Source organism: Motacilla alba, chromosome 9 (assembly GCF_015832195.1).
Source record: "Motacilla alba alba isolate MOTALB_02 chromosome 9, Motacilla_alba_V1.0_pri, whole genome shotgun sequence".
Lineage (NCBI taxonomy): Eukaryota > Metazoa > Chordata > Aves > Passeriformes > Motacillidae > Motacilla > Motacilla alba.
The window spans coordinates 22,674,566-22,818,744 of record NC_052024.1 but is presented as its reverse complement, the minus strand read 5'-3'; the positions used below and the strand labels follow the sequence as shown (position 1 = coordinate 22,818,744).

Below are 144,179 nucleotides of genomic sequence, written 5' to 3'. Positions count from 1 at the left end.
GTTACTGTTGATGGAAGAAACATTAAAAAAATGTCTGTATATCACTTGCATTTTCTAAATATTTCAAATGACAGCAGCTTTGATTTTGGAGTGTGGGGAAGATGATCTGCCAGCTTCTCTAAAATTTGCTTTGTTTCTCAGAGAGGAAAGAAGAAAGTATTGAAGTTCGTTAATTTGCAGCTCTTTGCTTTTGCCTTCAAATAATTGCACTGTAACAGCTTAAGAAGAGTGTGTGATAGTTGCTGCAATAACACTTCTAATGAAGTGATTTGCTTTTGCTATTAATACATCTGAAGAAATCTCAGCAAAGCTTTCACAAAAAGCTCATTGGACTTTTCTACCCGTGTCTGCAACCCAACATCTGATTATCCCCTTTATTATTTCCATCAGGCACTAATAGTGTTTCACATGGCTTAAGAATTGAGGACAACATCCTCAGCTGCTCTCAGTGGGAAAACTGCCTGGGCTCCCTCAATTACACCCACAAGAATCTCCCTCCTACCTCAGACAATAAAACCCATTTATGTCAGCAACAGCAAGATGCTGCCTCAACAGAAGGAAAATACCCCTTAAATGAGTTTATTTTCTCTTTAACTTCCTATGTGAGCGTAATTTTTTATAATAAGAGGAAAATCCTGGGTAGGACAAATGGTTTAAACATTGAAATACGGAGATCAAACCGGTTGTTGGAGGTTACTGAATGTGGAGAAGGCAAGCAGCGAGATGATAAAGAGAATTAGGGAAGACACAGCAAGCAGGAGCAGGAATTAGGGATGCCAAGAGCAAAGCTGGGTAACACACTCCTGAATCCACATGAGCTGGGAAATTTGGATCTGTGATCAGTGACACCAAAACCTCAGGTGATTTATTCATAAAGGCTTTGCTTAGCTTTGAAGTCAGAGGGAATTTTCCCTTAGTAAGGGCTTCAAGATGAGACCCCAGATGACAAAAGGCACTGGATCAAGGAGGGTGTAGTAAGTTAGTGAAATGCAGGATGGCACTTCTGCTCATTCAAAGTCATTTCCCAGCCCTCAGCCTAGGCTGGGAGCCAAGCAAAGCAGGGCCTTCATTAGGAATGAGTCACAAACTTCACAAAATAAAGACAATCTTCAGCTCACTGAATTTATGGGGGAAAAACCCCAACCCTCTCCAATGACCAGACTTCAGCTGAATATTACAATATTTACAGCAAAGGATGTAAAACTTGACGGGGGGGGTGACAAAACCAACACCAACTCTTTCTTTGCCTTTTATACCCCAACCAGGCCAGAGAATCTTAATTTTTATTGGGCTCCAAGTCTCACTCCTAGCCCTGAAAAAGAAGAGGACGAAAGGTCCCCCACATCAGGATAATGAAGGGTGTGTGCTTTCTTCTGCAAAGACCTTGTTAACTGGTTCAGGAGCACTTTTATTTCTTGCATGTGTCTGCTGCAGTATCTACAGGAGCTGGAAAATGAAACCCCACTTCACAGCACAGTAGAAGCTTTTGCCTCTTTCTTTTCAGGGCTGCTCTCAAGGACAAGGGGTTATTAGTGGCCTTTCACTCTCCAGGGCAGGAACTTTTCAGGCTTCAGAAATTTTTACCCTGTTGAGTGAATGCAATCCATTGAATTTCTTTATTGCTTTCATGTTGCTAAGGTCTACTTCGATTTTTGAGAAAATAATTAACTGCTACTCAAGCCAGGAGAATGAAACTGGAAGTGCAAGAGTAACACAAAGAAATCCTCAAATAACCTTGGAATAGTATGAGCTGATTTTTTATTTAGCTACCAGTTCTGAAAAATCGAGGGAAATCATTTTGGATTGGCTTTAACAAAAGCATTTGAAACCCTTTTGAGCCAAAAGTAAAACTGGAGGTTAGCTTGTGAAATGAAAGCCTCCACTTGTTCCAGGCTTCTAAATACTTTGAGATTGTCTAATATTCAATTTTTTTTTAAAGTGAATACATTTTGTTTAATAAAAATTTAAAATTAGCTTGAACTTTTTTTTCTCCACAAATCTTATCACCTTTTTTTCTGATTAAATCACTAGATGCAACTGGCAAAGTGTCATATTAGCAATACAAGTGGATTCATCTCTGTGGTTTTGGAAAAGCAATAGGCAAAATAGGCAACATTTTTTTTTTCCTAAGAATAAGTCTGATCAATAAATCAGAACAGAAATGGCTATGTATGCAAGGTAAAAAAAAAAAAAAAAGGTTTTTATTAGCAAGTCCCATATCCTGAGCTAAAAATTAAGAAATATATGTTAAATTTTGTTTTCCCTGAAAAATCTGTGTGTGTGGACTGTGAAACAGAAGAGGAACAATTTTTCCTCCAGGCTGGAAGTGGTGTGGAGGACTGGGCACATCCTTTTCTTTTTGTAGGGATGCACTGAGGAGCAGAGAACTCAGAGGAAGGAGAACAAGGTTCCATAAAGGGAAAATAGTTTTTTATTTGGAGGTGAGGAAAAGAGCAAAATCCAGCGCATCCTTGGGAACATCTCTGGGTTCCTGCCATCCCCACTCACACCCAGGTCCTGCAGTTCTGCGCTGCAGCAACCTGATATTGGCAGGGATCTTTGTGCTGGAAACTGGGGAAAGGACAACCCTGTCGCTCCACTTTAGCAATGAAAAAATGTTCTTAGTCTTGTTTCCATTATTATCTAAGGCTCAGTAACCGAAACACACCGGGGGAAAAGTAGCAAGCTGAAATTATTCAGAGTTCCTCTGAGTTTGTGCATCTTTATTTCCATTTCATTCGGAATGCAAAAGGCTCACCCTGGGATATCTCAGCCCAAGGAAAGAAGGCACTAAACCAGAAAGGCAATCCATGGAGCCATCGGCTGTGAGTTACCGGGCAAGGGCATCTGGCAAACCGGTAACATCTGAAAATGCATTTAAAAGCTTTTATACAATAATATTTGTGCAAGTTCCCTAAGAATCCATAGAGGTGTCAAAAGCCTTTTGACAGGCAATGGTGGGGGACAGCAGTGGAAAGAATTTGGCCGTTAAATGTCCATACACAGATGGTGGAAATGTTCAAAAACGAGTAGATGTGGCACCTCACCTTGAAGGTCTTTTCCAGCCTGAATGATTCCATGATCCTGTGGGATGGGTCACCCAGGAAAAGGCAAAATCTGTGAATTTTATTGACATTTGCAGCTGTCATAGCAGATACCTCTGTGTGTCACAAATATATTTTAACCAAAACACTCTTTAAACAATTAGGTATATTTTTCTTCTATTTTTTTAGTTACATAAGCCAGTTCTTAATTCTTCCTGTTGAAAATCAAACAATCCTGGCTATATTTGTTGTCTTGCATTGTAAAAGTCTTAAAAATTTAGAAAATTTTACTTCTATTGTATTGTAAAAGCACCCTTGAGCTAATAGTCTGCAAGTCAACTTCAGGAAACTAATGGTACAGCCAGGGAAAATCAGCTATATTTGAGTTTTCATCTTATTGGAAAGGTTCAAAATGCAACCTGCAGGAATTGATTTAAGTGTCAAAGTTGGTATTATAAAAATGAAAATTAACTGTCAAAGAGTAAATAAAAGGAAGAAAAGATGTGACACATCTATTCAGTCCTTGCTAACACGAGCCAGGGTCACCTGTCCTGAAAGCAATATTGGTACATGCCTATTTAATCATATTTGAAAACCTTTTCTTCACAAAAAAATTTCTATTTTCCATAAGCTACTCCAGCTTTTAGCCATCCTTACTGGTAAAAAAAAAGAAAGATTGTACTAATAAACTCCCTTTGGGATTTTTTTTACCCAGGCAGCACAAAACACTTTACTCAGGAAATTATCCTGAAATTATTTAATTCCTAAAGCAATTTTTCCAGCCCCACCCTACAAAGGGCATGGTCTCTGTCAATCCAACTTTTACTACATCCAAGCAGCAACATCAAAGAAAATATCTCATTTTTGGAGAAAAGCATTTGGGCAAGATGGTGGAGCAGGAGTGGGGTCAGTGATGGTGCTCAGGACGCGAGGGTTGGCTCTCAAACCCCTCCAAACTCTCCTGGGTGTTTGTGCCCCTCTCCCTTCTCCAGGATGGCTGCAAACCTCATGCAGGTGATGCCTTGTGCAGGCTGCCCTGGAGCAGAGGCTGGACAGAGCTCCAGAATAAAGCAGGGATTTATTCAAAGCATCTCCTCCATGGATCCACCTTGGGCAGCACAAGAGCCCAGCCAGGGCTGCCCCCAAGAGGAACCCAAATGGTCCCAAAATGCACGAGCGCTCCCGGGGTCTCTGCCTTGGCTCAGCTCTGCTCCATTTGCACCTTGCAGTTCATTGTCCAGTTCCAGCTTTAGCCCAGGCACTCCCACCCTGCTTGTTTTCCTCTCTGCAGCCCACGCTGTTTGTGCTCCTGGGCTGAGCTTTGGATCATTTGTCCTTGGTGCCCAGCTGGAGCAGGAATTGTTTTGTCTCCCTGCTCTGTGCAGAGCTCAGCATCCCCTGATGTGCAGCTCAGACCCACACACTAAAGCAGCACAGAACCTGAAACATAGAAAAGCTGAAACCTGAGGCATCACAGGAAGGGCCTCTGAGCCCTTCTTCCAACAGCTCTGCCCAGTCCTGACAGTTCCCATGGATGGGGATCCCCCACGCTGTGGGTCCCAAGCTCAGGCTGGGTTTGGTGGATGATCCAGAAACTCCCACATCAAACTTCATTTGACTTTGGATATGCTGGTATTTGTGTGACCAAAAGAGCAGCTTTTATTGGAAACTTTCATTCAGGGGAATAAATTAAATCCAGACATGTAGAATGTGTTTAAACTTTGGGGCAGCAGAGACCATCTGTAAATAGAGGTACTCAAAGCAGACGGTGTTTGGGCTATAGAGGAGACATCAAGGGACAGCTTGGAAGATAATGTATTAGAATTATACAGCAATCTTGTCATCAGTGACCCAGGAGTGTTTACAGGACTCTGCTGAAGCTTTTTGAACCAAAGTGTTGTCCAAAATAACCTTGGCATGAACAAAACCAGGAGCAATTGACTGCCATTAATTATGGATAGGTGCAGAGAGGATATAGCTTTGTGCAAAATCCAATCATTCCCAAACTCCACGGAAAGCAGGCTGCTCTATCAGCAAATGTGGTCCTTGTTTTACCTTCCTCTCCGGGTGATTGAAGAGAGGCATAATGAGGTTACTGTGGATGGAAGGAAATGGTCAAGGGCTCAAATGCCAGCAGGTCACTAAACTTTAACATCAGAACCACTCCAAATGATTGTGTGGGCTCATCAGTTGTAAATGACATGAAAAATGTTAAAACTTCAGCGTACAGAATGACACAACGCACCAGGTTACCACATAATCCAGGAGCTGAGTGGATGCAACTGTTTTCAGTATCAAGGAAAAAAATATTTCACAGCAATGCAGCTGGTCTAGCACACTGAAATATGGGGTTTTTAACTCAATCAGAGTGTCACAGTGCTAAACTCTCTCATTGTCACAGGCAGACAACAATTTGATATAGAAAATGATGTTCACAATGCTAAACTGTGCATTTTAATGAATTTCATCTCAGAATAAAGGTTATCATGTTTTGTAAGAGATAACAGGGTGGCAGGCCCATGGTGGCGGGCACTGCACTGTGTCACCTGGCACAAATGCCATGAGGGAATAAAAGGTGAAGTTTGTTCCTATAAGAGATAGATCTTGAATTTTTATATCTTAATATTATAGTCATATAGTCATATATAGTAATTATATAGATTTTGTTGGCATTATCGATGTTCTGCTTGGATTCAAAACCAAAGTAGCCATTAAAATTGTCTTCCAAGGAGAAATTCCAAATCTCACTGAAATTTAGTGATTTCATTTTATCTTGACACAAGAGCTGGGCCAGACTTAATTTCTTAAACCAGGCTGGAATTACTGGAGGTTTTGAGGGGGGTTTCTTGGGAAGCCATCAATCAACCCCACCCATTTAGGCCCAAGTGTTTATCATCAAATTGTCCTCAGAACTATTTTCATTGTCTGCCACCTGACAACTGAAACCTGATTTAGTTCCACCTCAGCTTCCTGCACCACAGCATCAGCTTTCATCCTGCTAATTATTCCAGACTGACATGTGCTGTGGATTATTTGCACTCGTCCAGTAACTCCTAAAGAATGGCATTTAACTCCCAGCCACCATGGGAGGTTCAGCTTGCATTTTCTGCCGTTGTTGCAGCTTCACTGCCTGATTTTAAATGTCCCATTACATTTTGGGAGTCAATAATATCATATCTATCTATCTATCTATCTATATAAATATTTTTAATTTCTCACAAAGCAGCACTTCACCATGTCCCACAGGCCCAGCAGCTGAGCTAGGAAAACCTACACGCATTCCCAGCCTTGGCTTGAGCTGAATGAGTCAATCTTTTTCCTTTTCTCTTTTCCCTTTTCTCTTCTCCCCCTTTCAGAGCTAATGAGCCCTTCCTTTGCCCAGGGTATATTTGCCCAGGTCCACTGCCACCACCAAGGCTCGTTTCCACCTTGCTCAAATTCTTCATCTTCTTCGTTCTTCCAGCACTTTGCTTTAGATCAAACTCATGACAAACCTTTGTGAAAGAATATTTTTGTGAAAATATTTCCATCCCCACTCCTTACAACAGGAAAATTCTTACTCAGATTCTCTTCTTTCTAGATAGAAAAAAGTGCATTCGGATACAGCTGGTGGTGTTACATTAATTAGTACTGTTGCAATAATTATTAATGAATTATCATCTCTTTAACATTCCTAGCAAAGTGAATAATGAAATGTAATGGGATGTTGTGTTGAAATGGTATTATTGTGTTGAAAATGCAGAGCTAAACCAGATTATCAATAAAGAAATAGAAAATGAAGCTGTGGTGACTTACACAAGCTGCAAATTAGCCCAAAAATGGTGTTTTAATGAGATCCATGTGATCAGGAGAGTTCTAGGCAGGAGAAATTTCCATCTAAAGCAGATTTTTCCTCACAAAACTTGACATAGATGTTATACAGAGCTTGATTTCAGTACATGTAATTCAGTGTTTATTAGCTGCTGACACTAATTCTGAAATTCCTAAGCAACATCAAAATAGTTCTTTTACTGACAGTTCAGTGAACCATTTTTTTTACGTTAAACTTTCCTAGATAAATAGGGCAGTGCTAAAAAAACCCTTACCCTTAGTACTTCTGGTCTTCCATTTGTGCTGTTTGCCTCAATTTCTCTTCTGCTCTTCAGCACTGATGTGGGTCTGATCAGGGAGGGCATTCCCAGGAATTTTGGGAGATATCAAACACTTTTTGGCTTGCTCATCAGAATACCAATAGAAGATCTGGGAGAATTCCCTGTGCCACCTTAATATTTGCCTTTTAAAAAGCCCCAAAGCCATCAGTGATACCTGCAGGAGCTTTCAAGTTCAAGTGCAAACGTCCAACTCAGGCTATTCCCACATGGAAATGGCTCCAACGTTCCCTCACAGCAAAGCTGTAAGAGATGGAAAACCAGGGAGCTCCTTCTCCTGACATCTCCATGGGCTCACAGGTTCCTCAGATGTGGCATAAGGATTTGATGAAAATATTGTATTGACATAACTTATAACACAGGTGGCAAAAAATTATTGCATTGCAGCTTTCAAACATAAAAGGCAAAAGGTTTTAACCTTCTAAAAATTTAAGAATTTTGCCATCTCATTTTACAAGTAACAGAAGCAAGTGCCATTGGTTCATTTTCCTACTTCTATTTCATTTTCCTTGATAATTAACAATCTCTATTAAAAATAATAATTATTGCTACTTAAACCAGGTTTAAGAACCTGAATCAGCCCTCACCTCTGCCAGCCCATTTCACCCTTTGGGCACCTCCGAGGAGACCCTGATGTTTAGGATTGCTCACAGATCCTCAGGATTTTATCTACATATTCCTGTTTGCACCCAGGCAATTCTCCAGCACCAAATACTATTAGGAACCTCATTGTAAATACAACTCTGAGTAGACTGCTGGGTCAGAATTCCCCCCAGAGTGTTGGTCTGGCACACAGGACATCGCCCGAGCTCTGAATATTTTGATTCCTTCCTTCACAGCTGCTTTATTTTCCCTGCAAAGCGGGGACTTTCACACATTCTCTGATTTTATTTTATTTTATTTTAAGTTGTTTTGTTTTGGTTTTTTATCTGGCTTCAGAGCAGTTACTGTAGAGCTCCACAACTCTGTGTAAGAGCACACCCAGCATAATCAGGGCTCTGATTTTCCTGGCCCCCTGGTGCACTAATAGGGGGTGTTATGGATACCACAGAGTGCAGTGCTGAGATCAGCACCGAGCCCACCCTGACTGCAGCAAAGCTCTGAGCTCATAAACCCAGAAAAAATACAGATAAAACGTCAGATAAAATACAGCTCCACGAGAGCCGGCTTTAACACACCAGCTATTAGTGCCTGGCAGTAGATAAATATCAAATATTAATATTTTTATTAACTGAGAGTTCAGAAAGTAATCTAATTAGCGGCCTAATAAAGAAAAATATTTGCCCAGGAATTAATCACACCTTGAGATAGTTCACTCCATTAGTTTTGACATCTTCATCTGAAGGAGCTGCATCTGCATCCCAGTCTGGGCACCATTAAATGCAATTAATTGGGAGGAAACAGCTGTTGTTGTATCATTTGCTATGACCAAGACAGAGATGTGATTACAAAGCTTTTTGTTAGAAACATTTTCCAGACAAGTTCTGATTATTCTGGAAGTCAGCAGGCTCCAGCAGGAGAGAGCTGGGAAATATGTTCTCCCCAGGATGGAGACAGGGAGGGATTTCTCCACTCTCTGCTGGCTGTAGGCCACCCCTCGAGCTTGCTCATGCCTTGGGGTGTTCACAGCAGCTTGATGGGAGTGGAAATGATGTTTGGGAAAAGGACAGATATTTTCCATGTTTCAAACAGAAAGAACTTGCATGGTCATGTCTCAGGAACAGCACAGCAAACAACAGGAAAACAAAGAGATGAGGTTATTCCAGCCCAACCTGTGCAAACTCTCAGGGTTCTTTCCTAGAATAGACAATAAAGTCAATTTTCCTGACTAGTTTTAAGACACCCAAGTGATGAGATACCCTGAGGGATTTTTTTATGATACTTCTTTACCTCTTGTCCTGATGTTCAACCTTCATTTTTCTTTTTCTTACTCTTCATGAAATTACCCCAGGTTATGAAATTAAGCACATTCTATCATTTAATTGCTCTCTTCTCTGACTCTGCAGCTTAAAAAGCAGCAAAAAAAATACCAGCAAAACGGAACTAACAGATGTTGTAGTTGAAATAAAGCAATGCTAATTATTTATACTTTATGAAAAAAAAAATCCCATTTGTAAGTTTAATGCTACACCACATCTAAATATTGGTAATAATGGAACCTTTATAGTCTGCAGGCGTAATTGGTTTGATTTTTTTTTTTCATAAAGAGAAAATCAGTTGCAGATTTTAAAGAAATTGTTTGCAGAGGGAGGGGACAGAAAGTCCCTGCTCCTGCTCATCCCTTTGCCCTAAATCTCTACTTTTCTCCTTGCAATGCTCCAAACTAATTCATGGATGTGTGAATCCGTGTCAAACACAGCCTGCCATGATCTAAGATGTGTTGGTGCTTCTGCTTACAACAGGAGAACAATAAAAACTAAACACCTCTAAAGCCCTGAGGCAAAACCCGGAGTAAGAGGTGTTAGACGAGGATGTGTTTAAACAAAACCAAAATGTTTGTTTGAGATGACAGGGAAGATCCAAGGAATTATCTTCCTTGCCAGGCTATAAAATTAAGTGGAAAGAAGCAGCCATAAAACGCCGAGGAGGAAAGGTGGTTTCATTTCTGCACGGGTTTGTAGAGCTTTTAAGCAGCACACCTCTGCTCCAGCCCTACCCAGCACGTCTGCTGCCAAAGATAGAACGTGATTTAAATTTCCTCCAGGCTCCCCAGCCTTTCAGCATCACTGATAGCACAGCAACAGCAATCCTCACCTCCTGCCTCCTGCATTTGCTCCGAGTCTCTTTAGTGGCTCATATTTGTGTTTTTCCAATAATGAAGGCTTTCTGCTGATAAAACTCTTACATATTTAAATGGCGTTTTCAAGCAAATGGAGTCTCCTCTTCTAAACTTCGAGGCAAGACAAGCAAAAAAGAGCCCAATTTAAGGGAGGGAGGCTCAACCAGATGGGTAAAATAGGTTCTCTGTGTGCCTGCACTAAAATGAGGGGAGATATAAAGCAGCATGAATTGGTCTTCTAAAAACATCTTAATGCAGTCTCTTCACTGTCCTTTTGCTTTTATAGTACTTGGAAAATGTTGTTATTTTTTGTTTGTAGGTTTTTTTTTCCCCCTCTGGCTGGAAGTCAAGCCTCCCGCCAGTCTCAGCTGGTGTGCCCTGGGAATTTTCAGGACTGTAAAACTCTTCTTGAGCAATTTTGCCTTCAGATGGCCAGAGCCACCTCGTTGCTAGGACTGCTGAAAGCTGGGCTTGGGGAAAGTGGCTCTGGCAGGCAGAACTTTGTGTCTACACCCAAACACCCAAACAAGAGCCCGAATTCGCTGTCATGCTGCTCTGCTCTTTAGGCCTTAATGAGAGCCCTCAATGAGCCTCCTCAAGGCTTCTGAGGAGAGGAAATTGAGGCAATCATTCCCCAAAAAGTTGCCTCAAAAGCTTTGATTGCTTGGTGGAAGCAGAGTCCCTGCAAAGCTTCCTCACTGGCAGGGCTGCAGGGATGTAAAAGCACGTTCTGGAGACAAAGCTGACAAGGAGGTTTTGAAGGAGAGCCCAAAGCAAAATTCCTTCCCAGAAGGAACTCATCCTGAATGGTTCACCTCGGGAAAAGCAAGGTTTTAGAGCTGTTTGCTGTTTCACACGTGTTGGGAGTGCTGTGAAAAAGAAACAACCAGGGGGACCTGGGGTGCTGCTCTCAGGCCTCCGGGTTCCCTCCGAGACCTGGGGTCAGCAAAGAAGGAGCAGAGATTATTCTGTGAGGCACAGAGAGAAAAATGGAATGGCCAGAATCTTCTCCAAGCCATTTTCCACACAAAAAAAAACCCAGTCAATAAACCATAACAAATGACTGTGGAAGAATTTTTTTTCCCCTTAAAATCAGAGGAGTACCCTTGGTGCAAGAGACTGATAGCTGCTCTACATGAGAAGAACGTGGGCTGGCATTCTAATAATTCTAATTAATAATATTCCTAAATCTCATCAAGCCCCGAGTTCTGGAGCAGAGATTTCCCCATTTTCTTGGATCAAAAGCAAATCTGCTGGAATTAGAGGGCAGCCTCCTTGCACTGGTGGAAGCCCAAGATAAATGGCAGGAGATTCAGGCCAAGTGAGAAAGAACAGAGAGGGCAAAGTACAAGCTGGCTCCAGGGAGTGGGGAAGGGAAAAGAAGCTCAAAATAACATTGAAAAATGGGGTTTTTTTGGTTTATTTTTTTCCTTTTCTATCCCTACCACTGAACACACCAACCAAAAAAGCTCCCAAGGGACGGTAAGAGGGAGATTATTGTGGAAACTTCACAATGCTTTAAAATGCCTTTTATTTCACCCACATTCATCTGAGAGACTGGGAAAAAGAGATAAGGAAAAGAGATGAAATGGTTCAGGGAATAAAATATTAACATATACACAACATGTCAGAAGCACAAATAAAGGAATATCTGATATTTGACTGGTTTGAGCTTTGTGATTCCCTAAAAGCATTTTATTTGCATTAATTAAATGTGCATTAATGTCTCACTCACGTCAGAGTTTATGGAATTTTAACAACTTGGGAGAGAGGAATCACCAATATTCACATGGTGGCATGAAAAGGAAATTCCCCATCTTTCACTCCTTTTCTGACACTTCACTAATTTTCTGTTCTTTAATTTCACTATTAGAAATTTTAGGAAAACTTTCAACGTGATTCCTGGACTTACCACCATAGGTATTATTTTTTTGTTTGAGGTATTAAAAAATATCAATAAATAATAGTGGTTACTGAGGAAGATTGTGTCTTCCTGCCTGGTGACACACAAAACTCTCCAGAGGACATAAATTAATGTAATTTAAAATTATAATTTTGTGTATGCTGTTGATTTGTACATGCATTTTCATGTATCAAGCTATGAAGCAAAGAAATTCACTTTAATTTTCCACTTCTCTTGCATGCAATGACAAAGTTAGGCTGATTCAGCACACCAGGAGTAATTTTGACACTTGCAGTTACCAGATGAGGTTTAATATAGGAATTCAAGCTGTCAGGGGAAATCTGCAAGTGTTTGCAGATTCATGGGTTTATCCATAAATGTTTAAGAATTTGCAAGCATTAGAGGCCCATTTTCAAATAAAATAAAAAAAAAGTAGAAGAAGAAGGAAAAAATACATTTTAATCATTAGGGGATTAAACTTAACACAGCTAACAAAAAATTCTCCTCACTGATAGTAAAGCTGAGGCACAGAAAGAGCTTTGTTAGAAATATTCCTGGTTTTCTGTTAAGATTAGTGATTACATCCCTTTGTGAAGTTGTATCTGTGTGCACATCTGCATCTCCCCCTCCCAATACAAAAGCAGCCTGGTTTGAAGGCTGAGCCATCAAATTCTCTCTCCAGAACATTTCCCCGGGTGGATCCACTCTGTTAGAGGCCTTGGGAAAATACCAGATTGGGGTTTTGGAGAAAAAAATGTGCCAAATGGGGAAACGAGGATAAAAATGAGCGAGATTCTGAGCCCTGACCCCAGAGTCACAGCATCTTATTGGGAACAAGAAGCAGCCAGAAATACATGGGAAGCTGCTGCTGCTGCTTTTATCTTCTCCAAGACGTTCTCCAGGATCTGTCATCCACGCAGCAGTGGGATCCATGCTCCCCAGTGGGACCAGGGGGCTGTTTCTCACAAACAAGCCATAAATGATATTATCAAAAGCTACATAAGTAAGAAATCAACACCAGAACGTATTTCAGGGCATCTCAAAATACAAAGAGGGATTTGTGCTGGGAGGGGGCGAGCTGGTTGGACATTAGCAGGGAATTAATTAAAGGATTAATGCCTGGGGGGTTGTGGCAAGGGCTAAAAGTGTTTGCTGCAGGAGGAAATGGGCTCAGGGTCTCTCTGTATTCCAAAGTACCATCGTGAAACCCTTGCATGGTGTCTCTGGAGATGTTTCCCACTGGAGCACACCTTCAGCAAACCTGCCCGGTGTTCCTCTGTGGGGAGTGCTTTTTGGGGGGGTAGGTTCTGTTGGAAAAGGCTGGTGGAATCTCCACATTGCTGTGTGCTCCTGCAAAGGGATTTTAAACATGTAATGAATTTGTGCTCATAAATTTCATGGAATCGCAGAACGGTTTGGGTTTGAAGGCAGCTCAAAGACCATCCAATTCCAAACCTCCACCATGGGCAGGGAAACTTCCACTGGAAGGATTTCACTTGATGAAGCTTTTCTAGAAGGTTTCAAACCAAACCAAGCCTCTGATGCGCTGATAAATTCTTGGAAACCCCCACACATGCTGCAGATGAGATTTTTCAGGAGCACCCAGAATTTTCCTTGGCCTGTTTCCAATCCAAATGGAAAAACCATTTGCATGGAATCATGGAATGATTTGGGCTGGAAAAGCCCATCCAGTGCCACCCCAGCTAGGGGCAGCAGGAACACCTTCCACTGTCCCAGGCTGCTCCAAGCCCCAGTGTCCAACCTGGCCCTGGACACTTCCAGGGATCCAGGGGCACCCACAGCTTCTCTGAGAATTCTATTCCAGGGCCTCCCCACCTTCACAGGGAGGAATTCCTTCCCAATATCCCATCTAAACCTCCTCTCTCTCAGTTTAAAACCATTTAAACATCTCCATTCCCAATCCAAAGCCTGGTGTAGAACGATCAGGTCAAGGCTGAAGTTTTGCTTGACCTTGAGGATGGACTTTAGAATAAAAAAAATAAATAACTTCAAGCTCCTGTAAATTGTAACATTCCCATCAAGAGATGACACACAGGATTTAAGCCATAAGGTCAGGTTTTTTTCTAAATTAATTAATTTGTAATATCAGTTTTAAAACAAAGGTGGTCTTAGTACAAATGCAAAACCTGTTTGCAAATGCTTCACGAGTAGCAAAAAATATGGGGGATGCCTGACAGAGGTTAAAGCAGCAACACTGGCTCAGTGTTTTATATTTAATCTATTTTTTTTTTATTTTTTTGGTGTTTATACAGTGCTACGACTCACACATTTCAAGCACTAAGTGCAAATCATTTCTCTTCTACCACTGAGTGTTCCCATTCATCATCTGCATTACCCTTTCCTAAAGCAGGAGAAAAATAAAAAACATTTAAAAAAACAAACATGCTGAATCACTATTTTTTAATGCTCCTGAAAAGAAGGAAAAAAAAAACCTTGTTTGTTGTGTCAGGACAAGAGGTATCGAGATTAAATCATGAGGAAGATGATTCTGCTCAGGCATTACAGAATTTTTGGGTGGGAGTTCCATAAACAAGGAAGGGTATTTAGCTGATCAGGGCTTAGGGAAGAGAGATGGACTCGATGACTCTTGATTGTGTGACATTTTCCTAAATGATGCCCTTGAATCCACTTTTTTTTCCCCAAAATGATTACCTCGAGGAAGCTGAAGGGTTTGTAGGCAGAAATGTCCAATTCATCATTTAAAAAAAGGGCAATAAAACCAGAAACCAATGAAAAACTGATTTTGATGACCTAGATACAAAATAAAATTTTGTGGTCTTTTCTTATCATTTTGCTAAGCGATTCCTCTGAACCATGGAAATTGTTGAAAGATTGGACTGAGAAAGTCTGCTAATTTTGAGATGCCCCGTGAAAAGGGGAGAAAATAGGTCAGAAATGAAAAAAAAAAAAATATTAGTTATTCAATAAATTGTTGCATATAAGCAAAAATAGTTTGTAAAGGGTCAAGGTCTGTGTTCTTTAATATGTGGTTTGTATGATTTTTAAATAATATTATATTTAGGTTATTTAAGAACAGTGGAATTATTGCCAGTGAAGGCAGTTTTGCCCTGGCTAGGGCAAACAGAAGGAGGAAATGTGTCCAAAATCCTCAGAGGATGGTGAGTTCTCCCACACTTTTCTCTTTGAATGGCTTCCCTTTGCTGACCATGGCTCCTGCTCCTGGGATTTGTGGCTTGAGCCATTTTTGGAAAGGGTCGGAAAGGAGCAGGATGAGGATCAGATACAAAGTCCCTGCAATCAATAATTTTCCTCCTGACCTCAGGTGGTTCATGTTTTATTTACAGGCACAGTTGCAGACTTGTCAGGGGCCATTTGAGAAGGCACAGGTTAAAAGGAAGTTGAAGTAGCTCTGGCCTTACAGGAAATTCTCTCCTTGGAAATTGGTCACCGTTCCTGCAGATTTTGCTCCTCCAAGGCATTGGCAGACGCCACCTTCACCACCCTTTGCATGTCCCAAGCAGTCATGGGTCTGCATTCCAGGGCTCCTGATAGAAATCAGACAATTTGAAAGTGAGACCAGCATTCTGAATATCTCATTTTTTGGGATATTTGTATCTTTTAGGTAACACGTTACCTAAAGGAAGTTGTTTTTCCACATCCAGTCACTGTTCCCATTTGCATTGTTCCTAAAGCATGAAAAATGAAAGAGGGAAAGGATGAATTAACTAACATCTTGTGGAGAAATGGATCTGTTATACACACGGATTGGGCAAAACTGAAATCTTTAATTTGTTGAAAAAGTGTGTGAGACAATCCCAGTAAGGTCAGAGAAGATGTGGGCAAAGTGCTTCAAATTTCATCCAGCAGAATATAAAATACAGGAGATTTGTCAGTGGCTTGCTCCCTGTAGGAGCATCCAGCTTTATGGTGAATTAGGAATGCTGAACACGGACAATTAGGAGGTTCATTCTGCTAAATTGTTTTAATTATTCTTGGCAGAGACAGGACAATTCTATAAGAGTTATTTATGATTTTTTTTAATTAGTTGAGGAATTTAAATGAAGCACTGGAAACAATGGTGCACTTGATTAAATATGCACAGTGCAATTGGCAGCTGAACCCTGGAGCTGAAGGCTGTGGTTGTCCAGCCTGGATGGCTTCCATGCTTTTCCTGCACAGGAATTTTAAACACGGAATGAATTTGTGCTCATAAATTTCACAGAATCACAGAATGGTTTGGGTTTGAAGGCACCTCAAAGATCATCTCATTCCAAACCTCCACCACGGGCAGGGAAACTTCCACCGGAAGGATTTCACTTGATGATGCTTTTCTAGAAGGTTTCAAACCAAACCAAGCCTCTGATGCAGTGATAAATTCTTGGAAACCCCTGCACATCTTACAGATGAGATTTTTCAGGAGCACCCATAATTTTCCTTGGCCTGTTTCCAATCCAAATGGAAAATCCAGTTGATTTTGGTGGGAGCAGAATGAGGGCAGTGCAGTGACTTCTGATAACGCCACCCTCTTAGAAAGGATGGACTGACAACAGCGTTGGGGAGAGTTTTTATGACAAAAACATTCACATCTTAGAACGTGAAGCTCTAATTCTGAAGGTCCCCTGACCTCATTCCGCATAATTTCTTGTCCTGCTGCCTAAACATTTAATTCTCAAACACACAATTTTCAGTGTATAGAGAAAAACAATCAAGACTTGAATCCCATTCAGCCAGGTTGTCTCATACAACCTCACAACCCTCTTCTTTCTAAACCAAAATAATCCCTTTATTAGTGGAGAAACAAAATTAGAGAAGAGAAATTCTGTTGCTGAAGAGCTTAAAAGCTAAATAAAAATATTCCTATGATTTCTATCCCACTTCAAATAGCTTTTGTACCATTTAAAAAGATGTCATTCAAATCTGCAGAAATATTTTGCAGTAGAACACTGCCTTGCAAGATGCTGCAGGGTAGCACAAGGTGTAAAGCTGGCAAGGAGAGAGGACTTTGAGGTCCTAGGAAAAAAGTGTTGGTAGAAAATTTTGGTGTTTGGATGTTTAAGGTCAAATAGAGCCGAAAATAATTAAAAGTTTAGAAAATGAAAATTTCAAATGGAAAATAGAATATGAGGAAAAGAGGAGAGAGAGAAGAGAAGAGAGAAGAGAGAAGAGAGAAGAGAAGAGAAGAGAAGAGAAGAGAAGAGAAGAGAAGAGAAGAGAAGAGAAGAGAAGAGAAGAGAAGAGAAGAGAAGAGAAGAGAAGAGAAGAGAAGAGAAGAGAAGAGAAGAGAAGAGAAGAGATATACAGGAAGTGAAACATAGTGGAGGATTGGACAGACTATTTTACTTTTTGAAAATGTTGTAGAAACTTTTATGGAATATTTTGGCTTTGTTTTCCTGTCATAAAAGTTTTAAACCAAACCAACATCCAGCACTGGAGGAGGATGCACCTTTCCATTTCACCAGTTTTATTTTTCTCTAATCATCAGGTTTAGTAGCGTACTTCCACTACCCCAAAATCTAAAAATCATAAAATCACTGAGGTCTAAAAAAGAACTCTTTGGCTTCTCTGGAGCTGAGCTGGCTGTTCCAGGCCGTTTAATCTAGGATCCAAACCTCCATCCCAGCGAACAGTCCATGAACAAGATCACATCATCCTGCCCATGGATCCATCCCCGAATCCCAGCAGCTGGGATCCCGGGGGGGCTCAGGGCTGCCCTCTGCTCTCCCACCATCCAAAAGTCACCAAAGCCACCACCCATTTCAGGGCAGGGTTTTTGGGTTGGTGGCTTTGGGTTTTTTTGGATGCTGATTTATTTTTAGTAGAGGAAAACGCTTCATTAGCTGGTTGTGTATAAGAAACTTTGTGACAACAACAGTTGTTCAAACAAGTCAGATTTCTCAAAATCTAATAATCTAGGAAGCAAGAAAGACACATAAAACTTGAGGGACGCATAAAAAACTCTCTGCAAAGTCTAGTCCACCATTGGATTTTGGCTCCTTTTTTAACCTTAGGGCATGCAGTATTAGCTAATAGATTTTAAACTAGATATAGCTCAGTGGAGAAGGCTTTTCAATTTTATATGCAGCAGAAAAAGCGAGTTTCCACACAGAATTTATATTCCTTGCTGAATTGGAGTCCATTTGCCTTTGATCATCATAAAGAAATATAAATCAGCTGTAGCCTTCTTTTTGATTCTTTACCATCTCCCACAGACCCCTTAGGCAGAAGAGACTCGTGTTTGCTCTTGATTAATTTGCTGTTGTATTTTTTAAAGGCATGTGCCTGTTGTGGATGTTGTAGCAGGAACACGAGGGGATTTTTTTTATGCTGGAAGCAGTGGACAAGTCACATCGTTTCCTCTTATTAGTCCCATTCCAGGAGAGGTGCAGACAAGCCATAAAACCACCAGGCTTTAAACAAATGAGGTGGGAAGTGGTGGAGATGAGGGGGTTTTATAGAGCAGCTATTATTTCACTTTTCTACTGGAAAAAACTCACTGTAATTTCTCAGCATTGCTCATAGGACTGTTAAACCTGGAATTACTTGAAGTTAACCCACTGCACATTAATTAGAGATTGCTTAGGCTAAGCTAGACTTTTCTGGAACCTTTTTAACGTATGGGGGGGAAAAAAAAATCCTTTAAAAATTCAGCTTCAGAGAAAATGTACAGAAACTGTTGCCTCCTTCCTGCTAATTTACAGAATCCTGTAAATCCTGGGTTTTAGGGAAAACCTTGCAAAATGAGCAAGGCAATATTGCATTGTAGGGATGAGAAAGTCTCTTTTTTGTCTGATGAAAGAAGGTGGGTGAATGCAGATGGAGACAAGGAGTGGGAAGGAGTGACAGGGAGCATCCAGCTGGATCTCAAACCATGAGGCTGAAGGACTTGAGGCCACCTCACACAGGAGTTATTGTCCCAAAACTGCCAGCCCTGCTTGCCTCAAACCAGAAATTCTGAGCAGCAGAGTGAAAGAGGAGTGAAAGAGTGAATCCTGCATTTATTCCACTCCAAAATCCCGGAGCTGGAGTTGGTGTTTGTGTCCCAGATTCCTGCACATGGAGCTCCTGCTCTTGGTGCCATTAGCTGGGAAAATCCCTCACTTTGCCTCGTTCCAGCCATTGCAGGTGACCAAATATTGAGTTTGGGTTGGTTGGTTTTGTTACTCAGCGTGGGCAGAGACACCCGGGGTTTGGGTGAGGACAAGGAGCAGGTGCCATGGACGTGTGTCTGGGAGCTTGGGGACAGGATCCAGGCTGAATTTCCCTGCTCATTCCAGCCCCGGGCCCCTGGCAGGAGATTGACAGAAACCAACCTTTGCTTTCATTACTATTTTTCCATTTTCATTGTTTTATCTCTCACATGGAGCACCCAACCTGTGCCTCAGAGTAAACTATAAAATGTCCCAACCCCAGGTTCACATCAGTGCTTTGTTCCCAATTCAAAGCTTTTACTTTAAGCCTCATTGAAACAAACAAAACAATTAATTTCCTATATTTCCCCTAATTTCAAGCATTAAATGCATTCCAAATTGACTCATCTGCTATCTTTTTAACATGAAAAAAAAAGTCACCAGATGGCAAATGTGTTTCAGATGTGTTGACCACTCTTCCTGAATTGCTTGGCAATGCCTGGGATTATTTTTTTCCTCTTAGGCACTGGTAACTGAGGTAGAATAGAGAAGAAAATGAGGTAACAAAGGATGGATGGATGGATGGATGGATGGATGGATGGATGGATGGATGGATGGATGGATGGGCAACTATAAGTTGTTTGAATATGATTATCACTCTTCAGTTTTAAATACTTCTCTTACAATCAATGGTAATAATAATACGTTATCAATAATATATAATCAATAATATGTATCAATATAAAATATAATCAATAATAAACCTCCATGTTGTTGAAAGAAAGAATATTAGACAGTGTGCAATTAATTTTGCAGGTTTTGCCTTGAAATTAGAAAACCCTCTTCTGCCTTCCCCAGGTCTGTAATTTGGATTTTGCAAGCTTGGCTTAGAAAAAAAGATCAGAAAAGAAAGTGGTGTTATATGTACACTCCCAGAATAAAAATGTTATTCTTGGCCACATTGTTAGCACTAAAGACAATATTAATGCATCCAGTGTTATTAAAATGTAACTATTAGTCAATATATTGATGTTGCTGACTGTCCACATTTACTCCTGCAGGGTTTAAATGCTTGAGGCTGCCTTACTGTTGGCAATAAAGATATCTAAAGTGCAGGAAAGCTACACGTTTTATGAGGTTAATCTAGAATATTTAGGTTAAATTAAGTTAAATCTGGGTTTGAAGGTGAATGGATAATCGATAAAGGAATGTCCTAAAACAAGAGGGGGGCCTTCAGCTGGTTCTTGAGCCATTAAAATGAGTTTATTTCATTTTACATTTACCTATCCTTTTATTCTCATGCAAAGCTCCCAAACGTCATTTTAAGAAGGGTTTTTGAAGTTCTTCTTAGACATCAATGACCATCAGGAATGTGGGAAAGGCAGGTTGGATTTAGGGAGTCAACTGGAACATGTGGAAGAGCCAGGCAGGTTTTGCTCTCCTCTGGGAAACTCCTCCTTGGTGTTTATCAAAACTTTATTTGAACTATCAAAACCTCAAATCTGCAAAAATAGCCTGGAAATCCCTTGAGGAAAAAAGGACTTCTTGTTGACAAAAACAGTGGTTGTGCTCCTTGCTTTTGATAATGACAGGAAAAGCTCCAAACCATCAGTTCAGTGTTGGATTTTCCTTTGGCACTGCTGTCCCCTGGGAGATGCTGTGCTGTCACATTGGGAAGTTTCTCCAGGAGTTAAAGCACTGCATTTATACCTGAAGTACAGCTCCTCACCCCCAATATTTTCAAATTAAGGAGAGCAGACTAAAGAACCTGTTTTTATCTCATTTCTTCTGCCTTTTTTTTTTTTAACTGAGAAATTAATTCAGATTTTTTTCTATTGTGCAGGCCAATGTCTGCCCAACCTGCTGCTCACTCATTCTCTATGAATACATTAAATTGTTTAATAAAGCTAAACATAAAAATTGAGAGCTACCATGGGGAATTTGAGGAAGGATTTCTGAACTGGAGGCTGCTGTTTGCCAGCTGATGTGTGCTCTGTGTGTGAGACATCTGCCTGCGCCAGCAGCAAGAACAGAATCCTGCAGGGTCAGCGCTGACAGTGGCTGCTGCTGCTCTGCAGTTCCTTGGTGACAGTGATAGATTCTCAAACAAATTGGTGCTTAGATTCCAGGGGAAAACTCCACAGCAGATCACAGCTCTGTCAGGAGGGGTCAGAGCCAGAGCCCAATGTGTGACACCGTCCTGCCACCGCCTGCCTGGCACTGTCACCCTGCCCAGGGAGTGGCTTCCTCCTCCCCTGCCTCAGTGGCACGGACTAAATGCTGAAATATCACCCCAGCCCACCCTTAGAATCATTTTAGTACACTGCTTTTCCTGTTAGTGTGGGAGACAGAAAAAGGAAAAAAAAAGAGGGATCCCATCACACAGGGACCTGTTTGTCCTGTCCTCACCACCCTTTGTAGTACCACAGGCCAAGACCAACAAAAAGGGAAATCGGTAAATTAAATTATCTTATCTAAGCAAGACCCACATTTTCAGAGAGACCCTCCTGAAGAAAAACAGGATGAGGACATCCAGGCTTGCAAGAAATCAGAGAATCTTTAACTGGCCAAGGGCTCCTACAGGCACCAAGAGATAATTTGTGAGGTACTGGGGAATATAGGGAATTATTGGGAAGCCTGATTTTGTGGCACACACATCTGGGGCACTGAGATCTGTTTCCCCCCTCCCTCCAGTGTTTTTTGAAGCAGTGCCAGGCTACACACAACTTTCTGACAACGATGCAAGCAATGAATTGGCCATCGCCAAAAATCTTCCAGTCTTTAATCCAAAAAGCATCAGAGATCCAAGAAGGGAATTCATGGACTAAGTGAAAGCGTTGGCTCTACCTAGGGCAGAGATGTTATGTCTCTGCTGAAAAGATAAATCTGCCATCAGTGAAAACACCAAATGTGCCATGGCCAAGTTACAACAGCAGAATGAGGCTGTATTTCCTTGTGTTCCTCTGATGGGAGCCATAATCAGGTGTTGTTATCCAGGATATTCAGCAGCACTGCAGCAAACAGTAACAGAAAGCCCTAAAATGGAATGCTGTAGGAACTGAGCTGATTGTGAGATCAGGGCTTCTCTGACTCTCTCCCTTCAGTGAACTTCTGCTCTGGGGTAACCTGTGCTAAAAAGCCCCAGTGTCTCTAAGCAGGGTCTCTAAAAAACAATGCTGTGGGGAAAAATTGCTCTCAAGGGCAGGAAAACAGAATTTCTTACAGGCTTTTGAGTTTATCATTAGAGGAGACAACCCCAGTTTGTAATTGTCAAGCTGTTTGTGATGATTCCCATTTATTTGGGGTGAGACTGCTGTGGGCAGGTGGCAGAAATTCCATGCTGGTTGTGTGTGGAGGGTGTTGGCAGCCCCAGAAGCTGTCCCAGACTGATGCGGCCCCCCCAGCTCCAGCTGCCAGGCTGTCCAGGCAGTTCCACTGGTGTTTGCTGCCTTCTCCACCAGCTCTAAATCAGAGCCTGGATCCCCTCACCTTGTCACCAAGGCTGGGGAAATGGTGATTATTCTGACAAGGGGATCACAGCAAACCTCTGTGCTCTCCCACAGCAAATCATACTTGCTCGTGGTAATTGAGAGGTGCATTTCTTTCCGCTGATGACTTCTGTCTTTGGAGAACTGGAATATTACTCCTTTCCTTCCCTCACTTGCACCAAATGAGCAGGTGTGGAGTTTTATCCTTTGCCAACCCTGTAATCTGCTGTTATTTCCACAAGGTAGCCCTTTGAGTCAGGTGTTTCAGCGCCAGTGATTCGATTCCTTGAGCAATGTTTACATAAATAAAATATGCCAGAGCAATCCAATTTGGGGCTTACGTGATTGCCTTCCTTCCCTTTGATCCCCAAACACTTGAAATGTGATTCCTCTCCTCAGCGCTGATCTTGTCAAACAGAAACATCCCGAAGCTGCAGTCAGTCCAGACCCATCAGTTTTAACAACCTTCACTCGCAAAAATAAAATCAAATTAAATAAAAAAGAAATTAATAACCTTATTCCTAGGAAAGTGATGAGTGGAACAATTTTTTGCGCCTTTAAATTATTGATTGCCCGTAAGCATCTCATTTCAAGCCCTTTCAAAGGGGAAGCAAACAAGAATGTAATTTACAAATATAAAAATCGGTTTAATGAAAAAAGTCCATAAGACAAATTGATTATGATTCTGGTATGGTTTTGATGAAGAATACTTTAAAATTATTTTGGAAAATAATATTCGAGTTGCATTCCTGAACTCGTTATTGACTGAGCTTCCCGACGTACATAGAGATGAAAACTAAGAAGAGAAAGCTGATTAGAGAACGACAGAGATTTCCTAAAAGGGAGATTTACTGAAATGGATCCTTCCTTGCTAAGGCTGCAGAATGTATTTATATAAGTGATTCACCATACGGATGTGGGAAAATGTTCAAATATTTGTGTATCAAGTTTCAGACTCCCATAAATGTTTGCCACAGAAAGTAACACCGACTATAAAATCTCTCTTTGCTATAGAAAGCAACGCCGCCTATAAAACATCTCTTGGCTTCAAACTGTGCATTTAATTCAGGAAACCCAAAATGACAGCATGAACCCAATACAGCAGCATTTTTATTTTTTTTTTTGCTACCTGGGTAGTAAATATGCATCATGAATTCCTGACAAGACCTTTCCTGCCCAGCCTGTGTTTCCAATTCCTGCATCAAATGTTTTTCAGATGTTGGAATTATAGATCCTGCTAGGGCTTGGCCTAAAAGTCAGCACCAGCAGCAGTTTGCGAGGGGCTGAGTCTGCCACAAGAAATCCTCGTGGTCTTGCTGAAAATTCCCCATGCCAGCCTTCCTGGGCAGGGAAGAGGAATCCTGTGGTGGCTGTGGTGCAGGATCTGCTTGGTACAGCTCAGGGTTAAGAAAGGAGGAGGAGCTCCAAATTAAAAGATAGATTTTATAAACTTTGATTTTAATATCTACTAAAAAATGTCCATGGGGCCATGTCCTGCAGCCAAAATATCTCTGGATAATTGGAATAACGTAGAGCTACCACTCTTCTCCCCCAGGATAAAAAAAGAGCTGCCTACCCAGAGCCCGGGTGAAAGAGAGCTTGAATGAAGCCAAAACTGGCAGAGCATCACCAAAATTGCACTAACATCCCTGAAATCATGGATTGGTTTGGGTTGGAAAGGAACCTTAAAGATCACCTTGTTCCAACCCTGTCCATGGGCAGGGAACCTCCCACTATCCCAGGCTGCTCCAAGCCCCACCCAGCCAGGCACTGATGAACAAATCCCAGTTACAGCAAAACCCTGTATATTTAAATAAAGTTACTGTTAGATTTACCCTTCTGTTCTTACTCTGCAATATAACAGATTGTTCTTTTTCAGCATGATGAAGTCGAATAATAAGGAAGAAATTTGATATCTCAATATTTTGTTACAGTTTGGAAAACAAGAACCTGAGGAGAAAAATGCTGTGTGACGTAGCCATTGCTGCAAACGTTGTGTGTTAATTTTGATAATTGAAAATTGCAACCCAGCATAATTATCTGACATAGTTAATTTAAAAAAAATACTGCTGCTGCAGTGTAAACTTAAAAAGTGCTGAAATTTGGGAATACCTTCTTTGCTGAGAGGTCAGGGCAGGGTATTACCAGCTGAAAATCCTGTCATTATTCCCAGGGCTGCAGTGCAGCTGGGGTAAAATATGACACACTGCCATTTACCAGGCACCAAAAAATCATAAAAATCCCTTTGAATCATGTAATCACGGGTACCTCTGGGACAGCCTCTTTGTCCTAAAGAAGAAGTGAGGATATTTTGGAAAACACATCCACTTTATGTCTTCATCCAAGGAAACAACCACAAATCAATTGGATTAGAGCCGTGCCTGGGCGATCCAGGAGTTAAGGTTGTGCATGTCAGCATTTCTATTAGGCTGATAAGTAACCTGCTGTGAAAAACCTCAGCAGCAGCCTGCATGGGCTCTGCAAATAAGTTGTCTTATTATTTCCTCCAAATTTTAAATCATTGGTCGTTTGGAACTCGTGTCAGCTTCATTTTGCTGCTGTGAGCCTGCCAACTTCAAGAACATCCTTGGTTTCAGATATTTATACCTGAAATACCAGGTGTGGGTTGAATTTATCTGCACAGGCTGGGAAAATGAATGCTCAGCTGGTCCCTGTTGGTGGTGATGGAGGAGTTAAGGCTCCCAGCAATTTTGTGGAATGTAAGCTCTAAAAATTTATTAATAAAAAATAATCCAGCAAGTTTAGTCATCCTGGGTTTCTTAAATGAAAAGATCTTTAAATATATACACATAGAGTAAATATTCAATGAAAAATGATTCACAGATGCATTTTTAAAGCTTTTGTGACAGGTTTTAATATAAAGTTTAAACAAAATTACCAGAATAAAGCTTGTGGATATTGAATTCCTGACTTTGGTGTTCTTTTAAGAATATATGATCTGTTCAGCAACAGAGATAAAAAAAGTATTGCAAAATTGACAAGATCTTAAATAGGCCAAATTAACCTTGAAGGGAGAAAAAGGCAAAGCTACACAAAGTACAAGGGGAAGGAGAAGACTCAGTAAGTCACAGGCTGTTGTTTCATGGCAAACACTGAGCGCAAAGCCATCAGACATGAGGAAAAAAAAGGGGAACATTTCACACAAAATATTTTTCCAGTCACTCCCATGGAAATGAGGTCAGTCTGGGAGTTCATTTTCTTTGATGCCCAGAGTCCCAGAGGGGCTGAGGTTGGAGGCACCTCTAGAGATCAATCCCTGCTGGAGCAAGGGCTGGGCTTTGAAAATCTCCAAGGATGGAAACTCCAGCACCTGGCTGGGCTGATCCTGGGCTGATCCTTGCTGATCCTGGCCTTGACCTCCTTCTCTTGGGCTGAAGCACAGCTTTGTGTTTCACCTCGTGCTTGGGGGCTCTTGGCCATCACTGGGCACCCCTGAGAAGAACCTTTGGACCATCCCAGCTCACTCAGCCTCTTGCTCCAGTCCCTGAATCATCTTCCTGGCCCTTTGCTGGAGCTGCTCCAGCATGTCCTTGCCTTTCTCAAAGTGGAGAGGTCAGCACTGCGCCTTTGATGGACTTTGTGAGGTTCCAGGTGGTTTCTCCAGCATTCCCAGGCCCTGCTGGATGGCAGCCACTCCTCCCAGCCCTGTGTCACTGCAGACCTGCTGAGGTTGCATTTTGCTCCCTCGAAAGTCACTAACGAGGAGGTTAAACAATGTCTGTACCAAGGGAAGAACCTGCTGTACCCTCAGATATAATAAATTAGATTTCTACATGAAATAAGTGTTCATTAAATGAAAGTGATGCACAACCTTTCTCCATTTTCCCCCTCACCGGCACTACAGACTAGGACACAAGTGCACCTTCAGAAACAAAATTAATATATTCAAATAAGGGTTTTGCATCTCGAAAACAAGCTCTAAATATCCTTTAAAATACATTCAATCTCTTTTTAAGCTATCAGGAAGGAACATTCAATTTGTTAGCCAGCTAACCGAGCAAAAAAAAGAATTTACATACAAATTTTTAACAGTGTGTTTGGAAATTAAATCTGGGTTGTGCTGACCTCTCTGCCAGTGCTAAGCCCAGGGACCAGCTCTACTTTTTCCCTATTAGCACCCAGAAAAAAGGTGCTTTTGGCAAAGCTTCTTTGGGAACTCTTTTCAAAACTGCGCGAAGAAGTTGAAAAATAAAATCTTAATTGTTTGGCTTGCAGTTTGCCCCACAGAATATTGATAATAATGTTTTATCTAAGATAGTTATAATTGGTTTCTTTCAGGAAGCCACATTATAATCACATTAAGACACTTCAGGGTGTCTGCCCTAACAATGGCAGGTCCTGCTGGGTCTTATTACTTAAATGTGCTCGCAGTGGCTCTCCCTGCTGCTGCCTCATTTATCTTTCCTGGGCAGAGATTGATCCCAACTTTGCCCAAGTTGTATTTATTTTGCTAAGCAGAGCAGTGATCGATGCCATATGAGCTGAGACAACCAAACTCATTTTTCTAATGAGAGATTTTCCAGAAAGCCTCGTGAAATTTATTTATTTGGATGATACCTTAGATTTAATTACTCCGTGCAGAGAGCAAGATAATATCCAAAGGATCAAACAAGGATAATTGTTTCTCTTGTTTGGCAAGACTCTGCAGGAAAATTTGGGTATTCTTGGGAGGTTAATGAGAGTCCAGGCTCATGGGCTGCTCATCCCACAAAACCAGACACGTCCAGTTGGGCTGGTCTGACACTGTTGTAAGACACATGGATTAACTGGGAAAAAATATTTGGGAATACAGCACTAAACGACATGGCTAGAGACCAGCCACTTCTTTCTGTGGCAGCCCTGTGGTGAGTAGATGGGAATGTGCTGATGTGAAAAGGGGCATTGAACACTTCTCACTGAATTGCAGACACCCTCCTCTGTAAAAGTGCATGGAAAAGCAACCAGCAGCCTCCAGAGTGCTCCAGCCAGATTTTGGACACCATTTTAGCACTGAAATTATATTAATTTCACCAGCTTATTGAAGGGTTTTTTTTGAGGCAGAAAACAGCCAAACACAGTAAAGTGTGTAGAATTTTAAAGTTGCTTTAATGCTTGATTTTAAAGAAATTCCTCAGTCAGCCAAGGCCACTCTGGGTCCCATTCTCCATCCCACCACTCCTGAGTGGGAATTCTCCTGGAGCACAGCCCAAGGCCTGCAGCAGTCCCCCAGGGGGACTCGCCTGAATTCTCAGGTGCCCAATAAAGGGTGAACTTATCTTTATGATCAGTGCCAGCACCAAAATCCTCCCTCTTCTCCAGCTTCTGTCTTTTCCAAAAGTGGCAGGAATTCAACCTCTCTGTGATCTCCATCTCTTTGTTAAATTCCATTATAAATACTTCACTGCCTAAAAGCCCATTAGTACAGATACCTGGGGAGGTAAACAGACACAAGTGTGCAATCTTTATATATATATATATATATATATATATATATATATATATATATATATATTTATAGTTTATATCTGTAGCTCATGCATCTCTAAAAATAATTTTGACCTTGGCCACATTACCAATCTTTTCCTACTTCTCCAGGAACATTAGAAAGTGAAATCCTCACTAGCAGCAAGAGCAATTAAAGCTAATTTTGTCTCAGACTCATTCTCCAAGTGACAAAGCACAAAGCCTGCATTTTGTACAGGTGAAGCACCAGCAGTTTGGAAACGAGGTGTTCAGGTAATGAGTGAATTCCCTCCTGGTTTGTTCCGTCAGCATGGCCTAAATCAGCTCTGTACCTCCCTTGTACCCCAAGCCGGCAGCAGAAGCATCAAACACGTGGCAGTGTGTAGAAACCTTCAGAAAAATATGCAGCAAGGGGTAGAAATGAATTCCTGATGCTCCACAGGGTGGTACCTCTCTTCTGGGTGGTAATCCAATCCAAACTGTGGGGCTTCAAAAGCTGAAAAGGAGGGAAACATCCTAATGGGGGATAAACAACATTGCAAAACATCCTGATGTGGGATAAACAGAATGGCTCTGAGGATCTTCTGCAGAGAAATTAAAATGGAAACCACACATTAATGCTGTTAATGGTGCTTTTTCCAAGAGTTTTCTTCATATTGCAGGATCCAAGGGCTCGAGTTCCACATTAATATCTGGTTTATGGTTCCCTCTGCCCTGGAATGAGCCATAATTTCATTATCAATTCCAGACATCCCTGTCTGAGATGAATTTTCGGTGTTTACAATGCTTTTCAAAACAGAGCTAATGAACTGTGTGTTTTAAAGGATTCTGGGGGGTTTGAGGGCAGGCCTGGTATTAGAGACAGAAAGGGAATGGCAGCAATAAAGCTCAAACGATGCCTGGTGTACAAATAAAAGTTGCAAGCAGCAAGTGCTGTATTTTTGCATAATCGTGACTCAGATGAGTTCTCTGTGAGCAGGGAGGGGAAACCATGAAATGCTGCTTCATGAGAGAAAGGAAGAAGTTCTTTGTGAGAAAGGAAGAAGTTCTCCATGCTGGGATCATTCTGCCACCAACTCCCCAAATATCTAAACTCATCCAGAAATTATACCCTCAAATTCAACATGCACATTAAAAAATAAAGAAAAATTACAGATATTCACAATTTTCTAATTTTTTTTTGTCCTAGAAATTCTACTTTAGTCTGATTTCTTCCATCTCTGAATATTTTTTGTGTTTATCCTTTCTCCTTGTTTGGCTGAGCTGCCTCCTGCAGCCTCAGCTCTTTGCCTGCTGCTCCTTTGCCCGGACACATTGCTCAGATTTGATCACAGCTAAGAGCAGAGATCCCACTTACATTTCCACTTCTGATCACTCTCAGGTCTCTCTCTACCTCAGCTTTTCACATCTCCACACTCTGTATATCTGTGGAGATATTTCTGATAACTCCATGTGTCTCTCTGCTATTTCATGCTTGGAATTATTTTGTTTTCTCATAATGCAAGAACCTCTCCTTCCCTCATCCCCTCTAGAACATCCAAATATCTTCTTTTGTGTTGGATCAAGCCCTTCCCTTCGGTTTGGAGCATTTTCTACAAATTCATTTCCCACACTTTTACTCAAATTATTTAACAGCTAGTTCTTACATCCCTTATAGTCTTTCTTACCCCCTGCATCCTTTCGCAGGTCCAATTATTCAATTATTTTTTAACTGCAGAAACATTCTGCACATCTTCCTCAAAATCTTTTTTTTTTTAAATTTCTTTTTTTTTTTTTTTTTTTGCGTTTAACATACACAAAGATATTTGGGCAGATGAGACTTTAATGGGAGCAAAATGATCTGTAGCCCCCAGATGCAGGCTGTAAATGCACATCAGCGAGGAATATGTACATTAAAACCAAGGAAATTGGAGAAATTTACAGATATTCTGGGAAAATCCTGACCTTGAACTGTCTGTGGCTGGTGAGTGCTGTAACAAGGCTGTAAAGCTCCAGCATGTGCTGTATCACAGCATGTTCTGTTATCAGCACCTTTGGAGATGACAGGAAGAAACATTTTTTTTTTTTTTTGCAGGATCAGTTCAGTCAGCCTAAACCAGACACTTAAAATAGGTCAAGGAATTGTTAAGTTGCAGCACTTAGTAGTCATTAATTTCAGTGATCAGCTCAAATGCAGATGTCTGCACTGTCAGTGGGGGAAGTTTGGTGATGCAGAGCTTTAGTGGGATTTCCCTCCTAAGAGCTTCTCCCTCTTTTTCAGCTCATCCGCTAATAAACATTTCTCCTTGGCTTTATGGTAGAAATCCTGACCAAGACAAGCAAAAATTGCTATTTCTGCACCAAATCAGATGAGAGGTGGCAAGGGCAGGGGGATCCCTCACAGAATTTGCAGGAAAACCCTCAGTGCACAGCCCCCTTTTGGTCTCCCAGGTTTTATCCCAGGTCTTACACCTGGACAGAAGGTTATGTAAAACCTTGTCCAACCACCCTGGGCTGCATCTTCAAAGCAGGTTCATCCTTTTCCTGGAGATCTGTGTCACACTTTGTTTTAATCTGTGGCAGCCTGACTTTTAGCTTCCCTAGCAGCTGTGAACACGCTCAGAATTATGTTCTGGAGCACGGTGGGTCTATTTTGCCAGTAAAGGATGAGCTGTTTCCAGAGGAAATCATTCTCCAGGTCCGCATGTCCTGCTTGCTTAGCTCCATAACTTCTCCCTGGTGGGCAAAGCCTTCAAAGGTCACAGTCAGTGTGTAGATAACCTAAAATTGCTCCCAGATCTCCCTGCTGCTTGTCTGACATCTCTGCAGTGGGGCATTCTCCTCCAGGTGAGGCCAGGCCTCTTTATCCCTATCATTATTCCAAGAAGGGCAATTCAGCGATGCTTTCCCATCTGGAGCTCTCTTTTCTGGTTAAAATGCAAAGCTGAGTCTGAGACAGGATCATTTTATCAGGTTAGGGAGAGCTCCAGGAGCACTTGTGGGATTTTTCCCCTCAGGAAGGATTTAACATGAGGAATGGCTCCTCTAGCGTTGCTGGGGTGGATTCTCTCAGGTGAAGGACCTGCAGTTTTATTAAATTAACTTTATTTTGTTCATGCAGGGGTCCAGACTGGAAGTATAGAAGAAGACGTGGAGACTCCAAAGGGACAACCAGGAAAAGCTGTGTGGAAAGGGCCAATTATCAACATCCAGGCCAGGAACGCTGTTAGAGAGAGCAAGTTGTGAGTCCACACTCGGATCTCTCCACACAAACAGATCCACTACAGAGCATTGATGTGCAGAATTTTAAAGCTGGTACCTCTGTATATTCCTCCATCCTCTTGCTCCAAAGGAGATTATGATGAAATGTATCTCAGTGTTCCCAATCCAGCCCCAAAAACAGGGGGAGACTCTGGAACATGACTCTGTGAGCCTGCACCAGGCACACAGAGGTGAGAGGAGAAACAAAAGGAGAGAAATCAGGATCTGACTCTGTCCAGGTCCTGAATAAATTGGGGTCCAGACACAGTCCAGGGTAATTAATTGCCCTCTACAGCTTCATTAGTTTCTGTTGGCTTTAAGCACTCGCCTCTTAAAATTCTTGCCCAAAGCCTGTTTTGGCATGTTCTTTAATGCCTTATTTTTTCCTTTGGAAAGTGCTGGCACTCAGTTTGTGTAGGGAACCCTGCACTGAACAAAACCCCCAGGAGACAAAAAAGAAGGAGTTGGTGGCAAAACACCCTTTTGTTTTGAGAGAACTTGCCCTGAATTCAGCAGAGTTTCTGCTCCCATTTTTCAGAGGTGAGAGGGACTTGGCCTTGGTCTCATGGGAGCCTGGGGAAAGCATTTTCCTTGCTGTGCCTTCAGCTAAAAACTCTCCTTGGATATCACCCTGAGCTCAAAAACCAAAATCCTCATAACCACTAATTTATAAAGTAAAATAAACTAATTGAAGCAAACAGCTTAAAGAAAGACTTTCAACTTATATGTGTGTATGTCTCCATACAGTGTTACGATTTCTATCATGATTTTTAAACAGCTTGAGTGGCTTCAGAAGGAATTTCCAGACTTGGGATATTTTTCATGATGCTTGGGTTATTTCTTCTGCCAGAATTTCAGGAATATGATTTTTATAGGGATATTTCATGTTTTAAAATTCTCAAAAGGAAGAGTAAATAACTTGCTGCAGGAAAAAAAAAAAATCAAACCTGGGAAAAAATATAAACATTTATAGCTGGATGCATGGAGATACCTGAAGGAAGAGAGAAATAACAGGAAAATGAAGATGTCCAATGTGATAAATATCATTCAGTATTACCCCTGTTGTTCTCCATGCACACATCACTTCAAGTGCATTTTGCCTGTGATGTTTTATTACAGATGTTTGCTTGTGATCATTGCCAGTCTCCTGGTACATTCCAGTGCCTGCACACTTGGTTTTTCTGTGCTGATGCTGCATTAGGTCCTTTACTGTCCCCAGTTCAGTCCCTCACAGCACTGAAGGGGAGTGCACAGCCCTGAGACAGAAGTCTGGCACAACTCAGAGACAGCTTGTTAGGGCTTTGTCCAAAATAGACTTGTCTGACTTATTGCAGATTAAAGGAGCCTTCAGGGGGCCTGGTTGCTGTGTTCATTGAGGAATGCATTTGATAATGCTGTGATTATAGAAACAGACACTTTAGCTTAGTTGACCCGTCCTGATTTAATTATTTTGCTGTGCAGAGCCTTTGCTGTGCAGCCAGGTGTCCTCAGCAATCAGAGTCAGGTACCAGCATCCTGATGGACTCCCCTGGCACCAAAGGCGCCCCCAGGTCCCAGTGAGCTCCGTGCCTCCACCCATGGATATGCAGAGCCTGGGATGCTCTGCCTGCTCTCTCCAAAACCATCCCCAGGACACAGGATGAGCCAGGGCTGCCTCAGCTCCTGAAAATCGCCTGGAAGTCTGTATAGCAGTGTCTGGCTTTGAAAAGCCAGGTGTCTGCTGAGGAAGGCAGGAGCCTCCCTTGAAATCGAAAATGTAAATCCCTTCCCTCTGAATTATTATAATTTTGAAATTAAGGGGCTCTCAGGCAGAGATATGGGAGTAGGAATAACAGTTCTTTATTAGGGAAAAAAATTAAAATAAAAATGCAGTAATACAAAACAACACTGCCAGAGTCAGAACAGGCCCTGGCCCCTGTGGGTCAGGGTGGTGGCAGCAGTGCCATTCCAGGGTGGCTCAGCCCTCCTGCAGTGCCAGCTGTGGCTCTGCTGGAGCAGGGATCCTGGACAAGGGGGGAGTTTTCCTCTGGAGCTCCAGAGCTGCTGGAGATGGGCCTGGTCTCCCTCTGGGAATGCAGGGGAGGAGAAAGATGCTCCCCTGGGAATGCAGTGGAGAAGATGGCAGGATGAACTAAAGCTTCATTTCTTCACTGGAGGACTGTTTAAGCTTTGGAGGAGTCTCCTCAGGGCAGAGATGGAGTCACCATCCCTGGGACTGTTAAAAGAAGAGTAAGTCACAGACCACAGAAGATTCTGGGTGGAAAAGGACCCACCAGGATCATCAAATCCATCTCTTAAGTGAATGGCTCATTGAGTTAAGTATTTTGGTGATATGGTTTAGTGGGCAGGGGGGATTATGGCAAAGGTTGGACTTAAGGAGTCTTGGAGGCCTTTTCCAGCCTTAATGAATTGATGATTTTATGGTTGATGCTTTTGCTCCAGCTTGGGGCATGTGTGGAGGAGAGCTGGAAATGATGGGAAGGTTGGACAGGGCTGGATTTGCTGGTGCTGCCCTCATGGAGCTCTGCATCCTGCTGGCTGCACGAGAGAGAGCCTCACTCAGCAGGCCCTGGCTGAACGCACCCAAAATCCCCCCAAAACTGGGGCAGCACATCAGCAATCCTGTCCTGCCCCAGGACTCACACACAGGAATCAGAATAATGGAATCATGGAATGCTTTGGGTTGGGAGGGGTCTCAAAACTCATCTTCCACCTCCTGCCATGGGCAGGGACAGCTTCCAGAGACCGGGAACTCAGCTTCTCCCTTACCACCTCCAAATGCTTGTTAATTAGGGAATGTCGTTGTTGGTTGCAAGATTTTTTTTTTTGGCACAACATTTCTATTTGCAAAGTACAGGTGGCCTTTAAGGGAATGAGACCCAGGAGATTTGAAGATTCCCTTATTCCTGCTCAATTTGAAGTTTATGTTGTTTTGCATGAAGGCCTGGTGGTACCTCAGCATTCTTAATCTACCAGCTGCAGGTCCTTTAAAACAGAGGGACTTCAGTCTCGTCATTTAATTTAGTCCAGGTTTGAAAGTTTTTGCAGGATATCCGTTTAATTCATTTTTAATTCCTTTATACATTTTAAATTACATTATTAGAGTGCTTGTGTTGAAATTCACCTGGAGTGCTGCACAGAGATAATTAGTTAAAGTAGAAGGAGAAAGCCTATTGTGTTGAGGATTACTGGAATTCAAAATATTCCGGGTCTTTCACTTCAAGATTGCACACTAATATGGTCCAAATGCAAATCTGCAAACGCAATATTAACCTGGCAAGTGTGAATGGGAAAGAACAAAAAGCCAAGCAAACACCCACTTTCCCTGGGAATCACAGAATGCTCATTATTAGACCTGAAGCAGTAATGACACTCCATCTGAATCTTGATTAAAAAATTAATTGCTGGCTCACGATAAAAATAAAAATAAGAAGAAAAGGATAAAACAAACAAGAAAAGTTTTTTTTTTTTACAGAGCTGGAATTAATTGAAACACAATGAATTCCCAAATCCTGCAGTGTAGAACTTATTCTAACAGCCTGAGCAGTCATTTCCCACTCCAGCTCCAGAGCACGGGTCAACAAACCCTGGCAATGGCAACAATTCCAGACACATTCCTGTTTCTAACAGACAGAGCTCATTTGCTCTTTATTTACACTTGAAATTGAAAACAATTATGTTACATTTATGCAGTGGACCTGCAAATGTTAATTTTACTGATTTGCGTCTCTGAATTTTAGGGGGTCTCCTACTGAGCAGTGGAGGACAACTTTGGTTTCTTCTGGCTCGCCCAAGAAAAAAAATTGCTGCTTGGAAAAGCTCAATTTGTTTTTAATTCTTTGCTCCCCTGATGACCATGCCTCTTAATTGGTAATAGCTCAGAGTTCAGAACCTCACTGCTCACCAGAGAGGAGTGAAGTACAAACCGAGCTCTAGAATGGACTTTGGAGAAAGGTTTGGAGATTATCTTGCTCAAAGCTGATATTGGGCCCAGTTAGGAACTTTAATACCATTTTGCTTCCCTGGGAAAACAATGGATTTCACTGCAGCCTGGAAGGGAGAAATGCTGCTCGGTTCCTGGTGAGTTGTATACATGATAAATTTAAGCAGATGTTTGTTAAAAGCTCCCTGACTCACTGATCTCTAAAAAAAAAAAGGAAAAAACAAAGAAAAATGAAAAGGAACAGAATCATGTTGGCTGTGTTTTACACGAGTCCTCAAATGCTGTAGGGGAGGAAATGGGAGCAAAACAATACTTGGAATGAAAGATATGAAAATCTTAAAATCCAAAGTGCCTTGTTATTTATTTATACCCTAAGGCACGTCCAAAAAAATAAAAAGATAAGTAAAATTTGGTGAAATAGTAAATGAAATCTATAGAGCAGCAGAAAAGTTTTTTTGGAATAGGGGATTTTGAAATTTGGAATTCTCACAAGAATTTAGAAAATGGAATTTTTCTAATCAGACATAAACACTGAGATGTAAGGATTAATCAGATATATTTAATCAGAATTATAGTTGAGGCTTTTTTTGGTCTCCATCTTCAGTGGAGCTTCAGGACAGACCTCAGTTTTGATGAGGTTTGTGTGAGGATCTCAGCAACAGAGGGTCTCAGAATTGAAGACAAATTCCTAATTTTCCACTGGAAAACCACAGAAACCATGGATTTGCTCATACATTTGAGATTAACCAGTGTTTTTCTATATATATTCCTCTGAACCTGGATTTCTTCTCTATGGTTTTACCATCTGTTCTGATAAAAGAGTTCTGGAGAATTTAAGTGAAAGATAATCCCCCTCTGGTACCATGCACTGTCCAAGGACAAAGATCAAACCTGGCAAGAAAGGAAATTCCCTTCTCTGCAGAGGAAGTGACTTACCTGTATCCCACAAAAGGATCTGGAAACTGAATCTTCCTTTGGACACCACGATTCCAAGGCATCCTTGGAGACTGCCCATATTCCAAATTCATCTTTGTTTTGTCTAACAGTCAAAATAAGGCCAACTGTCCACTTAGAGATGACCAGCACTCTATGACTAAAGCCCATCAGTTCCTGAGTTAAAAACTGAAATATTCTGTGGGTAGCATAAAATTTCTTTGTCTTTTGACCACATCATCCACAGGACCCTTAATCCCACATAATTTAAGTCAAGTGAAGAATTTGTCCAGCCCATGGCTGCAACATGGAGCTCACAGAAGGACAATTCAAAGGTACCTTCAAAGTTCCTCCTGTGTGGGGAACTTGATGGATCCTCATTTCCCAGGCTTTCTGCTGGGCTGCTCTGATGGACTTGCACAAGGAGAAGGAAATTAAATCCTGTTTTCTGTCTTCACTTTTCCTTGAGGTAGCTTGCTTCAACTCTGCAGCAAAGTGTCATTTACAAGGACATTACGAATTTGCAGAGCAGAGAAAAACCCCTTTGGGGGGGATGGAGGATGGGGGGAATCTCCAGTTCCTGAAGGCCCCATCAGTTTCTAATGGCCTTGCCTTTCTGAGGGGAAGGGATAGATGGTGCTCCTGTGGCAGCTGAGGAATTTCAGGGACATTTTTCAGTCTGTGCATGAAAAATGTGCAAAACCCAGTAAAGCCAGGCTGTGTTTGTTGCTGCTGCAGTAACAACCACCAGTAAATCTGAATTGCTGGCATGGGCCTGATTCAGAACCTTTTAATGCCTTTACAAGACCTGCCCGTGCAGACAGCTGGAAAGGGGGGTTGTTTTCCCTCGACCTATGTTCTTTTTGAGCATTCTGGGTTTAGTTTTTTATATTTGCGGCAAGCTGAAATGTCAGAATTTCAGGTCTCCATCAGACAGGTCATCAATAAATCATAACGATCTAACGCGCTCGCGGCTGCGCTTGTAAAAACTTCTCACCCCAGCAACTCACACTTGTTGCCTGTCTGAAGTACTTTAATCCTTTGGGAGCAAGGGAAAATCATCTCTGCAAAAGTGTGATTAGAGCTGGAGTCTCTCACCATCCTGCCTCAAAAGATCTGGGCAAATGAAGGTTTTCAGGGCATTTCTGCACGATCAGCCCTTTTATTTTGCACACCATCATTTAATTTTCAGAATCTCGCCCATCACTTTGGGTGACTAGATTTTGCTTTGTTGGGTTGCTCTTCACCTTTTTTTGGCCCTGACCTGCCTGGAGCACTGTTCTGACCTCATGGAGAGCTGTGTGGATCAGCTTTGGAGCATTCCTGAGCCTCTTCTCCCAACTTCAACCAAAAGCTCAAACTTCCAGCTCAGAAGTTTGTAGCTTTGGATGCTGGTCAAAAACGATGCTGTCAAGCTAACATAAACCATCTGCTATTGTATTTACCATTTTTTTTGGCTCTCTATATCTCCCTGGTTCAGAGGCAAGTCCTTCTGCACAGTCCTTGAATGCTAAGTCTTGGACGGAAGAGACAAGCCACAAACCATCAATTTAACTGGGCTCAGGGAAGGTAGAACAGCAAAACACCTCCACAGCCACCTGTGAGATCCTGGGCCTGTTGCACGCTGAGGTGGCTGCACAGCCTTGGTTCCCCCAGACTTGGAAGGAGAATTGTTTTTGTGATGACGACAAAGACACAAGCACAGATTCAGAGCTTTATATTTTTCCCTATGGAAATTTATATCAGTGCTTCCTTAACCAGATAAAAATATTACCAATGTTTATCCATTTGGTTGAAAGCTGGATCTCAGCTGGAGGGTTTCTTTAGAATGTGAGCACTTCCTTCAAAGAGAACACGGGAAACACTTTTATCACAGCATTTTGGCATGTTTTTTTTCTTTTCAGGTGGGGTCAGAAAGGGAAAACCCAAACAAAAGGCAATGATGATGCTGCTGAGAACCTGCTGTAGTTGAAGGTGTTCATTGCAGGGGGTTGGACTTAAGGGATATAAAGGTCCCTTCCAACCCAAACTGTTCTGTAAAAAAAGCACAATGTGCTCTTGTAAATAGTCCCTCTTCACTACACACTCTTGAAAAAGTCCAGAACAGCTTCCATGGCCCAAAACCACGACCCAAACTCCTCGGCTTTTCACAAGCATGAGGCTGGAGTGAAATGATACCCTAGGAAGTGAAAAACTTATTTTATTCAGACAAATCACCTGGCTATCAGTTTTTGCCAGAGCTGACAGAAGAGTGAGAACAGCAGACGCAAGATGATGACTCTGGAAAATCCAAATAATAATCAAAATCCATGAGAAGTAATAGTGTATTAAGTAATCTACTCCACCAGACTCTGGAGCATGCCACTCTCTAATCTTCACGAAAATAAAACATCAGTATTTATCTGTCAACACTGCTTAATCCATCGTCAGCACCCTCAGAAATGGGCCCACATGAAATAAAGTCTGGCACAAGCACAGAGGCTGCTTTCCATCCCACACTCCTCAAAATGTCATGGGGTGACATATGATTGTATTTTGCAGCAGAAACCACTGCTGTCCAAGCCCCGAGATTTAAACAGACATATTTATATGGTATTCCTCATCTGGCCCATCAGCTAATGAATTTTCTTTTTTTTTAGTATTTTCTATTTTAGAAGAGTGCTATAAAACTTTGGAGAATATTGATGGGTTTGTCGTGGTGTTTTTATCCACTGACTCCACTATGCTTTAAGGACTCTTTTGGCTAAACTGTGCAAGAGATTGGAGGTTTTTGGACTTCCAGTCCTCTCCATGTCAGGAGATGATGCACAGAGCACAGAAATTATTTTGTGCCCAAACATTGTCTCCGAGTGTCACAGATGCAACTAAAAAATGATCAAATCTTTCCATGTCATGTCCAGCACAACAATCAAATGTGAGCCTACATCAGCTGATCTGGCAAATCCTGTTTCTCACCCTTATTAGCAAAGGATAAACTGCTAAAACAAATCCCACCCATTTTTTTTTTCCCTCACTCTGGGTTTTTAGAATAAGCAGTTTTGCTATATTATCTTTATTATACAGTCATTTAGAGACACAATTAAGGAGAGCGTGGAGGGACAGGACAAGGGGGAATGGCTTCAAACTGAGAGAGAGGAGGATGGGATGGGATATTAGGAAGAAATTCCTCCCTGTGAGGGTGGGGAGGCCCTGGAATAGAATTCCCAGAGCAGCTGTAGCTGCCCCTGGATCCCTGGCAGTGTCCAAGGCCAGGCTGGACAGGGCTTGGAGCAGCCTGGGACAGTGGAAGTTGTCCCTGCCCATGGCAGAGGTGACACTGGATGATCTTTAAGGTCTCTTCCAACCCAAATAATTTTATGATTATCCAAAATAAGCATGACTGGGGAGGAGAAGGGAAAGGAGCAATTTTAAATATGAGATGTAAAGAAACAACTGAGCAAACCTTAGAGCTACCTAAATTAAAGTTCAGTGTCTGCTGTTCCCACCTTAGGGCCCTTCTTTCTCCTACATCTCCGTGCCTCCTCTTGAATCTGTGCATTTGATGAAGGACCCGTGTTTAAAGCAAAGCTTCACCACCATTTGCTCTCATTAAATCATTAAATCATCATTAAATGGTGAATCAGGGCAGTGCCGTGGAACCAGGCCCCTGCAAACGGTGTTAAATGGGTGGCAAATGTCCTGTCAAGTGCTGCAGTCACACAAGCTCACTTTGCCTCAGCACTCATTTTTTTAGGAGTGGGGCTGGAGGTGTTTCTGCAGTGCTTTATTGAGACAGATGTGCACAGAAACCATTTTTAAATTACCGGTGTTCAGGAAACCTGCTTGGAGATAAAGAGGGATTGTCCAGGGACGAGATGCGGTTGTGTACTCAGGCTAATCAGGAAGAAGGATACAACTGCTAGGAAAAGGCAGAGATAAAGGCAAACAAACCCAAATAGTCATTTTATTCAGGATCTTCCTTATAAACAGTCCTAGGTACATTTTCAAAGTTATTATGAGAAACACTGGACAGCACAGACACAACACAGCTGCACTTTTTCTTGTTGCTAGCCATCCTTTAGTACCAAAATAAGCTGAATCTTTGTCTGTGCTTTGTTTTCTGAAAGCAGGTAATGGAAATGTTGGAAATTCCACCTCAGGAAAACATTTTCCACTCTCTAACCGTGTTAGTTTTATCCCCAAACACTTTTCTGTACAAACAAATTGGTAAATCATATCCATTGCTAATGCAAGGAACAATATATCCCCCACATTGCACTCAATAGATCAACACTGCGGTGATTATCTGATTAACATTAAAATCAGATTATTAATGAACAATATCAGCAGTTTCTTTATGTTAATAATGATTAATTGCACTTCTATTTTGGAAAACAGCCGACCTCCAGCAATGGATGAGAACAACATTCGGTGCTGGCGTCTCTCCTGCAAAGCTTACAAATAATTTGGTAGAGCAGCTAATTATCTGACAAAGCCAATCAGTTATTAATCTCTTAGGAGATTCCATGAGACCATCCTCTTATAGAAGTCAATCATTATTAATTTTTTTTTTTTTTTTTTGCTGTTTTTTCACTGGACTGACTCTCTGATGCCACCACTCAAAATCTGGGTGTGCTAAATCAGGAGCTCTCCTCAGTCTGCATGATTAAATCCATTGGAGCTGCCCCATTTTTATTAAAACCAAACATTTCTCGAGTTCTGAAGTTCTTAAAGGGAAGTGTGTGCAGAAATGTGTTACAAACATAAGATATGTTATATGGAAGTGTTTTTTGTAGGAATTTAATGCTCAGTACATAATCAAGTGGGTTTCAGCCCAAATACCAGAAGTTTAGCTTGGAGTCTGAGATGCACAAGGAGATTCAAAATAAGAATTATTAAACACTCATCACAGAATTGGTCCATAAAATAGGGAGAAAACTTCACAAAAACTGCTCCTATTCTCAGAAGAACGCTTCCATATTAATTTTCCTTCCAAAATAGGTCACTCTTTGTTATTAAATAACTATTGCTTGCTTGATTTCTTTTTTTAGAGGAAAACTACAAGGCTGACATGAAACTTGGGAGGTATTTTTGACTGGAATGTGCTTTTAAATGAGACCTACTTCTACTCCTTCTAGTTCTTTTCTATTTCTTGCACCGGTTCCTCTTGTTGAACTTTCAAATTCAGGAGGAGATGATGCCCTCATTTATTCCCTCTTGCTCTGGGTTGCTTGCAGAACCTTATTTTCCCCACTCTTCATTCCCATCAGTTTTTCAAAAGGAGGTGGGATGAAAGGGGTGTATTTATGGAATCCTTTGTGATTTATTATATATTTTTTAAAACGTGTGGAATACTGGATCAGACCCATGGGTGCACACCTGCAGGCAAACTGAGGAGCAGGAGAAGGAAAACAAGGTTGGCAAGAGGACAACTGTGAGATTTTACAGCATCTCAAGGGCAGGGGCTGGTTTTTACCCAATAAAGGTGTAAGAAATTACCAAAACACTGAGTAGAATGCAATGAAACATAAAAACCTCACTGATTTTATATGTGAACCCATCAAAAGGGGCTTGGATGGAGGTTCTCCAGGCTGGGGGTGCTCTCCAAGGGACCTGCAGGATCTGCTCAACCTCCAGGCTATGTGCAGACCCCAAATTTCAGCTCCTCCCATGCCTGTGGGCACTGTGCCCCACTGGCAGCATCCCTTTGTTCCTCTCTCCACCACCTGTACCCACAGATGATGTCCCTGCTCCATGCCAGGCGTTTGGAGATGGGGAGTTGATTCCCATGGGCAGCTTGTCCCTCTCCTGCACCCCAGAGCCCAAGGGCATCCCAGCAAAGGTGGTACCCATGGAAACCACGGAGCTGCAGAGTTTTACAGCCCACACTTCTGACAAAGTGCTGGCAAAGTGTTTCCCATATCTCTTTTAAAAGCAGCAATTAGGGGATCTCCTGCGCTTCAGCTTGCAATAAAACACCTGATGGTAGAAGTTCCTTTGGAAATGCCTACACACAGCCCTTGCCACTCGTTGGTTTTGGCCTCATAAACCCTGTTACTGTTCACTTTGCTTTGCATAACTGCAGGCCAGTTAATTTTCCTTTGCATTAACTTTCCTGAGCAGGAGCACACAGTCCCCAAGGGAATAATGCATTGCTTGCCCTCCTCATTGCCTTCCCCAGGTGAGCTGTGGGCACTTTAGGTACCCAACACAGCTGTAAATCTCCCAGGCTGTTCAGGAGAGGTGGGCTGCAGCTAGGATGCCATCCAAAATTTCTCCTAAACGCGCTGGGATTGAGCCATGAGGAAGAATCCTTGCACAGAACTTGTGTTTGAAGAAAGGGAGCTCAGCCACATTCCCCGCCTGTGTCAGGAGGTTGGAAAGAAATGATCCTTAAAGTCCCTTCCAACCCAAACCACTCCATGATTTTTTGATGCGTTCTTTACCAGAATCCTCCAGGATTTGTATTAATTCCAAGAGTTGCCAGGTCGCCTTTATAAACAAAGGACATATCAAGACATGAACAAGGAGCTGTTTTCTTGTCCCCCAGCCATGTGGAGGATGATTGCAGAGCATCCATATGGTTCCTCTTCTGTGCTTGGTACAACTACACCTGGCCCAAAACATTTATTGGATGTAGTATCCCAGGAATTATATGGCCCCTGAGACAGCAGAGCTGGTGTTTCTGCCAGGGTAAGTTATGTTACGGCTAAATAATGTTACAACCCAAAGTTCATTGTGCTACAGGAAGTGTGGGAAAAGGTTTAAAGGGATCTTTGCTTTCCCAAAGGATCTATGTTTCTTCACCTTCCATCCTTGCAGTCTAAAAATGTTATCTCTATTACCTCAACAATCTTTTTTTAAGGCTTTGCTGGTTATTTCTGTGTGCTTATAGGTTTTGGTGGCTTTTTTTCCTCTTTGCTGTCTTTTATGTGAGCATGAAAAATGAATAAAAGCTGTGCAATAAAAGATACTTCATTAATAAAAGCTTTTCAGATTTTTATTAGCAACTAGTGCCATTAGTCAGGGAGAGGAGAATTCCTCACAGTCAGAATTCCCAGGCTGATTCTCTGAGACAGCAAAAAGGGGTAAAAAAAAAAAAAAAGGGTAAAAAGGTGTTGCAATAAAATAAATCGTGGAAAATTCCAAGCTGCTGCCTTCACTGCTTCATGATTGTGTTAACAATCATTTCACAAGGATGAAAACAAACACTGGCTGTAAATGCAAAACCTCAGGATCTGAAGCAGAAGTGCTGGAGCCTGGCTCACACTGGAACCATTTCTACAACACAGTTATTGCAGTTATTGCCAACCCACCCTGCTTTCCCTCATATTTTGTATTTTTGTGACTAACCACACTCTAAAGAGCTTTCCACAAATGCTTCATTAAGGAACTTTTGATTAGTCATGAACCCTCCACAGCCACCAAGAGATTTAATGAATATTAAAAACTTTTCCTGTCCCACCTTACCATGAAAAAGATTGGCATATTTAACAGTCACATCTTTTCTACAGCCATCATTTTGGAATCTAAAATCCAATATCACACTAAGAAATATTTGCCTTAATTTCCTAATTAATTTCCTATTTTTCATCCTCTTTTTTTTCACTCAAACATGATATTTGTTTCTTAAACATGGGAAGATACAAAGCCATCTCTTCACTTATGATCCCTGCACCAAACTCCATTTTTGGGCAATTCCTGAAGCCCTGTTGAGGCTGTGCAGTAAAACATTCTCATAAACACTTTGCAACTGCCCTGAAAAATAATTTTTTCTCTTCACGGGATCTCCTTTAGGGTGCAGGAGAATTCCTAAAAATATTGTGTTCTTTAAAGGAAGAGAGATCCCAAAGGTTGGATGCTCCGTGAGCTAAAGAAAATGTTTTTTATGAGCTGGTTAACATGGCAAAGTTTACTGCAGTTAATCAAACACAGGCATGAATGACCTAATATTATTTGGGGGATAATAATTCTGAAGAAAATGAACTCCAAGTTGTCAAAGATTTGGACTTGGACGTCAACCTCTGGCACAGGATTTGGTTTTAGATGGACTGAGAATCTTGTGATGATTCTTGTCATGAAACCTGCAGTCTTAAGTGAAGAGCCATGGGGAAAATACTGTGAGGAAAATATTATGGTGCTCCAAAAGTGAGGATTACTCTGAGGTTCTGCAGGATGAAGAAAAGCATTTTTGACAAATTATTCTAAATACTTGAAACAACCCTGCCTTGTAGGCGCTGATTAAATTATAGTAAGGAAAGAAACCAAATATTTGCTTTATCTTGGTCGTTTTCCTTACTAGAGGACTTCAGACATCTCTGACCCTTTGTACCCCACAAAGGGAAGGACAAAACCCATGTCGTGTTGTGCTTCAGTGGGGTTGCTGGAGTTGAGCACACACATTGGAGACACCTCATTCCTGCAAAAACAGGAGCTGATTTCCCACTAACTGGGGTAATTTTCTTGGGCTCAGTGGAGACACTCCTTATTCATATCCTTGAGACAAAGGACGGCCCACGGTGTTTGCAATAAACTTTGCTTTTTGCCTGAAGATAAAGCAGCCAGGATTGCATTTGCAGCAGGAACAGCCACAGCCTCTATGCTATTGATTTTCCATGCTGCTGCAGATGGGGAATATTGTCTGCTCCTGCCCAGCTGGAGGTGTTGGGTGAATTTCCAAGATTTAAATATTTATTGCTCTTTCAGTAATTTCTCAAAGTTTCCCTGAGTTTTTTTTTCAACTTGTCTGATCTCCACCTATGGGGAGGAAAACTTTTAAAGCTGCCAAAAGCCAAAGTCTTTTTAGAGAGGGCATCATGTATTGATTATTGCCAAATCTCCGTGGACTAAGACACTGTGTTATTGTCAGCATTTTTATTGCTGCCACTGCTTTTTCTTTTTTTCCCTTTAATGGTTACAAGTGAGTCTAATATATTTTAGGTCAAACTCTTTTACCAGCTAGAAGCCACTGAGAACTTTTCATACGAACCATATCCAGCTTCAAGAGGCAGAAAAATGAATATTTTTGCTGCGTTTCTGTTTCTACCAGCCATTGCAGAGAAGAAGAAATACTATTTCTGTTTGTTTTGACAAGCAACGAGAATAATCTCGTTCTTCTCTTGATCTCACTATCCCTTCACAGATTACAGCTATCTCACACGTAATGTAAAAATCGTATAGAAATTGAAATGCGTGAAGGGGAGACAGGAACAGGTCTCTCAGGATGCAGGGGAACAGGAATTTGTCTGGGGAATTGGGTCCAGAAAACACAGAGATAATTTGTGAACGATGAAGAATCTGCCCGTCTGGAAAACATTAGGGAAAGTTCCATTTGATGCGCATCTGAAAGGCAAAGCCTTCCTTGTGTGCTCCCTTCTCTCTGCAGCTTGGTCAATATTTACATCTCAAAACCAACCCTGCAGAGAGCACAAGGCCAAAAGAGACATTGGGTCTTGGGGCCAGACCATTGATGGTCCTGTGGGGAGGACTCGAGGGAGCTGGGAAGGGGCTGGAGCACCAGGAGAGGCTGAGGGAGCTGGGAAGGGGCTCAGCCTGGAGAAAAGGGGATCAGGGGGGACCTTGTGGCTCTGCACAGCTCCTGACAGGAGGGGACAAGCCGGGGGGATTTGGGATCTTATCTCAGGGAACAGGGACAGGAGGAGAGGGAACGGTCTCGGGCTGGGCCAGGGCAGGCTCAGGGTGGACAGCAGCAGGAATTTCCTCATGGAAAGGGTGAATAAACATTGAGAGGAGCTGCCCAGGGAGGTTTGGAGTGCCCATCCCTGGAGGTGTCCAAGGGATTCCTGGACATGACACTCAGAGTTCTGGGCTGGGGACAAGGTGGGGATGGGCTACAGGTTGGACTCCATGATCTTTGAGGGCTTTTCCATCCTTCCTGATTCTATTATTCTGTGACCTTCATGGTGGCAAAAATTTTTTTCTGCATTTATCTTCATGAAACAGCTTTTTATCTCTCCTGCTTTAGTTTATTCATAAAAAAGAAAATCATATCAGAAATGTTCTCCTTTTTTTCATGCCATAATTTGGCATAGACCCTGACATTAAGCAGACCTTTTTTTTTTTTTTTTTTAAGATCCTGATAGCACATTTCTGTTCCCAAACAGAGCCAGATAACCAAGGCCACTGCTGATGAGAGCCTTATCTGTGGTGTTCCTGTCAGAGAAAGTGCAGTGTAACACAGGTCAAGTAAGCCAGGCTTTGTGTGAGAAAAAGGAGAAATTAATTGCAAAGCCCAGCTTACAACATCTTGAATAATGAACTCCTTCAGCTCACTGCTCTCTCTGATGCTGAAATTCAGGAGGCTGGGGCTGAACCTGCTGCGTTCCAGCTGTGAGCACAGCATTCCTCCCCGCAGGAATAAATGGGATTTTTATTCCTTCCAGTGCTCCCTCTGGGTCAGATCAGGGGGATGTCAGCGGGGACGGTGTGACAGATCAGGCAGGAGCCTCAGCACGCCCAGATTTCCTGCTGCAGTTTGGACGTGCCATTCCTGGGTCTCGGTGTCCCTTGTCCAACACCCTGGGACAGAGGGAGGGCACTGAGGGAGAGGAGCAGGAATGCTGCAGCTGCTTCCCAGGGGCACATGGAGGGAGCAGGAACCACTCCAGAAACGAGGTGTGAGGAGAAGTGAGCTCCACTTGAAAGGACTTAGAGAAAACTCTCAACTGCTCGAGTTACTGGGTCGGTGGTGACGGAGAGGAGAGCGGCTCCTCTGCTCCATGCCAAGGCAAATCCTCGGAAAACAGGGTGGGAATTACCCAGGTACACACATTACCAGCACTGGAAAATATTTCTTCTCCTCTTCTCTGGTGTTTCCTATTGCTTAAGTAAGGGGAAGCATGGAATGAGAGCTGGAGCTGTAGAAACTCCAAGGATTTTAACGCCCTTTTGCTGATCTGCTCTGGGGAGCACCTTCCCAGCACCTCTGCAATGTCCAAACCTGACACTGCCATCGTGCTCTGCAAATAACCCAGATTATTTTAACCAACTTCTGGGCAAAATCTAAACTCTTCCATGGGTTTTCCACCCCCAGAGAGCAGTGACAGAGCCAAAACCATGGATCACATTGAGAGTGCCCTCACTAAACTCTGCCTAATGCACAGCACAGGCCAGCAGGAGTGCTCTGAATTCACTCAGCAGAGTTCTCCTTTCTGCATTTGTTGCACACAAACTTTGTACAAATAACATTATTTTCTTTCTTTTTCTTTCTTTTTCTTTCTTTTTTTTTTTTTTTTTTGCCTTTGCTTGTTATTCCCAGCGGGTTTTTTTAAGTGCTATTTTGCCATTTCTCACAAGTTTCTCTGTGCTGTAATTATGCCAGTCTGCTTTCCAAATATACTTTTTTCTTGGTACTGAAATAGAAAGGTTGGGACTGCACGAGGGAAGGGGGAATAATTTTCACAGAATTATTTCGGCGACTTCGGGGACTGCGCGCGATGTTTTTACAGCTTTCCATAGATTTTCCTTCCCCCTCCACTTGCACATGTTTGGAAATCACTCAGGCAACACGACATCCTGAATATCCCAGCCCAGGAAAAGCAACTGCTGTGCCTGCAGGAGTGGATATTTTACATGAGACAAGTGGTTATTGTCAACGAGACTGGGAATAACTTGCCTGAACATTTCCAAGCTGGCTCCAGCTCTGTATATGCAACACGAGCAGTGATGGAGTGGTTACAATATTTCTCCAGCAGCACAGCTCCCTGCAGACGTCAGCAGGTTTTATCAGGCTCACAGGGAATGTTCCCACTGTTTATTGCACTGGGGAAGTTCTGCCTCCAACAGCTCAGGCCAGATTAGGCTTTTCAAAAGCCCTGGTTCTTGAATTTTATATTTTAATGCTTTTTGACTGGCGGGTCTGAAGGGGTTTTTTTGGCAAATTTTTATCAGAAGCAAAGAGGCAAAATATTTCCCAGAGACCACTCAAACACCCATAAATTTATATCATTTTGGGGCTGAAATGTGCAAACAACATGATTAGGCAACATAAGAAATGCCACATAAGATAAAACCCCAAAGAACTAAGTTCCTAATATTCAGAGCAGACTTCGGGGCTGGTGATATTTAAAGGTGTGAACTCCAGCACTCGTAAGATAACCAAGAGAAATCCACTGCTCCAAGGTGGAGATGCAGGGATATCTCCTTTAAAATCTCTGTTCATCAGTATGGGAGGCCAGCTCTCCTGCCTCAGCTCAGAACTCTCCCTCCAGCAAGGTTAGAGAGTGCCATTATCATTTCATAATAAGGCACAGGATGAGCACAGCATTCCTGATACGTGCAGGACTCTTTGGAATGAGGAGGTGCCTCCAATGAAACGATGGCAAATTGCTCAGCCCAGTTAAAATACTGACTCAAAACTTTGTGCAGCAAAGGGCTCCAGCTCAAGCCCAGCCTTTCCCGGCAAAGCACTTGTTTCTGGGGATAGCTCTCAGTTGATTTTAAGAGGGCTTTGCTGCTTAGATGTTTGTGGAAACTAAAACCAGGAGAAGAGTTTAGCAAAGGCCCCCTGGTTCTCCTGGCAGAGGCTTCAGCGCTCACATTCGCGGAGATGAGATTCTGCTCCCTGCCAGCACAGCACCTCTGCCTCCCTCTGAGCCCTCAGCTCATTTTCTGGCCAAGGGACAGGTCTGTCACTGTGCCAGCCCGGGCAGGGGATGTTTCTGCCAGAGAAGTCCTGTGGTACGTGACCCGGGCATGGCATTTCTGCCATTCCCTTCCACTTCCCGCTCACCCCGCCCCAGGATAACTCTGTCATCACTCCTCGGAGCACAGTGGGGACAGAAACCAGATCTCTGACTCCATTTCCTTCCAGGCACCTGCTTGAAGCAGGATTAGAAGGATAACAAGCTCAACCTTCCCCTGCCAGGTCTGCAATAGGAACTTGCAGGCCAAATACTCTGTCCCACACAGGATCCAGGATTGCAGTGATCCTGCTGATGGCAATTTACTCATACATATAAGATTAAAAAAATGAATAAATGAATAAACAAAAATCCATATTTTGAAGTCATATCCCAGCAGGTGATCTCCACAGGCTGCCCAGCTGGCACACTGGGCTTGGCAGTGTCACACAGCCCTGTTTGTGAGATGGGGAGCAGTCTGGGTTGTCCCACCAAGGGGTTTGTTACCATCCACCACTCCTGACACAAATCCTCAGGAGGAGATGGAGCTGCTGAGGTCTCTCTGGTCTGTGAGACCCTTCTGCAGCATCTTATAATACATTATTGATATCATAGAATGATTTGGTTAGGGAGGGGCTTTAAAGTTCATCTTATTCCACCCCTGCCATGGGCACCTTCCACTATCCCAGCCGGCTCCAAGCCCCTTCCAGCCTGGCTTTGGACACCTCCAGGGATGGGGCATGAAGAATTTGGTGTGTCCCCTAAAAGCAGAGGACTCACTCTTTCTAATAAGAAACTGCTCCAAAAGAAGTGAAACCAATTAGTAATAAAAGGCAGATCTCAAGAGTGTTAAATCCAGATTATCCACCCCAGATGAGGACTGGAGGCAGCTGAGGGCAAAAGATTTTGGTCTCTGAGTTCTCAATTGGAATGCCCTGGCTGAGCTGGTGGCTGTATTATAACACTGCTTACAGACACTGTGTGGAATCACAGGCATAATAAATCCAGGGAAAGAGCTCCTGAAATCGAGAGGGAAATTCGCACTTCATTGAATTCCGTGTCAGCTTCCATTAAACTCAAAGGGACAGGAGAGTCTTCACGGGGTTACTGAGCATCTGTAAACACTTCCAAGCATGCCCCAAGTTACAGGGTTATTTTTCAGTTCAAAAAAAAAAATTGGCCAGGCGAAGAAACGTTTATTTCTTATTACAGAAATAGGAGAGCAAAGAAGAAGGAGCCAAGAGGCTTCATAAGTGAGCAAAGACATCCAAAAATTTGATCTAAATATTACCATATTTGGGGTGCTACTCAGTTTAGGAACCTCATTGGATGGGGAGAACCTAATCTAATATAACTTAATAATTTTTTCCTGCTCTTGGCAGCGCATTTTCATTCCAGGGAGGCCTCAGAGGCACTTGACATCCTCACATTTCATGTCTGATGTGCTTCACGTTGAGGCTCTGGATGAATGGACACATTCACAGAGTCTCAGGATGGTTCAGGTTGGAAGGAACCCCCACAGATTGCTTGGTCCAACTCTTCTGCTCAAGCAGGACCACCCAGAGCCAGTTGCCAAGGTCAGCTTGGATGGGACTGTAGGAAACTGGGTCTAATGAGTGACAGCCCTGCCCAGGGCAGTGGAGTTGGAACAAGATGATCTTTAAGGTGCCTTCCAGCACAAAATATTCCATAATTCCGTGACTGTGTCCAGACACCTTTTGAATAATTTCAAGAATGGAGACTCCAGAACCTCCCTGGGCAGCTGGTTTGGCCATCCTCACAGTGAATGTGTGTTTGGTCACCCCCACAGTAAATTTGTGTTTCCTCATGTTCCTGGGTTTCAGGTTTTGCCCACTGACTCCTGTCCTGGAGCACTGCTTCTGTTTGCAGACTGCTTCCTCCTCATCAAAAAAGCAAACTGTCAGCTCCTCTCCAGGCAGGGGCAGCAGGATCACTGGGCTTTGTGATAATTAATCACAGCTTTGAAATGAGGAAAAAAAAACCCCTGCCTGTGATGAGGTTAAAGAGCTCTTGTTCAAATAAAGCTGCTTGCTTAAATATCACAGGGAGAAAAGAGGAGAGGAAAGACAGGTAAATATTTCAGTGCTAAACCAGCTTTAAGGGCTGTGCCTCCCCCAACAGAAACAGGAGAGGCCCCTGGTGCAAAAGTGAAGCTGGCACCTCACTCCTCTCTAAATCTTCCTGGGGAATGTTATGGTCAACAAAGCACTGCAATTCCTGAGCATGTGTGACTTACTCATACATTCAGCTTCAGCTATAAATAAATGCTTAATTGTTCTGGGCTCTGTGTGTGTGCCTGAGTCCAAGCACAACCCACGGATCCACTGCTGGAAGGGCTGGGGCTGGCCCAGCTGGAGAATCAGGGCTCACTTTAAAGCCACAAACCCCAACTGCAAGGCGGGCAGGCTTCAAGTCACCTTTAGACGAGGTTTTTAGGGCAAAATATTGAAACAGTTGGGAGCAAAAGAATCGTAGAGGATGGATTCAGAAGATCACTGAAAATAAAACCATCATTTTTTTTAAAATCTTGGAGTTTCATTGCTATTGAGAGCTCAGAGGACAAAGACAAGAGCTGGGGAAAGGGAAAGCTCTTCTAGGCTGAAGCTTTAAGAGTTCTAAACTACTTGGAGTTGTAGGAAAGGCAGAATGAAGAAAGCATTAAGAAACTATTGCAGCTGAATTCAGTGTATGGGAACGCCCTGGACAGCAAACTCTTTGGAAAATCCCCTTGTCTTTCATCATAAAGCAAAATGATAGAGAAGAATTGATTTTTCAAAGTTCCATGATGCTGAGTAACAGTCCAGGCAACACAGAGAGGGAAAGCAAGAGACAGAAAGGAAAGGGTAAAAAATACACGAGTAACTGAAGCCTACACGATGCAATTTGACAAGGATTCAAAAGAAAAACCGAGAGATTACTTAGTGGTTAATGAGAGATATTAACTAATGGCAAAAGAAAATTACCTAAGTGTTTTTCTTACGTGAATTTGGATTGAAACTGGAGATTAAAAGCACCACAATCAGCTGAACTCTGGATACTGATGTCAAAAAATTGTATGTGTTCATATTGTGTAGCTTGCTGGATTTTAATAATCTAAATATTGACCAGGATAACTATTACACATGAAAGGCTGTTTGATTCAAGGTAATGGCTCTTCCCTTTGAAGATTTTCTTGATAAATGAGTTTTCCTTTCCCTCTTGCACGTTTCAGGTGAGTCACAAGTGCAGTCTGGAGCTGAGGAGGTCTTTGCTCTGGTTGTTGAGATGGTGCATCCCAGCTTGGAATATCTGACGGGACCAGCAAAGGAAGCAGCAAAAAGTTTTCCTGCGTGAAGGAGGTGGAAGGGAAGGAAAACCACGGCGTCAGCAGCTCTGTGAGGTGCCTGGCAGGTGTGAGCTGTGCCATCCATCAGGGCTGAGCTCCTCCCGTGGCTCTGAGTCACTGCAGGACCCAGGAGCACCGAGATGCCTGGCTGGGGGACCATAAAGTGAAGCCAAGCAGACCAGCCCTGATCCCCAAACAGCTCCTGAGAAGTTCCATAACTCAAACAGAAACACCCTCGGAGCAGCTCACGTATTTATTGCCAACCACAACTCATCTCTTTGTGTTTTATTTTACAAATTCTCCATTACTTGCTTCAGCTGCGCTGAAATGGCCTCCTGTATTTCAAAGTATTCCAGGCTGATCCTGTACTTGGCTTTTCTGTTCAGAAACCTTCAGACAATTGAACAATCAGATTACTGGGAAGCTGTTAAGTGCCTCGTGATGCAAGGAAGTGTGAGCTATTTAAGAACTAATGTGAAAAATGGCAAATTATATGCTACCAGCTAGGTCTGAGAGGGAAAAAAGGAGGAATAATTCAATATGATTAGACAGGACTATATTCAATAAGTACAATTTTGGTTTGAAATTGTGCAAGAAGAATTTTATTCCTTAGCAGATTTTCCTCTGGATTATTGAAGATACCTCTGCTCTGCAAGACACATTTTGCTTTTCCAATCCTCATATTTATAAAAATAATGTGATTGAAAAGAACTGGATGCCCAGAAATGAGAATTTCTTGATTTTTACGATGTAGATATTAAAATGCATTCTCTATATTGAAAACTGCAAAGATTATTTATACAAGAAGTGCCCAATCAATCATTTTCCAAGCAGAAAAGCTGTCAAAAAGAAAAATATTGCATTAATGATCATTCTTTGGCAGCTCTGCACAGGTTTCTCTGGAATGAGAAGTGGTTGAGTTCATTTGAGTGGACACAGCACAAAGCCATTACTTCAGGCAGCTGGTAACTTTGGCCAAAGGACTAAGTGAGCATTTGAACAGAAAAACGGAATAAAATTAACTGCAATGCCTTTGCTTTGCTGCATTTTATTGATGAGGATTTACCAAGTGCTCAGTTCTGAGCGAAATCTGTGGTTAAAAATGTAAATATTAACAGAAGAATTCCCACATCACCAGCTGAGGCCCTGGAGGTGTAAATGAGAGTGTCCTTCTTTTGCACAAACACAGGAGAAACCCAACAGTGTCAGAGACTTCCTGGTAGAATAAGAGACTCTTTGAATTCTTATGGGATATCCTTCTTTAATGAAGAAATTCATGAAATCCAGCTTTCAAACACAGAGGTTCTGCTGCAGCTGCCAAACTTTTGCTCCCCAGTCCCAAAAATGCCCCCCTTTCATAGCACCATCATTTCTGGATTGTACAAGTTAAAAAACCTCATTTATCTTCCTAAAATTCTTCCACTCTAGAACTTATTTAAGTCTGAGTCTGGCTTGGAAGGGAGTGGGAAAGTGGCAATGCAGAATATTCAGTAATTTGTGGGTCACGCGCTCATAAAATGAGAAAATCTTTACATCAGAAAATACTTTTTATCATATTTACACAAAATACAGCAGAAACTGTGTTTTCAATAGAATTTTCAGCATGGAAATGTAATCAATGTTTAATATTGGGAAAAAAAATCCCAAGTGTTTATGGTATTAAAGATGGAGTCAAAAGCATTTACCACACTGCTCATTTCCATTGAAATTCAAGTCAATGACAAACTATTAAGATGTTTTCATGAAGCCCAAAGGATTGCAAAGAAAATGTGAAAATACTTTTAATTACAGCATTTTGTACCATTATCTATATATTTACAGAAGCAGCCATACCCTAGAGAAAGATGGCAAGTGTTTGCATGAAGGAGGGTGAAGAAGGTCACAAAAACTGCACATTCTGTGGAAAATGGGGAATGTGGGCTCTGTAATTAATGGATCAAATTGCCAGGGAATTGTAGAGAGGATCAGAGGGTAAAAAGATAATTAGCAGATCAAAGGGTAAGAAGGCAAGAGTTGAAATAAAGTGGTGGTAATAGAAACAGCTCAAGAGGAATTATTGACCAATAATTGTATTGCTTTGGGCAATGTCTGCTTTGATAGAGCTGTTATTAGGGAGGTTTTTAATGCACTAATCTGTTTTTATAAAAGTGGAGTTACGAGTGTCAAACGCCATGAATTCACTGCAGAGTTCTGGCTCGAACCTGGATTTTGGGAGTTTGCAACCAATGCCAGTGGGAAAGACAAGGAATTCGGGATGCAGGGGTTGGACATGCGTCAAGAAATCTTCCTTTAAATGGGGAAATTACAGAGGGGGATTTTCAGGGATTTTGGCATTTTTTCTTGAATCAACAGGAATTTCAGAGTTTATTCTGCAGTGGGGAAATGTTGGGTTAAAACCTCCACTGCTCGGAGCTTTGTTCCCTTCCCTGCAGGCTGAGTTTTGTCTGAGGTCCCTCTTTCTCTGGACTAACAAGTCCCAGGCTTGGGAGCTCCTGCAGAGATTTGTTCTCAAGACCCCTCTCTAGAAAGGAATTTTTGGATGTGTTGGTCTTAATATTTGGAATAATACCTGCTCTGAGCGTGGATAAGGGTGGGAAATGGATTAAATTCATGGGACAATGACAAAAATCTGTGGAGAGCCTTGGTGAAGAGAGGCTCCTCAGGTGGGCTGTAGACACTGCCAGATCTCCCAAGGATTGGCAGAGCAGAATTTTGGTTTCTGCTTCCATTTTTCAGAGCCCATTTACTCACAAATGACAGCAGCATGGGATACGTAGAGGAAATGGGATTTGTAGTTAGCACCTAGTGGATTTTCCTCTGCAAAGAGAAGATAAACACAATTTGTTCACATCTTTACTCTCCCATTTAGCTCATCATTAAGAGAAATCTGTGGGAAAAAAATGTATGTTCTGAGGTGTGGAATTTTTTTTTTTTTGTTAAATAGTAAATACCTCCCAGATTATTAAGTGATAGGGAAGATTGAAAATGTCACTCAAAGGAGCTCTTGTGCTCCCGCTGAAGGCAACGACAAAAGTTTAATTAACTGAAAGTCACCCAATGATCAAGAAGTGGGAGTGCTGTGTCATTCCCCGAGATAGATGGATCTAGAAGTTTTATGGAATGGAGGCAGTAGTGAGTGTTTGAGGATGAAATTGTGATTTTGGTTTGTAATAATCATTTTTGCAACCAGGATTCTGCTGTGAGAGCTCCAGGGTCAAGATCTTTTTAAGAGCAGAGATGGGGAATATTCTAACTGTGCTCATCACTGTAGCACTGAAAATGAGACATGAAATTGGATGAAGGTCTAGATAAAAATATGCTGAAAAATAAAATAAGAGTTATTTCTTTTTTTTTTTCTGCAGTTACAACTCGTAATTAAAAAAGAAAATACATTTGCTTTATGTCATGAGAAATAAGGCATGGTTAGGGTTATTTAATGACTGATGTAACTTCTGCTAACAGTACCTATAAAATTTATATCTCTGTAATTAGTGAGTGAGAAAAGTTTAATATTTCAGAAGTATCCCTTTGGATGTGTAATTTCAGCTGGTTCTCACAGTCCTGAATAAAGTCCTTTGAATTACCTTCTAAACAATTCTGGATAAATGATCAGTCACATCTTTTGCTGCTTTTTCTGGGTTAAAACCTTAATTTCATCACATGTGAGATGATAAAGTCAGATCAGTATTAAAATGCAGCTGAAATGTAACTGTTTTGTAAGAATAGGTGCTGCACAGGCTGTGCTGGAGAGAGGCTGATGAGGTGATTAAACATCCTGCAAGGAGGAATTTCATTGGGAAGATTGAGAGCTGTGGTGAGAACTCCTCTCTGCCTACACACTTTTACCACTTCTCGCTCTGACTGAGGACTTTTAACTAGTTTATAAATTAAAATAATTAACCCCAGCACTCCCAGACTCACACTTTTCACACATGGTTCTATTAATAGTGGATAAAACATTAACTCCTGCAGCCAGGGCTCATATTAAAATGGAATAGAGTTGGAAATATCAGCAGCTGGTGTTCTTTTACAGGCAAATAGACAGATTTGGAAGAAATAGATGGATAATTTGCAATACAATGATGATTTAGTACAATAATAATTTCCTGGCTAGCTCCAGATCCCTGAGAAGAATGCCAAGGTTTTTAAAGAGTGATACATGTAATGAGCAAATTCACTAAATCCCAAAAAACAGCGCCCACAGGCTCTGGAAGTGTCCTCAAGCTGTCAGGGAGGGAACTTTTATCACTGTTCACTTCGTGTAGAAGACCCTGTGCAGGAATTAAAGTTCATTTTTTCTGCTGCTTTCCCCCAAACCATCACGTGGCTGAAGGCTCCCCAGCCCTGCACTGGTTAGAGCATGCCTGGAAGCCTGAGTTAATCTCACCTGCAATCCAATTAAAAGCCTCTCAAAACCTTGCACCTGCACTAATTGTAGATTCACATCACTGCTTTGCAGTCATTAAGTCCACGAGTTAAAGTTTGGATGAGTGCAGCTAATCTGGTTTATCAACAAAGTGCTGCACGGTTCCTGTGCTAAACCAGGATAATCAGCAGGGGTCAGGCAGGAATTATCTTGTCTTGCCAAGCATTTCAAAATGCCTAATTATGTTTGTTCATAAAAGCTGGACCTAAAACAACTGAAATCTGAGGGAACAGCTCTGGAACTTTTAACTGCGAGTAACTCATTTGGCTGAGGTGTTGATTTATATCAGAAAGTTCTGTGAGCGTTTTATTCTTCAGCAAAAAGCAAGACACTGGGGTAGTGTTTTCAAAGTGCAGCAGATAAAACTGCATCTCCATGCTGCTGAACCTGTATTTCCATGGATATCGGTGTGCATGGCTGCATATTCCCTAAGAAACACACAATGTGGTCCTCCCACCTCACAGAGTCAAGCTGTTAAATATCAACCCTGTTGCCAAATCCCTGTTGTAGATCCCAAAGTATCCAAACAGTCTAAAATTCTATATTTTACCACAGATTTTTGAAAAGAAGTTTCTTTGTGCTCATCCAGCAGCAATGCAAAAGCCACCCAGAGGTGTAGATGAGGATAAATAAAAACGAGCATGGAGAAAGAGAGAAATAAGTAATTCAACCAGGAACTCTTTTTTTTTCCCTAAAGGATTCTTGCTCCCAATTCAGCCAGGGTAAATCAGCACACCTGTGGCATGTGGAACAGATGGAGCAGGCATGGCAAACACCTCCAGCTGCACAGATCTGTTACACAGGTGCTGGGTTCAGGCTCTGCCTGGCCAAGGGCACTGGGCTTTGGCAAATGCCCAGAATTCCAGGGGCTGGAAGAGCAGGGAGAAAGGAGTCAGCTGGCAGCAGCATCTTCCAGAGCAGCCCCCAAGTGAGCCAAACCTGCCCAGCTCATTCCTCACCCCGTGCTCAGAATCACTGTCAAATTCCTAAACTTATTTGGCAGTTCATGGGGAGGAATTTTTGGCTGGAGTTACTGGAACAGGGACACTGGGATACTCAGTGCCTCAGTGGATGGTGTTAAACCCTTCCTGGGGCAGATGCTCTTGTGTGAGCTCTTCTCTTAATTCTTTTCCCCTTATTCGTTGGGGAAATTCATGGGGTTCTTTTCACATCTTATTTTTTATCACTCCCATTTTCTGCCACACTTGCTCCCCCACCATGGCTGTAGCTCCATTTTCTCTTCTTTGATCCTTCCTTCCTTGTTTCCTTGTTTCCTTGTTTCCTTCCTTCCTTCCTTCCTTCCTCGTTTCCTTCCTTCCTTGTTTCCTTCCTTCCTTGTTTCCTTCCTTGTTTCCAGTTTTTTTTTGTTTTTCTTTTTTTTAACTCCCCTCCTTGGCATTTTTTTATGGGGAGGGTGGATGTTTTTGTTCATTTTTTGGGGTTTTTTTTAGGGGACCTTTTTGTTTGCTTGGTTTGGTGTGGGTTTGGTTCAGTTTTCTAATTTTTTTTTCCTTTCTTCTTTTTTTTTTTCCCTCCTTATTTGTTTCCCTCTCCGTGTGTTTTTGAGGGTGTTTATTTTCTCACTCGTGCAATTGTCCCCCTCCACCGAGGGGCACAGTGACAGTGTCAGGGGGTGGTGACAGCCCAGGCTGCTCTCCACTCTGGACGTGCTGCAGGTGTAACTCAAGCACGGTGACGTTTGTTATGTCCCTTTAAATAGCTCTGCTGATGGTGCAGAACTGGTGCTGAGCCAGGAGAAATGATAAAACATAATCAAGCCCCAGAAGGCGACGTTGTGATGTTGATAGAGACAAATTTATATCCCTCCTCTGTCCATGTTATGTTCAGATTAATCCATTTGGTATCCGTGTGTTACAGAAGACAAAACACTTGGTAATGATCCACTGGGACAGGGACATTAGAAGGGGCTATTCTTTTATAAACTAATTTTCTCTACAAAACTCTTATTCAAATAATAATTTTACTGTTAAAAAAAAACCAAACCAAAACAAACAAACCAAAAAATTTCAATTCCTTCTGTTGAAATGACACCTTCCCAGCTCTGAGCTGGTGGGGATGAGCTGTCTCCTCATAAAGATTTAAGTGGGTACATAAATCCGTGTGTTTATAGAGCAGAAATCTCTGCCGTGTAAACAGACTGAGCCTCTACTGACCAAAGAAGGCCAAACCCCAGCCTCCCACTTCAACAGAAATTTGCCTTTTTTAGTGTGAAAACATCAGAGTGACGGCCAAGGTCTGGGATGGCAAGGCCTGAACTTCCATTGCAAAAATCCAGGCTATGAGGGGTAAAAATCTATGAGGGCAATATCTGCAGCTGGGAGGAAGCCTGGAAATTTTGGGAGGGTCTATTGGGACAATTTTGGACTCTGTTGAAAGCCAGACATTTTCAGCATTGCAGACCAGGCCTGGATCAGGTACTGTGAACATCCCAACTGTTCTGAGTTTGATACTCAGATTGGATTTCACACAAATAATGCTTAACTTTACTGAAAGCTTATCTAAGAAGAACTTCTTCAGACAAAACATTTAAAGTGTGAAAAAAAAAAAAAAGGTGGGTTTGGTTGCTGGGAAATGTCTGACTTCAGTCCTCCATTGCCAATATCTAAAATAAGTGTGAAATATCTGTCATTAAACCTGAGAGATTATAAACCCAAGACAACTGGTTTAATGCCAACGTTTTTGTTGCACTGCAGTTCATCTTGTTCTGATCTTTCATCAACTCTGTGATTAAATTCAGAATTCTTGCTCTGGGTATCAAGGATGGTAAGAAAGAAGCAACACATTTTCTCAGGTTTCACAGGGAAACCTGTGTTTCTTGGCTCTCAGGAGTGAAAATAAAAACATTCCATCTTCAGGAAGGTCTGGGTGAGACGTCCCTCTAATATATAATCATCATTTTCAGCAATCACAGTCTTTTTTCACTCTTCATTACCTTAACCATTTACATCCAAGTACTTCAGGTTTCCCTGTTTTATTTGTGCAGATATGAGCCATGAATGACTACATGATGTACTGATTTCATTTCCATGATAAATGGAGATATTATTTCCCAGCAGGTGAATAAATACAAAGCTAGCAAGTCACGCCAAGAAAATCCAGTAAAACCTTCAAGAAGTGGTTTAACCTTTGTTTTACTCAAACAAAACCCACCTTAGCAACCAAATATTTTATTAACTAACTCCTTCAGCACCTTTCCAAAGGTTATTTTACATTTTAATCGCCTCAGATATTTTCCCTCCATTGATTAGGCTGATCAGACAGATGGATAAGGAAATGTTGCTGCAAAGAGGATGGCTGAAGAAATAAATGCTGCTTGGATGGTGCTGTCAAGGCTCACTGTGCACCAACAGCACCCAACATAAAGAACAGCACAGAAATAAAATGGGGAGTGCCAGAACTGCTCAGGGATGGACAAAAAATTCACCCTTCTGTGTTTACTTTCAGTATCCCATCATTAGCCTGAAGAATATTTGATAAATACTCTGCTAATGTATGTAATGGGCTAATTACCTGTGGTATAAACATGTAGTGCTACACAAAGAGGGCTTTTGGATCCCAGATCATTTCAAGTTTTGATCAGCATGTTCACAACTGATCAAAATTTTCTTTTTCTCTGTGCAGGTTTGAAAATCCTGTGTTAAAAGGTGGTTTTCCACAAAGTAGTCAGGGAAACAATTGTGTTCTCTTAGAAATAACTGGGAAGATGATAGACCATCCTCTCTTGCAGAATTCGGCCTTCCTGTATAAATAAATCCTTTCAGTGGAGGGAGCCTGTGTGGTCAAACTGATTGCCAGGAAGAGAACACTCTCAGTTCATTATCTGGAGTTCCTCAGCTCAATCCAAGGAGGCATTTTGCAATCACTAGCACAGAAAACAGAGGCACTAAGATGCTATTGCATTTACAGAAAGCTTCAGGATAATTTATTTACGAGATGGCTTGTTGCTCTTACATACTACTTACATTCATCAAATTCTTGGCATTTATTCTTCCCAGTTGGGCCAGTGAAAAGCAACCAATTACGGTGGTGTTCAGGCAGAAAAAATTCCAGCCCCATCCAAAAGCAGGGAAGGAGGAAGAATTATCCATGGGTTTCTTTAGAGGTTTTTAATGGGTTCAGCTCACGCAGGTGGAAAGGAGTGTGGGAGATGCCAGCTCACAGGGCAGGCAGCTCAAATGGCCGTGGCCAAGAGTCCTTTGGGTCCTTCCCACCAAGGTCACCACGTCCCTCTGCAAGGATCTTCTCCCCAGCCTTCCATCCAGGAGATTCCTGGCCAGGCCCCACTCTCCGGGCAGTTTTTGGGGCTGGGAATCTGCTGGCACAGAGACTGAGGCTCTTCTGCAGGTGTAAAAACCTGCCCCTCGTGTTCCAGTAAGTGCGGGGTGTCCCTCAACCAGGAGGCAAATAAACGACAAAAAACCAATCAAAATGGGAGCTTGCCTCTGTAGGAGGAACTTTTCCCAGCATGCCTGAGCTGGAAAGGTGTGAATTCACTATTTGTGAGTATGTAATTCTTTATTCCTTGAAAAATGGGAATTATGGGAAAGACGTTGGGTTTTCCAGCTTATTTCACTGTAGCACTTGGTTTGGGCTTTCAATACACAGCTCAAATCCTCTCCTGCCATGGCTTTGTCCACATATTTGGCCAGAAAGAAGCTCTGATTCCCACTTTTATGGCAGTCTTAAAACTCTTTGGTCTAACAGGCAAATATTGCCTGGTGTGTCCAGCAAAGTTATTGCGTCTTTATGTTTATGTTGATGAAATTATGTCTGAAGCAAGGCTTGAGTGAGGTGGTGTTGCAGTTAAAGATCAAATCTGATTGTGCTCTGCGTGGCAATGCTGTAAAACCGCTATTTTTGTTTTAAATAAAATCCATTTTCCTCTAACAGACTGCATTGTTTCTTTGAAGGGTGAGTTTAAGCAGCGAGTATTTATAAGAATATGTCCATCATTAATCTGCAGCCTTTAATCTCCACAGTCCTACTTAACCCAGGGAAGCTTCAAAGAGTGTGGGTGCCTTATGTTTCTTTATTGAGAGAGGAGGTAAAATATAAATGAAAGATCTGAAATCAGAGTTGTATCTGTAACATTTCCTTTTAATCTGCATGATATATTTAATGCTCGACAGGTTGGGAAGCTACCTGGATATTTGCCTGATGAACAGTTCTAGGGACAGACTGGAAAGAGTAAACATATTAATTAGAGACTGCACAGCTCCTTCTTGCTGGTGTAATCATTAAATTGATTTTTCCAGTCTGACATGTAATTGTTCCAGCGATGGAATCCTGCTTTCCACTCTCGTTCTGCTTCATCAATATTTCCTGTAAAACATGAAATGGCTTACATTAATCTAAATTTGAATCTCTTTGTATGCTAATTGAAAAATAATTTTGATTATCAATGTCATCTGCTCCAGATACATTATGGGATGTTTTTTTGCTTCTTTTCTTAAACCTGGAATGACTGAAAATTCAGTGATTAGTGTTTTGTCTTTACATCAAAAAGGAAGGAGTGCAAAGATATCATTCTGGCAGGGTAATAAATATACTTTGGATTTTTAAAAATATGTGTATTTTTAAAATACATTTTAGATAATTCTTCTGTCCATCAAAATCATCATTTTAAAGTCACTTTTTTTTTTCTGTTTTTTTTAATCCTCAAAATATTCCTTTGGTTAAATATACCCTGCATTGAAACCCACACACTCTGAAAACTAAAAAAAAAGAAAAATGAGAGAGATGCTTGTAAAGATAAGGTGAAATCACAGCCTGGTTTAAGGCAACAACAGGATTTCCATTGTTTTAATGGATTTTAATGGGTGTCCAGGATTTCTACTCCCATGGAACAAATCCCCAAATTTAAAGCATAAAGGGCACAGGTTAAGTGTAGGCCATTGTCAAATGTGCACTATGTCAACATGAAACCATCTTCTCTTTTCTTTTTCATCCCCACCTTTGAAGCATTTTCCAAGTAATCCTGAGTCCCAAGGAAATGTTCATTGCCAAATTAGTTATAAGCATGGGAGCAGAGGGTGAGGATGAGAAGAATAATAAAAATACAGCATTTCACAGGGTTCCCAGAGTATTTTATGGACAGGGATCCCCTCCTGCAGCCCCAAAAGGTGAATAACAGCATGAGAAAGGCTGTGGCCTTGCAGGAACATCCCAGACACCACCAAAATATGAATAAAACCTGCAGGCTGTATCAGTCACTGATGCTCATCATTTTGTTTCAGCTGTAGACTTCAGGATAAAGCTCAGAAACCATTGATGATCTGTGAATGCTTTATTCATTCTGGACCCAGCTCTGGTGGTGTCCCTCACTGGCATGGCTCACTTCCAGAAAAACTTGGGGACGGTGTTCCTGAGGCAACAGCCCCGTGGGTTCTTTATGCTCCTTTGGCTTTTATGTTCTTCTGCTGTTCTTCTTCCCTCCATAAATACACCCCTTCTCCCTTTTTTACGACCTGCCAGCGCTGCGAGTGTAACCGGTGATGTGAAAATGAAATACTTCAGTGTTTTACACATCACTAGAGAGAATATTTGGGAGAGAGAGTTCACTGATTCCGAGATTTAGCTTGGAGAAGCATCCAGTAATTTGGTCGCTTATCTGCAGTTTAGCTCAACGTTTCCAAACCTTTTTGGTCTGGAAATCCAGATGGCAATTTAATGAGACTTTGAAATGAGATTTACTTCTTGGTTCCAGTGAGACCAGAAATAAAACCAAGACATTTTTTTCTCCGGGAAGTCCTGTGCTTTTTTTTCAATGCAGTCAAAAAGAAAGTGTGAAAAACAAATATGGGGGAAAATGTCAATAAATTAACAACATCCTTCTCCCTCAGCTCAAAGTTGTAAATAAGCTTGGTTATAACAGAGATCAAAGGAAAGTTCAGATACTTTAAAATTTTCTTTCTGCAGGCCACAACTGCCATTAACTCAGAGATGATTTGGAAGTGCTGGTAACAATAAAATCTCATTTTCATTGCTAACTACGCAGATAGAACTCAGAAACATGGGGACAAAACATGCACAGCATTCTGCTTTCCTGACTCGAAGAACTCTCCTTTACACATATTTAATTTAAAGGTGTAGTCAGGGTCTCAGGCAAAGCCAAATTTTTCACATTAAGTCAAATGGATTGGTAATTTAGTGTACGAAGCAGTGGCAGTATTATTTGGAGAAAACTGCCTGAACTGTGTTTCTCATTTCCTTCTTGATTTTGGGTGTCCAGTTTTATTTATTCAGGCAAAACCTCCACTTATGAATTAAAAAGGAAACTCAAAACCCTCTCTTTGATTATTCAGGTGTAGAGGTGTTTCAAGTCTGCCCAAAGACACGGAAATATCTCTACCATAGACACATCTTGAATTAAAAGTCACTGTTCTGGAGTAAAAATTATGGGGCTTTTCAGACCTTTTAAAAGATTATGGTGAACAAGTGAGCCAGCTAGAGAAACAAGACATCAAAAATGCAGAGGAGCCACCATTATGGATCTAAAAGACAAAAGGGGGATGGAAATCACTGAAATAAGAACTTGGATTCCCATTTGTTTGCTTTTCTTCCCCCCAGTGATAAGATCCAAATTGAAGTCACAAGTCAATGCATCCCATTATCACCAACATCATCAATCTCTGGGAGGCAACCACCCATGACTCAGATGAGCTGACAGCTGGGAGGCAAAAAAGAAAAAGATTAGAGAGTCCAAGCTGACCCATAATTACAGCTCAGAGCACTGGGTGCCTGCAGAGCCAGCTAGCAGTGAAAACAGGGAATTTTCTAGAAGCCGCTGTGACAATCCCAAACTTTACCTTGATTCCCATCAGCCCCATGTAAAGCCCAGTGAGGCTGACCAGGAGAAAAGGGGAGATTCTGCAGGCAATGAATAAGTGCTCTGAAAGGTTCCAGTTTAACAGATCAAAATTCAAAAAAGGGTTTTTTTTTATTTTTCAGCAATGCTGGTGCAGTCAGCAGGAATTTCCTCTCATTCCATCTCTCCCTTACTTTAATGGTGTTACAGCAAAGTTAAATTTATCACCATCCCATCCTTTGAACTGCTGGATGTGCCAATAAAGTGTTAATCTTAATGTTAACACACAAAAACACAATTAGAATTGGGATAAAGGCCATATAGCTGTTAATTAATGAGAAATGACAAGTTAGAATTAATTTTTCTGTCCTCAACAGCTCATGATTGCAGGTACCTTCACGTTTCTGGGTTCAATAATATGATAAATGCCACAGGTTTATGCTGTAGATTCTCATGGTGAGAGTTTCTCCACAAGCATCACAAATAATATCTATACTGAATATTCTTTAATCACACTCTCTGGATATCAAAGCTTTGTTAGACACAGCAGTATGTTCATTTTCACATGTGTTTTTAAGGACTACAAAATCCTCTCTTTCATTTTTTAGCTCTTCCAGAAGTCAGCAGAGCTCTCGGGGAGGTGAGTTATTCCAAGGGCTGCTTTCTTTCCAAAGACACGGAATGAACTGTTGGAAAGAAATCAGATGGTTTAGGTACAGACACTTTGCTCATAGGTGCAATGAGCAAAGTCTTTGTTGGGAGGTGTGGTAGTATTGGTGAGGTTACCAGTGATTAATTCACATTTCTTCATGTATCCAACTCGGTGGAAATTTAATTTCATTCTGATGGTGAATTTTCTATTTAGTCAACTTTTTAATACTCTTACCACCCTGCGTATCTGTCTCTGTAGAATCCAGATACTGCTTGGAGGATCACAGCAAATACAACAATTTTTGTTGCTCATTGGTCAAGAGGTTGGACATTTCTCTGCCTCCACATTAAAAAAAAAAAATCTTTTTAGTGTGGTTTAAAAAAGTAATGTATTTACATGACCAAGCTTGATTTCTTCATAGATGATACATGATCCAGTAATAGCAAATAAAATAGAAAAATATGTATCAGGCTCACTAAAATAGTAATGGAAAGAGTAAATGGAAAGTTTGGCTGCCTGCAGCGTTCTACAATCAAGAGGAAATGGGCTCATATAAATAGGAAGGGCTTTAGATGCATTAAAGGTTGTGTTGAGGAGGTAAAGTCTAACACAGATCCTTTCATAATTAACGTATGATTGCTCTAAAAGCCACTTAAAAGTCACTTACTGTTTACTGTCCCTCCAGTGTGATACAGCAGCAGCAGCCAGCAGAAACCCTTCTGGTTTCAGGATGGAGTGGGAAATGCTGAGTGCTCCCAGCTTGTCCTGGGCTGGGCAGGGTGCAGGGTGTGCTCAGGGCCTTGGAAGTGGGGTTAAAATCCTGTAGGAATCGTGTCTGCCTGGAACTGAGAGCCCAGGTCTTGTCCTGGACACAAAACTCCAGGCTCTGATTTTGTCTTTAGTGATGGATTTATTAATTGAAACCTGAGGAGAAGACTTTGAGAAATCTTCCAAAACCACACAAATTGCTCTAGAGGTATCAAAGCCATATTTTATATATGGCTGCTACTCTTGTGTTACTGTGAGACCCTTATTTTTTCCTTGTTATTTTCCTACCCCACAACCATAATAGTTTTTTTTTTTAAATCTGATATGATTGCTTGAGGAAAATGTGAATTATCTAACAGTAAAGATATATATTTCTCATATATTTAACTGCCTCAGGGAACTTGTCTCACCCAGCCTGTGATGGGAACAGGCTGGTTGAGATCCAGGACACATTTGGAGCTGGCCTTTAAAGGCTTTAAAATCTGCCAGTGGGTGGCAAGGCTTGGGCTGGGAGTGGGTCAGGAATTAGGCAAGGGGTTACCAAGCAAATCCATAGCAAATCCTGATCACTTGATGCTGAAAAATCATAATTTCTGCAAAATAAGTTGTTTTGATTATCCTCTTTGGGCTCTACCTGATAGAATTCTACTTTGCCTATCTGAACCCTACTTGAACTTTTAACAATGAGAACATAAAAATTCCTTACTCGTTCCCTGTCATCTTATATCACCTCATGTTAAAGCAACCTTCTTTTCCTAAGAATATTTCAGTGAAGGGAGTAATAGAAAGGACAGACGCTGAGAACAAGAGGAAATCTCTGCATTAATGCTGTGCACTGTCCTTTGGGCATAAAAGGAGAGAGAAAATGCAAAATAATATTTCAGTGAAGAGAATGATTGCAATATAAGCTATTATATCACATTTGTACACAGGATCACAAAGGGTTTTCTGTCAGAACTGGATAATATTGTACAGGGAACATAATGGAAAGACTCTGTTTTTATTATTGCAATGTTTCAAGGACTGACAGATGATACAAGACAAGGCAGTGCCACTTGTTGACAACATTCTTGCCTCAGTTCTATATTTGGATGCAGACACGACGATTCTTCTCTTTTTGCTAAGAATACGCTCGTGAATTTCTTTTAATTAAATTATGTAAATTGATGTTGCGAATCACCGAATGCGGCACGGTGATGAATTTATGTCTGCTGGCAGGTCCTGAGTGTTGCTTCCTCATCCCTCACCCCACAGGACCGGGCAGAGCAGCTCTCCTCTCCCCCAGGATGTGTTGAACTCCGGTGATCTGCTCCCTCCTGCTCCACGCGGGCTTAGTTAAGCTCAGCCCATTCGTAGGATCCACATTTTTCCCTAGGGTTTCCCAGCCAGGTTAAAGGGATATGTAAAAGAGTTCATTTCTCCTGGCTCAGCACAAAGTTGTCAGAATCTTTGAAACCTCCCTGAAATCCACCCGTAATTGGGGAAGCTGTGATTTTAAAATCACACAGTAGGCTTCATAAATTATTCATTTTACCTACTGATTTTGTGTCTCTTGATTTAATTGAAAAACATCTGTTGAATTGAGAGGGGATAAAAGTTGAGCCATAATACAGTCACAGGCTCAAATGAGGAGGGAATAAATTATTTCAGAAGGAATCATCTGTGCACCATGACAGTTTACATATTTTTAAGGCTTACGTGTTTTTTAAGACGAGCATTCAAACTGAGTCTTAGAGAAAGATTTTAAATTACTAATTAACATCTTAAAAGTGTATCTCATTTTTGAAACGAGACTTTCCCTCAGTCAAGCTGCAGGATGTGATTCTAGAGCTGCAAAATCACTTTATAAAATCAATTCCTTTTGAAATCCAGAGCACAGAGGCTTCATCTATTGCTGGGCTTTGGTAAAACAGGACCATCAGTCTTTGAAAAATTTGTGTCTTCTCTGTTCAACTGATCCTAAAGTTTTAAAAAATTATACTTTTCCTGGCAGTGAAATCTCATAAAGCCATTGTAGACGTGGCCAGGCCCAAATCAGTTCTGTTTTCTATAGGCAAATCCTGCAGGCTCTGGGTTCTCAGCAGTGACACTCCAGAAATAAAACACGGGGCTCTCACGTGAGCTGGAAACCAGAATCCCCTCTTGGCAGTGGCCAAGATCCCTCAGGGGATCAGTTGCATAAAATAGAATCCCATAAATAATAAATAATATAATCCAAATATAACATCCTGTAATGTCCCACAGTTTGTACAAAGCATCTAAAGCCTCCAGAGCTGCCGGTGCAAACTCTCCTTTAGCACTGATTTTTCCTGCTCACTCCAGGACCCAGGAACCCTGGTGGCAACAAAACTCTTTCAGGGGGCACCCAAGAACAGAGGTTTCAGCATTCAGTGTCTCACATTGTGGCTGCACCTGAATTTTGGGACAGAAAAACTCCATGTGACAAAGCTGTGGCCTTTGGTGTGTCCCCAGGTTTTGTCCTGGTACAAAATGGGGTGATGACCCCAAAGCCAGGAGCACAGGGCATGTTCTGGGGTCCACCCCTCCACACAGCATGGATTGTTCTATCCAACACCAATTCAGTTTTACCCCACTGAACATCTCAGTTACAAACAGGAACAGAAAGATCTGAAGGCAATTATCACATTAACATCCAGCAAATGATCCTTGCATGAAAGCTTTGCATGAAAGCATCTAGAAAAGAACTGTTACCTGTCATTTCCATGACTTTGGGGAAAAAGTGTTTCCAGAATCGACAGTGCTGAGCTCGAAGTTTTGTCAGTACCTCGGAAGTGTTGGTGTTCAGTGTCAAATATTTTTGGTTAGCACTAGTGAAGACTGGCCATTTTACTCCATTAGTCAGGGTCCCATTTGGAGCTCTAAATGAGGAAAGAAACACTTCATTTAGAACGAGAGACCTCCTCAGCATACAATAAAGCATGATTTCAGTTTATTTAATAGTTGTTCAGCTTAAGTGTGTTAGTTTGGAATGACTGATGTGTCCTTTTGGAAGCAACAGAGGGAAAAAGCCAGATAAATTTCATTTACCCTCATCTGAAGGGAAAAAAAAATCCCCTTATTGAGATGTTCTGGGTTCATCAAAGGGAATAACCTAATAAATGATCATATTCAAGCAACTTTTTGAGTCTGGAGATTCTCACAGAAGCTGTGAATTATTAGGGATGACTCTAGAACTAACCAGCTGAGAGGTTGAGTGGTTGGTGTTTTGGTTTGAGTGCTTTTGATCCTTTTGGGTGGACAAACAGCTTGGAGTAAATGACTGGGATAAACATGCAAGTAAAGGTAGAAATCATGTCTAAACTGGGATAAGATCTGTACTGGGAGAGAGAACAGTTATTCCTCATTAAGAAGGAACTCTCATCCTGGAGGTGTGTTGAGTCCTGTTTGCGGAGGGCCAAATGGGAACAATCTGAAATCTTGTGGAAACTGGGAAGAGCTGCAGAGGGCTTGACCCTTTATAAAACCAGCTCTGCATGTGAAAGGAGCACAGCTGTTGGTATTAAAAGAGTCGTGATAAATATTTATAACACAACAGAATTCAAAAGGCTCTAAGGACAGGCATCCAGATTTCACCTCCAGAAATGACAGTATCTGTATGAGGGGGAAAAAATGGTTTAAATGTGTAGGAGAACAACAAAATGGGCAGCACTACATTAGGGAACAAACAAAACAGAACATGAATTTTAGAATAAGCAGATTTGTATTTCAAACAGTCACAGATCTCCATTAGCTCAGAAGAGGTTAAGAACAGAAATTAAACAATTTATTTCAGTGCAAGCACAAGGAACCATTTTCTTTCCTAGAAGCTGATACCAAGGAATCTGGGATTTAGGGCAGAGCAACAGTAACTGGTGATTCTTGGTAGGATAAATTAACTCTGAGCTGAGTTCATTTGGTGCTCTCTATTTTACTTTTCACCAGGACTCTTCCTGGAAGTCAGAAGGCAAAGAGGAGTCCAGGGAGTGGAGCCCATTTGCGTTCTGCTTCCCAAAAGAGGGAACGAGGCAAGAGGTGTGTGTGGGAGCACTCAGAGCACAAGATGCTGAAGTGATATCAATATTTCTCAGTTAATTTGGAATTAATCAAGTTTTCAGCCCATGTTTTTGTGTTCTGGGGTCTTTGGCATTGGCTGCTTCAAGAACCAGTGTTGGAGTAAAAGCTTCAGGCTGTCATTCCCTGACCTGCTCCCTTCTTCACTGATTTTTCCTGACTAATTCAGCTCTGATTAACCCATGGCACCTTTTTTGAGTGCACATTTATTTGTGGCTCCCGAGAATGATGACTTAAGCAGAGCTGACTTGCACTTCAGTTCAAGATCAGGATGCTAATGGTGCTGTCAGTATTCATTTACCAGCTTTTATGCCATGAAATAAATCATGACATCCCACATTATAATTTACAGGTGTGTGGGGGGATTACACAATGCCTCGATGGCTACAGATGGATTTTAGTAAAAAATGATTGAAAGAACTGTCAGGTGAACGCAGCACTTTGGAGCCCATGAACCTGCTGATTATGACAATCTCTGCATTTCTAGGAAGTTTACTGTTCAAAGAAATGCCCAGTAATTTCCTTCTTGGCTTTAATATTGAAAATTTCCCAAGTTTAAAAGCAGCTCCCAGTCAGAGCAAAAGGGAGATCACAGGAGTATAATTTGGAACAAGTTATGATTATAACCTTGTTGTTCTCTCACAATTACTGTTCATTCCTTCTTACTAATAACTTCATGATGAGAATTGCAGTGCCCAGAATAGGCTGTGAAATTCCCTGTTCTTTGCACCAAATTCAAGGTCTAATAATATTCATACAGAACAGTGGAAGTGTGGTGGGAATATCTTCAGCGAGCAGACAGGAATCCAATACCCTGCACAAACCTGTCGCTGCCCATTTAGGTTTGGATGGACAAACTTTGGTGATCGATTACAGAAACTTGTTTGTACTGAAAAAATAAAGTTCCATTTGTATGGAAACCTCCATTCTATCATCTTTTATCCATTCCTTAATCCTCTGCTCTTTCATCTTCTAGTATTGCTTAATCACCTCTGCTTCAGTAATTCCAGTTTTGCCACTCCAGTGCTGGCATTGGGGCCTGATGGTGTGTCTTGAAAAGGCTTTGGGCTGTGCATCTTCAGGACAGGTCTCTATTTCATGGTTTTATCTTGTCAAATCACCTTTCTTGGACAAGATTTATTCCGAGAAGGCCCTAGCTTTGTTTGGAGAAAATCATCAAATAGTATGGCTTGGAAGGGAAGCTGGAAGATCCAACCTCCTGAAATGAGCAGGGACATCTTCAGCTAGACCAGGAATTTGAGCTTCACTGAAGATCTTAGAAAGAATCTTTTTCCCTTTCTACCCTTTTTACCATTTGCAGAAGCAAGTCCTAAGGCAATGAAGAAATACAATTCTTTGAATTACTCCCAGAAAAGAAATGTGAGACAGAACAACACAACAAAACAAAACAAAACAAAACAAAACAAAACAAAACACAAACTCAAACCACCTGTGTTTAAACTCCGGTGTAAACAGAATTTGTCTCATTCCTGCAGCTATGTGTTCTCTTTGCATATGCCCTGAAATTATAGGCTGGATTCTCTCTACTCTGGCAGTGGCACAGCAGCTCATTTATAGTAAATTATTTTGTTAAGATATGTTTTTAAGTGGAAGTTTCCTCATTGTACTTGTTGTTACTTAGATCAGGTTTTTCCCCCTTTGGGTTTTTCCATCCACAATTGCCAATAACTTCTAGTTTTCAAGATTAATTTATAGCAAGTGTACTAAATTTGATACAGGCGTGAAGAGGGTTTTGAAGAGCTTATTCACCAATCATTTCTCTGTATTTAATATTCATCTTCAGCAACTTTAGAAACAGAAAGTTAATTTCATTCCAATGGAAAATGCAACATGAACAGAGCTCTGTTAATCATAATAAACATACATACATTACCATTCTCATTAATATGATCAATATAGCCTGAGAAACAATAGCAGCTCACTGCATTTTTATTAATAATCAGACAGCATTACCTTTACAAATGGTTCATCATACAGACACAAAAAAAAATGTAATTCATCATCTGAATGTTTTTGGTAAACATTCAGGATAAAGTACCTGGAAAACATTCCCTTTATTTTTGGGAGCAAGTTCTGAATAGCAGAGTGAAAACTCCTGGAGTGAATTCCATCATTACCACTGAGGTTATTCTTTTGTAGCGTTAAGTTGTATTTTGAAGAAGTCCAGAATGGAAAATATTCTCTTCTAACCCTCCTGAAAACATGTTTAAAGTGCTTTGTGATTTACCTTTGTAAAAAGAGTGTCCTACAGTGTAGCTTAGACTGTCCCAAGCTTTCACCGTGTTCCCGTTTGTGACTTACATTGCGGGTTTCTCCAGAGGACAAGAAAAACAATCCCACATCTCAGTGCCCACTAAGATGAATGAAAACTAATGATAACTCTGCTGCACCCTCTGCTTCCCCTGTGCAGGAGGAATTGAGATCCACGGGAGACCTGTCCCTCCCAGTGTGAGTGGATTGGCTTCACCCTGGCTGGAACTGCTGATGCTCATTTCCAATTTGGCCCCTTTTCTTTTAGAAGCTGGTTTAAAGGCAGCAGAGAGGGAATGTGAAGCCCTTTTGTTGGTTTTTGTGATTCCTGGTGGCTGTTGGGCAGCCCTGGCAATCAGCTGGTTTCCATGGGATGGTATTTTATGAAGTATTTCTATAGGCACAAGAAAACCAGGAGGGGGAATGGCCTTGGAGGGAATGCAACAGCAAAAATAACCCAAACTCTTGCAGGTTTCCTTCAGCTAGAGTACAAAACCTCTGAGAATCATGGAAACAGCATCAAACAAGAAGGACAACCTAAAGGTTTCACCCCAAGTGTAGCTAGCTGTGGGAGTAAGGGCTGCTTCTGCACATCTGATGGTTGGATGATCTTCAAGGTCTAAACCAAACAGAAGAACCTTTTATTTCATTTATTTCTTTCCCCTCACATTTTGGAAGAAAACATTTTATTGCTTTTTCTCTTTGCCACTAGGGCAGAATGACACTCCTAATTATCAGGAATGGTGATGAGGAGCTCCAGGCCCTCCTGTGCTGCCCCAGCCCTGCTCCAGAGGGGAGGGAAGTGTTTGTGGCATTAGCCAGGCCAGCACAGCCAGATGTCTCACATGATTCCTGAAGGCCAGGATGGGTGATTATTATACCTGTGCTCATTCTCCCATTGCAGCACACTGGCTGCCAGGTTAATCTCAATTTGGGGTGCTGGTGTGGTCCCTGGAGGATGGTGGGGTAGTGACAGCAGGTTTTGTAAGGCTTTGCTTGGATGGCACCGTGGATGTGAGAAAATAGTGATGGTTTTCTGAAAATGTAACTCATTAAACATTTCTCATATAATTGATTTAAATTATCATATAATTGAAATTTAAAAAAAAGATTCTCATAGAATAGTTCCTTAATAAGGGGCAAAAATCCTGATTTTGTGGCATTTGAGCCTTACTGAGATTCCCACAGTAGGAAAGAAAGGGCTCTTCTGATGAGCACTACGAGTCTGAGGGATGTGCAGACTCGAGTCCTTCAAACTCCCTTTTTAATCAGCTGGTTCTGGGAAGTTCATTATACCCTGCTGTGCTCACTTCTCACTCCCAGATCACACACACGAGTCCATAATCCAGTGACTGCAAAGTGTTCCTGAGCCAGAGGGAAGCTGCTTTGCAAGTCCTAGCTGGGTAAATATTATTCCTTCTGCTGATCCCTGAAGAAAGCAGCAGGATCCAGCTGGCAAAGTCCTTAACTGAGAGAAACTGGAGAAGAACCTTTGCAGCCAGGCTTTCTTACACCTTCACAGGCTAAATAAAGCTCAGGATATTCCTCCCAGATTCCAGCCTGGACACAGCAGCTGCCTGTTTAAATGCCTTTAACTATAAATTATCGTGGGATGTGCTATTATAGATCAGTTTCAGGAAATGAAGCAACAAGTTGTCATTCCTTTTTTTTTTTTTGATTTTTTTTTTTTATTTGTGCTATTTGCAATTATGTTTTTTGTCTTGTGTTCTGCTGCAAAGAGCCTCATGGAGCAGCACCCATTGAGTTGAAACAATTCCTGCTCGTTCATGTCATGAGTTCCTGCTGGACACAAGGCAGGCCTCAAGGTATTGGCCATAAATAATGGAGCATTTGAGACATTTAGAGGCAGGATGTTCTGCCTCAGCTCTTTGCTGAGCATTTAGGAGCTGGGTGCTTCCAACCCCTGGCTCCTGGACAGGAACCTGCTCTGGTGGCAGGAGAAATAACGAGTTTGAGCCAGAGCTAATGAGCCCTTCAAGCCCTGCTGCACTTCTGACCCTCTGGGCTGTGCTGCACGTGGGTCTCCTTCACTCTCAGATGTTCCAGCCAAGCCTGGGTCTGCTCCAGGAACCCCAAACTCCACACAGAGCATGGATGAGATGGGATTTTATCATACAAGGTCGGGAGCTGTCCCACTGCTCCGTGTAAGAGTCACAGTGAGAATTTCACACCTCCTCCAGGACTCAGGTTCTGGTGTGAATATTCACATTTCATATTTACATGGCTTTTGGATAGACATGAGAGAGGCAACACCACAGCTTAGTCCTTCTTTAAGCTGAAGGAACAATTTTACCTTTTTTCCCCCAATGTTCCTGTAAAGTGTTCTGTAAGATCCTTCTGCCCTTTTGTGTGGTATCAATTTCAGCTTTCAAGGGCCACTCTCGCAAGCTGTTATTTCTTAACAGTCTTGGCTGCAGGAAGACATCAAATGGAACTAGAGCTTTTAGTCTTAACTTGTTGAAGAGGAATATTTGGAAATGGAAGAAGGTCCTGAACCCCACTGAGACCTGGCAGGAGGAAGAACCTTCCCTAACAGGTAAGTAAGAGTAGACAGGAAGGCACATGGCACTTGCCCTTTCAGTCATCCTCTGAGGCTGTTTTATTTCCTCTGCAACCCTCTTCCTCCTCATGACCTGGAAAGACATACACTTACACAATATCTTCGCCAGAATTACTCCCTGGAACAAACCAGGGCTTCATCAGAAACAAAAAAAAGAGGGCATGAAAGGAGAGAATAATGTTTTTATAGCCATAAAACTATTAATACTGTGTTTTAAATTCCCACTGTCTTTGGTAAAATTTGTCAGCCCAGCTGGTTCTGAGAAAGAGTAAATACTGTGCTCATGGATATTATTGCTGGTTCCATTCCTTCCCTTCTCTGCCATTAATAAAGTTCATCCCAGGCACTCAGAAATTGTTGGATAAATGTGTTCAAAGCTTTTCTTATCTCTAGAGACTAAATTTGCAATTGAGACTGTGTACTTGATACTATGCCAGGATATGATATTTGAGATTTGTTTTCAATGGAAATTGCCCTAATCATGATTTATTTTCAGGATGGATGCTCCACAAAGCCCTGCACCAACCAAAACCCTCTGGATTCGTTGTGTCCTGATGGATTTCATCACAGTGGCATTTTTCTTTATATTTTCTACTACTGTTTTATTTCTGTGAGTGGGAGGAAGTGCATGAGTCACAAACTTTCACGACCATATAATATAGGCCAAATTGAGCAGTCCTCAAAATGAAACTGTTGGGTAGTTTTCAGGAGGGGGAATTTGTGTTGCTGCTTCATCAGAAACTGAACCACTGCAGCTTCACGCTGGGAAATGTAAAGAAGAAGACAGAATGCTCTCAACCCTCTCCCCAAATAAATAAATAAATAAATAAAATTAAAATAAAAATAGAAGTAAAAATAAAAATTAAATAATAATAATAATAATTTCTTATTGTATAAATTAATTATAGGTTTGACCCTTACAAGTGGAAGTTACATGTGACTTCCTTTGCTAAGGAAATTTGAATTATGTCTCATTCTTGTAACTTAACTTTTGAGTCTCTGTTTTGAGCTGCAGCGAGAGGGAGATCTCCAAATACCAACACATGGACTGGGAGCCATGGGAGGGTTGCTCTTAAGAAGAAACAATATGAAAAGAGAGGAGGAACCTGTTTAAAGTTCTTCTCTTTCAAAATTCAGAGGGTTTTGTGGAAATTATTATAGGCAGACCTCCTTATTGCTAGGAAAAACAGCTGTTAAACATCTGAGCATTTCCAGTTGTACAGAAAATCCACTTGGAGGTTGCACCATGAATAAGACCCATGAGAGGCAGCTATTTAAAAGCTCATTAAAATTAAAAACTTTGTTAGAATTTTTAAAAAAATCACTGTTTTTAAACAGCTGTTCCTGTAGGAAGAGGTGCACATTTGAAGGAGTGCTCTTTAGGGTTTGCATTTTATGAAATTAAGAAATTCTCTTATGTTCCTGCAAGGAAAGGTGGAGGACACAGAAGTGTCTGGGGAAGCAGAGAATGTCATCTTTCAATTTCATATTCTTACAGAATTGTGTAACATCACCAAGTGCGAGCACAAAATGCCCAATTTCTACCAACACAAACTTCAGATTCTTGGGGACAGAATCTCCCAAATCCCAACACTGAATTTAAACTGCATTTCCCCACCACTGCCTTCCCCTGCAGCTGATTGAAAACAGAATTAAACACCACACTGAGCTCCCTGCAAAAATGTGGTGTTAGGTAACCTCTGCTGCTCCTCATTTCCTCTCCCCTCGCCTTTGCCACTTCCCTGGAACAGCCAATCTCTGGCGTTGGGGACTAAATTAAAATGTGCACTGAAAGGTTTCCATTCCTCCCGTGGAACTTCTCGGCATCCCTTCAGATTAGTGTTCCAGAACCACCTGGAAAAATGGGGTTTGCAGACCTTTCAAACGTCCATTTCTGGTGATGAAACAAGGACTAAGCTGAAGGAAAGCAGCACGGAGGAAGAGTGGCCCTTAAAAAGGGGATTAACTGTGGGTGAGCATAAATTAGAATTTCTCAGTGCCTTTAGGAACTGTGTGTTTACATGCCTGTGAAATACATTCTCTCTAAAGTGCCTGGTTTTATATGTGAACCTGCCTCAAATATAACTCATAATAAGTCCATGTGTGCCCTTCCTTCATTTCTCTGTTCTCAGATTTTTTCTCCCCCTGCAAGTCTTTCAGACATTTTCTGCTCTCACATTTCAATCTCTTTTTTGTTCTTTCTCCTTTGTGCATTTCTTGGTCACCTGATGTCTTGCAGCAGGTACATTTCCCTCTCTTGCTTTTCCATTTTCCTTACTTCCCACCAGACACTAAATTATTTGCATCCACGTTTCTCACTCCCACTCCCAAATTTGAGGTGGCAATCACGCCATGGTTTTATTTCACTCTGGAAATGTTTCTTTCTCTTCATGCCTCTCCTTTCCCCAGAATGTGTCTGTGTAGACTCTGCCAGGCCCTTGGGACAGCAGGGAACCCTGTCCAGTACAGGCTCTTCAACACATGTCACTTATGAGGAAAGGCAGAGCCACCACATCCAAGATTTGGATCCATAGAAACACTGAATTAGGTTGGAAAAGACCTCCAGGATCTTTAAGTCCAACTGCTGACCCAGCACTGCCAAGGCCACCACTGTCCCATGTCCCCAGGTTCCACATCCACGTGGATTTTAAATCCCTCAAGGGATGGAGACTGCAGCACATTCCTGGGCAGATTTTACCAGGGCAGGACATCCCTTTCCATGAAAAATTCTTCCTAATATCCAACCTAAACCTCCCTCAGCACAGACAGGCCATTCCCTCTCCTCCTGTCCCTGTTCCCTGGAGCAGAGCCAGGCTGTCCCCTCCTGTCAGGGGTTCTGCAGAGCCAGAAATTCCCCCTGAGCCTCCTTTTCTGAGCCCTTTCCCAGCTCCCCCAGCCTCTCCTGGTGCTCCAGCCCCTTCCCCTGCTCCATTTCTTCCTCAGATCTCCCTCTCTTCCAGGGCTCAGGAGCTCTCCTTGCCCAGCCCCAAGCCACCACTGATGGTTTTGATCCCTCAGCCTTTGACAATTGAATTCCAGCTTCCCCTGCTCCACAAAGCACTGCCAGTGTTCTCTTCCAGGCAATCCTCTGTATTTCAGCTCTAGGCTTTAAGTTTTGTTCTCACTCAAAGGCTCCTACAAAATCTGGACATTTCCTGAACAGACGTTCTCATCTCCTGTTTGAAAATAATGGTTTGACTCTCGTGCTGGAGGGAGGAAAATCCATGTGGACAGAACTGAGTTTGCTGCGCATAGAGAGAGGAACTTCTTGTAATTTGCAACGTTTGTAATAAAATTAAACCAATCTCAGCAATTTGTATCCCAGAACTAATTTTCAAAAGGCATCTGAATCATAACACTCCTGTTTTCAGGTCTGAAATTCACTGGCACCTTGTCAGCTTGCAAGCCAGAGAGAGAGAAATGCCTGCCAAGGGGAGTCTCTGGTTACTGATATTTTCCATCATCCACTGTTTCCTATTAGTTTCCTAGGAAGGTGTTTCCATTCTGGTTCTGAATATAACAATGGATGTAAACTCTGGTAAAGATGATGAGTCACTTTTAAGAACTCAAAACTGAAGGCGGAAAAACAGGAGTAAATTTTCTTCAAAATTAAACTTTTTTCCCCCCTTTTTTTTCAAGATTATAATTTCTGCAATTTCTTTGCATGGCTCAGAAATTTCTCACATGAAAGACAGTGAAAGAGAGAGTAAATGTGTCCTTTTGGGTCAAAATGAAAGCTTTGATTTTCCCTAACATGAGGAAGAAAGACTTTCCATATACATTTTTGTTAGAGAGGTTTTTGGAAACCTTTCTCCTGTTCTGTTCATACTCCTTTTTTTTTTTTTTTTTTTTTAATCCAGAAATCTTTTTTTCTGGATCTTGACCTGATCAGGAAAAAAATCACTTGTTAAGAGGAAAAATTAATTTTTCTGGAAGGATCCCAGGAGCAGCAGCCTCAGGGAAAGCTCCTCTTGGTCCCCCTGAGCTCTGGCTCTGGAGTGTTTGAAGACCCTGTGAGGATCAAAGTGACTCCGACCCCAAAACTTTTCTCTATCCCTGTGAACATGAGCGAATCTCTGGCAGAAATACAGCCCACAGTAAATTTCTTCCCTTGAAATGGCTCAGAGGCACATAAAACTTCCAACTTCCTGAAGTATAAGGAAATTAAAAGTGGTTGGAGTTTTTTATTTTTATTTTTTCCCAGTATATTCAGTCCTTCCCATACTCAGAGTATATAGGTCCCCAGTTCAAGTGCTGCCTGGACTCTATATGAGGCTGTTGGTTTTGTTCTCACTGCTCTGAAACTACTCTCTATAAACAGGTTGTGATAAGTTGGTAACAAAAGCACTGAAATTTATTATGTGTCTACCAGAGGAACATCAGGGAAAGGCAATAATAACCAGACAAAATGCTTCACAGCTTTAGTGGGACAATCAAAGCCTCACAAATTCCCCTAAAACATAGGAGGAAATATTTCAAAGGTTTCACTTTATAGAAAAAGCTGCAAAGATTTGTTTCAGCAGTTGTAAAACTGGCAGGGAGACAAGTTTTGCCCGTTTCCTTTTATCAGAAACATTTTTCACAAAGCCTTAAAAAATATTATCTTTGTGCGCTCTGTTATATTCTTGCTTGAGTTTTCAGCCCATCTGATTTGTCTGGCTCTTGTCGCTTTGCATCCCTCATCACTACAGAACACAGTTACCAAATCTAATGGAGAAAGGAAAAGAAAACGCACCCAAAGATTTGGGATCCCATCTAGTTTTTCTGGGGATAAACAAAATTTCCCCTTCCCAGAGCTGGCAGAGTATCCTGGGGCTTGGGATTGGTAGGATCTGTTAGTGTCACCTGCCTGCTTTCAAAAGCTTTCTGAAGAATAACAAAATTGAGGCAGAAAAAGGAACTTTAAAAATGCCCAAAAAAGAGAGATTTCCATTTTTTTTCATGAGTGTGGCTTAAAATCAAGTGTGCTGGGAAAAAGTGAGGAGAAGGCCACTGAAAATCAACACTATTGTTAAAATAAATGTTATTTCCACACAATCGCAGTCATGGCAGAGCTGATCCAGCACTTTTCATGACACCACACTACCATCCCTCTATCTCTCTTCGTCTAACTGTGGTGATATCTGGTATTTCATGAAATGATTTTGAGGCCATGAATTGATATTCAACAGCCAATACTCTTAAATGCAAGAATAAGCTGAGGAGACCCCAGGTCAAGGTGAAGAGAGGAATTCAACCTCAAAGTGTAAATCAAGAACGTTGATTTTGGAATCTGTTCTTTCCTATAACCCAAATATTTTATTAGGCTGAATTTATTCAGACAGCAGGAGTAGTAAGTCTCTTTCTTCCCTTGCTGGTAGAACAAGGATTTTTCAGGGTATGATGGAAATGTTGCTCTTTCAAGGCTCAAATGTATGAAAAAGAAATGTTTTATGGAATATCTTAATAGCTTAAAAAGGAATGGCTGGGATACTTGGTCAAACTCACTTGATATCCAAATTCAGCCATGAAAATGACTTTTTGAGCAGGATCTTCACAGACTATGTCAATATATGGCAGATTCCTAAAAATGACCCTATTCCCTTGGATGCAGAAGAGAAACTGGAGTCTAACAGCAGCACCAGCTCCAAGGCTCACAGGAGAAATGTGTGTTCCTGTCTCCTGCTGAATCCTCTACATCTCCATTCCCTGTTTATATTCAAAAATAGAAATGCCTGTAATTTTCCAGGAAAAATGCTCACTAATCACTGATGTTTATTTTTAGCCAGGATGTGAAATAGGAAGTGTCAGAGATCTGGAAAATTGCATCCACTCCTGCTGGGGATAGTGGTGGGCTGGGAAACCCCTGGGCTGGCTGACAGTGTCCTTTTAGTTACTGAGAAATGCAGAAATCAAGGATTTCACACTCTTGGGATGCTTTGAAGGAGCCACTTTCTGTCCCTAACATCTTTTCTTTTGTCCTTACACGACATTAAGGATTTCTCACAAGTTTTCTTTGCTTTCATCCCTCCAGTTCTCTCTCCCATCTCTCCGTGGGGGAAGAGGGCAGCAGTTTTGTGGGGTTTAGCTGCTGGCTGGGGTTAAACCCTGACAGAAACAGAAAATGCTCCTAAGTGCATATTTTTAATTTTCCAATCAGTATTTTTATTCCTTGCACGATGATAAAACCCAGAGATCACTAAGGTCAAAGTTTGGGCTGGAAGGCCCCTCATGAGAAGCAGCTCTGGCCCCTCTCAGTCCCTCCCAGGCAGAAAACACCAGGAAAAACAAGATTTCTTCCAGTTTTGTTGACTCTGCTTCATCTCCTTTCCTCTGCAGGCTGCTCTCCCCTCCCTTGTGCTTTTGTACTTCAGCACATTAGAATATTAGGTCAAACACCCTCACTAAAAAATGTGCTGTACAATATTTCTCATTTTTTCCTGATTTTTCTCTTCATCTGCTGGAGACATCAATGGTAATTTTCCCCTCAGAGGTTTGCCCTTTGATCATGCCAGAGTTTCCTACAAACATTATGTCAAAGCGGGGCTTCCCCAGCTCCCTATAAATGTTTGCTGTGCTCAAATGTGCTGGGAAAAAAGAAGGATTGCTTATTAATTTTGGAAATATTAGCAATTTTTTATTGCTTCCCCACTGCTTGCACGCTCTGAGTAATAGGATGCAGAGCCTTAGGTGTCCAGGCTCTGGGGAAGGAGTAAAGGGTCACACAGAGGGCTAATCCTGATCTGATCTTTTGCCAACACAGAAATTGCTGGGTTGTACTGTTTTTCCCAAAAGTGGTGGTTCGGATCCTCATGGTGGGAGCAGAGGGAAGGATTATCTGCTGTTTGCTGTGGAAACCACTTGAAATTCAATCTGTGGGGTAATCTAATTATAGTGTGAATGGTGATCAGAGTAGGTGACAGGACTGTCTTCCACAAACTTAAACCTGAACGCACCTTATGCTGTCTAATTTTAGGAGCTGCAGTGACAGGAACAGTGTTTTGCAGAGCAGGTTATTGAGATTTATATATAAATATATATACATAAAAGTTATATACATGAAAATTAAATATATACATGAAAATGAAATATATACATGATCCAGTGGAAACCAATAGTTCAAAGAAATGTAAATATCGCTCTGCAAAATCAAATATAGACCTGGATTTCTCTTTTCCCACTAAGAAATAGTTGTGTTCAATGGCAGGATGTGCTGTCTCTGGTGGAAGATCCTGCTGCAGGCTCCTTTAGGGCAGGATGGGGAGCTGCAGGGTGGAACAAGGGACTTTCCCTCAGTTTGCTCTCCACCAACACCAGCCCCAAAGGAACGGTGTCACAGCACATGTTCATGGCGCAGGAATTGTTCCCAAGCCTGTCCCAACATCTGACTTCATCTTGGGAACCTCTCAGATGGATTTTTGGCGTTGGTAATTCAACCTCCCATCCCAGTTCCAAACTGAACCCCACTGAAGGCTTTGTTCTGCATCACAGCCCTCCCCACCAGACTCACAGAGGGGTGTGCTCAGGCTCTGAGCAGAGAGGGAGGCAGGAAGAGCTCGTGGATTAAATTTTAGATTAAATTTTACAATAATTAAAGCTGTATGAAAGCATGATGCAGTGATGAGTACAGCTATTGGAACAGCTATTTTCTGAGTTTTAATGTGCTCGTTTCTTCTGGTAAGAGAAATAGTTATTACAAGCTCCAGCATATAAAGGGGATGAGAGATGTTAAGGTAATTAATCCTCCTACAAATCAAGGTAATCAATCAATCAATCAATCAGACCCATTGATAAGTAACTCTGTTTAAAAAGGGATGCACATAAAAATAAGCAGTGAGTTCACCACGGAGGATGAGGAGAAGGGACAACACAGGGCTGAGGGTTGGCAGCCTCCAATTTTGGGGTGTCCTGGAGCTGGAGAGAGCCCAGGCAGGGGGAAAACATAGATTTGGGATGGATGGTGGAGCATTTGACAAACGGCAGCCCCAAGATAACACCACGAAGCACAAACAGCTCTTGCCTTGGATGGATAAACAGGGAATGTCAGGTTGAACTGGGAGGGAGAGGTGACACCTGGAATTACAGCTCTGTGGGAATGACAGTGTTTAATTTTGGCAGGGAAAGTTCCATCAAGGTGTGGGTGAATCACAGGTTTGAAGGTGGAGAGTTATAATTTGAGAAAAAGCACATTAGTGCAAGTCTCAAGGGTATGACCCTGTTTGTTTAACAAACAATTTTTTTTAAAAGGATTAAGGATTACTTGAATAGATCCTTAATAATCAACCTCTACACGGAACAAAAATCATAAAATGAATCTTAAAAATCGTCAAACAAAATGTAAAACCTGGAAAATGCAGAGTTAGAGTAGGCAAATTCAGTCTGGAAACACTTACTTTTATAATGTAACGTTTAAAGTGGAATTAAGGTTTAAAACAACCTCACAGTGTTTGTTCTGGACTTTTAATAAGTGGAAACATTTTTAATCAGTGGGAACATTTCAGTCCTACCTGTGTTTTGTGTTATGTACAAGGTTGGGTGGACTAAATGAGCACAGTGGTCCCCTCTGGTTTCTAATCTATTAAAAAATTAATTAGATCCTGTTCCAATGTTGATTTCAGCCTTCACAAATCTATATATCCTTGGCAAATCAAACAAAGGGTCCACCTTAGAAACAGAATTAATGCAGGATTTTAACACTAAAGTTAAAGAAATGTTTTTAGAGTGCGAATTGACTGGTTGGTTGTGTGTTCTCCAAGGAACAGATTTTTGTATGTATAATTTTCTCAGGAGAGAGCACAAACCAAACTTCTGTAAGAAGACATCTTCCCTTCCCACCAGGCCTGGGACTAACCCTACCTGATTCTTGTGGTGGGGGCTGTTTTTGTTTCTGCTCTGAAGTGTTTTCATCTCAAACTGAGCATCTCATTGAGAGCCCCCAGCCCTGCTGAGAGGAGCAAGGGCTGCCTCACTTCTCCTGACTCCAGCTGGAGAGGGGCTGGATTTAATCCATTCCAACACCCAAATGAAATATTCCTATTTGCTCCTTGTGCAGGCTGGGCCATGTTTCACTTCGAGATGAGTGGACTGGAGCTGGACAGTGATTTGTCGTGGGCTTGCACTCCCAGCACACAGGGAGGAGAGGCTTTCTGAAATCCCAATCTCTTCATCGTGTGAACATAACACACCTCCCTGTTATACACGAATGTTCCCAGCAAATTACATCCTCAAGGAAACTGGGCTTTTTTCATCCTACTTCTACTGCTGGAAGTCTTTTCTAGTGTTTGAAATATTTTGTTTCTAACCCTTGAAACCATTACCTGCCTTTGGAACAACCGCTGCCCTGGCAAAGAAATGTTTTGTATTTGCTTTTATGGGTGAATAAACATTGATCCCTTAAGCTTGTCCAATACAGGGAGCAACACACCAACAGTTTATTTTATTGTAACCACGCTTTTGTCATAACTAAAATAAGAATTCTGGACAACTGAACAATTAATCTGTTTCCATCATTCCAGTCAGGCTCCAAAGCAGCACTGAAACAGCCAAGCTTTTCCCCCTGTTGGAACAACATCCAACCAACCAACCAACCAACCAAACTTCCAGAGTAAACTCACCCAGTTTTGGCAAAAGTTGCCCAGTGCCTCATCATAGAGCGGCTCAGGAGCTCCTCAGCCTTGGTGTAATTGACTCTCCTCTCCAGGGGCAGCCCGAACACAAACTCGATCTCGTAGCCGTGCATGACCCCCATCCACTCTGGCCAGGGCAGCTTGGAGGAGCGGTGCTCAAAGAAATAGAGGAACACGTGGTGGCCCAGCTGGGCGAAGCTGGTGCTGAACTCCACCGCGGGACAGATGATGTTGTAGTCGCCGACAGCGTCATCGATGGCATCCCGGTAGTGCTCCGGCTTTCCCAGGTTTTCCCAGTCTGTGTAGTGGAAGATGATCGATTCTATCGCGAGTTTGCTCGCTCTTGGGAAGGCCAGAGTTAAAGCTGCCTCAAACTGGGTTTTATTGATCAAGCCGTCGCTATCCTTGTCAAGGCCAGGGACTCCGTATGCCAGAAATGATAACCCTTCATCTTTATTAACGCCCACCAAGATCTGGGTCTCTTTGAAAAGACCATTCTCCATCAATACTTCTGGCATGTCCACCAGGAAATCACCATCCACGCTCGGACAGAAATATATTTGTAAAAGAGAGCCGTGTGAAACGGCAAACATTTCATTTTCCACTATTTCCTTCGGGTCCTTGTCTTGGAGGCAGAAAATGAGCTCTGACTCATTGCTGGTGGGACACTGGAGGTGTTTGGCCAAAGCCACTGCTCTGTTCCTGGCCTCTGAAGATGTAATTGCAGCCCAGGGGGCATTTGCAGACCCACTCTGCAGGATGGCCCTGGTGAATAAAGGGTGGCTTTCAGGAGAAAGGAGGTGATAGGTGACAGAGGCCGAGCCAGCGCTCTCTCCAAACAGAGTCACGCTTTTGGGATTGCCTCCAAAAGCTGCTATGTTCTTCTGGACCCACTGAAGTGCCAACCTTTGATCAAATAAACCTGCATTTCCAGGAGCTTTCTTGTTTCCTGGCAAGGACAGAAATCCCAGTGCACCAGTCCTGTAGTTCATGGAAACCACGACCACTCTTTCCACCCTGGCCAGAAACTTCCCATCGTAGACAGGCAGGGAAGTGGACCCGGACTCGAAGCCACCCCCATAAATCCACACCATGACAGTGGCGTTCTTGGGCTTGGGAGAAGGAACCCACACATTCAGGTATAAACAGTCCTCACTTAGGTTGGTTTTCGGGTTCCACATCTCTGAGCCAGCAAAGCCCGGGTAAGTTGTGTCTATGGGCTGGTAACACGAGTTTGCGTGTCTGGTGGCGTCCCAAACATCTGCCCATTTCTCCCGAGGTTCTGGCTTTTGGAATCTCAGCCTCCCAATGGGGGGCTGCCCGTAAGGGATTCCCAGGAAGGCTGTGACTGTCCCCCCCAGCACCTGCAGGCTGGTCCCTCTGACTTTGCCCTTCTTGGTTGCAATGATGTTCTCTTCAGGCACCGCCTTCCTGGCGAACACGGACAGGAGAAGAAACCCGGTGAAGAGACTTAAACTGTTTGTCCAAATCATGATGCCTGGAACACAAGACGAAAAATAAATTCGGAATTAGTGTTGCAATATATTAGTGGCAAAATTGTCTGTTAAATAATGGCGTAGGTCATCCCAGGGGCACTGAAAATGAGAAGGTGCTGCTACACAAAGCACAGAACTTTGTGAAGAAGAGCTTTTTTTTACTGTAAGTTCTTGTTGGTTATCTGTGTTGCAAAGATTGTGTTCAGCATTTAGCATTCGGTCAGTACTTCAGAAAAATTCTCTTGCTAAAAGCTGTAGAACTGAGGAAGACAGACCAGGAGAGCTGAAATCATACAAGCAGGCTCTGATCACTGCAGATGATTTACCCACCAAACAAAACCTACATGAATAATTTCTTCTAAGATCTTCTTTTCCTAGAACATCTTAACCAAGTTTACAACCAGCAGAGTCATACGAAGCAGTCATACTTCTGCCATTCAGAATTAATATTAAAATGCTAAAACATCAAGGATTTTTGAATATATGAAGACAGGGCCTAATAATTTGGGTAAGGTCTGCTCTTTCCTTCCTGAGAACTTTTCCAAGTGATAATCAGTATTAACTTAAACCTAAGTATATTAATATTGATTATGTATCACATTTAAGCACCCTAATAATCTTATTTACCTCAGCCTTTTCAAATAAAACCTCAGCACTATCCTTGAAACTGAAAATTCACAAAAAGCCCATTTGCATAAATCCATTTCTATGGTTTACATATCTGAAAATGCTCAACAAAGCTCCCTTCTATTTTTTTTTTGCCTGTTTTACTGTCACACATCGCATGCTTTGTCCTGTCCCTTTAAACAGGCCATTCTTTGTTAATGAGGAGCACTCGTGTCCTTAAAAGGAATGAGGATAATTTCTCTGGAAAATACAGCTGCGGCCTTATTTGAGCTCCTCCTGCTTGTTTGCCTGAAGGAAAATGCAGCAGAGGGGTGGAAGGGAAGATTTTGTGCAGAGGGGCTCCTGATTTTGAAACAGCATCAAAGGAGCAGGGAGGAATCTTCAGGGACAATATTTTTAGCATTCATCTAAACAGACAGAAAATAGATAAATTTTAGAAAAGATAAACATTTCTGGTTGTTTTGTTAAAATAAAATAGATGAGGTGGCGAATGGGGGCGATAGACTTCAGAGTTGGTCTTACACTCCACCAAGAATTCAGCTTGACTGACAGAAACCTGCAATTGTCCCATTTTTGGTTAAATGTTAGAGATGTGATTTGTCAGCTCACAGGGTCCAGCAGCTCTCAAGCAGTGTGGGTCAGCACAACTCACCCTGGCACGGGCAGAGGGCTCAGTCACACATTCATTGGCTTTTGGCTCCCCTCTCTCTCTGGGCCAGATATGGAATCAGGGAATATCCTGAGTTTGAAAGGCCCCACAGGGACTATCCAGTGCAGCTCCTGTCCCTGCACAGACACCCCAACAATCCCACCCTGGGAATCCCTGGGATTGCTGTCCAAAAACTCCTGGAGTTCTGGCAGCCTCCGGGCCGTGCCCTTCCCTGGGGAGCCTGGGCAGTGCCCAGCACCCTCTGGGGAAGAACCTTGTCTGATATCCACCCCAAACCTGCACAGAGACCAAAACAAGAGCTTGTATTTACTCCAGTTTGCTAAAACATTCAAGCCTAAATCCCACGGTGTTTGAGAGAACTGGGCATAATTTACCTGGTTTGCTGAATATTTCCAGCCTGCTAAACCAACACAGACTTGGGATTTTTTTTTTTTTAACACAGCACTTTTCATTTTAAAACTCTCTTAAGAAGATTTAAGAGAGGCCATGGAAGGAGAGGTGAGAAGAATTATTTGGTTTGCTCTGTAAATCTGTGCTTAAGAAATCATTAGTGTTGAGCATCCCGGGGCTTCTCTCAGCCCCTCTGCAAAATCAAACCCAAAATCCTGAAAAGCCACCAGAGCTGGGAGAGGGACGATGATAGAGGAGGGATCCAGTTGGGTTTTGGAGCACCCAGTAACACAATGAGACGAGGGAAGTTATTTCTCTAAGTCTGTTGTTGTGACAGTGTAACTTCACTGAATTTGATCGTGACCAAACCACAACAAGCTGAAAATAATAAGGTATTTAAAATATCGTCATTATGAAGAGAAAATGATGCTAAGAAAAGCAAGAGACTCTAAAGTTCCTCAAGATTAATCCACCTAAATAGTAATTAAAATGAATTCTCCTCCTGCACTTTCCTGTTAATTAAAAAGAGATGAGATAAACAATGTAGCATTGCAAAATATAGAGGCAATAGTTTTAGATCACAATAGTAGTGAGGAGAAAAAAAAACCAAAAAAATTCAGTTCTTTTAAATTAGCTTTGGCATTTCAAAGAACAAGTTGGATCAAGCTTGGAAAACACAGAAGTTTTGTGCTACTGAATGAGAGGACTCATCTACTCCCAGGTCACTCTGCCAATATTAACAAAAGTAGCAAGTGACAGAGGATTATTATTACACCTTGAATGCCTGGCAAATATTACATTTAATAAGGATTTTGATGCTGCTTTAAACCAAACTCAGCAACGTAAAGCAAACCGAGCAAAACAAACATTACTTGATTATTACAATGAGAGTAAAAGGGTCAGGAGATTGCTTTAGCTCATCAACACCAGCCCAGCAGAGTTACATCATGCAGTGTATTTGCACATTCTAAAAACCTGCTGCTGTAGTAGTTTCCCCCAGCAAAAGTTAAGCAGACTCTACTTTTGCATTCTTATTCAGCGAGGGAACACTATTTATTTCAAAGCCTCTTTCCTCTCCCTTGCAAATCTTTACCCAGCCAAAAAATCTATACACCGGACTACATAATCGCTATTTAAAGAGGAAAGATGGTTGAATTAATAAGTGATTTCTAGCCCAGCTTAATTTACTTAGCCCAGGATCCCTTGAATAATGCCAAGGTCTGCTACACACGCTGTTCCATTCGCAGAGCAGAGGCAGCTTCCCCCGGAGAGCAACAAATGGGCAGAGCAGAGCGTTCCCAGAGATCCCAATCCCCGCGCAAATCAAGCTGAACCGCGAATTATCCTGGCAGGCAGAGACGTGAAAAGAGAGAATCACTTACCCTGCTTCTATTACAAGAAACTACAAAGTTTTTAAGAGTGGGGATCTTGGGATCCCTGGGGGAAATGCAGCGGTTCAGCTGCTGCTTTAAGCCCGTAAATTGGCCAGTGCTGACATTATAATCAACCCTTTCTGACATGGAGCTCGCGAGAGTTGGCAGCAGCCACTTGATCTGCCTCCCATCCCACATCTGCTCCCAGAGCAGCCCTGGAAATGCTCCAGGGACAACCCCAGGCTGGGCAAAACCAGGCACGGGGCTGGGGGAACACGGGGATTTGTTCTGTTTTATAAGAATAAATAGAAATGTAAATATAATAATTCAAGCTTCTCTTTCATCTTGCTTAGAGCACTCTCACCTGTAATATATTTTTTTTTTCTGTACTCAAACCTCAGCTTTTCTTTGTAAATAAGTTTTTATTATTGGTTTTAACAGCTGTGGCAGATAAAACAGGAATGTGCCCTGCCTGGACATGTCAAGCACCAGCATCACTTTGCTCCCGCCCATCCAGGCTGTGGCACAAATCTGCATTTTCCTCTTCTGATTTTAGGGTTAAAAATGGGACCCGTGTGGTCTCACATGCTGCTTGCTCTCTTTTCTTAAGCCTCAAACAGGAAATCACCCGTGGTGCTGAGCACACCTGATATCCTCCTTTTTCCCGAGGCTCCTGAGCATTGTTCCCGCCAGAATTCCATGCTGCAGGTGCAAAGCCAGGCTGACCCACGGCTGGGGGACAACACAGCATCAAAGTGCAAAAATTCTGCAGGGTACAGATGAAAACAGAGGGGTGGGGAAAAGAAGAGAATTCCATACACCACCCTTACAAACTTTCCTGCCAAACCCCCTTCCCTGAGCCACCCCACAGAACCAGAAAGCCACCCCTAGGAGCTGGGAGTGCTGTCCCCCAGCAGCATCTGCTCTCTAGCTCTGCTCTGAAAAAAAAAAAAAAAAAGAAAATTTTCCACAATTTAAGCTTTTTTTTTTCTGCTGTCCACATTTGCTTCCCCCTTTAGAGCTGAACGTAATTACCTTCCCTGTTTAATAATCAAACTACAGCTCTGTTTCAATTACACAAAAGCAATATTTGGCAACGCATGGAACAGGAATAAAGCAGAAATAAAAAGTTAAGGATGAAGTTTATAGACCTTAATATGGAGATTACAAGTGGGGTTTTTAAAGCCAGCATGGGAATTAGTGTTTTAACAGAGGAAAGTTCACGAAAGCAGGATTATTTCATTTCTCCTGGTAATTTTACCATATTCTTCCACAGGTATTTTGCATGGATATGTTCACTGGAGAGAATGCGTCCCACTCTAAACACAAACCATCATGGCAGGGGTTGGGACTGGCTGATTTTTAGGATCCCTTCAACGCAGGCATTTTGAGGATTCCATAATTCTATGAAAAATCCCTGAACTTTCAGCACACAACTGTCCAATACAGTGGGATTTCAGAATTCTTAACCAAGATTGTTAACTCAGAAGTGTAATAAAAATATTTAAGAATAAAATTGTAATATAATATTGTAACAATAATAAAAAGGATTAAGAAAATATATTACTAATATTAAATAAATGTTCAATATTTTTAATAATAAAATTTTAATAATTATTTTTAAAATAATTCGATTCATTCAGACTTATTTCTGGTGACAACTCTTGCTGATCAAAACCTTTCAAGTGCAGGAAACACTGAATGGTGCCACTCAAACTGAGGCAGTTCTCAATGTTTCAGCACTTGCTGCCTTTCTCTGCTGCCTCCTCAGCCCATCTGGGGCCATGGCCAGGTGACACACACTTCCTTCATTTCTGTGACATCAGAGGGATGAATCATAACCCCTAAATCTTGTTAGAGGCCACTTTAAAGGAAATTTCAGATGCTTATGACCATGCTTGTGCTCTCAACCTCTTTGCCTTGAGCAGCAGAGAAGCAGCAGGAGACTCAAACATTAAAAATGCTGCTTCTGGCTTCATCTGTTTTCAAACCTTGTCTGTTTTTTCCTTCATTTGCTGTCAGGGCTGTGCCTTCCCCTCCCTGCTCCTCTTCAGAGAGCCCAGGGCACCCGGAGCAGCCTCCTGCTCCGAGGCACTGCTTTACTGAACGCAAAATGTGGAGTTTTCTGACAAGGTGACCGTGACATAAGTGAATCCACTGTCTCAGGCTGTTTCCAAGGCACCAGGAAACTCCAAGTTCAGCCTTACCTTACCAAGTTGAGGTAACTGTCAAGTTACCAAGTTCAGGTAACTGTCAGACCTCTCCACTACTGTCCTTCAGCCTAATGTTGGACTATTATGCTGCGCTTTTAAAGAAAACTAAGCCAAATTCTATATTTCCCCACCCTTTAATTAAAAAAAAATTAACATATAAATTAAAGTTTTACAACTGTGCGCGGTGAGAGGAAACACTTCTTTTAGTTATTACTTAGCTTGCTAAAAATACCTGTGTGAAAATTAGAGATTAAACACATTTAATGCCCTCAGTTATTGTGTGGAGAGTCATCATTTTCCCAGTGATCCTATGGGAGAGTGGAAAAAAGGAGGTGCAAACCAGTGGGTGAAATATTATATATATATATATATATATATATATATATATATATATATATATATATGCTGTACACCTACAGACATATATGTATTTATACTCTTACTTTTATGGGTTTTGCCTTTTCTTTAAAATATCTCTATCTAATGAGGTTTTATAAGGTAATGTCATTTTTTTTTCACTTAGGGCAAGGTTCTTAAAAATCTCCACAAAATATGAAAGTGTCTTTTTTGTTCTTTCATGTGTATGAGTGAAATCATTGTCACATTGACACGGGGACTTTGATCAAAGAAATGTCCGAGTGTCTGAAGAAATGAAAGCAAAGTTCAGCTCTAGGGAAAATTGATATTTGTTAGTTTAAGAAGCTTAGAGAACAAAAGGTATGCTATATAGATATATATATATAAATATATTAAAAAATGAACTATAAAAATATATGTTGTTAGGATTTAGTTCACAATTAACTGCCCCTCAGGATGTTACCTAAATATTACTAATATCCTAAGTCACACAGATTTCATATTATTACAGAATCATGGAATCACAGAAAAGTTTGGGTTGGAAGGGACCTGAAAGCTCATCCAGTGCCACCCCTGCCATGGCAGGGACACCTCCCACTGTCCCAGGTGCTCCAAGCCCTGTCCAACCTGGCCTTGGGCACTGCCAGGGATCCAGGGGCAGCCCCAGCTGCTCTGGGCACCTGTGCCAGGGCCTGCCCACCCTCACAGGGAACAATCCCTCCCCAATATCCCATCTAAACCTCCCCTATCTCTGTTTGAAGCCATCCCCCCTTGTCCTGTCCCTCCGTGCTCTTGTAAATTCTCTCTTTCCATTGATCTTCAGGACTTAGCAGAGCTGAGAAATTTTTGAGAGAGAAAAATATTTGGAGAAATACGTATCTCAGATGTTTCTGCTGGAAAACACGAGCCTCTCTCCCAAGGTGTTCTCTGACCTTGCACATGAAGATCCCATTCACCAGATTTGGTGCTGCCCTTCTAAGCCACCCACAGCTCAAAAACAGCACCTGGGCTCCTGCCAGGATAACTGGGCTGAAAATCTTTGCAGGTGTCACCTCAAAGTAAAGGATGTCACACACCATGTCTGAGGAGAGATTTACATGCTGGAAGTATGTAAAAGTAGGGAACATCCTTATTTTTTTAATGGCTGAGAGGGAAATCAATAAGACAATTATATCCAAACTATATTTGATGTCATTTCTGTGAAGATGTGGGGAGGCTGCTTTAACCCTCAGCCTTGGTAAACTCCCCTGGGAGGGCTCAGCTCTCTCTCTGATCCCTGGCTGGATTTCCACGCCGAGCATCTGCGTGACCTTGGCTCGAACCTCTGAGCAAACCCCCACGTCGTGAGAAAAAGCTGTGAGGGAAACAAGCAAACTCCAGCTCTACAAGCTCCAAAAGGTCAAACTGCAGACAGGGGGAAGATTGGCGAGAAGGGGACAGTTAGCAGCTCAAGGACTCGCAGGGAAACACATCAAAGCTGCGAGCTGTGAAATTTTCAGGTTTGAGAAAAAGCCCGCAGAAGGTGGGAGCTCAGCAGCAGCAGCAGTAAGGAATTACTGATGCTCAGCTCTGGGGCTTGCAGCCACGTTATTCTACTGTGAATATTAGGAAATAAATCATTTTCTTGTCCTTCAAGCGTATCCCGCTTGCAGAGCATCTCTTCATGCCCAAACACAGTGACCCCGAAGGGTTACAGCTCTCAGCCATTTCTGTGTTTCTTTTTCCAAATCTCACCCTTGTTAAGAGACTGCCCACCTGTATATCCGTGGAGTTAAACCAGGGACACCCTAAATAAACCCGGACAGGGATGAAGTGTGGCTGCAGATGATTGTAGCTGATGGTCAAACCCATCTGAAATTCTGCTATTATTCTGCTTATTCCTCACCCCTGAGGGGGGACAGGGCCAGCAGAAGTGCCCAACAAGAGATCTGAAGGGTAATTTGATAATATCAGGAAAAGTGTTTCAGATATACACCATGAAAATGGGTACCAATTTATTAAGTATACAGAATAGACTAACACTCATGTAAGCCATTAAACTTGATTATATTTTCCCCTTATTCATTCAATTATGATCTGCTGTACCTTTCTCCTTATTACTCTAATTATAGATCAGTATAATTTCCTCTTTATTAGCACAGTTATGGTCTGTACTTGTATAAATATCTTGGAGAAATCAGAGCCACTGATAAAATGCAGCCAGTGAAAATATAAAGAAATTATTATTATTATTATTATTAATAATAATAATAATAATGTTCACATATTCAGAGTTCCTCGTGGTATTACATAATTCTGTATTTTGTCTTTTAGGGATCAGGTTCAATGAAGAAAATAAAAAATGATTAATGTGTACTCAACATGACTTGCATGCCATTATTGCAGCCTGGTGTATGGCTTGCAAGAAAAAAACTAATTAAATTATAACTTAGGCTTCACAGATTTCTGCAGACAATTAATTAATTGATTGTATGACTTTTTTCCCTTTCTGTTTCCTGTTTCTTTCCTATAGATAGTAAAGCACTAATTGTTTAAAATAAAGATATTTGAATTCCCACGATCGCCTAACAACAGCAGCTTTAAATTCACCATTTCCTGCCCTCCCATACCAAAACTCTGTGAATATCTGAGAGGTTTGGTGGATCAATGAGCTCATTTGGATCTCATAAGTAGAATTTGTATCTGAAAAGTGGAAATTCTTCCCAGTCCTCCCAATTCTCACTATTTCAGGCTTTGTCTAACATGATCCTCTGCCTTTGAGTTTCCGCACCCACAAGAGAGATGACGTCTCTGATGGAAATGCCACAAGGATGTTCAAAGGTTCAGCCTAAGCCACTGCAGTTTTCTGATTCCAATTTCATCCAGCAGGGTGAAAATAGGAATGAAAAAATTGATCCTGACACCAGGACCTGCTGGGACCTGCGGGTGGGATGTTACAGAGGGAACAAATTCAGCGTGTCCCAGTCCGCAATCCCATTAAAGGGTCACGGCTCCTCAATATGTCACAACCACGGATTTTAGTGGGAATAATTGGGTGTTTATCATAAGATGAAGCCTCAGGTCTGCTGGTGCCCTGCTGTAGGTCTGAAGTTTGTGGAGAGGAGGTTTGTGAGGTCACTGCAGCCCCCATGCAGCCGGGCTGCACCTCCCCAAAACTGTGCTCCAGCAGGAGGAAAACAGTGGGGATGGAGGGATTAAAAGATGTGTGGATGTGGCACTTGGGAATGGTTTAGTGGTGGGCTTGGCAATGCTGGGTTTGGGATTTGACTTGATTTTACAGGGCTTTTCCAGCCTAAATGACTCTGTGACGTGTTGGTCAGCATCAGCACACACTTTATTTTTCCTCATCGTTCCAAAAAAATATTCCAGAGCCATTTTCCCTTTGTTTTCTATAACTCCCAGCAGATTTGATCTTTTTGGCTTTTCTGTTTCATGAAAGAAATATAACTTTGGGTGTAACAGATGAGCCTGAAGAGGAAGAGGTTTGTGCTTATTTTGTTACCACTGGGGCACCACCTGCCAACCTCTTTCAAAGGGTCATGCCCAGATCCCATTTGGAATAGGCTTGGGAAAGCTCTTCCCCAGCACAGAAACAAACTTCTCAGGCTGGGTGGCTTTTCAGCAGAGAGCCACTTTGTCCTGTGGATGGGCAAGTGTTGTGTAAGCAGGAAAAACTCATTATAAACATCTGTGCAAATGGTTCGGGAAGACGCCGCGGTGGGCGAGGAGCAGATAATCCATCATGGGGCCATCTGCTTGAAAAAACAGCCCTGGCAGAACAGGTGGCTTCCTGCTAAAATACAGGAGACTCCCTCAGGTGCTGCTGTATGTTTATATATGAAGTACATAACATCAAGTGAAAGGTAAGTTGATGTGTAAAATACGATGCTCAGTATGGATTTTGAGGGCACAGATGGAAATATTGAGGCCGCATTGGTTCCAAAGCTTATTCATGTAAAACTATTAGGAAATATTTTATTATAGAGGAGTTAGAATTATCTTTAATAACAGCACATTCTACTCATGATCATCCTGCCCTATGCAGATCCCTGATGGTTCAAACATCCCATAAACTTCTCTTTCCTTCCTCACACTTTTGTTCGCACGATGGAAACTGTACAAGCCTAAAACACCAACTTTTCCAATCCCTTGCCCTCTGTCATGTCAGAGCATTTCAACTCCAAAAATGATCCTGCAGCATACTTTCCCTTAGCAGGAGTTGCAAGAGGTCAAAACAGGAAGGGAAAACTTCAGTGCAGGGCTGGAGAACCTGGCGGAGCTCGCGGACCTCAGCTGGGGAGAGGAGTTTTAGTGGCTGCAGGAATGTTCTGATTCTCTGCTCATTTTCTCCCTTTTGCCTGGAGGCAGGTTCAGTACAAAATGCATGAAGAGAGTCCAGGGCCTGAAAAACTTTCTGTTTAAGTTGTTAGACCAAGGAGCCTGGGAAATTGAAAGATGTGCCCAAGATCATAAGAAAATACTGGATTGCATTCAGACACCCAGAACTTAGGGACACCACCATCCTTTTTGGTTTGTTTTAAATACCCCACTGTTATAGCTGCAGTTTTCTAGATTTTCTCTCAATATATCACCAAAAATGAGGACCTTTTGATGGCAATCTTGACTAAAAGCATAATTTCCATCCATTCCCCACAGTAAACAGAAGTCAGCCCTTGGGATTCAGAGGCTGCATTTTCTAAAAGTCACTACAGGCAATAACCAAAAGATGGTTATGCAGAATATTCCTGGGCTCCTTGGCTGGCAGCCACCCCTGGGGGAAGGAAAACCACTTGGGATCAGCCTGCCCAGGAACTGCCAGTGCTTCTTGTTGGAGCCACCAGCACAGCTGTGAATCTTGTGTGCACAATAATCAACCCCAACGAGGGCTGCAGTGAGGATTCTGTCTGGAAATGGATTTGGAAAGCACAGATGGAACCTCATGGCACAAACCCCTGTGCCTTCATTTTTGCCAAAGCTACAACTCTCTCATGCTGGAGAAAGCCCACAGGTGGGAAGGTGGGTGCTGCTGAGTTTCACATGGACTGCCTTCCCTCAGCTTCCATAAAACACAATCACAGCATCATTAAGGCTGGCAAAGACTCTCAGTCTATTTCCCAGAGCCCCTGGAGGAATAAAGCACGATGGCGAGGACTCGCTCGGTGAAAGCATTCAAGTGATTTTAATTTTCGTGTTCACGCAAAAGGAAAAGGAAAAAAAAAGGGCAAATCCCATCATCAGCTGCTGAAAACATCGGAGATTTTGAATGTCACACAAAGAATTCGAAGTGCCTGTGGGGTTGTTTCCCTGATTGAGCCCATTTGTACCTGTATCACAAATGAGCTGCCCTCCCCACTGAAAGGCCATTTACCAGTGGTTAGGATTTAACCACTGAAAAGGGAAAAAACAATCTGCTCACCCTCCTTTGCTGCCTTTCCTCTCCTCCTCCTTTTACTCCCTACCCCCCGCCCCAAATTTTAGTCACAATTCATGTTGCCAAAATATCTGCAATGATGTCCTTCCACACAGTGTAAATTAATTCCTCTAGTAAATGTTAACAGCAGCCGTAAAACAGCAAAATAAAATAGCACCAAGAAAAGCAATCAATAAAAATCTGTGCAAGAATTAGGTATTGGTGGATGAGATAGGAAAGGGCCTGAAACTGACTGTTTTACAGAGAAACCTTGAAGCTATTCCAGAGAAGATGGGTAAGGAATAAAATTTATCAAATGTTGCTGGGATAATTAAACCAGAACAGTCAGGAAACAAGATTTTGACCAAAGGGGATGTAAGTGAATGGATCCAGCTCTTTCTATGCTTCCCAAATCATTGTCCCTCTGGGCTTAGGTGGTCCCAGAGTGTCACCAGGCAAATGATTTTCAGCTAGTGCTGAGACAGGTGTTACCATGATGGGTGCCTGGGCAGGGGGAATTGAGTTTGTGCTGAGCATCTGCTGCCCGAGAAATGGGGACTCAGCCTTTGGGATCAGCACAGAGGCTCTCCAGAGCGGGAGAAAAAAAAAGACAAATTAAAATATATATAGATAAATAAAAAGAAAGCAGAAGGCCTGCAGTGCTAACACCACCAGAACCTTTTGCTCGGAAAGCTGTGCTGGGTCACTCCACGGCTGGATTTATGCAAGGACACTTAGCTAGGAGCAGCTGCAGTGGAAAAAACCTTTCCATTTATGACAAGTGGCATCTGGTGGGAGCAGAAAGGTGGGACCCACCCAGGGAAACCCACAAAGCAACTTCTGCCAGCCCACACAGGGTATCCCCAGAGGGATGTCAGGCAGTAGGAGCTGACAGAGTTGTGTGGAAATGTTTGTGGGAAGCACTGAGGAACTGAGAGGTGTTTGCCTGGGACAGAGCCAGCCAGAAATGGGGTCTGGAGTTTTTGGCAGGAGCTGGAATCTCAGCAGCAGTGAAAACAAGAGGTGGGATGAGGGCAGGCCTTGAGGAGGAGTCTGTCCAAAGGCACAGGAAGGGCTCTGGCACCATCAGGATGAAATAAACCCATCCTAACCCAGTTATTAGCATTGTGTCCCTTTGACACGATGCCTGGAGTGCTTCTCCACGGGGCAGCTGCTGGATTGCATCATGTCAGAGCACAGCACGGAGCTATTAATGGCTTTTAATGTGATCCTCTGGATCCTGACAATACCTGAAATTAGGCAGGCCTTAATCACAGGATCACGGATATCAAAATGCTTAAACCATTAAGCAAAGACTCAAAATGCTCTTCATTTGCAGAAAATTATGAAACTTCAAACCAGAGCTTCCACAGATCGAGTGCATGCTGGAAGAAATCAGAATTTTTACTCTCCACGTGTCCACCTATTTTTGGGTTAATGACTGAGAGTTACAACCAGCTTTTCAAAAATATAACCAAAAAATATTGCCGTGCATTTCCTTGGCAGACTGCTTGCATCACTTTAATTTAGGAAGCAAACTGTGTTACAGCAACCACAGACATGTAAATGAGGCAAAAAATGGTGCTCGTTTTGTTGCTTTCCAAATTTCAGCTGACCTAAATAATTTAATACAAAATTTACAGCAGTGAGAACACAATTTGGTGGACAAATATGGGAACACAGTGAATTTGTAGGACAGAATTTGTACTCGTGTGGGTAAAGAATGATTCACTTTGGTGTGTACTGAAAGCAGCTTCCACTTTGGGGGCAAACACAGTGCAGACCCTCTCTATCATCCCTCAATTTAGCATGGAAAAAGGAGAATTTTCCTTTATCCCAGCAGGAAAACTGGGATTGTTTTTTAGTGGGTGTTTGACATTAATTTGTCAACATTTTGCTCTCTACAAGTACCTGAAAGGGGGTCACAGCCAGGTGGGTCTTGTCTGTCAGGTGAGAATGACAGGACCAGAGGGAACGGCCTCCAATGGCCCAGGAGAGGTTTGACTGGATAACAGGGAAAATTTCCTCAGTGAAAGGGTGAAAGGAAATGGAACTATCTCTGAAAAGTTCAAAAAATGTGTGGGTGTGGCACTTGGGAACAAAAAAAAAAATAACATGAACAACTTATGAATAATGAAAGAAATATAGGCATTTTAATCTTTCAGTTATTGTGGTAACAGTGCAAGCAATATACTTCTATTCCTTTTGTTAGTAGTTAGAAATTTGTTCTTGACTTCAATAGGTGACTTTAGTTTTTAAAATGATGACAGGTGGCAAATTCTCAGTTGAAAAGACTTTGCAACTGGAATTTGCTTATGACATTACTAAATTAATGTGCGTGTATGCCTTAACAGATCTAGAATGTTAGAACAAAAAAATTCTTTGAGTTTTCTAGGTTGATCTAGTAGCATTGCAAGTAATAATGATATTATTATGAACAAACTTACTAACATACATTCTAGGATATTTTTAATACACGGTGGCCCATACTTGAGACAGAAACATAATACTTTCTTGGTAACTGTAACAGAATCAGCTATCAGAGACTTGTTAATTTTGATTCCACAAACAACAGTAATAAATATTGTACTACGAATTCTCGGGCATATTTAGTAAACAGCTGTGTATATTTGTAACCTTTGTGTGACACCCTTTCTACAGTTTTACCCTTAGCACATGTTATGAGTTTATTAAAGTCAGTGGAACACGAGACCCTTTGTATTGTTGAGGCTGCAGAGGCTGTGAAGCTTTGTTGAGGTTTGAGGGGCAGGAACCTGGCGTTGCTTTTGTTGGCACTGCTTTGCCTGGAGCTGTTAGATTTTTTTTGTTTGCCTCTTCACTGCCCAGAGGCAGGGAGCCACGGGTGGGAGGGTGGCCTGCTCCTTCTGCCGAGAGGTAGCTGTGCTACGCGGACAATGCCATTTTTCTGGGCAACCTCAATGGGTCAAACTCAAAGCCACAGGGGTCTCTAGCTGCAGGCCAGGGTCTCCGACCCCCCTGGCCAGGGCTTGGATCATCCAGGAACGTCAGAGAGACGTCCTGGGCTCCAACACTGCCCTGTGTCTCTGTCCTCTCTGCCCACAGGGCAATTCTTGGGCGGTTCTTCATCACCACATGTCACCACGTGTCACCACAGCAGCTGAGTGTTGGGGTCAGGACCCCCAACAAACCTCTGCTGGTCACCAGCAAACAGCACGTTTGATTGTTCAGAGCTCACTTTTATAGGCAATTCAAACCTCCCGGGTTCAGACAGCTCATTGGTCTGATCTTTACACCCCCCAGGTCCTGGGACAGTGAAATCTCTGCACCTTGGGAAGGGTGTTTTTGGGTGAAGCCCCTGTCAGTCAGCCCAGGGGTTGGTTTATGGATTTCTTTTTTATAACCAGATTAATGCTCAGTACAAGCCAGCTTCCACTGTGACAAAATGTGGCAACAGGAAGGGTTGGACTCGAGCATCTTGAAGGGTTTTTCCAACCGTAGTGATTCCATGATAGGAAGATGTCCCTGGTAGTACATTAAATGATTCCTGACAATCCTTTGTGCTAACGTGAAAATATGGAATAACTTTGTGAAACAGCAGGGGAAGGAGAGTAGAGAATTAACCCTGTCAGTGCTGCTCCAGGCATTACCCAGCACCCATGGCAGGAGGAGATGTCAGCTCAACCCAGCTGATCTGAGCTTCTCCATCCAGGCATCAACACTGTCTGCTGCTCCCGAGCAAAGCACAAATCAGTGTCTGAGCTGATGGGTAATGATTATAGAGTGATCAAAGCACGTCAGGCAGGGAGACCTGACATCCCTGTGCTTGCCAAGGATTTTTAGACATCTGAAAAATACTCTGGTTTCCCCAGTCTGAAGCAGGATGTGTGGGAAGCTGGGACAGCTTCCATCTCAGGGAACGGGTTTCTGTCCATGGTTATGGTTAGCTGAGGCACAGCTCAACATCCTTCCCATGGCTGCTCCACAGGGATTCAGGAACTGCATCATCTCCCCGTGCCTCAGTGGGATACAGGGAAAGGTTGTGAACAGCAGCATTTGGTCTTTGATCATTTTGTCCTCTACTTCAGCACTCAAGGAAAAGAATTTCCTTCTTTCCTTCCTTCTTTCCTTCCTTCTTTCCTTCCTTCTTTCCTTCCTTCCTTCCTTCCTTCCTTCCTTCCTTCCTTCCTTCCTTCCTTCCTTCCTTCCTTCCTTCCTTCCTTCCTTCCTTTCCTTCCTTTCTTTCCTTCCCCCCATCCTACACTTTTCCAAAGCTCTTTGTACAATTTTTCAGAAATACCCTCGCTGCTGTTCAGAGTATTTTGTCCTAGTTACGTAACAATGTGTTTCTTCTGTAATAAACCAAAGCAGAATAACAAGTATTTTCATGAATTTCAGCAGAATTCATACACATTGGGTCACAATAACGTAAGAGAAAAGAGAAAGCTTTAGAGTCAGTTTAAATGCATGAATCACACACACCTGCAGTGGACTCCAGTGCTTTCTTGAGAGTGATTGTGAGTCATTCCTCAGCCACGGACTGGGCTAAAGGACAGAGAGGAAGCAATGAGACACCTCAGCATTCCCGTGTGGAGACAATCCTAATAGGAATATTCACTGCATAAAAACAAGGAGCTTTCTGCCCCAAAGCACTTCAGTCCTCCGGTGGCTTTGAAAATCCCTTTGCTCTCAGCTCCAAAGCCACACAGGTGAAATCAAAGGTTCTTTGTATCAAGTTAAGCAGGACTGAGCTTAACTCAGGGACTCCCAGTCTCTGGAAGTGCCCAGGGCCAGGCTGGATGGCGTTTGGAGCAACCTGGGGTGGTGGAAGGTGTCCCTGCCCATGGCAGGGGTGGAACTGGGTGAAATTAAAGGTGCCTTCAAACCCAAACCATTCTATAACTATTATTCCAAAAAGCCCTGCCCAGTGTCAGGAGCAGGAGCAGCACCAGCACTGGAGTGGAAACCCCTCTCTGGTCACAGTCAGTGGCTTTTGTCCCATCCTACATGATCAGAAAATGAACTGAACATGTAGTTTGCAAGATGTTTTGTTCAGCACCCACATCTGCATTGCTGGCAATCACACAGCCTGTGCTTCACAACCAAGCAAAACACAAAATGGAATTAATTTTATTTGAAGATTCTCTCTGAGCAATTTGCCACCCGTTTCATTTCACTGCCACCTCAGAAGTTACACTCTGACCAACGCCACTTACCCTGAAGACACACAAGAAAGAGAATAAATATTATTATTGGTGTCTGAATATTCATTCTATGTAAATGCATTATATACCTTGCTTGGCTTTCTCATAATAGAAGAAGCAAGGCAAACTTCCAATTTTTTCTGCTCACACTTTCCTTTTGTCCTTTTTTTTGTTTTTTTTTTTTCCTCAAACTTTGCATAGTACATATTGCAAGATTTTTTTTCTCAGTTATATCCCTCTAGTTATTGCCTTGAAAGCAAAATTCAGACATATCCAGCACCCTGAGGTTTCAGAATTAGGGATGTTGGGAAGGACCTGTTACTTCATCTTTTTTGCATATGCCCTTGCAGTCTGCTGTTTTCTATTGATTCTGAAAACCTCGGGTAAAACAGAACCTTACAAATGAATTAATGAAAACAGGCTTCAGGTCTGAGCAGGCAACGAGCTGGGTTTTGGGGAAGGGAAATTCCTGTGCAGATCCTGATGCATTGGAATAACCAGAAACCACCAGGCTGTGCTGTTGCCCTTAAGCAATGCACATCACCACAGAGCTGTGCTCAGCTCCTGGCTGCAGTTTGTCTGGGAAGACCCTGAAATCCTGGAAAACCACTTCCCTCAGACTCATTTTCACTCGTGATTACACAGCTCAGTATTTTTCCCCCCAGTTTTGGCTCACTTTGAAAGCCACCATCAGTATTTGCTGGCCAGGAAATTCGGGTAGGAAAAAGGAATAAAAATGAACAGAAAAATCAAAAGTATTATTTTATTGTTTCAGAGAATGAAACAATAAAAATAAAATAAAATTAAAAAAAAAATCAGCCATCAGTATAACCCTAGGATGCAAACAATGCACAGCTCACCCAAAAATTGGCAGGTTTTTTTGATAGTTTATGCCCAACCTATTTATTTTTCTTGCAAACTTCTAAACAAAATCAATCTTTTCAGGTTTCCCATTGTACATTTTCTAAGTACACCATAGCTAAACTGAGCAGATTTGTTCCTACAGGACTGAGCACCTCAGGCTGTGGAGTGACCCAGAGTTACTTCCCCACTCTGACTAAGGAGATGCGCTAAGTGCAGAGGAGGAATCACAGTTTTTGTTAAATAAAGAATATTGAAGAATGGCCATGCAGAATTTGAACAAAGGTAAATCAACAAATTATAAAATTACAGGATGGTTTGGGTTGCAAGGGACCTGAAAGCCCATCCAGTGCCACCCATGCTATGGCAGGGACACCTTCCACTGTCCCAGGCTGCTCCAAGCCCCAGTGTCCAGCCTGGCCTTGGGCACTGCCAGGGATCCAGGGGCAGCCACAGCTGCTCTGGGCACCCTGTGCCAGGGCCTGCCCACCCTCACAGGGAGCAATTCCTTCCCAATATCCTGTCTAAACCTGTCCTCTCTTGGTTTAAAGCCATCCCCCCTCTTCCTGTCACTCCATGTCCTTACAAAAATTCCCTTTCCACCCTTATTTTAGGCCCTCCTTCAGAAGGGGCCACGTAAAGTCTCCCCAGAGCCTTCTCTTTCCCAGGATGAACAACCCCAGTTCTCCAGCCTTTTACCCCAGCAGAGCTGCTCCATCCCTCTGCTCATCCTGGTGCCTCCTCTGGACTCTCTCCAAATGTTGGGGAAGTTTGCAGAAGTAGAAGAGCAGCCAAGCACAGAATTACACAAGTGAAACTTTCTAGCCAACAAAAACCTGCCTCTCAGTAAAAGGTGATGGTTTTGTCTCCTGTTGCCACCCAGAGGTTTTTTCTTCCTTGAATTCATCTGAGCACTTTTTGCAACCTTGTAAACATTGCGAGTCCAGAACATCTGGTGCCAGATCCATGTGAAGAATGCCATGAGCCGTGCAAAACCTCCTTGTGGTTTGCTTTTGAACCCACCACCTCCAATGTGATAAAGGAAAAATCAAATTCATGGCTGGATCCTGATTCTTTCCCTCAGAAATACAGGTAATCGGATAAAACCAGTTTTAGGGGTTTGTGGCATGACAGGTAAGACCAGCTCACCACACAAACCCAAACTAGGACCCCAAATCTTTAGATTTAGAGCAAATGAATGAGAGTCACTTTTGGAGATGATTTAATTGAATATACATCACTAAGCATCAGATTGTTTATTCTTCTCTTAACATTCCTAAAGATTTTAGGATTCTTCCCCAACTACCCTTGAACTTTTTCCCTGGTGCTGAGGAGCATTGTGCGCTTTCCTCCTCAGCTGAATCAACACCCACCTTCTCCTACCTTCCCTCAAAGCACTCCAAGGAAAAAAGCTTTTAGCCCAGCTTGAAAAGAAGAAGGAGGAAGAATCCTTTCCTTTCATGCACCTCGGTGGGAATACAGCAGATCAGGAGTTGTTAGAACACAAGGAACACAACTCAGGTTATTCAGCTCCCAGGTGGGAGCCGGGGCTGTCCTGGCTTGTAGAGCACAACTTCAGTAGTAGATTATGTGCTGCACACTGGTTTTCTCTCCTAAAATAGTCTCCCAAAGGATACAACCAGGTTTTTTAGCTACTGAAATTCACAGCAGCTCCTGTCCATCTATTTCACCGAGGTGTGAATCTGTCCTTCCACAAAGAGGGTAATTATATGTTGGACATTCTCAGATCTCCTCCTGTCTCAATTATCGACAAGCAGCTGCTGCTATGTCGAGTTCAGAGTCTCAGATGGGCTGAGAAATGTGAATATTTAACTCCAGAATATCTACAAAGTGGGGAAGGAGGGGAAAATCCTCACCCTCCCTTTGGACTTGTTCAAAATCTTGCCCCACAGATCTGTTGAGCGCCATCAGGAAGGTCCATAGAATAAAAGCAATCTGAAGGAGATCATCTACTGCTGGTTTTAGAAGGTTTTTGACCCAATCCGTCCCTGAAGCCTATTAGGGAAATTTGAAAACTGCAGGGTAAAAGGTAATTTTCTGCCATGGATTAAAATGCATTGGTGTGATAGGGAAAACAAAGGAGAAGAAAAAACTTCTAATTCTTGACATACAGAGAGGTTAATGTGGAGTGCCCCAAGATTTGCTGCTGGGATGGATTTTTTTGTCCCTTTAAATCCCTGGCATAATGCAAGAAGTCCTGGCTTACTCAGCAAATATTCTGCACTTCTCTTCTGCAATAAATCCTCGTGCTTGCTTTAGCTCAGGCTCCGGAGCTGCTGTGCCCCAAACTGTAACAGCACCCACAAGACAGTCAGGACACACCAGGAGGGAGCTCAATCTCCATGTGGTTCCACTTCACTAGAAATATCCCGAGGAGGGAATCTGTATTACTTGTGATTTCTCATAAATCACAACAAAGGCATTTTTTCTTTTAAACATCCTGCCAGTCTGAAGCTCTGCAAGGTAGATAAAACATATTTTTCCCTTGTATATATATATTTAAAAATTTTGGGAACGGTGCTGGTGCTGTGGAAATGTTGCTGTTATGTGTGAATGAATGGCATCAAAAAGATTCTTTAAATCCAAAGTAAACTTTGTCTCGAAGGTTTCAGTGATACCACGAATGTGTGCAGATGTTCAGCATGGAAATAAGCCAGCAAATGGAGCCAACTGGAAAAAAAAGTGGAGGAACTTTCATTCAGATAAAGATTTATGAGCCTACCAATAGAGATATTAATGGATTCAGACGTGGAAGTTTGGGTGTTAAAAAAAATTGAACAACTCAGTAAAAGTGTCTGCATATTCTTCAAACCATCCCAAAATGGTTAATGTGTTTCATTGCAAAAAAAGATAATGCCCAAATAAATGTTTGGTGTTATTGCACACCCTCTTGATTTTGAATTGTTTCAGTCATGAGACAGAAAATATAGAAAACGTTCTGAAGGAGCAGACAGGAACCTCTTCAGGGCAGCAAGAGCTCTGAAAAGTGTAAAAGTTTTACACAGGGTTCTGCTGCTTTTTGACCATTTCAGCTGTGCCATGTCCCAAAGGGTGACAGGCTGCCATGGGCACAGGGGCCAGAGAAACCTGACTCAAACATCCCGGGCACATAAAGCAAGATAAAAATCCTGAATACGATGAATGCTCACTATTCAGAACCTAAACTGATTAGTGGTCAGTCCAGCCAAAAAGTTCTTTGGGAGGTGTTATTTCATAGGCACCATGGCAGCTTTGTTTTCTGAGAGAAAACAAAACTGAATATCTGATTTCAATTAACAATTAAATTGTCAGTTGATGCAGTCATGATCTCAGAAAATCAAAATTGATATGTGGGACTCTGGACTATTTTCATTTGCATTATCAATAATGCTGCCTGGTGGAGGACACCTAAACCACCTCATTTCTTTAAAAATGTGTTTGGGAGCTTTCCCAGCTCACACAGTACTTTTACCCTTTTGAGAATAATGGAGAGCTGAAGCCAATAATTGCATTTTATTTCAGGTTTTGTGTTGCACATGCAAAGAATTCACCTTCTGCTCAAGATTAGCAGTTGGGAAGTCTTGATGCTCCTTTATGGAAGAGCATTTGACAGTCACTGATGATTGGAAACTTTACTGCCCTTTCCAGATAAACCTACACAAATCTCTTTTCATTATAAATTTTACAATTTCTTCCCTTTCTTAATGGGAGGAAATTGTAAAGTACACTACATGCATTTTACACTTATATGAAGGAAATACATTTCTAAGCCACTCCAGCCTATTTTCAGCTTTTTGTGGATAAGAAAAAAAAATTACTTTCCTCCCATCATCCAAGTAAACTTTGTCCACCCTGTCCTTATTTGAAAGCATCACTCTTGATGTGGAAGGGGAATGTGATATTACAGCATTTTTTTCATTTTATGTCTTTGAGGTCAGTCTGGTAGAGCACAGGTCATCATAAATGATAGTGCCACCAAGACATAAAAAATAAATAGTTTGTGTAAAATACACACACACAGTGGAAACTTCTCCTGATACAGTTTCTCTTCAAAAAGATGCTTTCTGTAATTCCATATTGACTGAAAGGATTTGCAGGGGAAAATACATCCAAATTAAAATCAGCCACTTTAAAAACATGGAAAGAAAATTGCTGTGTAACAGCCACACTTCTGCCAGAGAAACCCGAGTGCAGGAAAGGGAAGAGAAGCCTTTCTGAGGGTTTTACAGCTGGGAAAGCCTGGGAACTTTACTTTTCAGAATTCTTAGAAATGCAATGATTTGCTGCTATTGCTCAGTGAAACAAGAGCGCTGCTTCTGGAAAAGTGTTTATGCAGAGATTGAGAAGATGAGGAGGTCTGGAGCAGCCTGGCTTCTCCAGGATCCAAAAACCTGAGCACAGATCTATAAAATGGCATTAATCCCAGGAGGAAGAATGCAAACATTTAACGAACCAGCACCGCAGGACCATAGGTGTTAATCAGCTGAGTTACCTGCAGCATCGACCCCACAGCTGCAGCAGGTAATGATTAACTTAATTAATTGTGCCAGCCCTGGCTGCTGCAGGTGCCCTGGGGGTCAGCTGGGAGAGAAAAGGGAAGGGAAAAGTGGAAAATTGAGCACAGTTTCTGTGTCCTGAGGAAGCTGGGGAAGAAGAAAGAGCCACTTCTTAGGGCTATCAGGCAGGTTACATTAATAATTAGAATTTTTAACTGCAAAAGCTCTGGGGTGTTAATGCCTTTTATCAGGACTACCTAAAACCAGAGGGCAGACAGAGTTCAGGGAATACAAAGCAGTTCTATTGCCTGAAGCCCTTCAGGTACATTCAGGGCAGACCAAGCCCCCCAGGGGCTGCACCCAAAATGCACCACGGCTCAGGGGGGCACGCTTTTATAAGTTTGGCCCATTTGCATTTTGGGGGTTCATCCTCCAATTCCAGCTGCAGGCAATGAAGTCACTGACCCCCAGTTTGCTCCCCCAGGTCACTTTTGTTCCCATCTCTGGGGCCTGAGGCAGTGAGGTGTCCTTGACTGCCAGGCCTGGAGAGGAATTGCTGTGTCTGCCCAAAATGGGAAAGCAGCAGCTGACACTGGGGGTGGAGCTCAGAGTTACACACTGAAGAACTGCAGGGGTACAGATGGATGGAAACAGAAAAGCTCAAATCCTGAGGCATCAGTATCATCCGGGCCTTGGTGAGCTCTGACCAAAGGTTATCTGCCAAGAGCCTCCAAGGAGCTTCCCCAGCCCTAAAATCTCAGAGCCTCTCCTGCAGAAGTGAGGAGCAGGCTGGAAGTGATGGCAAATCTCAGTGTCTGAGCTTTGCTGCTCTCGTGGCACGGCCACAGCACAAAGGAAAACACTCCTGAAGCACCAACCCTCTGGCCACCCACCCCTCCTGTGCCCTGGAGGAGCAGAGGACGAGCTCAGAGGAGAGTGCTCCACTCCTGGTGTTTGTAACACACCTGCACAGACACCTGAGAGTGGGATCAACAGAGGGCAGGAAACCACAGCACAGCTGAGAGCGCAGGGATTATGGCTGGATTTTTGGTGATTGGAAAACGCCCAGTGTGTGGCAAACTTACCACAAGGATGCCATGGGAGGAGTCAGTGATCTAAGCCTCAGCAGTAATCTCCCATTAATCTTTGTGGCGAGCATGGTAATATAAATTAGAATAGCAAATGTTGTGCCTGCCTCCTTCTAGAACTTTCTTAGTGCCTCAAGTGTTCATTGGTTACCCACCCAAAGTCACTCCCCCCCTCACCTCTCATTGGGTTCCCTTTCCCTATTGGACTGTTTGTATTGTAACCCCTCCTACCCTAGCCCATATATACATATACATATACATATACATATATATACACACACACACATATATATATGTAATATATATGTAATATATATACAGATATATACAGTATATATAATATATATTACATATCATATATATTATATAATATATAATATTATATATTATAGATAATATTATATATTATATATATGCAATATATATATTACATATATAAGGGGGTGTATATATATATACACACACACACACACACACACACACATATATATATATATATATATATATATATATATATATATGTATATATATATATATATACACACCCTTGACCAGCAGGGGTGGGGCAGAGAGGTCACTCTTCCCCTGTATGTACTCGGTGCTGTTGAGGCCGCATCTTGAGTGCTGTGTCCAGTTCTGGCCCCTCAGTTTAGGAAGGACATTGACATGCTTGAGCGTTTCCAGAGGCGGGCAACGAGGCTGGTGAGGGGCTTGGAACACAAGCCCTATGAGGAACGTTTGAGGGAGCTGGGGTTGTTCAGCCTGGAGAAGAGGAGGCTGAGAGGTGACCTTACTGCTCCCTACAACTTCCTGAAGGGAGGCTGCAGACAGGTGGGGTTGGTCTCTTCCACCGGGCAGCAGGTGACAGAACATGAGGACACAGTATCAAGCTACATCAGGGAAGGTACAGATTGGATGTAAGGAAAAAATTTTTCACTGAAAGAATAATAAAATACCGGAATTGTGTTCCCAGAGAGGTGGTAGAATCACCATCTCTGGATGTGCTTAAAAAAAGACTGGACATGGTGCTTGGTGCTGTAGCCTAGTTGAGGTGTTAGGGCATAGGTTGGACTTGATGGTCTTAGAGGTCTCTTCCAACCTCATTATTCTGTGATTCTGTGACCCTCGCTCAAGGGGTTGGACTCTTTCCCCAGTGTCCTCCTGCTTGGTTGTCTCCCTGTTGAGCTGATCCTTCTCCTGTAACCCTGATCCCTCCTACACCTTGGAACCTGCATTAAAAGCCTTGTTGGAACTATCTGTGTCAAAGTCACCTCCTTTGACCCTGGTGAGCAGGAGCTGTCCATCTGGGACTGGGCAGAAGGTGGGCTGAGAGGTCACATTAGTGGGTGACAAAGGGGACACTCTTCATCCCTCTGGCGTCTCGCCAGCACCAGCCCAGGGATTTTCCCCCCTCAGGATGGGAACAAGATTGCTCCCCTCTCGAGTGGGACCCCGCACCAGTGGGATCAGGCAACAGACTTATAAATTTTTCAGTTCCACCTTAATGTCCTACTAACACTTTAAAAAGAAAGGAATATGTGCAGTTTCATGATCTTGTTGGTTTGTACCACCCAATGCTAACTGTCCCTCCAATATTCCTGTGCAGTTTTAAGGCTGACATTGATTTTTTTTGACCACACAAGATTTAGCTGATGTCTCTTCCTCCCCTGCAGCTCTGCTTGTTCCTACACTGTTCCCCTTTGCATGGGGTGACCCCACATAATCTGGGTACAAAGCATCCCCTCTACCTCTACATTTTGTAGAGCCTCTCAGCATCCTTCAGTATTACACAGAGGTGTTTGCATGTCCTTTCTGTGGCTGTCTAAGGGGAGATTTCTCAGTATTTAAACATGGCTGTAAATTACTGCAGTCTATTTCAGTGCTTATCCACTCTTCAGAGCATTTCCTGTACAAGCTACTCCAGTGGGTGTCACCCCTGCCCATGGCAGAGATGAACTTTAAGGTCCCTTGCAACCCAAATATTTCCATGATTATTTATTTTGCTTTTAGAAAGGACCAACACCGTGACATTTCCTCCCATCAGCAATCAGTTAATTGTACTTCTTAGGGTTCCCTCAGAGGAGGACCCTCCCCCAGTTTCCTGCTTTAATCCCAAAGCCAGGGCCAGTCCTGTGCAGCAGCTGCTGCAGGCTCTGGGTGCAATTCCATGGTTTTCCAGGATCCCTGGGGCTGGCTGCAGCCCTGAACACCCTCCAGCTGCTCTGGTGCCAGCCCCAGTGAGTCCCCATGGGACCAAGGAGGGGACAGTGCAGAGATCGGGACTAAAGGACACCACAGGGCCCCTGCAGCTGTGCTGCTCTCCTCCTGCACCCACTGCAATGTCAGAGCTGTGGAGTGGCATCCAATTAACCCAGGAATGTAGGGGGACAGCAGAGCTTTCCTTATTCACCATAACCTGCCTGTTTGATCACATCAGCACTTCCACCTCTCCCACTTTCAGCACTCTTGGGTCTGAAAAGGAAGCAGAAAAGCACCAACCTTGAGAGCTGGCTTTCCCGTCTGGCGCTTCTTTCTTTGAATAAAGGAGTTTCCTCTGACTACCAAAGTAGCCAGATTATTTCTGCCCAGAATTGCTGGTTAACCTGTCAGATAAGCAGGAAGTTCAGGGGCCAGCAGCACCACATGACTGCGAGGATATGCTATTTTTTATCTGTAAATAAGGCGCTGCAGTAACAACACTTTGGCAAACAAGTGAATGAGCCACGCACACATTTCTGCTCAGCTCTGTTTGCACATCTGTGCTTTTCCCACTTTGCTGAGACCTTTCCCTGGTATTGCATATTTTTATAGTTAGTGATAGGACCTGGGGTTTATATTTGTTTTGAAATCCTTTCCAAGGTCCCAAAAAAGTACATTTATGTTGATTTAATTGTTTCTTAAAACCATTTTGAGTTTTAACTCATGGGGTTGACTTGTCATTTGAGTGGAATTTACATTCCCCGTTGCTTTTATTAGAAATAAAGAAGCATTAACATCTAGAATAACTCAGTTATTCAGTTTTCATGTCTGGTATTGCTTGGCTGTTCAAGTGTGGGACATCAGCTCAGGGAGCTGCTGGAGCATTGAATGACTTCCTTTTCCACTTCTCATTTTCTGAATAAAAAAACAACAAAACAGTTGTTTTGGATTTGTTTTTTTTTTTAAATACTATTTTTTGTGAGCAAATTAATTGAATAGAAAACCTCCATAAAAAATTCTGAAAAACAATTCCAGTTGAAGAAAGTCCACTGTCCAGTTCTCACCAGATCTGCAGTGTTGTCACTCTTGTGTGTCCACCTGCTTGTATTCCCAGTCCTGTGTGTATTTACCATCTGAATTTCAAAACCTTGAGTCTGAGCCATTCATTTCGTCCTGAATTTTGGCCACTCAGAACAACCCTAGTTGTTGAGCAGGAGAGAACCCTTGGCTGGCTCCAGCTGCTTCCACAACCACTCCCAGCCCAAGGAGCTTGTTATCATGCCCTTGGTCCCATGAAATGGAACATTAAATGTTTTAAAAGGTTCAAAGGTGACCATGGCCAAAGCAGAAGAGGGAGGTGACCCTCAGGAAATGTTCAAAGCCAGGCTGGAGGAGATAAAAGAGCTAAAGGGACCCCAAAGGAGTCTCCCCTATGGAAATCTCAGGGAAGGTGATGGGAGCAGGGTCTGAGAGGCTCTGGGAGGAAAGCTGGGCCAGGGAAATGGGTTTGAGCTGAAAAACTCATCAGAAAACCCAGCTGGAGTCTCTCAGTTGTGATTTCTGTTCATTTCTACAGTATATAAGGAAATGTGGCTTGGATTATGTAGTTTTTCAGTAAATATTATTGCATCTAAGAAATACTTCACTAATGCCAACAGTGCATTATTTTATGTAAGTAATTACTGGCATTTTTATTTTGATTATTAATGTGTGAAAAATGTTCCCTGAGACCACAATATTTCACCTCTGGATGTCTGACTTTTTCTGCGCACATTAAGACAGCTCTGCCTTTCAGTATTGTAATTTGGAAATATAATCTACACACACTTCACAAGAATTTACTGTCTCTCTTGATCCTTGACCTGTTTATATAGTAATTATTAACCAGCTTAATTCTGAGAACTCTGCTCGTGTTATGTTTTTACACGAGATATCTTGGCATGATAAAATGATGCCTCATACAAGTCAAGGTTGTTTTTGCTCAACCAGAACAGCCACATTAATTCTAAATTCAGTGTAAACAAGAAGAAGAATAAATGTTTTCCAAGTAGAGGAACAAACCTGGCAAGGAATAAAACACATTCATGCTTTTAAGGTTCATAATACAAGTGTATAGAAATACAGAATCTTGGTTTTCAGGAATGTCAGGGCATTTTACAGTCCATGGTTTATGTATTGTTTCCCCTTTAATTTTGAGTTAATTCTTTACTTAACCAGCCTTAATCCTTAATCTGTTTCTTTCCAGGTATTTATAATTTGTGCATATATCCAAGGCTGAATTTAATTCGAGTCTGAATTGGTTCTGATCCTGAACATCTTTTCAGGCAAGTGCAAATCAGAGCAGTGACTGAATTTATTGAGGAGAAGCCAGCACAGAACCCCCCCAGGAGCTTTGACTCCCAGAGTTGTGGGGCTCCACTGATGCCAGTGCTGCTCTCAGAGTTTGTGTAAGGATCAGAAGAATTACTGCTTTTAATAACTTATTATTGCAAGATTTCTCACATCAGTGCTTCCCTGACTTCAAGGAACTCATCCCCTAAACCACACTCATATAAACCAGATCCACTCAGCTTCCTAACTTTCTCTCCATAAAGTATTTTTTCCAGGCATCCCACCTTCCTTCTCCAGAACATTTCCTGTTTGCAGGATCAGCCTGGAAATCAGGCTGCAGAATTAAACAGACTGTTCCAATCAAGGGCTCAGCAATGCCCTGTGGACAGCTGCCACCTCTTCCCTGCTTCTGCTCCTTCCTCTCCTGCTTCTGCCTCCAGGTGCTGTGTCCTTGCCTTTCCTGCAGTATTCTACTGACACTGAATATTCAGCTTCTCATCTCTGATTTCTGCAGTGCAGGACATGTTGATTTGGTTTTTTTTCCAGGCATAAATTTATGGTGTTGCAGCTGTACAAAACGTGGGTTGCTGTAATAAAATCTATTGATTTACACTGAGACATGGAAAGCCCTCTCTAGTGTTTCCTTAATCTGCAATTCATTGTGCATTAGTATCACATCAAGACAGAAAGGGCCAAAAAGTATTTTTAATGTTTTCTACCATAGACTGTAGCAGTATCTAAAGTCTAAAAACTGATTTATTGTTGCCTGAGCTCATTATTGATCATTAAAACTGGTATTAAAGTGAGTGAAGTCCTGTAATTTACCACACACTGAAATATCCAGTGCAAACAGTCATGCTCAAATCAAAATGAATAGACTTGGGATCATTTACACCGAGTGAGAACTGGCATTTCCCATGTTTACAAATATTTAGCTGTATTTAAAATTGCCTTTTTCATGCTGAAATGGGGAAAAAAAGCCTTCCTGATTTATCATCTGAAATTTGTCTTTGCTTCCTACGTTTGGTGGAGAGCTGGGAACCAAAATGCAGGGGGTGGAAAAAGGCAGGAATTGCTGGATAGAAATAGCTCCCTCCCCTATCATGGACTGCCTGATGGAATAAAAGTCAGATTTTTATATTTTTCTCTTTGATTAATATTTTTAGTCAAACTCTTTGCTCTGTGAATGAGTGGGCACATGCAAACAAACAAATTCACTAATGGTTTTTCGTGTAGTCAGTAGTTTTAGAATCTAAAGATCTAAGAAAAATAAATGAGGGCAGGGAAGAAAAACTCCAGAAAAGAAGTCTTATACCACCTCTAGACAGTATTTCTAGCAGAAAAAAAAAGGGTATTCTGAGACAAATTGAGGTAAAAAATGTTCTCTGCTAATAAATCTTTGGGTTACTGCTATGAATATCCCCATTTCCCACCCCAGAAAAGCATTTTATTTTTGCCTGAGCAGAACGAAGCAGTTTGAAGGTATTGACTTGAGAAGAGGCTGTGATTTGAGAAAAGCCTGTGATCTCAGTCAGACAGGGGTGGGAGCAGATTGCACAATCAGAAGATACGAGGAGTGTTTATTCCTTATTAAGAACAATTTATCCTCTGATATTTCTGCATCTCCTGGTGTGGACTTTAAGACACACGGAGCTTGCACAGGGAGAGGTCAGGAGAAGATCCCAATCTTTTCAAGGCAGGTGCATTTCCTGGTGTCCTGGGGAATTGAAAAGGTTCCTCTCTGCATTTCAATAGCTGGCATTCAATCTGAGTCTCAGAAATCCCAGACCACAGGACTTCCATCTCCTCTATTATTCAACAGTTTAATATGCAGCATTTCCTGATATTTACATCAAATGTCTTTCTTCCCTCATAATATATTCCCTTCACCTGTTAAACTCCTTCTGCCATGTAACAGAGTGAATGATTATTATCCTCTATACAGGCTTAGGTCCTCAGACATTTGAAAGCTGTTATTGTGCTCCTGCTTATTCCTTATTTGGCCAAATTATAACTGCTTAATTCCCTTCATTTTTCTTCCCACTTCAGTTCTCACAAAACCCCTTCATTTTTAATTCTGTCTCCTCTCTGATTTGCTGCCAATTCGACATCTTTCTGGGAGAGCATCTCTTATGGCTGCATGCAGTGGCCAGAACAAGGTTGCAGATAATCCCTGCTTTGGGAGTGCCAGCCGTGTCCAAACCCCTTTGAAGTCCATGGCTGCGCTTCCACTGGATGCAAAGGGCACTGGATCTTCAACTTGCATTTCACTTTTTATAATTCCTGTAGCATCCTTCTGCTCTCTTATCCATTGCCACTCTTCCATTCCCTAAAAGATAAACCTGTTCATCTTTTGAGTTACTCGGGTTTGTGCCGGTTTTGTGTTAGCAATAAAATAATTTTCTTCCCTTGATGAATCTATTTCGGCCATGTTTTATCCATGTTTCCTGTCAATCCCTTTTCATTTCACTCCCCTTATTGACATCCATCTAGGATGGGCATAATCTGTGCATTTAATTGTGATCTTGATTAAATCTTTTTTCCAAGCCATTAATGAAGATATAAAGTAAACTCAGACTAACAATCAGTGCATGTTTGTTGTGTCCACCCCACTGGACGTTTCCACCCATCTTGTTACCAGCTGTTTATCAGCATTTTTTCATTTGTGCTTTAGCCAATATTCAACCCACACACCATTGTCTGCAGCCAAGCTGACTTGAATTAATTTTTCAATTAAGATTTCATCAGACAATGTCAAATGCTTTACTAAAATCCAAGTATCTGTCAACTCCCATACTGAGATTTTTTTTTCTGGTTTTATCTTATTTGACTTTTTTTTCCCTCTCTCCCCCTGTTTAAAGCTAATTCTTCATACAAAGACCATCAACAACTCTTCCATGTCTGCATCACTTTGAAATTGTGCTTGTCAAGGGTAGGCTGAAGTGTCTGGTTGCCCAAAGCCCACCCAGCTCAGGGTTTGCAGAATGTGAAAAGGCTTCTCTCTCCTTCCCTCTGCAGTGACTGGGGTGAGCCAAACAAGGGTTTTCTGCCTAAATCCTCTCTCAGATTCCCAGTTCTCTCCATTATTTTCATTCACACAGCCAGAAAACACCTTCTGTCCATCCCTTGCCACACAAACAGCAGCAGATGAAGCTGTGATTCCACTCACTGATTTTTATGCCAACGAGAGAAATCTTTCTCCACCTCCAGCCATCCCCTGGTGTCTGTGGTGTGCCCAAAGTACCAAACCCAGGCTCCTGAAATCCAGGGGCCTCTTCCTCAAAGGGTCCAAAGACCTGAATTTATACAATCTCATTGCTGGACATTAATCCTCTGTTTCTGTTGTTTTCAGAGGGACTAATCATGAAGTGAAGTGCTTCTTGTTAATTAAAATAGTCCTGCATGGCTATTTTAGAGCTACTCTGTGTAGTATTTAGAAACTTTTTAACATCTAGTTAATTCATTTCATTCACTGAAAATATAAAAATGATTATTCTTGTCTTTATTAACTCACTGTACCCTCAGTCTTTACCAAGGAACTTCTTTGTGGGTAAATAAACAGCAACTTTCTATGAACTTTCTTTCATATCCCAGTAAATCTCCAGCCACCAGGATGAATTTCCAATTTATTCATAGTAACCAGTTATAAGGTGCTCCTTCATTAATTCTGGAAGGGTATTACCAGAAAAGCATTTTATAATGTATTCAGACTCCTGCCAACAGATAGGAACCAATAAGCAAGTTTTGAAGAATTAAAATGCTTTCTCCCTCCATGAGAAAAATACAGGAAGACCATCAATACCCAATTTTTTAGTAGCCAGACACTTAGATTAATCACTGAAGGATTATGTATTTCCCTTTAAAAAACCAGATTTGAATCTATGAAAGATTTAAACAGGCTTTTGAATAATGAAGAAACTCATTGAAATTAAAGAAAGCCAATGGCTTCTATTTTATTGCAAACATATTTTAAGGCTTGACAAGAGTTGCAGTGTTCCCCTAATTTTTGCTGTAAAAGGGAAGTAAAACAACTGTTTATTGTGGCAATACTTCACAGTGCCCTACTTCTGTAAATTGTCTTTAAGCTCTAGGGTAAGGATGGAACATTCATGTTTTTAAATTGGATACAAAAGGATTTTTCTATGGAGCGGCTGCTGGAGCACAAATTGCCATACAGAGACTCCCAGATTTATCTAAACACACTGATGCTCAGCAAGCTGGCAAGGTTTTTCTGCCTTGCTTTACCTGCAATGCTTGTAGCTCATGCTCCTTTTAAATGTTTTTTAATGTTCGGGGTGCAGAACACAGGCCTTGGAATGTTGTAGGAAATTCTCCTTGAAACAGCCCCAAAACTCTCAGAGCCATCCCAAAGTTTTGCAGAGTTTTAGCATGGCTGATTTAAAAAATTAAATTGGCTGTCCAGGCTGAGGACACGATGTTCCACACAGATAATGGGGACAAAATGACACTAATTAAACTTTGATGGGAGGGCAGCAGCAGGACAGGGGTGGTGGCACCAAGGTGTCACACAGGGACTGCCAGCAGGAGCAGGGAGGTCACTGGTGAGGGCACACCTCGAGTGCTGTGCCCTGCTCTGGCCCCTCACTTTGGGAAGGACCTTGGGACACTTGAGGGCATCCAGAGGGGACAACGAGGCTGGAGAGGGGCTGGGAACACAAACCCTGAGAGGAGCCACTGAGGGAGCTGGGGGTGCTCAGCCTGGAGAAAAGGAGACTCAGGGCTGCCCTCGTCACTCTCACAGCTCCTGAAAGGTGCCTGTGCTCAGCTGGGGCTGGGCTCTGTCTGCAGGCACTGACAGAACCAGAGGACACAGCCTCGAGCTGCACCAAGGGAAATACAGGCTGGAGAGCAGGGAAAAGTTTTCACAGAAAGGGTGATAAAGTTCTGGAATGTTCTGCCCGGGGAGGTGGTGGAGCCACCATCCCTGGGTGTGTTTAACAAAGCCTGGATGTGGCACTGGGTGCCAGGGCTGAGTTGAGGGGTTGGGGCTGGGTTGGACTCGATGATCTTGAAGGTCTCTTCCAACCCAGTGATTCTGGGAATTCTGTGAGGTGCTGCTCCCTCCAGGTGCCACCCAGGAGGGACTGAGGGTGGCTTTGCCTCATCCTCCAGGTACAGGTGACAGCAGGTGACCAGAGGTGATGAATTTGCCAGGCGGGTTTGGGGTTGTGGGGCTGCAGGGGAAGCAGCTGAGCGCTCTGCAGGGGCTGGGAGGCTGCTCCTGCCTGCTCCAGACTGCAGCTGGCACCTGGAATAATGGCAGGGATGGGAGGGGAAGGAGCTGGGACATCGAGGAGCCGCATTTGTGTGTGGGGCAGAACGTGATGCTGAGCAATTAACCACCGAATTAGCAATTAGCCACCAAATTAGCAATTAGCCACTGAATCGAGATCTCTGCTGCAGATACCAACCAGCTCTGGAAACTCCTTCCTGTCTTGTGCTTCCACTACACTTCCTTTGTTACTCACCACAGCAGAGACTTTTAACTTTTCCCTTGGAAGGAAAAACATTCCCTTGGAAGGAAAAACAAAGGCTATTAAGTGTCGATGATCAGATTGGATGCTTGCTTAATTTATTTATTTATTTTCAGGTTCTAGCACTTCATTTATTTATTTATTTATTTATTTTAAGGTCCTACAGTTTCATTTATTCATTTTTTCATTTATTTATTTTAAGGTCCTACAGTTTCATTTATTCATTTTTTGTTTATTTATTTTAAGGTCCCACCGTCTTTTTTATTTATTTATTTATTTTAGGGTCCTGGTGATTGATTGATTGATGGATGGATTGATTGATTTTAAGGTCCTGCTGGTTTAGTTATTTATTTATTTATCTATCTATATATTTATTTATGTATTATTTATTTTATGTATTATATCTATCTATATATTTATTTATGTATTATTTATTTATTATTTATTTATTTTAGGGTCCTACTGTTTTATTAATTAATTAATTTATTTATTTGTTGATATATTAAAGAGCAGAAGGAGCAGCACAACTTTGAGAAGTTTTGCCTGGGATTAGGGCTGCTTGCAAGAAGAATTTTTGCATTCCCAGAGAGGAGGAAGGCCACTTGTGAACTGCAAGATTAGCAATGCAGTCACCCGGTGTTTTAAATAATAGGAGAGATTCTGGAACAGGAAAACAAATTAAGCCTTGCCACGGATGAGAAAGCCTTACCTGAAACTTTTGTTGTGTATTTAGAGCTTAGCAACAGATGCTGAGCCTGGAAAAAAAGGAATTTACAGAGGGGGATGGAGCTGCCTCTGCATCTCCCCCCAAACTACTCCAAAACTCACAATAATTGCAAATTAACTTCCAACAGAAGGACTGTGCACAAGCACCAATAAGCAAGGGAAACAACTTTTCCTTGTTTCTGGAATTAACACATATATTGAGGTTTAATTGGCATTGGGTTATAACAGGAACAGTTTTGAAAATAACACAGCATGTCCTTATTTGGGTTTAGTGCCTGGGTGTGAGATTTATTTATTTATTTATTTCAAACTGATTCATGAAACCCTGAATTTGTTATAATAGAAGAGCAACAGTTTTCTTTATTGCTGTTTTTTTTGCTTGAAAAAATAAAACTGAAAGACATTTTTATCAATGTTTTTACTTCAGAAGAGACAGCAAAAATCACCTTTTTTTGAGACAGTTTTTAAATCCTATTTTTTAATAAATCCTATTTTTCTTCATAGGAAACTGGTTGTCCCTGATATTAACACCATTCAAAAATTATTTCCAACAAAACTGGAAGTCTTCAGCTATAACAGCCATACACTGTTGATAATTGGATTATGTCTTGGACTCTTTTTTAGGAAAGAGAGAGGTAAAACCCTTTTTATGAGCTAGGCCTACAATGGATTAAACCTCAAGGCTGGGCTTAAAGAGGATGGAGCTGTGGCAGGTGAAGCTTTTATCATCCTCACAAAAGATAAGGGCAAGCAGGGGAGAAAGGGTGAGGAGGTGAGATACCCACAAATCAGGCTCTAAATACCTTTAAAAATTGCATTTCTTACTGTAAGGGAAGAAACAGATCTCATCAAGGGATTTTTCTCTATATTCAAATATATTATTTTTTTTCCAAAATAACTTTCCTAAGGCTGACAGTGTTATGTTTTACTGAAAGTCTTTACAAAGTCAATTTATTTCTAATGACATCCAAAAAAAAAAAAAAAAAAAGTGAATTATGGGCAGCATGCTCTGTTGTTAATCTTTCCCAGAAGAGTCAGGGTAGAACTGCAAACATTGGCACCTTAGGCTAAGAAAGTTTGGTCCAAAATATTCCAGAAATGGTGTCCTGAGCTGGTTTTTTGGTGTTATGAAATGATTTCCCCTTGATATATTGGGTGCATTGTAGAAAAAAAAAGAAAGTTCCCACAGAACAAACTGCATTTCCCACTCATCCAGAAGTGAATTACAGGTTAGACAATATCAGAGCAATCCTTTATCTCTGGTGGGGCTTTCCCTGGATGAATGCCTCTTATCTCTGTGATGATCAGGTATCAAATCTGTGCTCTCATCTCCTCCTGGCTGCTTTGGGACGATGGAATGGACAGAAAGAGCAGAAGGTTCCATTTGCAGGGAAAATCCTGGCCAGGCAATGTTCCATCAACCCACACCCAGCACAAGACAGGTGGCTTTTGCAAAGCCTGTTGTGAACAAGAAGTTTTATTTATTTGTATGTTTTATTCAAGTAAAAAAAATCCACAAGAGATTAGGTGAATATTACAAATGTAGGAATTTCTATCTATAGAATATTGGCTCTGATCTATCTGTCCCTATCACAATAAGAATTCCCAGAGATGCAGGCAATTTATTAAAGCTCATATTCAAGCTGTCAAATGCTGATTTCCAACTTCTTCCTTGTGAGGTGTCCCAGGAAACCACAGCAAATCAGAGCTGTCCCTCTCACCAGACTTCAGCTGGAGCTAAGGTACTTTCTGCTCTCTCTGCAGGGTGGGAAGCAAATCCTGAATTAGATTTGTCCTCTGTTGTCCAAGGAAGAGGAATTCTGCATTTCCCTGGCAGCAGAAGGCACAAAGGTGACGCTCAGAGGTGCTTGATCACCACCTGTGAGTGCAGAGATTTCATCCCTGTGAAATCTGTCTCCTCCCTTCCTGTGCTGTAGGCAGCTCCAAAACAGCTCTGCTATTTTATTTTGTGCTTTCTAAATAATACCAAAGAAGCAGGTAGCCCATAAAGAGGTAATTTTATGTTTTGCTTTAAGTGCGCATCGTTTTCCCTTTCTGTTGTGACATTGATTTATGTATTGTGCCAGAAATAGAAAATGTGTATGGAAAGAGCAGCAGCGTCCCACACAAAACCACTCAATTCGGGCATTCCTTAGCCTGGAAAGTCACTCACAGGATTTTAAATCACATCACAGGGGTTTATGCTCTTAGATATCACCTTTCATTACAAGAGAAGTTTCTATTTTTTCCACTGTGTCCTGCCACCTTCAATTGATCCAGTCATCCCAGTAATATAGTCATTAAATATTGACTCTAATCCTTGGGTTTTAGTGTATTAATTGCCACTAATTGAAGATTTTTTAAAACCAGGTGTTTATTCCTAAGCAGATGGGGAAAAAACCCTTTTCTGACATGAGCTAAGTCTGGGTGCTGCCCTTGAGCTGCCCTGGCTGTGGCACATCTGTTCAAGCATCCACAGCACAAGTTTGGGATTGTCCCTGCAGCAAAAAAGCAACAACTTTGAGAGGTTTTTTGTCAACAGAAAATCCATGTTCTTCTTCCCACACACAGAGAACAATTTCCCAACCCAGGGATCTTTAGCAGAGCTGCCCAAACACAGCCAGCCTGGGGGGCTGGACGCACAAGGAACAACAAATTGGATGTTTCTGTCTCTCAGCAAAATCTCCTGGTGAGCAGCCACGAGGCCTCCACTGGAAAAAGCTCTGAGAACAGCAAGGGCACGGAATGAGGGAGTCCAAACTCTCCTTTACAAGTTAAAGAAGTGCCAGGAGGAAAAAAAAAAAGTTTAATCCCTCCCTTTATCTTGTTTATAACCAGATCCTTGCTTCCCATGGAATGCTGCAGCTCCCAGCCTCGCAGGAGGAGCAGGGAGGAACAAAGTGAAGTGTGCTCTGACAGGAGGCTGGGAAGAGGGAAGGATTGCAGTAAGGTAAAAAAAAATCCTAGAGGAAAGGCTTCATAAAATCAAGGCTGCTCTCCTGGAATCAGTGGCTGGCCTGTCAAGGGAGCCCTCTGCAAGTTCCCATGTGACAGCAATCCTGGTGGGAGCAGTTCATTGACAGAACAATCTATTCCTGGGGAAAAACACCCAGCACCTGGATTAACTGTTTTTACACCCTTAGAAAAATGAAAACATCTCTCACAGACAACTTTTCAGCACGTACACATTGAGAGTTTGAGTGAGCAATCAATACAGAATAACAACTTGGTACTGACCAATAGAGGGATTGGCAGAAAGCTCCTGACCATTGGAGTCACACACAGGGCTGTAAAACTGCATAAAAAGGAGTTATGTGAATAAAGAATGGGCTTTTTCCACCATGAAGGAAATGGAGTCTGTGTGATTTATTCCCATAGGGAAGGATGATGTTTTGCTGGCAATTTGACTTTAGGAAGCCCAAGTGGGAAGCTGTTGCCTCTCTGCATGTGAGGGGTGATGGGAATTGGCAGACAGATCACAGACATTTGTTAAACAAACACTAAAACTCAGGAAGGAGTTGCCTGGTTCTTGTAGGTGTTGCAGGGGGTAAAAGTCTCTAATTAACCTTTCCTGTACTTTTGGGACGCTTTGTTTTACCTGGTGTCTCTGCAGATATTTTTATTATAGTTTCTTTTGTAAGTATCTTCAGAGCAGAGTGTGGCTCCTTCCCTTCTCCCTCTCCTTTCTGCCTGTACCTCCAGCACCCCTCCTGTCAGCAGCCACAAATTCCCACTTCTCCTCTCCATTTCCTCCTGCTCCTCTCAGTTTTTTGTCACTCTTTGGTTTCACTGTCGTGGTTCCTGATTCCTCCCAGGTTCACCAGCCCTCCCTTCTGTTCCCATCAGGAGCTTTCCATGCTTCTCACAGGAGCAGGAGGGCCAGGGAGAGCCCCTTGTTTTGCTTTTTGCCTCTTGCTTCACTGGGTCTGGTTGGCAAAAGCTGTTTGGGGACTTTGGACAAGGGCGTGGAGTGGCAGGAAAAGGGGGAACAGCTTCAAACTGATGGAGGGCGGGGTTAGAAGGGATATTAAAGAGAAATTTTTCCCTGTGAGGGTGGGCAGGCCCTGGCACAGGCTGCCCAGAGCAGCTGTGGCTGCCCCTGGATCCCAGCAGGGTCCAAGGCCAGGCTGGACTTTGGGAATTGGAGCAGCCTGGGACAGTGGAAGGTGTCCCTGCCACGTGGCAGGGGTAGGGCTGGATGGGATTTAAGGTCCCTTCCATCCCAAACCCTTCTGTGGCTCTGTGACCATGAGTAATTAGTAAATAAGATATGAGACAGGGGACAGCACAGAGAGGGGACAGCCCAGAAGTGGCAATGAACTGTCAGATGTGTTGTCACCTTGTCTGGATTCCTAACAAGCATCTCTGTACACACTGGGGTTTAAAAATCTTGTTACAGAGCCAAATTCGTATCTGGGAGATATTTTGTGAGGGTTTCCCTAGGTTAAAAAGAGCTGTATTACATTTAAAAAAATCCCAGGTTATGCTCACAAAAGCTAAATTTAAAGGGTGCTGGATGTAGCAATTAGCACCATTCCTGACTGGTGGTGTGTTAATGTACATGAATAATTCCATTCCCTGTGCTCTGGCACTGCACAGCTCCTGGGCAGGGACAGCTCAGCACAACAGTTCAGGAATGCTTCAGCAGAAATTAAGAACTACCAGCTCATGTGGTGCAGGTATTTTTTTTATCTCTATATCTGTATCTTTATCTATGTTCACAACTCGTTCCACCACATAGAAATAGTGTTTCTCCATAAAACAGAACTGAAAGCAGCTTCCCTTCAACTCACAAATGTCTGGGGTATTTCAGAAAGCAGATGTTTCTAAAATACTCCCAAGTTTCTGCCTCGTGGAGAAAATACCCTTTAATAATTTGGGTTGCAACAGTAAAACCAGGTGAAAGTGAGCCCTTCCCATAAAAAATTCCAGACAGCCATTGTACAACCCATAAGAGGAAATGCTGAAATGCTTTTGCACCCTGTGCTACTGTCAGGTGTTTTTTACTACGTGTCACCCTGGCTATTTCCCCTGCACTTAGTGCTGCAATTAATAAAAATCCTTCTCTAAAGGTAACGAGGTGTCAGCTCCACTTCCAGTGGAGAATGTCTGTTGATTAAAAACTACTTCACAATGACATTAAGCTGCAAAGAACAACTCAAAAGAAAAAAAAAAACCACAAAAAAAACCCACCCAAAAACATGAGCCTGAGCCATGCACTGCCAGTCCCCATGGATTTAAATTTAATTAAATGAGAAAACTGCAGGGCTCTTTTTGTTCACACTGAAGATTCCCAGAGCTATCCCAGGAGCAGTGCTCAGTTATTGCGAGGCACGGGCTCAGCTTGGAATATTGTTTGATCATTAAGGCTGCCAGTCCCTCCCTCTTAGGTCTGGCAGCCCAAATGCCAGGGTGCCACCATGACAATAAAAGGCCTTGGCCTTGCACTGAAAGTGTCCTGAGGATGCAGGGCTGGAGTCACCTCAGTTCAGCTGGTTAGTGAGAATTTTAGGCTTTCTAAATTTAGAATTTTCACGCTTTCTGTGCTGGCAGGCGCTGACTCCCAGGAGAGCACTGCAGTGACCTGAGGCCGTGGAGAAGGATCCCAAAATGGAATGATGGAACTGGGATTGTGGGGGTGGAGTTTGAATAGAAGTGTGTGATATCACAGGGTGGGAAAACTCAGAGTTTAAGGGTTTAGAATATAGTAATAGATATAAAGCAAGGTGGAGGTTTTAGGGCAGAGGCTGGTCCTTCTCCTTCTCCTTCTCCTTCTCCTTCTCCTTCTCCTTCTCCTTCTCCTTCTCCTTCTCCTTCTCCTTCTCTTCCTTCTCCATGGGTTTGGGTGGTTTTGTGTCATTGGATAAAAAGTCCCCATTACAGGCACGGGTGGTTGGTTATTGGGTTAAAAGTAAAAATAATTGAGGTGTCATTTCTTAGTTGGACAGTTTATCCTTCAAAGGCCTTGCAGAGAGAGAGATGGGGCTCCATTTTTAGTTTGTGAGAGTGAAGTGCTGCAGAACTCAGGGTTTGTGAGACTGTGACATGGATGAGAACTAATAAACACCTGAGTCCCAACAAGAAATATCTCACACATTTAATGCCAACCCTGGCAGAAAAGAAGCAAAGAATTGACATTCACCCATTTGCTAACAGCCAGCCAATTGTTTGGGGTATGAAACCCAGCACTGGGGTGCTGCTGTTTTGGGAGGTGTTCACCACCTGCTCCTGGAGGCAGCAGAGCCCTTCCTTTTGTAAAACCCAAAACATGGAGTTGTGAAATTATGGATATGGAAATGATCCTATCATCTCCCTTTAAAACCCCCATGGCATGTCCTGGATCCATGGGAGGTAATACCCCACTTCCTTCCCCCTGGGCTGGTGTCCTTGCTCCCCAAACATGGAAAAATGTTGCCCCTATTCCCAATAAATCTGATATTTTCTCCACAAAATATGAGAAAGAGCCTGGCATTGCTTCCTAACCCCTGAAAATAATTTGTTGTCCTTTGAAGTATGGAATTATTCATCTGACATTTCATCTTGTCTATCTACCAGCACTCACAAGAAAAATATAACACCTTTAAGCCCAGTTTTCTATTTCTTGTTTTATTTTAGCTTTAATATTTGTAGGTTTTCCCTTCTCAAAGACAAATTAGGATATAAATGAGCCTGTAGAACAAGCTGAGAATATGCTAAGTGATTGCAGTAATGCACAAAGATGAACATGAAAATGTCATCAGCACCATTGCCACACACCTTCTTGACAATTTTTTTTTTCCAGAAAAATTGTTTTATAGTGTTGGAGAGAGGAAGGAAAAGAGGCTGAGGAGATGAGAAGAGAGAAAAGAAAGAGGAGAGCTGGACAAACAGACCTCCCCTGTGCCTCTTCCTTGCTCCAAAAAAAGGTCATTCTTGTCTTTGTAACTGCTGAATTTTTTAAGCTGGCCTGCTCTGTCTGTGAGGAACTGTCCTTTTGAGCAAACACTGTGACTTTTGCAGATTAAAGGCCAAACCATGTGTTCATGAATTTTAATGTAAACAAAACCAGCTTTTTTTTTTATTATTTTTTTTTTTATTTCCTCCCCTTGTTTTTAAGATCTTCCTTGGCTTTGTTGTGGGGGTGAAGGGCAGAGGAGCAGAATGGCCAAAGGGTGAAGCTGCAGCTTGCTGGAACATGTGTTTTCATCTCCTGCTGAATCTTATCCTCCATGCTCTAAAGAGATCACATTTACAACAAAGAGACCTGAGAGACTCAGAGCAAATCAGCACCTGGAGCAGAGCTTTTCCAAGCCACCACTAATAGAAAAGGAATGGGAAATAAGATTAGCCCCGCTGCTCTTCACAGGTTTCTCTGAATCTGCTGAAGTTTGTGCTTCTGCTGCAGCAGTGATCATTAATAACACTCATTTTCAGACCATTTTTGACTTAGTTCCAGGGAAGTAGTTAAACAGATCGGGCTGTTTGCTCCCTGGGGAAGAGGCAGAGGGAGGCAAAGCTCTCAGAGACGCAGAGGCTGAGCTCTGGTGAGTGTGGTGGTGCCAGCTCCATCCCAATTAACCTCAGCCAACATCCAGGACAAGGTGACCTGGCAGAGCAGCTCAGAGGGGACTCATGCCCAGCAGCAGCAGCTGCAGAATCCCCAGAATTCACGGAATTCACAGAAATCACAGAACCATGGGGTTGGAAGAGACCTTCAAGAGCATCGAGTCCAACCCAGCCCCAACCCCTCAACTGAACCCTGGCACCCAGTGCCACATCCAGGCTTTGTTAAACACACCCAGGGATGGGGACTCCACCACCTCCCCGGGCAGAACATTCCAGAACTTTATCACCCTTTCTGTAAAGAACTTTTTCCTAATATCCAACTGATATTTCCCTTGGCACAGCTTGAGCTGTGTCCTCTGGTTCAGTGCTGCCTGGAGACAGAGCCCAGCCCAGCTGAGCACAGGCACCTTTCAGGAGCTGTGAGAGTGACGAGGGCAGCCCTGAGTCTCCTTTTCTCCAGGCTGAACACCCCCAGCTCCCTCAGTGGCTCCTCTCAGGGTTTGTGTTCCCAGCCCCTCTCCAGCCTCGTTGTCCCCTCTGGATGCCCTCAAGTGTCCCAAGGTCCTTCCCAAAGTGAGGGGCCAGAGCAGGGCACAGCACTCGAGGTGTGCCTTCACCAATGACCTCCCTGCTCCTGCTGGCCACAGGAGAACCTGAGCTTCCCCTCTTCTCTGCCCTGTGGGTCTCTTGGACACATAACATGTTCCCAATATGGGTTTTTTCAAGCAGAGCTGATTTTGCAGGGTGACTCCCCTGCCCACATTTTCACTTTTGAAGCTCCTTGTGCTCACTAAGGATGCTGACACACCAAAAGTGCCATCTGCCACTTCAGGAGGTGACACCTGCCCCACACATCATTATGAGCAGCTCCTGTGCTAATGGCAGAGACATCCAGGCTTTAATCCCCCCCACCCACCTCTCCCAACCCTCCCCACACCCCTCTCCTGCTTAGATATTCCTGTTCGTGCATCTACAGAGCTGCAGCAGCATCAGAGAGGTGCTCTGGGAATTAAAAATGCAGCTTCTATGAATATTTTTGGAAAAGAGCACAACTCCTATTACTTCACGACTTCGCTTTGAAATCTGCCAGACAAGAAGTATCTTCAATTTATTTTATCACTGCATTTTAAGGGTACATACATACATACATACATATATATATATATATATATATATATATATATATATATATATATAGTCCAAAATCAAGAGTCATGATGAATAATTGCATTTTAAAGTGTATTTGCTCTGAAATAAAAGGAGTTGTGCAATTGGTTTTGACACCTGCAGAATAAAGGTACCAAAACTCTGAAATTGTAAAAAAACACTATAATTTCTTGCAATACATTGAAGTTATTTAAGCAGTATGCAAAATTGTGGTCAAGTCACCAAAATGCAGCAGAATGAATATTTGACTCATTTGAGCTGCAAATGCTCACTCCAGCCTGAATTTCTTCAGGAGTTCCTAGAATCATGGAATGGTTTGGGATGGAAGTGACTTTAAAGATCACCCAGTGCCGTGGGCAGGGACAACTTCCACCATCCCAGGCTGCTTCAAGCACTGTCCAACCTGGCCTTGGACACTTCCAGGGACCCAGCAGCAGCCACAGCTTCTCTGGGCACCCTGTGCCAGTTCTTTTTGTCCCTGATCCCCTTCAGCGTGCTGGAATAAACCTTGGAATTTATCACACAAAGGCCGTGCTGCCTCTCTTGGCTGAGCTGGCCATGGTGAGTGTGCTGTGTGCGCTTGCCTGCTTTGCCTGAATATCTCCCCAGGTGTTTTTCCATAGGAGATGCTTACTGGGAGTAGGTAGCTGTCACTAGAGAACACAAAACAACACAATGCTGCTCTTTTCAAGGTAAAAAGGGACCTTGATTTTTTTTGACTCCAACATTTATAGATTTCCAAAAGTGACAGTGGATTGGAGGATGAAAGTGCCACCTCTCCAATGACACTGGACAAACCAACAGTCCATCAAATAAAAAAATGCAAAACAATAAGTTATTTACCTAAAGTGTATGAGAAAGTTCATTACAAGAATGTAAATCAGAAGGCTTAGAAAATCTTAAAAAAATCAGGGCGACAGGTGGCAGCTTCCACCATCTAAACCCCCACACTGCTACACTCAGGAGGTGCCTCCCTGCAGGATGGAGCTCCAGCCCTGGAGGATGGAATTCCAGCCCTGCCAGGATGGAGCTCCAGCCCTGCAGGATGGAATTCCAGCCCTGCCAGGATGACCCAGGCTCTCGGCACGGCCAAAAGCAGCAGCTCTGCGGGATGGCTCCTCTGCTGAAGGAGCACTCCAGAGCACAGAGCTCTCCTGGCTGCCTCAGCCCAGCACCAGCACAGCAGCACCACTCACAAGGGCTCTTCTTCAACCACCTCTTGAAATTTCTGTGCTCTGTCTTAATAGCTGGAAGTTAAATTTTATTCACACGCTCTCCAGGCTTCTGTTCGTCATCTTCATCTCAGCGCAGCGTCATGTTATCTATTTTTGTCACCAATCAAGTACAGGCAAAATTAATCTTGTCTCTCCATTCTGCACTGGTTTTTGTACAAGTCCAGCCAAGTTTGCTCACAGGGATATGACAGGAACACACAAAGGAGTTGGTAATGTCCAAAATGTCCAGGCCTTGAGGAGACACAGGGGTGAGGATGCACAGGAGCCCTGGTGCAGCTGGGATGCAGCAGCTGCATCCTGCAGCTCCCACTGAGGAATCCAGTTATTTATCCGATTGATGCAAAATTGACTCAATGACACACATCATCGAGAAATAATCAATTCAAAATTGATTCAGTGACACAAATCATTGAGGGATGATCCATTCAGAATTGATTCAGTGGCATAAATCACTGAGGGATGATGCATTCAAAACTAATTCAATGATACAAATAATTGAGAAATAATCAATTCTGAATTGATTGAATTATAAAAGTCACTGAGGAGTTAATCACATCCTGTGGCTGCTCAGGTGTGAGAGCTCAGCCTGGGAGAAACAGAATTTTGGGGTATTATTTTAGAGCTTGTCAAGCGTTTTAAGTTTTACACCTGAGGTATCAAAGTGATTTTAATTTTTTTTTCCTAAAAAGGCTAAAAATAGGGACTATCAACTCCCACCCCATCCCCTTGCATGGAGGAAACTGTTTTGGTTCTGTGAAGCTGATAAGGTTAAAGCTCTGTGTGTGTTGTCTCTTGTATTGCACTCTTACATTCTGTTCATCGGAAAGGTTACACAGAATATAAACAAGTTTAATGAGAAAAAGACATTGTAAAACAAAGCAATGCAGAGCACCTGCTTTTATATTACTTTTGCTCCTCGTTTCTGACACAAATAATGGCCAAGACACGACGGTCTTGCACAAATCATTTCCATTTCAATGAATCAGCTCTTACCAGCAGGACAATATTTACATCTTCGCTTGTTCCATCAGCCCCTAGATTGCAAATATCACCTCGAAGCAGCAGCTAAGCAAAAAATCTTTTGGGAAGCTACAAAATGAAAAAGATTTTCTTGGCCAAGAGAGAGAAAGCTGGAGGGATGAACTCGAACATCTCTCATTTAGTGTGGAAGGACGGCAGCGGGATTGTGCTGAATGGACAAAAATTACTTCCATTCACTTCAGCAGCCCAAACTATTTTGGTTCCAATTAAGCAGAGAAGAGAAAATGCAGAAAATTGGGCATAAAAACATTGACGAAAAGTACTGATTAGCTCAACTCAAAAGGCCAGGATGAAACGGCCCAGCTCCTCAAGGGCAGAAGAGAAAGCTGAACCTATATTTGGAAATGAGATCTACAGACTGAAAGAAGAGGGTGGTTATATTTACTTTGGCTTTCACAGTTCTATCTTAAAATATTTTGAGGGCAAGGCATAGGAAAGATTGCCAGCAAGAGGTTCCATTTTACTGGTCAATGGTTTAGTTCCTTTATAGGGAAAAAAAAAACAGCAAAAAACTTAGAAATAAAATAATTGTGGCCTTTGATCTCTCATTTTTCCAACTGAGAAACCATATAATCATTTATAAAACAGAGCAACTCTTCTTTCATCCTTTCATTAGATCAGTTTGTTCGCTGTGCTGAGAGGGTGATGGAACCACGAGTGGAAAAGTGGTGGGAATTAGGAAATCAGTCTGGGTTACAAATTCCTTGGAGTCCATTGCTGAAGCAGTCTGGCATCAGCCACCAGGGTACTCTGCCATACAAAAATGAGGAATTCCCAGCTGGATCGACCAATCTGTCTGCAGCACACCTTTAAAAATGCACATTTTGTTAAGAATCTTTTATTGTTGTTTGATGTTTCAATAGGTTCCTTATCCATTAATACCACATTCCCAGCATCTGCTATATAAATTCAATTTAATGCAAATATTCTGCTTGAAAATTCCTGTGAGGGACTAAAAGAAGACAGCCATTCATAATGCAGATCCCTCTGTGCAACGTGGGTCAGTGTGGAGTTTTTGGGAATATGGGATAGTGCTCAGCCTCAGGGTGCTGCTGTGTCCCAGCGTGGGCCATGAATAAAATCCAGGCATAAAAATCAGAGTTATGGGCAGATCAGAGACTGCCAGAACAGCAACATCCACCTTCTCCCTGGCACAGTTCACCCATTGAGCAAAATGTTCTTTATGGAGAAATCTGTCGTTATATTCAGTTTTACTCTACCTAGAACAAGTCTTCGTCTTGATTTTATACTCTTGAATAGAATTAGACCTTCCTGAGTACCAAAATCAGATTAACTGAAAAGTGTCTACTGCACATAGAACTTCTATGATGGTGAGGGCATTTCTCTACTGAGTTTGCTGGAATCCAGTGAGAAAAATATTTAATAGGACTAGTTAGGATATTGTTCAAAAAAGTAGTTTCACATTAAGTTTTCAGTCAAAAAATACTGAAATGCTTCAACTGATTGTGTTCATCAGTTGTGTTGATTGCTAATTCTGTGTTCCCCTTGCAAATGTTTCACATCTTTGGACCTTCAAAGCTGAAGGTGTAGCCTTATTTTCTGAAGTAATTACAAAGAAATGTAAGTTTATTTTTGTTCCATTCTTATTTTATTTAAATTTCATTTCCCCACATTAGTGAATGTTGCTGTTTTTGTTTGATGCCATAATCTTAATTTCTGCAGTGTTTTTGGTTGACGTGATGGAAAGACTTTTGATACCTTTGCCTTGCAAGTTTTTGCTGCTGCCTGCACTGAAAGTGGAAATCTGAGCTGGTGGCTGTGGCTGGAGTAACACTTTTATGAGTTTCTTTAATCTTCCACAGAGATAGGTGCACTCTGCTCCATTCTGCCTCCCTGAGCACTTTCCACAGAGGTGAGGTACAGCAGGGGATGAGTCACCAGAACCCCCAGAGTTTCCTCTCTGATCATCCTTCAAAAGCTGGATTTGGACCAAAACTCTGACAGTTTGACACCTGTTTGGTCACTTAAACAAACAAAATTAGTGGCCTCCATCCAGCTATTGGTGGAAGTAGGCACCTGCAACCAAATATTGAGATTAAATTAGCACCTTTATCTGGAAATGTGGGCAGAGCTGTCAGGACTGAATGTCACCGAGATTTGTCTCAGGAACCACTCTGGTGCTCACCCAGGTCCTGCCTTCATGGATAACTTCCCACCTCTTTCCAGGATGTGGGCAGCACATCTTTTTCTTCCCATCTGGCCTTTCCGGAGGAAAGTGTGATAATGATCACAGCCATCACCTGGACCTGGCACCCCAACATCAGCTTCTTGCTGTCCAGCCCATTTAGTTTTTTGGTTTTTTTTATTATTTCCTTTAATCCCCAGGTTCTAAGACTGAGGATAGCATCAGCATCCCACTGCTCTGACACTATCTGTGAATTTTCTCATTTCAGTGTCTTTTGCACCTCAGACATCCCCTGAGATCCCCAGGGAGGTGTGGAGCAGGAGCTCATTCCGGGGCGAGCTCCTGGGATGGAGTGACCCCACCAAGCCCTCCCCAGCCTCAAACCATCCTTCTCCGTACCGTTTGCAGCACTGCACACCCAATTTTCTTTAATTAAACACTGATAGCAGGCTGATGTAATGGTGCTGCTGCAGCCAGGCTCCTGGCAGGGCTCCAGTTCCCTGGCTGGAGTGAGTTTATTCTGTGCTTTATTCACTCAGGGCCGTGTTAGTGCCTCATAAAACAGGCAGATAGCACTATTATCTCTTAATTATGCTCCAAGCTCCCTCAGACTTCAGTGTCTGCCATCCCACATCAGCCCCAGCGTGTTTCTCTGAACCCCAGAATGTGTAGGAAATATAAATTGGTCTGTTGGAACACGGAGGAATAAATCCCAGGAAGCTGTTTTGCCAGTGCTGGGAGATTTATCAATGTATTATACTCAAATGTGATAAATTGCTGCTTTAGAACAAGCCAGCGAATGCATTCCTAATAGAATTAATTTTAACAGATAATTCTGACTCATCACCTGTAATACCTTACAGAAAAAAATCCCAGCAACAGCAACGGGCTACTTATCTAGGGAATGAGGATTCGCTGAGGAAAAAAAAAAAGATAAAGAGAGAAAGAAATACTGAAATTTAAACTGCATTATCATTAACTCTAACTGTTGGGATCTTCAATAGGTATTTTTGGTGGTAATTTCAATAATAAAAAATATGCAAATGTCACATGTAACTGCAATTTATTCCAGGAAATCAAGGTTACCCTTTTTTTTTTCCTTTTTGATGATGAACAGACTATTTCCGTCTTGAAGCACTTGTTAAAATAAGGAAACATTGGTAAAAAAGAAGCAAATAAAAAAGCGAAATCAAAACATTATCAACATCTCCTCAATCCTGATTATTTTAGGTAAATTTAAGACATAATGACACACTAATTAGTCTAAAACATACAATTACTTATTTTACACCTTATATTTATAGTAGCTGTTATTCACTAAAGACCGTAATTTATTTATTCAATTTTAAATTGATGCTGACTGAATCAATGCCTAAAATGATGTTTGAGCCAGGTTTGTACTGAAATAGAAGGCTTTTACAATATAATGATATTAAGCAATCCATATCTGTCACTGGATTGGCAAAATTGTTAGGAAACGGAATGTTTCATTTCCCTTGAAACAGGCTTGGAAATGGGAAGATTTAGCTTAAATGATTCAGCAAATATTCACACACTTCAGGTTGAAAGTTGTAAATGAAGGGTTATGACCAATTATCTCCGTTTCATGACCTTTCTGGATCCATCAGCTCTTTCAGCTCCCTCCTGTTTTGGTGTGGCATGCAGGAATAAAATAAATAAAGGAATAAAATAAATTAAATACTCCCCAAGCAGTAAATTCTGGCCCAAGGAAGAGAAGGAAACATGGAGCACAAGGGATGCACCAAAATTCCTTCACTGGTGGCATCAGCAGGGAAAAAAAGGCCATCTGTACCCTGCTAGGAAATCCAGGACAGCAAGCTCTGAGGGTAACTGTTGATCTTGTGGCCAGCTGCTTTTTCACCGTGGAAAATGTGAAAATAAATAGAGAAAAAAAAAAGGAAAAGAGAAAGAGAAAGAGAAAGAGAAAGAGAAAGAGAAAGAGAAAGAGAAAGAGAAAGAGAAAGAGAAAGGAAAAGAAAAAGAAAAAGAAGAAAAAGAAAAAGGAAGGAAAAGAAAAAGAAGAAAAAGAAGAAAAGGAAAAAAAATAAAAAGAAGAAAAAGAAGAAAAAAAAAAAGAAAAATAAAAAAAGAAAAAGCAAAAGACCCCCAAAATAAAAGTTAAAAAAAAAAAAAAAAAAGCTGAGCCACCAACTCCCGTAAAGGAGTAAAGCTCAGCCGCTGCATGTTCACAGCCCTGTCCCTGAATCAGAATCCTGCCTGCATTCCGAATGCTAATACTTATTTGCATATTCATGAACCACACCCAGCACTTCAGCATCCCTTATTTACTACACAGCCTAAATCCACGTGGCCTCTGCCTTCCCACCCTGTAAATTCAGCTTTGGTGCAGACCCATCAGGTGCTGTAATTTCCACTGCTGAGGATTTCACCCTCAATTATTCCTGGTTTTGCAGTTCTCGCAGCACCGTGCAGCACGCAGCCAAATTCATCTCCAGGTACACATTACCTAATTTTAGATGCCTGTAAGCATAAATGATTAGAGCCTAGCATGAGCTAATTCTGGTATTAGGATTTAGGCAGGAAAACAGCTCTAAAGATGTTGGGTTTTGTTCTAAACAGTTCTGGTTCTTTGAATCTCTCTGAAGAATTTAGAAGGTGAGGTCCTGGGCTTCAGACAAGCCAATGGAAAAAGCAAACTTGGCAAAAATTATGGAATATCTCCTAAATTAATCTCTCCACATCAGCATCAATTTAGTTGGGAATTAAACTGCCCACAGCTCACTACCAGGATGTTTTTTTTCCTCTCCCTTTTACCCCTTCCAGCACTAAATATAGAAACACCAATGCATGAAAAGCCAATTTTTATCATTTATTTAAAGAAATGAAGAGATAGAAAAATAACTGTGAATGACTAAAAGTAATTCTCTGGTGCATTCCTGACAATCAAGTTCTCACTGCACATCACGCACAGAACTAATTCTGAAAAGGGAAGCTGCAGAAATGAGCATTGTTCTATTCTGTGAACATTAGCCTGCAAGTCTGTATCTGTGTCTACCAAAGGAACCTAAATAAATACGGCTTTTTTCAGCACTGGGATGAACATGTCACACTTCCTAGCTTGAATTATGGAATGTCCTAGGAAAACTTTAATTTGATTATTTGTTCTCACCATGGAAAAATTCAAGGCGTTTGTTGCCATCTACTACAAGAGGATTTTATCTTCTGTATCTGAGAATTGATTTAAAAGGAAAAATTCGGGCTGCGAATGAAGATATCCAGGGCAAGAGAAGGAAATCTGCATTCCAGGCTGCAGATAAGCCTGGCAGAGGTGGTGGTGTCCTGCAGAGAGGCACTCATTTCCTTTTAGAGGGACACACGCGTTCCTGATGAGAAAATTCAGCAATTACTTTTAGCCAAAAGCCACAGAAGGAAAAAAAAAAAGGCAAAAAAAGCAGCTCAATGGGAAAATATGTAGATAAACACTGAGCTGGAGGAACTTGATCCCAACAGGATCATTTCTGAAGAAATCCAGGCTGGTAAAGCTGAATACTCTACATGTTCCTTCTTCTGAAGAGAAGACATTAAAGAGATGGGTGGGAGATACATCCACACCCAGAGAGATTTGAACACATCTTCCCTTCAGATTAAAGGGAAAATACAGCTCTATCCCATTGTGCTGGCCACAAAAAGTTTTGTCACTGGTAAAAAAGGGAATGTTAAATTACACTTTTCCAGTTTGAATAGATAATCTTCAATTCTCATCATCAAAATAACTCCCTGCTGTTAATCCTTCCCAGACAGCAGCAAAGTCCTGATCCTGTGAGCAGCCATGAGATTGCTTGTGTTATTTATTTCACAGTTCTGATGTCTTGTGCAGGCTGGACAGAGCTCCAGAATAAAGCAGGGATTTATTCAAAGCATCTCCTCCATGGATCCACCTTGGGCAGCACAAGAGCCCAGCCAGGGCTGCCCCCAAGAGGAACCCAAATGGTCCCAAAATGCACGAGCGCTCCCGGGGTCTCTGCCTTGGCTCAGCTCTGCTCCATTTGCACCTTGCAGTTCATTGTCCCGTTCCAGCTTTAGCCCAGGCACTCCCACCCTGCTTGTTTTTCTCTCTGCAGCCCACGCTGTTTGTGCTCCTGGGCTGAGCTTTGGATCATTTGTCCTTGGTGCCCAGCTGGAGCAGGAATTGTTTTGTCTCCCTGCTCTGTGCAGAGCTCAGCATCCCCTGATGTGCAGCTCAGACCCACACACTAAAGCAGCACAGAACCTGAAACATAGAAAAGCTGAAACCTGGGGCATCACTTCTAGATCAGATTTAATCTTTAGTTCGTCCAGGTAAAAACCATTTGTTTATTAAAAGCATTGGGAACCCTTTGCTGTAGAGATTTGAAGGGATTCATGGCTTCCCTTTCATCTGTAATTGGAATACTTGTATGCCTTATGCTTTAGCTGGGAAATATTTAACTTAATGCTGTCTGTAAAGGCCAGAATCAGTGCTTAATGATGGTATTGTCTGGTACTAATTGTTCAGCTCTTATCACCTCGGAATTATTTATCATTTTGGTGGTATCTTGGCAGGATACTTTATTCATGAGTTAGCGTTGTGCTGTCAGGCAGCAAGTGATGGTGTACATTAATAATAAATGTAATAATACTTAAATCATGATTTTAGCACCTGGATCACATAAAATTTGTATCACGGAAGTGTTACAATGCATGCCAGGAAAATATTCTATCTCCCAAAACCAGCACTTAAAAGCAAACTTCACTGAAGAAAAGCAGTTTTTGATCCAAGGCTCTGTCTACAGCATTCACATTATGCTCTGTTTATATAAAAACCTCACTCATGCACTGAGCACAAACATCATCAGCCTCTTTTCCTACACATATTTCTGTCATTCCAGAGTTTTCCCTGCCCAGGGTCAGGTCGTTCAGCTGCTGTTTGTGTTCTTTGAGCAAAGCCTGCTCCAAACGAAGACAGTTGGGTGAGCCATATCTACAAAAGCAAATTTAAGCCCAACTGCTGCTCCAAATTTGAGCTGAAGGAAGTGGAGCTCTTTTCATTGGCAAGAACCTGGCATTTTGTATTCTGGCAAGGCATCAAAAGATTTCTTTGCTGTGAATCATCTGCAACCTGCGAGAGAAATGTCTCAGAAATATGTGAAGGCTCCCAGATATTCACGTCTCACTCTCATTTAAATAAAACTTCCAAGGAAGGAGAAGTCATTTCTCAGGGAGTAAAGAATATTCAAAGTAAATCTATCTCTGGGTATTGCTTGGGAAAAGTAAAACCAGACAAACAACCATTTACAATTTGTTGCAAAAGTTAACCTTTTATTTAGGATTATGTACTTAGACCTGCTGCCATTCCTCACATGAATAACTTCTTAAATAAGAAGTACAAGAGCATTTCAAAGGGTTTTCACTAAGTAAAAAAAGCAGTTGGGCTGAAACCTCGCTGTAAGAAACATGTTCTTTTAAATTAAAAAGTGTTTGTGCAGGGGAAGAATGGCCAATAAATTCCAGTTAAAGGTAATTCTGTTAAAACCTTAAATGTTGGCCCTAATAAAGACTTCAGTGAAAATAAATAGTACCAAACACTTCACAGGAGGATTCAAGTGTGAGGTATATTTCCAGATAACGAGACAATCCATCCCAAGATTTGTTTGAGGCAAAATGTGATTTTTTTTCTAATCTTTCCAGAAGTCCCTTCCAGAATGGGTAAGAGACTTGGATTCAAGGGGGTTTGCCAGGCATCCAAGAGGATTATCCTGGGCTCAATATGCAGATTTTCCTGGATTTTGAGGAAATATTTATTCTTGTACAAAAAAAATTGAGTATTATATCAGGTTTTAGCCTTGACTACAGATTTCGTACGAGTTTAGAAAGGCAAAGGACAGAAATTTATTTGTGTTTTGATTCGAGTTTGATTTGAGAACTTGCCCTGTTTATTGAAGCTTTGTAGAGAGGTGGGGGCACTTTGTCCTTAAAATAAAAGGAATTGTTTTAAAGGAATTTCATTCTATGGAATGTAGAACTGATTTTGGTGACCCTCGGGTGAGATCAGTGCCTGGGGTGTGACCAAGGACTCAGTCCTTGCTGGGAATTTGCTCAGCCTACACCAGAAAAGGAGGGAGGGAGGCCTGGCCAGCTGGAAACCAAAGCTGAGCCAGGGAAAAATCAGGGAAATCTCATCTCCACTGGCTTTTCATGTGGGTTGGAGGATCTGTGGTTCTGTAGTTAATAAATCTCAGGTGGGCAGTGTATGGAATGCAGAACTCAACATAGAATTTCCCATTTCAACTCCTTCTTTCCATCTTTTGCTTACCTGTTCTCTTAGAACAGGTTGAAGGAGTAACTGTAGCCATTCCAGAGACCATGAAATCCATGGAATCCAGGCAATATCCTCATTTGCTCAAGGAGAGAGGGCACGTCTTTTCACAGAGGAGGATTTGGTGTTAGGAAATCCTGTGGTTGTAGAATTATTTGGATTTAAAAACCAGGAGGGCAGTCCATAATTAATATCTCTGTGAGTATTCACTAAATATACACTAAAATTCCTCAAGAACAATTTGATGAAGAAGAATAATTTAATGCCACTGGAGAGGGCTTGACTGAAGTAGCTGCATGTCTCAAAACTTGTTAAAATTGTTACACTTTATCCTGATTTTTCAGTTTTCCCCAAAAAGACCTGGTTTGTCTGCTGCTGATAAGCTGGAATTGATTCTGGGTTTGTGTGAAACAAGGCAAAGTCAAGGGCAAGATTTTGGTCAGTGGTGTAGGACAAATCAAAATATGGCAAAAATAAGATCCAAGGTCTGATTTTGAGATTTTTAAAGAGAAAATAATTAACTCAAATGAAGCATCTTCTAGTTCAGTTAGTAAAGAAGAAGAGAAAATAGAAAGAATATTTTCTGCTCTGTTCTTTTAGGGCTGGTTTAGGTTAGAAGCCCATTTATGAACAACCACAAGAGTTATTCTCTGTCTTTTCTGTCTGAAATTTAGATTTCCCCAGTCCATGGCAGCCAAGAAGTTTTTAGGCCTTAAAGTTATTATTTTAAGCCTGGATTTCCTTTAATTTTATTCTATGGAGACAAAAAAAATAGGAAATTTTACTCTGGATTAGGTTATTTCAGATTCCTGCCCAAACTTCTTTCTTGGAGCCTCCAAAAACACAACTCACGATTTTTAAAGGCAGCTTCTTGTTTGCATTCACAATTAACTACAGGCACAAATATTCAGCTGCCTGCCTGCCTTTAACAACCAGGCCCAGCAAAAAGTTAAACTAACCCCTGCTTTCTTCTTCTCAAGTTTAATACAGGCCAAAAAAAAAGGGTATAAACAGAATATCATATGAAACCCATACGTAGATATGCAAATCAGGTTGTGCTGCATTATAATGGTCAGGAACAGGTTTTTGGGGTTTTTTTTGTTTGGGTTTTTTTGGGGTTTTTTTTGTAATTAATGGGACCAGCTGCTAAAAAGAGTGCTAATACTGGTAGGGGAGTGAGATTCAGGAAGGCAACCCTGTGTGAATAATAACCTAAGTACCCATTTAACTTTAAGCACTTCTTTATGGGCCTGGAGTTAATGGCTTTACACATTTGGTCAAAGTTAAGCATATGTTTAATGCTTCCCTGAATTAGAAATTAGATCTTTGGACTTCAGTTTTGCTTACACTCTGGATTATTCTGTTGGTGAGTTCATTTGGGGAAGGCAGGGAAAATAGCAGTCATTCAAAATGATATCTTTTTGTAATTAAATGTTGCCTGTACAGTATATTCAGCACATCAGCAATTAACATTTTTCTTCTTAATGTGTATTTGACTGTAAAACAGCCATTAAATGGAAGTAACTGTACAATTGTTTCATTAAGATTTCCTCTTTCTCCAATCCAAGTCAAACTGCTCAAAGTTAACAGAATAAAATAACACTGACTCCAGTTTTCTATTAAACATCTCCATGTTCATGGTTTAGGTTTGGTTTTTGCTTTGTGAAACCTGGCAACTCATCATAATCAACTCTCATAAAATGTCATTTATTAGAACTGCAGAAAAACACTGATTTACCCCATGTACAGATTTATTTATCATTAAACCACCCTCGTCTGCACCATACTTATTGGGAATTGAGGAGATCAATGTCCTTTTCAACATTTGAAGGACATTCCACTTGCTCACAGTCTTTTTGGGAGGCAGTTGTGCCAGTTTTCAATATAGACAGATTTCCAAGCATCTCCTGCTTTATATCTGCAGGTAGTTCTTAGATCCCAAATCCCCTCCTAAAGCCAGGTTCAGACTCATCAAATAGACCAGGATCTGCTGTTTGACAGAAGACTTTAGATCTCTAAGGAATTGTACGGAGCCATCAGAAGCCTTCATTAAAGAATTTGTAGGGCATTTTCTGCTTTAAAACCTGGGAAATTGGGATTCTCTCCACAAAAATCAGAATTTATCTCCACAAGAACCTCACAAGTCAAATCTAAATATTAGCAGGAAGTCCAGCTGCAATTATCCTTCCCAGACCCTTCCAAGTTTACTTCATCCTTCTGTTCCTATAACCACATTTGTGTTATCTCATATTAATATTAGACATGTATTGTTATTCTAATAAGTAATTATCAGCCTCACAATGCTAATTATGGCAATTCAGTTTGTAATCCCATCTGTTCACTTTACACAGTTGTTTATTTTCTTTCCTGCTTTCAAAATACTCTTGGTTTGTAATTAATCATGCATTTTGACTTTTTTAGTTAGAGATTTGCAGGTTTACTTCAAAATTAAGTATCAGGAGGGATAAACAAGGGCTGACATGGCCCTGCAAAAAGAAAATATTTTTGTGGTTTAGGTGACCAAATGATTGAAAAAAAATATGGCTGTAAATGAGTGAGGGAACGGCTGAGTAATTTGTAAAAAAAAAAAAAACCAAACAAATAGATCCTTTGCTAAAATAAGATATTCCTGGAGAAGACTGAGCAAGTATTCTTGCTCTTTATGCTCAGTCCTAAAGTGGTCTTTGCATCAGTTGTACATTGGATTTTTATTTTGGAAAAACTGGTATTGTGCTTATTCCTACTCGGTCCTTTTCTTTGGAGACCTGGTGGGACACAGGAGTTCTGTAGGAAATGAAAATGGTGACGTGAAGGTCCTAAAATGCTGTAAAGTGCTCATACAAGCACATATTATTGTCTTGTCTATATTGTTTATGTTGCTGGCCAAAATTCTGACAGTGTGACTCTGATCCCTACAGATCAGGTTGATTTTGCTTCTGGGAATTCACTTCTTGGTCTTGTGGGACAGCTGGATGTGAGACCTGAAGACAACATAGATACAGCAATAATTATAATTATTTTAACAGACAATTTGAGCCCAGCATTCCCCCATGCCTTTTGCTTCTTTTCAATGAATGCTGAAGGAGGGAGGAACAGGGGAAGAGCTTTCCAGAAAGCTGAAGGAGCACTGTTGAGTCTGAACTTCCTTTTTGCCAAGGTCAGGATTAAATGTGTGAGATATTTCTTGTTGGGACTCAGATGTTTATTAGTTCTCATCCATGTCACAGTCTCACAAGCCCTGAGTTCTGCAGCACTTCACTCTCACAAACTAAAAATGGAGCCCCATCTCTCTCTCTGCAAGGCCTTTGAAGGATAAACTGTCCAACTAAGAAATGACACCTCAATTATTTTTACTTTTAACCCAATAACCAACTACCCGTGCCTGCAATGGGGACTTTTTATCCAATGACACAAAACCACCCAAACCCAGGGAGAAGGAGGAGGAGGAGGAGAAGGAGGAGGAGGAGGAGGAGGAGGAGGAGGAGAAGGAGGAGAAGGAGAAGGAGAAGGAGAAGGACCAGCCTCCACCCTAAAACCTCCATCTTGCTTTACTATATTTTAAACCCTTAGACTCTAAGTTTTCCCCCCGTGATATCACACACTTCTAATCAAACTCCACCCCCACAATCCCAGTTCCATCATTCCATTTTGGGATCCTTCTCCACGGCCTCAGGTCACTGCAGTGTTCTCCTGGGGGTCAGTGCTTGCCAGCACAGAAAGGCTGAAATTCTCAGCGACCAGGGCTCCAACAGAGCACAGGAGTAAAAAAGGAGCAGGAAACATGAAAGATCAGATATTGGGAAGGAATTCCTGGCTGGGAGGGTGGGCAGGCCTGGCACAGGCTGCCCCTGGATCCCTGGCAGTGCCCAAGGCCAGGTTGGACACTGGGGCTGGGAGCACCTGGGACAGTGAAGGTGTCCCTGCCATGGCAGGGGTGGCACTGCGTGATCTTTAATGTCCCTTCCAACCCAAACCACTCTGATTTTATGAAGAGCTCCCCAAGCCCTGAGGGAACTGAAGGTTTTTCTCATTTTCAAAGGAATTTGCCACCACGGCCCCAGACCTCTCAGAAGAGAATTCAGCCTTTGGTTCAGCTTTATGTAATGTTCACACATAAACACTTTCCCCTGCCATTAGGCTTGACATAAACTGTTGAATAACTGTAATTTTCATGTGTATGATACTTTCATGAAGATGATAATTCATCTTAATAGCTAAAATGTCAGATTGTTACATACATAAAGAGCCCAGCCAAGAAAAATCATTATTATTTCACTATATTGATATTTTTTACTTATTCAGGTAATATGAAGGATGGAGTGTAATTTCTTAGAAATAGAGAGTGAAAAATAGAAGCTAAAACAGGATAAATTGAAACCTTGAAAAAATGTGATGAGACACCTTCACCTGAGTCACCTTTCCAGCCTTTAGTCTCCTTTGAACTAAAAGACTGACGCAAAATCTGTTGTTAATTTCTTTAACACTTCCTCCCTTCCCCTGGGGATCTTTAAATCTAAAAATATCTACTTTACTGACCTATTTCTTGTGTTTAATTTGGCTATCCAGAAGGCTAAAACAATCAGCTCTCAAATGGAAACAGTTTCCATTGATCTCCCAGAGTAATTATGTTATTCTATTTTGGATGTGTTTTAGTCACTTAATAAATTGAAGGTAACAAAAACATTTATTCTCTAATTGTTTCGTACATTTAACTTAGATATTATTTCTGAAACGCTAAGGTGGTTTAGTAATCTTGTTCTGATCTTTTGGCTCTTTATCAAGTTTACCCCCTTTTCAATAAGTGTAAATTTATGCCCTCTCCAGCTTAATCTCATTTTCATTTAAGAAAAAAAAAAAAAGAATAGTAATAGGATTTGGGGGTTTGTTGTTTTGTTTTTGTTTTTTTTTTCCCATCAGTGCTCTTCCAATTTGCTACATTTTCTACACTTTTTATAAACTGATTTTCTTCACACTCTGCTCTCTAAGGTGTGCAGCTATTGCTGCGAAGATCAAAAAATTCCATCCAAATAAAGGTTAATGAAGCCTCAGCCTGGATTTTCATTCTGTTGGATTTGAAATGTGTCAGTGTTTGGCTGATTAAATGCAATCCACCCTCCATAATAAAGAACAGGAGAAGGGTGATTTTTTTGTTCTCTAAATGTAGCAGCCCCTGTGTTTGAGTTTTGTGAGGTTGTTTTTATCTCTGAATCTGCCCTTCTGACCACGATGCAAGAGAGTAATTACTTAAGACAAGAAAAAATAGATCCTTCTCACTCTTTTTTTTTTTTAATTATTTTAAAAACCCCAAAATATAAACCCTTCCTTCAGCCAGTGCTATGATCAGAAAAGTTTCCTTGAGCCTGAGAATTGGATTTAGACCTTAATCTACATCCCTGTGTTTCAACGTGGGATCAAAGCAATAGGTTTGCTCTTTGCCACGGATCTTTTATCCATGGTGCAACGTGAAACATCAAACAAATCTCATTTGTTTGCAGCTAACACATGCACGGAGAGGCCAAGCCACTGTAATTACATGCATGTCATCCAAACTGAATTAATTTGGAGTTTTCTCTGCACAACTGAAGCGTATTCACAC

The 144,179-nt window shown here is 42.0% G+C and overlaps 1 protein-coding gene across 5 annotated transcripts; it reads right to left on the bottom strand.

Annotated features, from left to right (window-relative positions):
- Positions 1–61,539: 61,539 nt before the first annotated feature.
- Positions 61,540–111,033, bottom strand: BCHE (butyrylcholinesterase). 5 transcript variants are annotated; one of them, XM_038146015.1, is made up of 5 exons: positions 110,882–111,033; positions 101,216–101,278; positions 84,207–85,716; positions 68,403–68,569; positions 61,540–61,785 (listed from the first exon to the last, which is right to left on the bottom strand). In XM_038146015.1, the coding sequence occupies exons 3-5, from the start codon at positions 85,709–85,711 to the stop codon at positions 61,664–61,666; spliced, it is 1,794 nt and encodes a 597-aa protein (XP_038001943.1). In that variant the 5' UTR covers positions 85,712–85,716; positions 101,216–101,278; positions 110,882–111,033; the 3' UTR covers positions 61,540–61,663. The 5 variants fall into 5 exon arrangements, with proteins under 5 accessions (XP_038001943.1, XP_038001941.1, XP_038001945.1 ...); XM_038146013.1 differs by lacking the exons at positions 101,216–101,278; positions 110,882–111,033 and adding exons at positions 88,590–88,746; positions 89,421–89,540; XM_038146017.1 differs by lacking the exon at positions 101,216–101,278 and having other exon boundaries at positions 110,882–111,030.
- Positions 111,034–144,179: the final 33,146 nt, after the last annotated feature.

Excerpts from the sequence above, each read along its gene's own strand:
- BCHE (XM_038146013.1), bottom strand. The coding sequence starts at position 89,525 with ATGCTGTGTTGTCCCCCAGCCGTGGGTCAGCCTGGCTTTGCACCTGCA. Across the intron at positions 88,747-89,420 it reads GGGAAAAAGGAGGATATCAG|GATAATTCGCGGTTCAGCTT; the intron begins GTGTGCTCAGCA and ends TCTGCCTGCCAG. Across the intron at positions 85,717-88,589 it reads TTCAAGGGATCCTGGGCTAA|GCATCATGATTTGGACAAAC; the intron begins GTAAATTAAGCT and ends CTTGTGTTCCAG.